The sequence below is a fragment of the Musa acuminata genome, chromosome BXJ2-3 (genome assembly GCF_036884655.1).
Source record: "Musa acuminata AAA Group cultivar baxijiao chromosome BXJ2-3, Cavendish_Baxijiao_AAA, whole genome shotgun sequence".
Lineage (NCBI taxonomy): Eukaryota > Viridiplantae > Streptophyta > Magnoliopsida > Zingiberales > Musaceae > Musa > Musa acuminata.
The window spans coordinates 13,099,972-13,237,997 of NC_088340.1; the positions used below are offsets into that span (position 1 = coordinate 13,099,972).

General features: G+C 46.4%; 14 protein-coding genes across 16 annotated transcripts in view; 11 read left to right on the top strand and 3 right to left on the bottom strand.

The window, feature by feature from the left end:
- The first annotated feature begins 2,204 nt into the window (after window positions 1-2,204).
- On the top strand, window positions 2,205-7,562 carry LOC135607436 (uncharacterized). Its single transcript, XM_065099252.1, has 5 exons — window positions 2,205-2,362; window positions 2,598-2,651; window positions 3,809-3,912; window positions 5,000-5,038; window positions 6,979-7,562. The coding sequence occupies exons 1-5, from the start codon at window positions 2,287-2,289 to the stop codon at window positions 7,114-7,116; spliced, it is 411 nt and encodes a 136-aa protein (XP_064955324.1). The 5' UTR covers window positions 2,205-2,286; the 3' UTR covers window positions 7,117-7,562.
- An 870-nt stretch (window positions 7,563-8,432) lies between these two features.
- On the top strand, window positions 8,433-10,111 carry LOC135607437 (CBS domain-containing protein CBSX5-like). Its single transcript, XM_065099253.1, has 2 exons — window positions 8,433-8,860; window positions 8,946-10,111. The coding sequence occupies exons 1-2, from the start codon at window positions 8,526-8,528 to the stop codon at window positions 9,790-9,792; spliced, it is 1,182 nt and encodes a 393-aa protein (XP_064955325.1). The 5' UTR covers window positions 8,433-8,525; the 3' UTR covers window positions 9,793-10,111.
- A 15,139-nt stretch (window positions 10,112-25,250) lies between these two features.
- LOC103978252 (stem-specific protein TSJT1) lies at window positions 25,251-26,720 on the top strand. Its single transcript, XM_009393979.3, has 4 exons — window positions 25,251-25,574; window positions 25,796-26,039; window positions 26,137-26,257; window positions 26,339-26,720. The coding sequence occupies exons 1-4, from the start codon at window positions 25,336-25,338 to the stop codon at window positions 26,530-26,532; spliced, it is 798 nt and encodes a 265-aa protein (XP_009392254.1). The 5' UTR covers window positions 25,251-25,335; the 3' UTR covers window positions 26,533-26,720.
- A 786-nt stretch (window positions 26,721-27,506) lies between these two features.
- Window positions 27,507-35,754, top strand: LOC103978251 (putative serine/threonine-protein kinase). The gene is made up of 8 exons (XM_009393977.3): window positions 27,507-27,729; window positions 29,067-29,201; window positions 31,002-31,127; window positions 32,732-32,847; window positions 33,395-33,605; window positions 33,680-33,917; window positions 34,781-34,928; window positions 35,269-35,754. Exons 3-8 carry the CDS (start codon window positions 31,055-31,057, stop codon window positions 35,617-35,619), a joined length of 1,137 nt encoding a protein of 378 aa, XP_009392252.2. The 5' UTR covers window positions 27,507-27,729; window positions 29,067-29,201; window positions 31,002-31,054; the 3' UTR covers window positions 35,620-35,754.
- Window positions 35,755-36,021: 267 nt separating this feature from the next.
- On the bottom strand, window positions 36,022-39,270 carry LOC135607438 (clathrin light chain 2-like). The gene is made up of 3 exons (XM_065099255.1): window positions 38,714-39,270; window positions 36,733-36,886; window positions 36,022-36,634 (listed from the first exon to the last, which is right to left on the bottom strand). Exons 1-3 carry the CDS (start codon window positions 39,172-39,174, stop codon window positions 36,218-36,220), a joined length of 1,032 nt encoding a protein of 343 aa, XP_064955327.1. The 5' UTR covers window positions 39,175-39,270; the 3' UTR covers window positions 36,022-36,217.
- Window positions 39,271-40,068: 798 nt separating this feature from the next.
- Window positions 40,069-41,832, bottom strand: LOC103978249 (protochlorophyllide reductase). The gene is made up of 5 exons (XM_009393975.3): window positions 41,682-41,832; window positions 41,523-41,609; window positions 40,903-41,434; window positions 40,459-40,817; window positions 40,069-40,375 (listed from the first exon to the last, which is right to left on the bottom strand). The coding sequence occupies exons 1-5, from the start codon at window positions 41,730-41,732 to the stop codon at window positions 40,220-40,222; spliced, it is 1,185 nt and encodes a 394-aa protein (XP_009392250.2). The 5' UTR covers window positions 41,733-41,832; the 3' UTR covers window positions 40,069-40,219.
- Window positions 41,833-64,507: 22,675 nt separating this feature from the next.
- Window positions 64,508-66,234, top strand: LOC103978248 (dof zinc finger protein DOF1.4). Of its 2 annotated transcripts, XM_009393974.3 has the most exons (3): window positions 64,508-64,653; window positions 64,714-65,049; window positions 65,128-66,234. In XM_009393974.3, exons 2-3 carry the CDS (start codon window positions 65,023-65,025, stop codon window positions 65,893-65,895), a joined length of 795 nt encoding a protein of 264 aa, XP_009392249.2. In that variant the 5' UTR covers window positions 64,508-64,653; window positions 64,714-65,022; the 3' UTR covers window positions 65,896-66,234. The 2 variants fall into 2 exon arrangements, with proteins under 2 accessions (XP_009392249.2, XP_009392248.2); XM_009393973.3 differs by having other exon boundaries at window positions 64,511-65,049.
- A 572-nt stretch (window positions 66,235-66,806) lies between these two features.
- On the bottom strand, window positions 66,807-69,978 carry LOC103978247 (E3 ubiquitin-protein ligase HAKAI homolog). 2 transcript variants are annotated; one of them, XM_009393970.3, is made up of 3 exons: window positions 69,619-69,978; window positions 69,350-69,408; window positions 66,807-68,242 (listed from the first exon to the last, which is right to left on the bottom strand). In XM_009393970.3, exons 1-3 carry the CDS (start codon window positions 69,880-69,882, stop codon window positions 67,051-67,053), a joined length of 1,515 nt encoding a protein of 504 aa, XP_009392245.2. In that variant the 5' UTR covers window positions 69,883-69,978; the 3' UTR covers window positions 66,807-67,050. The 2 variants fall into 2 exon arrangements, with proteins under 2 accessions (XP_009392245.2, XP_018679586.2); XM_018824041.2 differs by having other exon boundaries at window positions 66,807-68,254.
- A 43,021-nt stretch (window positions 69,979-112,999) lies between these two features.
- On the top strand, window positions 113,000-118,122 carry LOC135607440 (uncharacterized). Its single transcript, XM_065099258.1, has 6 exons — window positions 113,000-113,636; window positions 114,452-114,663; window positions 114,758-114,959; window positions 115,104-115,189; window positions 115,532-115,623; window positions 117,383-118,122. The coding sequence occupies exons 1-6, from the start codon at window positions 113,550-113,552 to the stop codon at window positions 117,634-117,636; spliced, it is 933 nt and encodes a 310-aa protein (XP_064955330.1). The 5' UTR covers window positions 113,000-113,549; the 3' UTR covers window positions 117,637-118,122.
- A 615-nt stretch (window positions 118,123-118,737) lies between these two features.
- On the top strand, window positions 118,738-122,380 carry LOC135583525 (iron-sulfur cluster assembly SufBD family protein ycf24-like). The gene is made up of 2 exons (XM_009393968.3): window positions 118,738-120,231; window positions 122,009-122,380. Exons 1-2 carry the CDS (start codon window positions 118,768-118,770, stop codon window positions 122,225-122,227), a joined length of 1,683 nt encoding a protein of 560 aa, XP_009392243.2. The 5' UTR covers window positions 118,738-118,767; the 3' UTR covers window positions 122,228-122,380.
- Window positions 122,381-122,535: 155 nt separating this feature from the next.
- Window positions 122,536-124,631, top strand: LOC135607439 (probable pectate lyase 4). The gene is made up of 3 exons (XM_065099257.1): window positions 122,536-123,445; window positions 123,514-123,869; window positions 123,961-124,631. The coding sequence occupies exons 1-3, from the start codon at window positions 122,999-123,001 to the stop codon at window positions 124,316-124,318; spliced, it is 1,161 nt and encodes a 386-aa protein (XP_064955329.1). The 5' UTR covers window positions 122,536-122,998; the 3' UTR covers window positions 124,319-124,631.
- Window positions 124,632-125,641: 1,010 nt separating this feature from the next.
- Window positions 125,642-126,795, top strand: LOC135607441 (NDR1/HIN1-like protein 6). Its single transcript, XM_065099259.1, has one exon. It carries the CDS (start codon window positions 125,878-125,880, stop codon window positions 126,598-126,600), a length of 723 nt encoding a protein of 240 aa, XP_064955331.1. The 5' UTR covers window positions 125,642-125,877; the 3' UTR covers window positions 126,601-126,795.
- Window positions 126,796-131,812: 5,017 nt separating this feature from the next.
- On the top strand, window positions 131,813-133,041 carry LOC135607445 (GEM-like protein 4). Its single transcript, XM_065099264.1, has 4 exons — window positions 131,813-132,073; window positions 132,166-132,246; window positions 132,332-132,606; window positions 132,690-133,041. The coding sequence occupies exons 1-4, from the start codon at window positions 131,953-131,955 to the stop codon at window positions 132,900-132,902; spliced, it is 690 nt and encodes a 229-aa protein (XP_064955336.1). The 5' UTR covers window positions 131,813-131,952; the 3' UTR covers window positions 132,903-133,041.
- Window positions 133,042-133,726: 685 nt separating this feature from the next.
- The window catches only part of LOC135607442 (lysine-specific demethylase JMJ26-like), a 7,170-nt gene continuing 2,870 nt past the window's right edge, over window positions 133,727-138,026 (top strand). The window contains exons 1-8 of the mRNA XM_065099260.1: window positions 133,727-134,255; window positions 134,383-134,586; window positions 134,675-134,808; window positions 135,067-135,166; window positions 135,268-135,400; window positions 135,473-135,536; window positions 135,629-136,370; window positions 137,721-138,026. The exon at window positions 137,721-138,026 is cut by the window's right edge and continues 24 nt beyond it. Coding sequence (XP_064955332.1) covers window positions 133,881-134,255; window positions 134,383-134,586; window positions 134,675-134,808; window positions 135,067-135,166; window positions 135,268-135,400; window positions 135,473-135,536; window positions 135,629-136,370; window positions 137,721-138,026 — 2,058 coding nt within the window. The 5' untranslated portion in view covers window positions 133,727-133,880. The remainder of the gene's footprint in view (window positions 134,256-134,382; window positions 134,587-134,674; window positions 134,809-135,066; window positions 135,167-135,267; window positions 135,401-135,472; window positions 135,537-135,628; window positions 136,371-137,720) is intronic.

The window sequence follows — 138,026 nt, forward strand, 5'->3', positions numbered from 1 at the left end:
CTGAAGCGCTAATCTTATCAGCCTCGAAAACCAACGACTCCCGAAAGTGACGATCCCCTGGGCTTCCCTGGGAGGGAAGTAATCTGGCCACTCGTGCCCGCACATCACTAAGCAATGGATTGCTAACCAAAACCAAGTCGCTCCTCGGCTCCATGCTGCCCGAGACCATAACCTCTGCACGGCTTGGCCGCCTAAGTCATGCTCCTCGGCTCCATGCTGCCCGAGACCACAACCTCTCCGCGGCTTGCCCGCCTGAGTCGTGCTCCTTGGCTCCATGCTGCCCGAGACCACAACCTCTGCGCGGCCTGCCCGCTTAAGTCGTGCTCCTCGGCTCCATGCTGCCAAGACCACCACCTCAGCGCAGCCTGCCCGACTGAGTCGTGCTCCTCAGCTCCATGCTGCCCGAGACCACCACCTCTGCGCGGCCTGTCTGCCTGAGTCATGCTCCTCGGCTCTATGCTACCCGAGACCACCACCTCTGCGCGGCTTGTCCGCCTGAGTCGTGCTCCTCGGCTCCATGCTGCCCAAGACCACCACCTCTGCGCGGCTTGTCCGCCTGAGTCATGCTCCTCGGCTCCATGCTGCCCGAGACCACCACCTCTGCGCGGCTTGCCCGCTTGAGTCGTGCTCCTTGGCTCCATGTTGCCTGAGACCATGACCTCTGCGTGGCTTGTCCGCTTGAGTCATGCTCCTCGGCTCCATGCTGCCCGAGACCACCACCTCTGCGCGGCTTGCCCGCCTGAGTTGTGCTCCTCGACTCCATGCTGCCCGAGACCACAACCTCTGCGCGGCTTGCTCGCTTGAGTTGTGCTCCTCGGCTCCATGTTGCCCGAGACCACAACCTCTGCGCGGCCTGCCCGCTTGAGTTGTGCTCCTCGGCTCCATGTTGCTTGAGACCACGACCTCTGCACGGCTTGTCCGCCTGAGTCATGCTCCTCGACTCCATGCTGCCCGAGACCACAACCTCTGCGCGGCCCGCTTGCCTAAGTCACGCCCCTCGGTTACGTGTTGCTCGAGACCACAACCTCTGCTCGGCTTGATCAATTGAGTTGCGCTCCTCGACTGCACACTACCCCGGGGTCACCGCTGCGCATTCAACCCTCCTTAATTACTAAACTCCACGATTCCTGGACCCCTGGTGACGGACCGGCAAACGCCCGACAGGGTCAGTTTCTCAAAGCCGAAGCCATGCATCAGACTCCCATTACAGCAACCGACGCATAGCTTCCTTCCGGGGGTGAATATGATGAGGGTAATAATTGCGATAAGACTCACGTGACATCAGCTGCACCAGATGACGCATCACGCCTCTGTTGACTTGATGAGGCACCTGGTCAACATGGACCGAAACGCCTACCAAGGCGCATTAACGCCCTGTTCAGGTTCGATCCCTCACGCCACGCCAACGACAACGTCAGACGCTACCAAAGTACGGTCCTGCTCCCTACGGGCCAGCACATCAGGTAACGGTGATTCTCACTATAAAAACCCTCGCGCTTCGAGGGGGAGGAGGAAAAACGGAGCTAAAGAAACCCCCTACGACTATCCACTGACCTTTGTGCAGGTGCGAAGGCGGAGGTCGTCCACTAAAGGCGCAGGCGGGGAGTCCTCTCCCGGTGAAAACGACAACCCCGTCCCGATCGGGACATCGCAACCGGCCACCTTAGCAGTCTTAAGGAACGCCCCATGAAAATCCCCCACCATTCAGATCTGAACCAAACCGTATCGATCCTGAGGTCACGTCTTAAAGTTATTTAAGCAATCATATTTTTGTGGCATGCCGAATCAGGGTGACGTGTCCGACCTGTATCATTCTAAACATAAGAAAGCTACGTACGATTTTGACCGCTCCACGGTATATAGCATCCGCGCATCAATCACCGAACCCGCTGCGAGGAGACCCGCCGTCTAATGTGGGACCAAAATCTTACGCCAATAGGAGATTTGTATTTCTTAGGCCCTGCCCGGATCAAAGACAGGAGAAATCGAACCTAGAGGATGTGATGCCCTGTCTTGGTCCGAACCCGATATGTGGCCTGCACCTCGAATATCTGATATCTGTCGGCTGCGTGCCCCACATGCTTTTACCAATTGGGAGTTCTTCTTTCTTAAACCCTGAATGAGGAGACACAGGGGAACCGCACGACTAGGAGGGGACGGGATATCTGGATCCGTACCCGATAAAAGGCAGCTCTTCCTCCTCTCCGAGATTATTTCTGGTTCGCTCTTCTATTCCACAGGCGGAGAGAAGAGGCCACGGTTTGCGGCCCGGCCATCGGCGGCGACATGTTCCCCAAAGAATGGGCTCCGCCCTGCGGCAGCTGCTGCACCAAGAAGTACGCCAATCTCGTCCAGATCCCATGTTCGTATCCCCCGCTCTTCTATTCATTTTTCCTTCTCTACTTGGATGATTTTCCGGTACGATGCGCCAAGAAAGGCTTGATATCCTTATAATTTATCATATTTCGAGGAGGATAAGTGTTCTTGCATTCTAATTCGTCGTTTTGATGAAAAGAGACACGATCTTGGCGTCGATGTCTTGTCTTTTTTATTTGGGAGAACGCGGTGGACATCTGAAGTATTATGACTCAATGCAGGGAGAATCTTCTGCAAGAAGGGATGCGATGCCGATGGGGAAACCTGGGAAGAATGTAAGCACGCCCATGTCCTCAGTCCTTGTTCTTAAACGTCTCAATTTTATTAATGGAATTTAGTTCCGTGTGAAATGATTTCGATCTAATTTGTCGTTCATAAGCATTCACAATATGGTCGAAGTTGAATTCCATTAAATTCATTGGACATAATCTTTTATGGAATGAGAATTCTGTATTTTTAGACAATAACCAGCTGAATCACCTGATAGGTAGGATGTTTAATGAGCAAGGCTGTTAATTAGAGTTGTAGTTCATGAAATGTTAGCTAAACGAATAGCTTCTACTTTTCTTTATCTAGTTTGCTTATGCTTTTTCTTCAAGCATAAAGTGTAGCATCGAATTTACTGTAGCTTTTAATTTCTTAGTAATTTCATACAATGATCATATTCATAGACTATGGGATTTACAGAAAACCCTTGTGAAAAGTCACAGGTACAAGGAAATATAAGTTTTGATCTCAATAGGAATCGGGCCTTTCTGTAAGTATTGCTGGGCCAATGAGTCTTTAGGTCATGAACTTTTGCCAGAGAAGTGGGCAGGTTTGTTTAGTTTTATCATGATTGATTCACTTCAACTAAGTTTATATGCAATACCAGGATATGAATCCTTGTCTCACCTGTCATTAGAAAGCGTTTTTTTCGGCATCCTAATTTGAACTGATTTCAGTCATCCATCATGACGTTCCTAGTTAGAGATCTTTGCCGTTCGACATATGGTTGTTTTTTTTCTTAAACATTGAACACCACGGAAGCTCAAGTATACCAGCTTAGAACAAATTATGGGGCATGTTGTCCTCACAAGATTTGATGTGAAAGTTTGGTTTACAGTTGTAACTTTGATAACTAATAACATCAGCTTCCTTCAACTGTTTCTATAGCTCTTCTATATTGATGTGTTACAAATTGCCATTTCTTGCTTGAAATTAATGTCTAAACAACAAGGTTTGTGCAAGCACGTATACTGCTAATTTTGGCCATGTTAAGAAAAATGAAACTGCTGTACTGTGATTTGAGTCTTTTTAGATATTCAATTTCAATAGATAAGTCACATTTATTAACTTAATGTTTGGAATTGATAATTCATTTTTATATCCAAGAGGTATTCATTCCATTTCTCTTGGCTCGTGATTAAGGCAGTTGTCTTTGGATCTTCAGGTCAGGAAGAGTGCAATGAGATATGTTTTAAGGACCCAGTTTTGAAGGATCATGAGTGGAGTTATTACATTGACAGATCTCCAGGACATGACAATTACTCTTTGGTGTGTCTTCGATCTCCAACTTCTGCAGATACGGTTGTAGTTAATTCATGATGAAACTCTCATTGTGATCATATGATTGGCTGAAAATTTTGGTAAAAACAATTTCTTTATATGCTTAATATGACCGTTGCATTTGCATAATTTATCTAATTAAATATTTGACTCTTCTTCTATAGTTTGATACATGGAGAAAACTTTGCTTCTTGTTGGACTAATCACAATTTGGCCTACATTTTGAATCATAGCAAACTGGCTAACTAATTCACATAGAAAACTACACGACAGTTCTAAAGCTTTCTGCTACAAGCATGCTATTAATGAAGAGTTCAGTTTTATCTTCATCTTTTAGCAAAAGCTCACATACCTTGCATGCCACATGGACTAATAGAACTTGCTGACATGAAGGGATAATTGTATGGTGAGTGTAGACAAGATAATATTGTATTTTGCTGCTGGTTTGTCTCTCAGAGAGGATAAACAGCAGTAGGAAAGAAACATATCAAGGTTAGAAAACTGGAGGGATATTACACATTCTTTTGCTAGCTTGTTTCTTATTCTATGAAAGCTTATTAGAAAAACGGTGAAAGAAGAGGAGTGCAAAGGACTTTGGTGATCAAGGAACTATCAATTCATGATCCAATTTTCATACAGGTTCTCCTGTGACTGGTGCTCTGTTTAAGAGTTACAATAAGACCAACTGATGACCCATTTGCCAATGTAGACTGTCTTTGTCTTCTTTAGAAAATGTTTGAAATAATTCTTGAACAGAAACAATATTAGTTAATTTTAAATAATTTAGAATGTTGTACTCATATTCGTTATTCTTTGCCTTTATGACATTGATTTGAGCTCTTGTAAAAAGAATATCCAATCTCCAATTATTGATGTGATGTGAGAATTCAGCAAAATTCAAGCTATGGAATTAATAGTTCCCTTTTTGTCTCTATGTATCATATTTGCTTTCCCTTTCTTGAAGATGAGTGTCTATAGGAGATTGTTTATGCTTTTCAAGGCGCAACATCCTGTAGCACAAATTCTTCCATATCTTATTTTGATCAAGTTCTTATAGGTTTTAAAATTGATGCAGGAATGCTTCCGTGCCTGTATTTCTGGCTGTGGTTTCAGAGTAAGAACCTGAAGAACTTATATACTCTTAATAATTTTCTGGAAAAAAATTCCTTATAATTGTCAAATGAGTTATCTCAACTAAAATAACCTATGCTTTAAGCAACAACTGAAATTGAAAATCATAGTCTGTATCCAAATAAATAATTGAAAAGGTCAAAAAAGTTTGTTCTCTGAGGTAAGGGCAAAATGATGTAAAGAACTTAAACTGAATTGATGACCAAAATATGTCTCCTTTCTTGTTGATAACAAACAATTACAAGTATGTTTAGATATTCACAGGAGATTACTACACTATGAACTATTCTGTGAGGGTTAAAAGACCAAATATAGAAGCATGACACATGATATGTTTTCATGGTCCGATGTGATCGAATGAGAGGTAAATGTTTCATCAACTAAACCCCATTTGCTTTCAATTAAATAAAGGAAAATGGGATTTCAGGAGCTCACCCCCCCAGTGAGCCTCTATGCTCTGACATTGTGGTGGGGAAGTGCATTAGTTGTTTTCAGGTAAGTTCAGTCGGATGTAGGTGGATTAGCCACTTATTAGCTTCCAATCTAGACAACTATTTTCATCCAAATCCTGCTTTAGCAGGAACCTCATGCATTGGACTCATCTGTTTCTTATTAGCCATCTCTTACCACTATCCTATGATTTCTTTTTAGCCTAATGAATTCATGGAGTAATGAAATCATCTTCTGACCATCAAAAAATGGAAAGATATTGTCATACTACAAGAAATGATTTTTGGACTATTACGATATCAATGATTTTCTTCTTTATATCTTTGATGTTCTTATTGAGACAATTGGATTCTTAAGATCTTAGCAGGTACCATTTCTTTTAGTTTTTGATATGTTTATCAAGTCATATTGGCCCGTTGGACGCCCATGAGCTAGACTCGGTAATAGAATGATTTGAGTGAGATCAGGTTCAGGCTATGGCAAGCTTATATGAGTGACGTAGACTCAACCTGACTTATAAGTAGGTTAAGAGTTCTTGACTTCGAGTTGGCACATCTAACTAATGTGTTGGATTGGAGGGTTTAGAAAACTTGTACCTTTTTTTGGAATAACATTCAGTTTAAAGTGACCAAACTTTACCACCAGAAAAAGTAGAAGCTTGAACCGGACCTGACTTGACCGACCCAAGGGATTATGAACTTAACATAAACCTTCCATTAACCCAAGGGGTGATTTTATTTGGTCTGATTTGAGTTCAGACAAGAGTTGATGGCTATATATATATATATATATATATAATACACTCAAACACGACGATGCTTTTCTTTAGAAAAACGCTGACCGATTCAAAGACGCTGATCTCAAAAATGATTTGCTGTATCATGCTCCTTACAATCATCAGGATATGACTGATAAGTAGCTTTCTTGGAAGACATTTACATGCTTGTACTGTGTTCTTAAAAAAATTTCATATATTTGAAGCTATTTTGAGATTGACCTAAAAAAACCATCTTAAAGAGAGAATATTGCTTTGAGTAACTTGTAAAACAATTTTCAACTACTCTTTACATGTGGCATCAAGGATGGGCAGGTTGGGCCTTTACGGTTCTTTTCCATCACCAAGTTTTTCCAAAACTAGCAAGCACAGTGTGAGATCAGCTAATGAACTATATGATATATCTGTAGCTTCATACATGCAGTGCTCTTGAAAAACAGTGTTTTAACAAATATATCCTGATGGCATGTGGAGAATTTTCAAGTTTAATTTTGGCTTAGCTCATAGTACCTGAAAGTGTTGTCTTGTACTTGTTAAAGGATCATGTGTTTGTCTGAAATATATGTTACAGCTGTTGAGGTGCTAAATCTGATAAGTTCATTGGAGTAATAGGGGATGATGGACATTGATTTGCTAACTTGGTCTCGCTTTCTTTTTCTTGCTTAAACTATAGCTGACTTTGTAATTGTTTGACACAGTTTGATATTCCGAAAGAGAGAGTAGAAGAAGTTCGACCAAAGAGGCCACCTAAGCCAACTGCAGTCGAACCTAAACCTGTGTTACCACATGTCGAGCCTAATGCAGCTCCTGACGATTTACCTTCCACATCAGCATAAAATTCACAGTATACAAATATCATACACCAACCAATGGAGGCTTCAAATATCGGTGCAATACAGTCTGTGACCAGTTTCTATCTTACATCCTCATAATGGATTTTTTTTCTATTTGTCACTTTCACGCTAATCAGAGCTCCTACAACATGAAAAAAGATGGATGATGGGATTCTAGACATCAGCTGACAAGGGTTGAGCTCTGTGAACTATATTATTGAGGGCATACTGGGACATTTGTTTTCTTGACTGCCTTTCAGTCTACTTGTATCATGGAGTTAAAAAGGTGGGCTTGTACGAGCTAGTTGCTAACCGAACCTGTGCATCTCTCTCTGGTTGTTCTCACCCATCATTTTGGTGTGTGGATGTTCTTAATCTTTGATACCACCGTGGGTATCTGAATGGGTTTATCATTTACGATATATCATTCATTCAACGCTTTGTCTTGACCATTAGTGTATTGCAGATCATAGATTTGATAGTTCTATCACCTTTCTCTTTTCCATGGTGATATAAGTTTTTTGCAGGTTTCATCCGAACGCAGGCCGAAAGTCCGCTGAATGAGTCCAAAGTTCCGGCAAAGGAACAGACAAAGATGATGGGAGAGGATAGAGTTTACTATCTTCTTCTTTTGCTGTTATCTGCCGAGTAAACGCCTTCAGCAGAAAGAAAGGCCACTACCGGAAGTGGGGAAGCCTCGTGCGGGAGAACCATTCGACGGCGCCAAATCCATATCCTTCGTGTTGATCCTATAACCTCACGTCCAGTTTTAGGATTAAGATAGATCCTTCTAAACCACACCTCAATACCATTGGCGCTTCTTCGCGTCCAAGACACAGAATTCTACAAGGAGTCCACGCATCCTCCCAACATCTCTTTCTTCCCACGTGTGAAAGACGGACGCACGCACGGTGAGGAAGCCTTGGGACGCAAACGTCATCCGTTCCAGAAGGAGAGGGTCGCTCCCGTCACGTGCGTCCACACGCTGAACCCCACCTTCTCATCCATCGACTCGTCGGCGCAAAACAGCGGGCTGACTCTTCTCACTGCCATGTAAATGAAACCTGTGTGCTTACCCTCGCGGTTTATTCTGCCCTTCTTTTTATGTTTGTTGTTTTCTCATCGCATGTGCTTGTTTCTACGTGAAGCCAAAATGTAGTAGAGAAATGAGAAGTAAAAAACATCCCAAATGCAGGCAAAAATGTCATGCATCATTTCATATTATATGCATCATTTCACGACGATCGTCATCTCCACTCCTTTCCAACCGGTTGTCACACCTCCTCCCTCCTCCAGGCTACTCCCGGTCGCCCCGTCTATAAAATGTACCCGACGCCGCCCGTTTCGAACACCCGTGGCTCGTGACTCTTTTCGCTTCCTTTTTTACCACCGCTTGTTCCTGCCACCGTTGCATGACAGTGAACTCCCTGCAGACCCGCGAGGTGTCGGACCTCTGCATCGGTAAGCCGGCGACCAGGCCGCTCTCGCTCTCCGCCACCGTAGGCGACGCCCTCCTCGCCCTCAGGAGCGGCGGCAGCGACGACCGCCTCGTTATCTGCACCGCCGACGGTCCCGCTCCCGAGAGGAAGGCCTGCGCCGGGAACGTGTGCTTGGTCGACGTCCTCTGCTACCTGTGCGCCGAGAAGAACCTCGACGCTCCCATGGCCGCCCTCGGCGCGCCCGCCTCCGCCCTCCTTCCTCCATTGACCGCCGCCTCCCTCGTCCGCCGCGTCGAGCCCAGCTGCAGGTACGCTTCGACCTTAATTACACCATCTCGATCATTGTGTCGTAGAGATTTCTCAGATTTTGTTGCTTCTTTTGGCGACCCGCAGCATTCTGGAAGCACTCGACGCGATTCTTGACGGGGCGCAGAGCCTGGTGGTGCCCATCCGCGCCGCCGCATCGCCGAGGAAGTTCACCTCCGGCTCCACCGCCGAATTATGCTGGCTGACGCGGGAGGATTTCGTCCGTTTCTTCCTCAACTCCATCGCTCTCTTCTCGCCGGTCCCCGCCCTCTCCGTCACCGACCTCGGCCTCGTCCGCCCCGCTGCCCTGGCCGTCCGGCCCCAGGACCCTGCACTCTCCGCCCTCCCCCTCATCCGCGCCGCCCTCGCAGAGCAGACATCCGTCGCCGTCGTCTCCGACGACGGCCGCCTCATCGGCGAAATCTCCCCCTTTACCCTGGCCCACTGCGACGAGCGCGTCGCCCCCGCCCTAGCTGCGCTCTCCGCCGGCGACCTGATGACCTTTGTAGATTGCGTCGGCGCCCCGCGGAAGTCCGCCATGAGGTCCATCAGGGCCCAACTAAGGGCGAAGGGGCTGCTGGGCATGCTCGAGCTCCTCGACGCCGACGTCTCCCCGCCATTCTCGCCGTCGACGTCCTCGTCCGAGTCCGACGATGAATCCTCGCCATCCTCCCCGCCCTTGTCGAACGGGAGGGGAAGGCCGAGGGTGACGAGGTCGGCGTGGAGGTCGGGGAGCTACTCAGCGAGGATGGGGAGGCGGTCGGAGGAGGCGATCGTGTGCCACCCTTGGAGCTCGCTGGTGGCCGTGATGATACAGGCATTGGCGCATCGAGTAAGCTACGTGTGGGTGGTCGATGCCGACGACTACTATCTCGACGGGATCGTCACGTTCTCCGACATCCTTGAGGTCTTCCGGGAACAGCTAGAGCAGTAGCAGTGGCAGGCAGGGACTTGCATTTGATGGCCAGAGAGTAATGCATCTCTTGTGGAATTAACGTATGTGAAAAAGGCTGTCCTTACCCTTTTGATCTCATCTAATGCCGCTGCGCTGTGTACTAATTAATCTTCAAAATGATGCAATGCCGGAGGAGACAGGTGAGGTATCTACGTCGTCGGCGTCGCACTACTCTATCTCGCCTGCCTCCTCCTTCTCCTCACTCATTATCATTTGATTCTTTTTTTTCTCCATCGACATTGATTGATGTAAATGTTTCATCACTATTTACTCTTTCTTTTTCTCGTTTATATTCAAATTTACATAGGCTAGATAGATAGATCACTACTACTGTTAGTGTAAACAACTTTATGCCGTGACCTCGGGGCCGACGCGACTTGGTTTGGGTCCGAATGCACGGGTATCTTGCGCGGCGTTCCTCGGGACAGCTGGGATGGCCGGTTACTATGGTCCGGGCGGGATGTTGCGTGGGGAGTAAAGCTTCACCGTGGCGTTGGGAAGATGCAACCTCGCCCCTGTCCCTGCACACAGGTCGGGTCGGAAGCTCGGCCCGACCCCTTCGACGATCAAGTTAGATGATGTGGAAGGAGTTTTTCTTAGTGAAGAAGTGTCCCCCCTTTCGTTTAGAACTCGGGGGTATTTATAGGGCAATTTAGTGTTACCTGACGTGCCTGCCTGCGGGGGACAGGATCGTACCTCTGATGGCGTTTGACATCGCTATTGACGTTGCGTGGGGAACTGAATTGCCGCAGGGTATGGGCGTGCCTCGGTGATCGTTCTCCTCTGCCTTGGTCGAGCGCGTTGGGTCAGACAACGATGAAGTCTTCGTCTGAGAGCGGGTGACGTCAGCGCCCATCGTGTCGGCATTATTGCCCTCTTCCATGCAGAGTGTCGTCTAGTCATGGCTGACGTCGTAGCGCGTCATGTCGCCATTATTACCCTTATCATATTCCCCCCCCCCCCCGGAAGAAGCTATGCGTCGGTCACTACGATAGGGGGGAGTCCGAGGCATGGCTTTGTCCTTTGGTGCCGTAGTAGTCTCAGGCGATATGAGGTCGAGCTCACCTCGGGCGGGCAGGCCGCGGCGAGGGAGGTGGTCTCGGGGAACAAGGAGCCGAGGAGCGCGACGCAGGCGGGCTGACCGCGCCGGTGCGTCTCGGGGAGCATAGAGCCGAGGAGCACGACGCAGGCGGGCTGGCCGCGCAGGTGTGTCTCAGGATCGGGAACATGGGGCCAAAGAGCACGACACAGGCGAGCTGGCCGCACAGGTGTGTCTCGGGGAGCATGGGGCCGAGGAGCACGACGCAGGCGGGCTGGCCGCACAGGTGTGTCTCAGGAACATGGAGCCAAGGAGCACGACGCAGGCGGGCTGGCTGCGCAGGTGTGTCTCGGGAACATGGGGCCAAGGAGCACGACGCAGGCGGGCATGCCGCGCAGGTGTGGTCTCGGGCATCATGCGGCCGACGATCACGACGCAGGCGGGCAGACCGCGCAGGCATGGTCGTGAGGGTCATGCGACTGAGTAGCATGACGCAGGCAGACATGCCGCGCAGGTGTGTCTCGAGAACATGGAGCCAAGGAGCACGAAGCAAGCGGGCTGGCCGCGCAGGTGTGTCTCGGGAACATGGGGCCAAGGAGCACAACGCAGGCGGGCATGCCGCGCAGGTGTGGTCTCGGGCATCATGCGGCCGAGGATCACGACGCAGGCAGGCAGACCACGCAGGCATGGTCGCGAGGGTCATGCGACTGAGTAGCACGATGCAGGCAGACATGCCGCGCAGGTGTGTCTCGGGAACATGGAGCCAAGGAGCACGACGCAGGCGGGCTGGCCGCGCAGGTGTGTCTCAGGAACATGGGGCCAAGGAGCACGACGCAGGCAGGCTAGCCGCGTAGGTGTGTCTAAGGGAGCATGGGGCCGAGGAGCATGACGCAGGCGGGCAGGCCGCGCAGGTCTGGTCTCGGGCATCATGCGGTCGAGGATCACGACGCAGGCGGGCAGACCGCGCAAGCATGGTCGCGAGGGTCATGCGGCCGAGTAGCACGACGTAGGCGGACAGGCGGCGCAGGTGTGGTCTCGGGCATCATGCGACCGAGTAGCACGACACGGTCTGGCGGCCCGAGAAGCCACTTGTGTTTCTTTCCCTCCTTGCCTACTTAGCAGTAGCGGGAGTCGAAAAGCTGCCGTATTTGATTTCCTTTCTGAGGGGACTGGTTACTTTTGCCGCACGCTTTCGGGCATTGAGATCGAGGCGTCAGGGCATTGCCACTTCGGCAGGGCTGCCACGTCAGGCTTTCATTAAGGCGGGGTGTCTTTTGGCATGTTTGACGTGACGTGATGGTCACGCACGTGCGCGGGTGGGCTGCCGCCGATTCTTGGGAGACGAAGGGGCACTGGTTCTGGCGAGATATCCCCTTTAAGTAGCGAATGCCTGGCTTCGCTTTTATCTTTCGCTGTCGAGTTCTCTTTCTTCGAATATTGTCGTCTTCCTCATCCTCCTCGCCTCCTGCGTCGCCCTTCCTTTCCCGTAGCACCCTCAGTTAAGGTCAGTGAGGATGACATCCTCTCCTTCCTCCTCTTCTACCCCTTCCCACAGAGCCAGGGAGGGACGTCCTCCTCCGTCCCCTGTTGAATCCTCTGATGGGGAAGCAGCGCGGGCCCTCGAGGCCTTGATGTGGCCGCATGACCTAGACTCTTCCGTGAGTGGGTCATCGCTGGGGGGACTCCGGGAGCGTTATGGTATCCCGGAGGACTATATCCTTAGCGCACCCGAATCGGGACAACGGGCGTATGACCCGGTCCCGAAGGGTTTTGCCTTGACTCTAGACGCCCTGGAGGCGGGTTTACATTTTCCCCTTCATCCCCTCATTGTGTCCTGCATCTCCCTCTGGCGAATTTCGCCATCCCAGGTGGCACCGAACTCCTGGCGCTACCTAGTGGTGTTCCTGGGGGAATGCCATCATGCCAACATCACCCCCACCCTCAACCTGTTCTGTTCCTGTTACCGTCTCTCCAAGGGGCCGGGGGGTTATTTTTTATCTGCCCGGGCAGGCTTCCGAGTCGGGGGAGCCCCTTCCAACAACAAAGGGTGGAAGGGGAGGTTTTTTTATATCAGCCGTGCAAGGGATTGGGGCTTCGGAGTCCGGTGGTCCGCGAGGGGGGTCGATAACACCGTCCCGAGACTGAGCGAAGCAGAGCGCCGGGATCTGGGGAGGCTTAAAGAGGTTCTCCCCAACTCCCAGGCCCTCCGAAATATGACTGAGCAATGGCTCGTCGAGGCGGGTCTCAGCCCGACACCTCCGGGTACGTTAGTAACGCTAGGTTCGGACATTGCATGGCTCAATTCTGGTACTAATGCTTTTCTTATTCCTTGCAGAAATGGTAAACCTTCGATCACTCCTAGGCGGTCAGGCGTCGCAGGCCCCCCTTCCAGCACTGCCGGCCGATTCACAGCTCGGTTCGAAGGATGCACCGCTGGAGGTCGAGGCCGAGCGTCCTCGGAAAAAGGCGAAGGCAACACCTTCAAAGGGGGCTGAAGCGGGCCCTCGTCGGGGCGAGGCCGGGCCCAATCGGCGGGGGGCCGGGAAGGGCCCGCGCCCACCCTCCGTGCGCGACCTGTGCCGGCTGCCCGCCGGGGACGAGGAGTCGTTTCTGACGTGGTTGGTGGGTGAGATCCCGACCGGGGAGGCAAGCGACCCCCTGGTCGCCCGCTGGGGAGGCCTATCCCAAGGGGACAAGGTGTGGGCCGGAGGGGACCCCTCCGCGTTGTTCCTTCGGGGTGCACTTCATCCCGACATGGCTCGAGATTTGTATACCCTGCCCTCGGAGGCTTTGCTTGGCAAGTCTGCCAAGTCCTTGACCTGGGTAAGTGCTTCTCCTTCTTCCCGTTTGGAGTTGTTTTCCCGACGCTGTTCTTCCTGACCCGTCTTTCTTCTTGTAGGTCCTTCACTACGCGACGACCCTGATGGATAGGGTGCGCGATGCTAGCCGGGTCATTGGGGGCTTCGTCAGTCGCAACACCGAGCTCCGCCGCCAGGTCGAGGAGGCCCGAGCCAGGGCCGGTCCGGAGGTAGTGGCGGCCGCCAAGAAGTGCGCGACGGACTCTAAGGCGGAGGCGGCTCGCCTTAGGTTAGAGTTTGAGGCCTCCAGGAAGCCGAATAAGGAGCTCCAGAAAACAATAAGGTTGGAGCGGACCGAGCTCCGCCTGTCAAAGACGGAGGTGAGCGCCCTCAGCAAGAAGCTAGAGGAGGCGAAGGCTGAGATGAAAGCGGCCTCGGAAGCGCTGGCGGAGGAGGTCCGTCTCCGACCCGTCAAGGATAAGGAGCTCCTCGAGGCGTATAAAAAGTCTGAGGGGTTCGAACTCAGGCTGACGCGGACGGGGCGGGTGTCCTTTGAATACGGATACCGAATTGCCACGTCCCGCTTCCGCGTTCGTCACCTCGGCCTCGAGGTGGAGGAGGATCCCTTCACTCCCCACCCCGAGGATCTGGAGGTAGACATGCCCGAGGACGTCCCCTTTGACGACCGCCTAGACGTCCCATTGTAATAAAAAAAGGTCCTGTATTTTTGTTTTTCTAAGGTGTTAGTCGATTTTGTAAGTTGGGGTCGAGTCCTATAAGGTGGGGTCAAGTCTTGTAAGTTGGTTTCCTCTTGAAATAAAAGAGAACTTTTTCTCCTCTCGTGTATTGCTCAGCTTCTTTTTTAGCCAAGCGAAAAGCTTCTTCTTCCCTTAAGAGAGAAACTTCCTCTTTCCTAGACAAAAAATTTCTTTTTCCTCAGATGAAAAACTTTTTCTTCCATTAGGCCAAAGAAAGAAACTCCTTCAAAGAAACTTCTTCTTTCTCAGACGAAGAATTTCTTGAGGTTCTGGACATTCCAGGTTCTCGGTAAAGGAGAACCGTCCATTGTCGTGAGTCGGTATGTACCCGGTCGGATTACCTCGACGACCCGATAAGGTCCCTCCCATTTGGGGGCCAGCTTCCCCCTCGCTCGGGTCGGGTCGCTGACCTCGGTCTTGCACAGGACTAGGTCGCTTAGCTTAATTGGTCGGGGTCGTACCTTCCTATTGTAGACCCTTGCGACGGCTCTTTTATAAGAGAGGGCCTTCAAGTGCGCGTCGGCGCGTCGCTCCTCAAGCACGTCGAGGCTGGCTTGAAGTCCTTCATTCGAGACTTTCTCATCATAACTTCTTGTCCGAAGGGTGGCAATGGCTACCTCGGGCGGCAGGACAGCTTCGGTTCCGAACGCGAGGCTATAAGGGGACTCTCCAATCGCGGTCTTGGGGGTGGTGCGTAGTGACCATAAGACGCTCAGGAGTTCGTTCGTCCAGACCGATCGGGCTGCGGACACTCTTCTTTTAAGCCCGTCTAGAATGGATCGATTGGTTACCTCCGCTAGCCCATTCGTTTGAGGGTAAGCCACTGAGCTGAACCTTAGCTGGATGTCGTGGCTGGCACAGAACTCCCGGAACCTTCTACCGGTGAACTGAGGCCCGTTATCTGTAATGATGGTTTTGGGCAAACCGAACCGAGTTACTAGGTTCCTCCACACGAACTTTTCAATTTGATGCTCCGTGATTGTCGCCAACGGCTCGGCCTCAACCCACTTTGTGAAATAATCCACTCCCACGATGATGTACTTCGAGGCTGGCGGGAAGGGTCCGAGCAGGTCCAAACCCCACTGCGCGAATGGCCATGCGCAATCGATGGGGGTTAGCGGGACCGCGGGCTGCCGGGGCGTGCGGGCGTGTTCTTGGCACGAACTACACCGCTGTACATAAGCCTTCGCGTCCCGGCACATGGTCGGCCAATAGTAACCTTGGCGAAGTATTTTGTGTGCTAGGGTTCGCCCGCCGATGTGTTCCCCGCAGACTCCCACGTGGACCTCGGCCAGAACCGTCTGAGCTTCGTCGGGCTCCAAACACCATAGGAGGGGGTATGTGAAAGACCGCTTATAGAGTCGTCCGCTCACCTCGGAGTACCACGCATGCGTACGACGCAAGCGCCGAGCCGCAACCTCGTCGGGAGGAAGGATCCCGTCCCGCTTAAAGTGTAGCAGCTCTTGTACCCATGTGGTCGGTGCGCTTCCCAAGGCCGCAGCTGCGATTTCGATGGCACGGGCAGGGAGCTCCTCGACCTTGGGCCGGGCTTCGGGGGCTGGCCTTGACGCCAGCTTGGCTAGCGCGCCGGCTCGCTCGTTCTCTTCCCTCGGAACATTAGATAACGTAAAATGAGGGAATTTGGTGGTCAAGTTCCTTACCTGTGCTATGCTAGGTACTTTGCCATGGTTGGGTCCTGAGCCTCATATCCGCCGTTGAGTTGCTCGGCTACCGGTTGCGAGTCGGTGAGGACGTGTATGGCAGCCACTTGCATTTCGAGGGCCAGCCTGAGTCCTGCTAGGAGCGCCTCGTATTCCGCCTTGTTATTAGTGGCTTGGAACCCGAAGCGGAGGGAACACTCGAACGAGCGTCCGTCGGGAGCTAGTAGAACTAGCCCTGCGCCAACGCCCTTTGAGTTGGCCGATCCGTCCACGTGTAGGACCCATGCTTCGAGAGGTTGCTCGAGATCCACATCCGCGATCTGGGTTAATTCTGCGATGAAGTCGGCCACGGACTGGGCTTTGATGGCGGTCCTGGGTACGTATTGTATGTCATGCTCGCCGAGCTCCACCGCCCACTTGAGAAGGCGTCCTGCAACATCAAATTTAGACAAGATCTGCCGAAGTGGTTGGTCGGTGATGACCTCCACTGGGTGAGCCTAGAAGTAAGGGCGTAGTTTTCGGGCTGACAGGACGAGCGTGAGTGCTAATTTTTCAATCGGTGGGTATCGCTCCTCGGGCCCGTTCAGGACATGGCTGACATAGTAGACCGGAAGCTGTTCGCCGGAGTTTTCTTTGACCAGAACGGAACTGACTGCGTGCTGGGAGGCAACTAGGTAGAGGCCTAGCCTCTCCCCAGGAGAGACTGAGGCAAGGCGAGGGAGGCTGGCCAAGTGTTGCTTCATTTGTTTGAAGGCCTCCTCGCATTCGGTCATCCATCGAAAATCCTTCGGGTTCTTCAGCGCCCTGAAGAAGGGGAGGCAGCGGTCACCTGATCGGGCAAGGAAACGAGACATGGCGACAAGCCTCCCATTAAGGCGTTGCAGGTCTTTGATCATCCGAGGCGATTGCATGTTGATTATTGACTGGACCTTCTCTAGGTTGGCGTCAATTCCTCTTTTATGTATGACGAACCCGAGGAACTTTCCCGAGGTGACGCCGAAAGCACACTTCACGGGGTTGAGTCGCATGCCGAACTTGTGCAGGGTGGCGAATGCCTTGGCCAGGTCGGCAAGGTGAGCTCCTGCTTCTTGGCTTTTTACAATCATGTCATCCACGTAAACTTCCATGTTCCGCCCGATCTGGTGGGCAAACATCTTGTTCACCGTTCTCTGGTATGTAGCCCCAGCGTTCTTTAATCCGAAAGGCATGACCTTATAAAAGTATACCCCTTGATCGGTGAGAAAGGCCGTATGCTCTTAGTCTTCGGGCGCCATTCTGATCTGGTTGTATCCCGAGAAGGCGTCCATAAAAGAGAGGCGGGCGTATCCGACCGTTGCGTCGACCAGCTGGTCAACCTTCGGGAGGGAGTAGCAGTCTTTTGGGCATGCATTGTTGAGACTGGTGTAATCAACGCACATCCTCCAGTTTCCATTGGGTTTTTTTACGAGGACTACATTGGATAGCTATCGCGGGTATCTGGCTTCTTCTTTGAAGCCTGCCGCTAAAAGTCGACCCACTTCTTCTCGTACGGCGAGTTACCGATCGGGGGCCTGTCGTCTAGGTTTTTGCTTTATCGGGCGAGCGTCGGGCGAAATGTTGAGGTGATGTTGTGCGACCTTCGGATCGACGCCCGTCATGTCAGATGGCGACCAGGCGAAGACATCGGCATTTTCCTGTAGGAGACCGACAAGCTGCCTTCGTTCTTGCTCGGGTAGCTCCGATCCGATCTTGACCGTCTAGTCTGGCCGACCCTCCAGCAGTGGCAAGTCGATGGTGGACCCCCTCGGCTCAGGATGGGGGGTTGGCTTCTTCGCCTCCCGGGGGTCCGCCAATGGTGGTTCGACCCTTGCTTTCTTGTGTAACAAAACGACGGTCAGGTAGCAGCGCCTGGATTCTCGGGGGCTTCCCGTGACCTCTCCGGTTCCGGCGTGGGTCGGGAACTTCACGGTTTGGTAGTAAGTTGAGACGACGGCTCTAACTTTGTTGAGGGTCGGCCGACCGAGAATGGCGTTATATGCCGCTGCGGGGAGGTCGATCACTAAGAAGGTGGTCATCACTGTCTTCGACCTCGGTGGGGCTCCTAGGGTCAAGGGCAAAGTGATTGCCCCCAGTGGTGAGATCGAATCACCAGTGAATCCGGTGAGTGCCGAGAATATCGGCTTCATGTTGTCTCCGGACAAGCCGAGCTTTTGGAAGGCGTCGAAGTATAGTATGTCGGCTGAGCTCCCGGTATCGACCATGATCCTTCTTACTTGCGCATTGGCGATCTTGGCCGATATCACGAGCGCATCGTCGTGCTCGGATTGGTCGGATGCTCCGGCCTGGAAAGTAACCTCAGGCTCGAGTCTGTGCCTGGGAGCTTCGGCCGGGGCGGCTCGAGTGTATGCCTTTCTTCTGGTCATGGAATCCCCGCCAGATGCGGGGCCGCCAGCTATCACATCGATGTGTCATTCGATGGGACCTTCCGGGCGCGGCGAAAGTTCCTTGTCCGGCTGAAGGTACTGGCCGAGATGCCCTCTACGAATGAGATCCTCGATCGGCCTTTTTAACTCCCGACACTGTTCAGTGTCATGCCCATGCTGCCGGTGGAAGCGGCAGTACTTCGATCGGTCCGCCAGCTCCCGCGGACTCCTCATCGGGTAGGGCTCTTTGAGTAGTCCCTTCTCCCTCATGTGGAGAAATATTTCTGTTCGGGACGAGTTCAAGGCGGGGAGAGGGGGCCTCGGTGCCGGCGGGTCGAATATGTCCAACCTACGCCGAGATGCGGCGGATTGCTACTGCCGGGGAGGCTCCGGCTTGACCCTCTTGTGCTCTTCGCGCCTCCCGGCTATCCATGTCTCTGCGGTGATGAACTAGCTCGCTCGCTGGAGCATCTCGGGTACCGTCGTGGGGGGTCACTCCACCAGAGACCAGAAGAACCTGGAAGGCCGCAGGCCTATCATGAATGCCTGCATCAACAGAGAGGGGTGAGCATCTGAGAGCCCTCGGATCTGCGTCGTAAAACGGTTCACAAAATGGGAGAGGGGCTCGTCCTCCCTTTGGTTGAGTCCGAGGAGCAACGCCACGGACGGCTTTGGTCGGGCGTAGGCCAGGAAGTTAAGCTCAAAGTCTCTAGCGGGCTGATCGAAGGAAGTGATGGTCCCGGTCTTCAGGCCGCTGTACCATGAGCGGGCCGGCACCCTCAAAGTCGTTGGGAACGCCCTGCACATCAAGGCGTCAGAAGTCCCATATAGCGCCATTTGGGCGTGAAATGCGGCTACGTGGTTCGCGGGGTCAGTAGCGCCGTCATAGGCGTCTAGCGAAGGGAGCTGAAAGTGTGGTGGAATCACTTGATCTTGTATTTCGGGTGTGAACGGGGACCCTTGGTGTCCGTTCGCTCCGAGCTCTCCTTTTGACCTACGAACCTCCTGCCGTACTTCGTCGAGGCATTGACTAACGAGGCGCAACTGGGCTCGCAGGGCATTCATTGAGTCCGCGGATAGCGCCTTAGGCTCTGGGCGACTCGACGTGTCTTCCGCCTCTCGGTTCCTGGGCTGGGCTGTTCGGTTTCGAGGCGAAGTAGGGAGCTCGGGAAGTGGTGCATGAGTCCGGGTAGGGGGCTCCCGCTGTTGTAGAGGCTGGGTTATATGTGGGGGCGTTGGGTGGGAGACGAGCGGGATGATAGTCTGCACCACCCCCGCCAGTGCTCAGACTTGATGAGCGAGGTTGTGGAAGGCTTCGGGCGAAACGGGCGACGGGCCAACGGGGGCGTCGGGTGGCGACAAACCCGGGTCATTGAACAGCCGCCAGTAGCGCTCCGATGTCGTGGCAGGGCGTTCGTCTCGGGGTTCATCAGGCAGGGGATGTTCTTCTGGGGTGTTGATCGGACGCAACCCCATAGCTGCGGGTTCGCCAGAGTGGATCTGCTGATCGCTCGACATTCGGGCCCCTCCTTCTAGCGCCAAAAATGTTAGTGTAAACAACTTTATGCCGTGGCCTCGGGGCCGACGCGGCTTGGTTTGGGTCCGAATGCGCGGGGATCTTGCGCGGCGTTCCTCGGGACAACTGGGGTGGCCGGTTACTATGGTCCTAGCGGGATGTTGCGTGGGGAGTAAAGCTTCACCGCGGCATTGGGAAGATGCAACCTCGCCCTTGTCCCTGCACACAGGTCGGGTCAGAAGCTCGGCCCGACCCCTCCGACGATCAAGTTAGATGATGTGGAAGGAGTTTTTCTTAGTGAAGAAGTGCCCCCCCTTTCGTTTAGAACTCGGGGGTAGGATCGTACCTCTGATGGCGTCTGACATCGCCATTGACGTTGCGTGGGGAACCGAACTACCGTAGGATATGGGCATGCCTCGATGGTCGTTCTCCTCTGCCTCGGTCGAGCGCGTTGGGTCAGACAACGATGAAGTCTTCATCTGAGAGCGGGTGACGTCAGCGCCCATCGTGTCGGCATTATTGCCCTCTTCCATGCAGAGTGTCGTCTAGTCATGGCTGACGTTATAGTGCGTCATGTCGCCATTATTACCCTTATCAACTACAACAATAATCCATGGTATCATTCTCCTCCGTCATCATTATTAAAAGTATCAATTATTTTCATACCATTTATATATTTATCTTTTTTCAAATCGATGATTAAATAATTTTGATGAGGATAGTAATTATGATAAGACTCGGTTGACGTCAGCCGACGCCTCACGCCTCGATCGGCGCGACTGTACTCGGTCAACCGAACCGGAACACCGGCCGAGGCGCATTAATGCCTACTTAGGCTTGGTTCTTTACGCCACGCCAATGCCCATGTCAGACGCTACCAGCCTGCCTCCTGCAGGCGGGCACATCAAACAACAATAAGCCTCCCTATAAATACCCTCTCGTTCATCAAAGAGAAGGGGGGAGACAAAAACACTTCTTCTCCTGAAACCCCCTCCACATCTGCTAACTTGATCGTCGGAGGGGTCGGGTCGAGCTTCCCGACCCGACCTTTGTGCAGGTGCGAAGCCGAGGGTCCCCGCCGGACGCGCGGATGAGGAGCTCATGCCCGGAGGAAACGGCGACCCCGTCCCGATCGGACCATCACACCAGACTGACCCCGCGGGCTCGAGGGACTCCCCGGAGAGATCCCCATCGTCCGGACCCGAACCGAGCCGCGTCGACCCCGAGACCACAACAGTTTGGTGCTAGAAGGAGGGCCTGGAATGTCGGGTGATTACCCGAGCGGCTCAGATGAGCCCACGACTGAGAGGTCACACCTGACCGAAGCCTCGGGGGAACATCCCCCGCACGGAGACCATCGTGACGAATGCCCCGCCACGACCTCCGATCGATACTGGCGAATATTCAACGACCCGGGCTTGTCGCCGCCCGACGGCGCCCCAGCCGACTCAACGCCCGTGTCACCCGAGGCCTTTCAGGACCTTGCACATCAAGTCCAAGCTCTGATGGAAATGGTGCAAACCATTATCCCGTTCGTTTCGCATCCGGCGCACCCGCCCGCGATCGAACCACTACGACAGCGCAAGACGCCCGTTCGAGCCCACATGACACTACCGGAGCCCCCCACTTCGCCTCGGGTCCGACCGGCCCCAATCGGGGATCCAGTGATGGCAAACCCGAGCGACCGCTCGGAACCCGAGGTACCCTCTTCGGACTCCATGCGGGCCGAGTTGCGCTTCGTCTGCCTGTGACTCGACAAGGTGCAGGAAGAGGTTCGCAGGTCCAAGGGAGAGCTCGGGGAGGACGCACACCGAGGGTCCCCCTTCTCACCCGAGATACGGGATCTGACAGTCCCCCCGGACTTCCAGCTCCCCTCTGTGGATGCTTACCATGGCTCCACCGACGCAGCGGACCGGGTAGCTGCTTTTCGCACCCAAATGGCGCTATACGGAACCTCTAATGCCCTGATGTGCAGAGCGTTTCCTACCACTCTAAGAGTGCCGGCCCATGCGTGGTATGGCGACTTGAAGACTGGAACGATCGCTTCCTTTGGCCAGCTCGCCAATGACTTCGAGCTCCACTTCGTAGCCTATGCACGGCCAAAGCCCTCCGCGGCACTGCTCCTCTGACTCAAACAAAGGGAGGATGAGCCCCTCTCACATTTTGTGGATCGCTTTGCCACGCAAATCCGGGGCTTGCTGGACACTCACCCCTCTCTGTTAGTGCAGGCATTTATGATAGGCCTGCGACCTTCCTGATTCCTCTGGTCTCTCGCGAAACGACCTCCCACTACGGTGCCAAAGATGCTCCAACGGGCTAACCGGTACATCGCAGCGGAGGCCTGGGCGGCCGTGAGGAGAAGGGACGACCTCCGACCGCGGGCTCCATGAGAGAGGCCAAGCACCCGCGGTGGCTACCCGATGTAGTCCTCATGAAAAGAAATCCAAGCCCTGCCTCAATCTCTTCTGAGCAAAGGTTCAGTATCTACCTGACCCCCTCTCGGCTCGCGGTTGGCCCCGGCTTAAACCCTTCTGAATCTACACGGCTCGGCCGTAGACTGCCCGAGTCCACCTCAGCGCGGCTTGCCCGCCTAAGTCACCACTTTCGGCCTTTGCCAGATCCCTCAGCTCTTCGGCCCCATGCTCCGTGTCTGCCCGCCTGCGTCATGCTCCTCGGCCGCATGATGCCCGAGACCACTCCTGCGCGGCCTACCCGCCTGCGTCGTGCTACTTGGCCCCATGCTCCCCGAGACACACCTGCGCGGCCAACCCGCCTGCGTCGTGCTCCTCGGCTCCATGTTCCCGAGACACACTTGTGCGGCCAGCCTGCCTACGTCGTGCTCCTCGGCTCCATGCTCCTTGGGACGCACCTGCGCGGCCAGCCCGCCTGCGTCGTGCTCCTCGACTCTTCGGCCTTATGCTCCCTGGGACACACCTACGCGGCTAGCCCGCCCGCGTCGTGCTCCTCGGCTCCTCGGCCCCTTGACTTGAGACACACCTATGCGGCCTGCCTGCCTGTGTCGTGCTCCTCGGCTCTATGCTTCCCGGGACATACCTGCGCGGCTAGCCCATCTACGTCGTGCTCCTCGACACCATGCTCCTCGAGACACACCTGCGCGGCCAGCCCGCCTGCGTCGTGCTCCTCGGCTCCTCGGTTCCATGCTCCCAGAGACCGCGCCTGCGCGGTCAGCCCGTCTGAAAGCTAAAGCCATGCCTCGGACTCCCGTTACAACGATCGACGCATAGCTTCTTTCCGGGGGAGAATATGATGAGGATAGTAATTATGATAAGACTCGACTGACGTCAGCCGATGCCTCACGCCTCGATCGGCGCGACTGCACTCAGTCAACCGAACCGGAACACCGGCCGAGGCGCATTAATGCCTACTTAGGCTCGGTTCTTTACGCCACGCCAATGCCCATGTCAGACGCTACCAGCCTGCCTCCTATAAGCGGGCACATCAAACAACAATAAGCTTCCCTATAAATACCCTCTCGTTCATCAAAGAGAAGGGGGGAGACAAAAACACTTCTTCTCCTGAAACCCCCTCCACATCTGCTGACTTAATCGTCGGAGGAGTCGGGTCGAGCTTCCCGACCCGACCTTTGTGCCCGACCCGACCTTTGTGTAGGTGCGAAGCCGAGGGTCCCCGCCGGACGCGTGGACGAGGAGCTCCTGCCCGGAGGAAACAACGACCCCGTCGTCCGGACCCGAACCGAGTCGCGTCGGCCCTGAGGCCATGGCTCCCAGGTTGTTTACCACAACAAATTTACTTTTATAATTATATGAATTTTAATATAATTTTTTAAGTTTAATGATTGAAATATCAAAGTTGATCCAACTATAACATAATTGTCCCTTTCATTTGTGAAACTCCCAACTTGTTCCCTGCACAACCCTCTGTCGTGTCCCCATTCTTTTGCTCTCATGACTGTTCGGTTAAGTCGATATTATATTATTATTATTATTATTACTTGGATTGATCGTAAAAGATAATTTATTTATATTTTGTGATCTAATATTTGATAAATACTTGTGATCATCACAGCTGATTGTGATGTTTGAAACACTCATGGATATTTCGATCGAATCAATTTAAGGCGTTTCTCAATAATGGCAAGTTGAATCATCTTATGAACTTAATCCAAATGATCAAATAGATGAATTCATCGTACAGTTCTATTTTATTCCTCAAGCTCGGTAGTCAAACAAAAAATATACCATATCTTGACTCAAGTCTGATGACACTGTGAAGACTATTGAAATTACTGTGTGATTGACATCTCATTATCATTATAATTGACACTTTACCATTCATCGTATAATCAACGTCTCTTTTGTCGCATGGGTAAGGCATCATCACCCTTAAAATAACATGGTGAATGATTCAGTCCTATAGAAATCATGATCCAAATTCTTCGTACATTTGCTCTCGCAAAAAAATTGAATGTCAAATCGAATCGTTTGAACCTAAATTCATTCAAATATCAAAAAAAAATTGCCGAATATATGTCTGGATGTGATCTTACATGTTCATCGTGGAGATCTCCACATCTCTTCTCAGGGTCGGACTTCGATTCACTGCGAAAATAACCTAGATCTGAACCGATACGTTGGTGTCATCATCGTCCCGCTCACGATTCCAACCCCTCCCTCGACCTTGCACTCGAAACCGGCGTCCATCGTTTCAGTTTGGCGACAGGTGGGTTAGATCCGCTCGGAGCGGGACGTTTGGTGGGGCGTGGGCCAAACCAGCGGAACTGCTCCGGCAGGCAACGCGGACGCCCGACGGCGGGCGCGCTCGAGCCGTCCGAGACCACGCGAAAATACTGCGTCGGCAGCGGACTGGTAACCCCTCTGGATCGGGGCAGGCGTTCGTCACCCGTGACGTGACGCCCGCTTCGTCCCGTCCCCGGATTCTGCCAACCTCACGCAGGATTCGTACACAGGTTCCTCGGATTCCCTGTGGGCGGTGACGTGGATTTCCCTCGCCGGATAAGGTCCGGTGTGGAACACCTCGCCAGACGCGATCGCCTCCGCCGCCGGTGCCATCACCACCTCCCTCCTTTTCCCATCTAGGCCCTACTTTTCGAGCTAAAACTCTCAACTCACCGGAAGGTAATTTCACCGCACAGTTGCTCGGATCGCATCGCCTTTATCGATACCGACAAGGAAAACCTTATCCGACTGACCTGACACGTGGCAATCAAAGAAAATTCACTCTCTCGTTCCCTCGTATAAATAACACATCGCCCCTCCCTTTCACACTTCATTCCGAGCCGTTCCCCTTCGTTCACTGTAGCAGAAGAGCTCTCCCTCGTCCGAACCAGAAAGAGTAACAGCGCAAAGATGTTGGGGATATTCCACAAAGCCGTGGCCCAGGCGCCGCAGGAGCTCCACAGCCCGGAGTCCGCCGCCGGCATCCCGCCTAAGTCCGGCTCTGTTCGCCGCCAGCCCAAGAACCCGGACGAGATCCTCAGGGACTTCCACGCTGCTTATTCCGGCCAGTCCTTCTCCGCCTCCTTCAGCGGCGGCGCCGCCCTCGCCTGCGTCGGCCCCCGCGCTCCCCGTCCCTCCTTCCACCAGAGGTACGGCGTCGTAGTGCTCTTGTAGCACGCAAATGTTTAAATCATGATCAAAGATCATTGTCTTTTGGCTACGGAAATTTCACGGATCCTAATATTAACCATGCTACATATCTAATTTGCGTGGTTGATTAGCCCTTCTTCCTTCAATCGAAGAGATGAAGCAGAATCTGAGATCTTTTCCCTTTTCTTTTGCGTGGTGTATCGTCTGCGTGTATTTTCAGATTGTTCTGTAGCTATGATGAGGTTTACTGCATGTTCGTGGGGAGCCTTGGCAACCTGAGCGCCCTCATCAGGCAGTACGGTCTCTGCAGCAAGTCCACCAACGAGGCGCTGCTGGTGATCGAGGCGTATCGGACGCTCCGCGACCGCGGGCCGTACCCGGCCGACCAGGTCGTGAAGGACTTCAGCGGCTCCTTCGCCTTCGTCGTCTACGACAACAAAACCAGCACCGTCTTCGCTGCGCTGGTAACATCATACACACACATATAGAACTTGCTATGTTCATCCCATCGGTTGCCTCGAGGAACGCTGTGGATCTGATATGGTGTTCGCTTTGAAACAGAGCTCCGATGGAGGAATACCTCTGTACTGGGGCGTTGCAGCGGATAGCTCGATCGTAATTTGCGATGACAGGGAAATCACAAAGGAGAGCTGCGGCAAATCCTACGCTCCGTTCCCTACTGGTAAACAGGCAAATTCTACATGCTCTTCTCCATAATCGACTTGTAAAGAGGCTTAAAAGATGCTTGTGGTGTTGGGTTCAGGATGCATGTTTCACAGCGACGGAGGGTTGAGGAGCTTCGAGCACCCGTTGAACAGGCTGAAGGCGATGCCGAGGGTAGACAGCGAGGGGGTGATGTGCGGCGCCAGCTTCAAGGTGGACACGTTCGCCAAGATCAACTCCATGCCCAGAGTCGGGAGTGCCGCCGACTGGACTTCATGGGATAACTCACACTGAACACCATCGTTGCTGATCTCTCTGTAACAGGGGAAGGAAAGAGTGGCTAGACGTTCCATGTTTCTCCGAGTGCCCCTTCCTTGTGTACTTTTGTGACTGGAGGCGTCTTCCAGTTCTTCATCAATAAAGGTGTAATAGTTAGTTGTCTATGGCAAGAAATAAAGCTAGTAGCTCAACGCCTTGGGTGATGTAGTCATGCTTAACTCCAAACTCGTGCGAGCAGTGAAGAAGCAAATAAAAGAATCGACCACGGAGCTAAGACCAGAGGAGGAAGACGACCAGGGGGTTGACCGATTCAGAAGACTCGACCAAGTCTTTTGATTACTCGACTCATCACCGAAAAACACACCCGAAGGGTGTAGAAACAATGAAGGCATCAGTATATCTGTACATGTGCACATACGGCATTATATATCTTACTAAAATTGCCGGCCTACACTTGCGAATGTCAAAGTATCAGCACGCCTGAGACGACCGGACTTTGGCGGCATATACGTATCAATAAAAAGTCTACAAACTCATCCCATCTAACGTTTTGTCTTTTATTCTTTAGCCAACAAATTAGCCAATGTAAGAAAACCTCAAATAAATAAAAATAAAGAAATTTGACGAAGTCCACATAAATAAATTGCTATTGCCAATATTTAGAACCGGAAAAGGGGATCTCAGTGATCATGCCAACGCAACGTAACGGACAGTGATCTGGCCGCGGACCCCACGATCGGACGGCTATACCCCAGTTGGTACCCTTTTCTGTTCCTTCGACCTCGTCGTGTCACCCAGCTCTCGTCTCTCGCAAGTCCTGCGATCGGAGGATATAGATGGGTGTCCATCGCACCGTTTTGGATCCCCAATTCATGATACATGCGACCGGATTTGCCTGCGACATCGATCAAGAGGCGGCTGGCGTTGGACTTGGTAGAAAACGACCACGCGACAGCGGAAGGGCTACCGTGCGAACGCCGCTCGTCTTTCTTTAAATCTGAACTAACCAACAACAATGGAGTCGAACAGATTAGAGAGAGAGAGAGAGAGAGAGAGGTCTTGGGCTCCGGAAGAATCCAGATTTTACTTTGAATCGTTCCTCTTTGACGGCTTCAGTGCGTTAGGGTTGGAAGAATTGGTGGCGCGGTAGTTTAAAGCAATCGTCGGTTGCCTGATCCTTTCTGTCATCGCAGAAGTTTCGGTCTGAGCTCTGTAAGCACTCTATTTCTTGCTTGCTTTCTCTGATTTCTGGTCTGTAAGTAGAGATTAATCATGTTGTTTTGAGTGATCTTCCAAGTTAACCCTTCAGTGGTTAGTGGTCTCATCGAAAACATCTTTTGAGTAGCTTAGATGATCTCGATCTGTGTCCAAATTTTCTGGTTTTCACTTAGATCGAACAAGTGTAGATGATTCTTCGATGATGTATACGTGTCTGAGTTGATGTAAGGGAAGCTATTTGATAGGCACGCCAGCATGTTGTATAATCCGGAGCAATAATCTTTCTTTGATTCCGCCAAGTTGCTGCTTTTAATCTGATTGGTTTAAGCATGGGGAAGTGCAATTGTGGAACCCATCTGCTATGCCTGTATCGGTCTCTTCCAGAATGTAGGCAGAGTAGTCCAACTGACATGATATATCAACAGTAAAAACAACAAAAAAAGCCATAAAGTCCCGCCAAATGACTCTGTAAATTACTGGATATGCTTTGATCGCCGTGGAGAAAGCTATGTTCTTTATTGGAATGTACTGGTTGCTTTTTATCCTTGTACAGATTGTTCTATTGTGTTGTTCATCCATCTTAACCGACTAGAATATATTCATTTCTTTAATGACCAGAACCTTTTTTATCCTTATCAAAAGAGAAGAATTTAAGTTTACTTATGTTCACAAGAATTAAATGAACCATTCTGGTACAGTTTACAGAAATTCTATCCAGTCTTAGCCTTATGTACATGGTAGCAGCAAATGTTACGTGGCTTCATGCAATATGATTGTCCTTGACATCATTAATGAGTATTACATACTTAATTCATGAGAGATTATATGACTTTAGGCTTGTGCAAAAACAAGGGATATCTCCTATTACCATGGTAACTTGAACTAATGCTTTCCTAGTCTGGTCTATTTCATGTCTAACATGTCTAAGTTGGCATATAAGGTAAACGTATCATTTTTCAATTCTATTATATATGTATATATATATATATATATATATATATATATATATATATATAGAGAGAGAGAGAGAGAGAGAGAGAGATTATATTGATATATACACTAGGGCTTTTAAAGTTGTTTAATATTGATAGTATGTATCTATATTTTCTTGTAAATTACTAATGATGTGAACGATCTCCTTGAAGTTTTTTGAAATGCCTGAAACATTTGTATGAATAGTGTCTTGCTCTACTTTTCTAAGATTTATTATGTCACCATCTATGTTATATATTTTCTATCTGTGAATCCTAGGCCCAATTTATGTATATTCATAATTTGGAAAATAAAGTATTTTTGCGGTTACAATCTTGATCATTCAATATAACTCTCAGATGACTAGTCCGATTCGCCAAGAAATTGAGGGTCAACAATCACCATACTGTTGCTGATTGAAAAGAAATCATATCCTATATTTCGCGCAGAAGGATTTATGGAGGATTAAGTGGGTCCCTCAGGCTGAAGCCAAGGTATTTCATGTGGTCTTAGGCTACACACCTTACTAATCTGTTATATTTTGCTGTGGAGTTTGCCTTTTGCATGAGTTTACATCATTATATAATCCTATAACAATTCTGGGAAGGTTAATCTTCTCCAGAGTCACTGAAAAGCATTATTAAATTTTGTCTATCACTCAATCTAACCCCATTCATACTCTGAATTTCATGTGATTTATTAAGCTGAAAATAGTTTTCAAAGTGATTTTTAGGTGTAATCTTGCTAATTAATTGCTTGTATTTTGCTTCTGTGATGAATTCAAATTTTCTTCCAACTTCTGCTTCATGCAATTTCACATGAATTTAGAGCTTCTAATGGTTCAAGTGTGCCTTGTGTATTGCTTGTTTGAGTATTTTTGTTTTTACAATTCTAGCATATAAAGTATTTGTTGCCATGTTCTTAATTCAGATTTAAGGATTTCATGGGAGTCTTGCTAGAGAATTATGTGTTTTCACGTTGTCAATAGTGACCATTGGTTGTGTTAATATGTACTGTTTGGTTCAGAGTAAGTGCATGTCCTTTGTATGGGTCAATTATAACATCTCAAACAACCTCCCTGCATGACAGGTAGAATAAAGTCATCTTTACATCTCATGGATGTCATACCTCTCTTTTCAAATGGTGTTTGTTACAGTTGTGTTTTTTTTCAAACCTTGTATAAGCTTATAAGCTTTCCCGAGACTTGAAGTTTCATTATTCTGCTTTCCCTTTGTGTTGAGGACATTTTGACAGAGTACGGAGTCCTTAGCTCTAGAAGGCTCATGATGTAGATTACATTACCAACTAATAGAAACATATATATGGTGTTAGAAATAATGCCTTCTTTTTCTAACTAATGGTATCTGTTTGAGTTTAATTTCAATAAATTTGACATGTAATATTTTAGGTAGTATAGCTTTCTGATTTGCAGGATAAAGTTCTATTCAGTATGTCACTTTACATATTATTTTCTTATTGTAGACAGTATAAATAATTTTTTGTTTTGGACCTACAGATTTTCTTGATTCATAATTTCCTCATGACCATTTCCCTGAAAGTTTAGTGCCACTTAAAGAGCCACAACATTTACTGGAGAAATGGGTGTTTACATGTAGGCTTGAGTTAGCTTGAGTTAATATGTGGAACAATTGATCAGACATTTCCAAGCCACCAGACTGTGATTTCAATTTATGCACATGAACCATGCATGCTGCATTTTGCATCTTATATGACAAATTTGTTAAGATTGTTATAGCCTCCTGAGCCAACTCTTTGCCTATTTTCATGTCTTCAATTCCGAAAATACCCATCTTAAACTAAATTCAGTGGAGAATCTTTACAATTTTAAATTATTAATTGAAGCTGACTGAGGTTACTGCAATTTGCAAAAGGGATCCACTGACTTCGAAACATTATTTGATTCTCCATAAAAATCTGGCTTTATGTCTTTGTTCTTTTTGTCTATCCTTGACTTTATTATTTAGATTTGAAAAAGGAGGACATTTTGAATAGCTTTCTAAATGAGTTTGCTGAAGACCAGATGCGAGTATTTCCATTTCTTGATACCTTATGAATGGCTCTATATCTCGAGGGTCACCTGGGTTTAACAAGGATGGCTGTGAATATGCACTAAATTTTGACAGCACTTGTTGGAATATGCTTGACTCTTTCTCTTTCTAAAGTTGATGATTTTCTTTATGCATAACTTGTCTTCAACCAAAGTTTTAATATGATTTGATGAAAAAGAAATTAATAATCCATATTATTCACTGATTGCTCATTTTTTGTTTCAGGTTGGGCAGCATATGCAGTTTTTCGACAGTTGTGGTTCATAAAATAGGTGAAAATGAACTGCTCCTGTTTTGGTGCTATATTCTCTTGGAAAAAACAACTTACCTATTCTGAACAGAATCTAGAGGGTAAGAAATTTTGACAAGCACAAAATACTAGCTTTCTAGAAGGCTCATAATGTAGATTACATTACCTACTAATAAAAGCATATGCTGTCAGAAAGAATGTCTTTCTTGTAAATAATGGTATCTGTTTGACTTTAATTTCAATTAATTAGACGTGATGTTTTCGGTAGCATAGATTCTGATTTGCAAGATAAAGTTATATTCGGTATATCACTTCACATATTCTTTTCTTATCATAGACAGTATAAATATATTTTTTGTTTTGAAGCCTACATATTTTCTTGATGCATAATTTCCTCATGACCATTTCCTGGAAAACAGTGCCATTTGAAGAGCCAGGACATTTACTGGAGAAATGGGTGCTTAAATGTAGTAGGTTTGAGTTAATATGTGGAACGATTGATCAGATAATTCCAAGCCACCAAACTGTGGTATCAATTTATGCACATGAGCCACACACTTCATTTTGCATCTTATATGACAAATTTGTCAAGATTAGCCTCCTGAGAAAACTCTTTGCCTATTTTCATGTCTTTGATTCTGAAAATACCCACCTTAAACTAAATTCAGTGGAGAATCTTTACAATTCTAAATTATTAATTGAAGCTGACTGATATTACTGCAATTTGCAAAAGGGAACCACTGGCTTCCAAACATCATATGATTCTACATAAAAATCTGACTTCTATGTCTTTATTCTTTTTGTCTATCCTTATCTTTATTATTTAGATTTGAAAAAGGAGTACAATTTGAATATCCTTCTAAATGAGTTTGCCTGAAGACCAGATGTGAGTATTTCCATTTCTTGATACCTTATCAACAGTCTGGAACATGGTCCCAACTATGACTGCATATTGGGGATCCTTGGCTACTTTTATGACAATTGCAGCAGAAAAATCACCTTCACACGATAAAAATGAAAGCATTGACATTGGGCAAAATATCAAGTGATATCTTAAGGTCCCTCTTGGTTCAGAGACAATGAAATTTCTACACAAGTTTCAATTGAGGTTCCAAGTTCCAATGAGCATTTTCTCTAAATTCCAACAATATCTGATCAAGGGATTTTATGAATGGGATATATGTGAGCATTTTGATGTTTGAAGGCTGTAAATCTTGGAATTTAATTTTCATAGGTGTCCTTGGAACTGAAGTTCTAGGATTTTGACGTGGGATTTAGATGGTGGGACTTTGAGGATGTTTGCTTAAATCACCATTGAATAGCAGTAGTATCAAACAGGGCTTTGGGACTTGAATCCTGAGATTTTGAGGGTGGAATTTCTTGGATGTGATTTGGGATGTTTGGCTAAAATCCTAGGATTTCATGGGAAATCCCTAATAATCTAGTATCAAACAAAGCCTCATAGTGGAGCGAAATAAATCAATTAAGTTACCACTATTATTAGATAATTATGCAGGCATATTGTGATGTGAAAAAGCAAACCACAGTTGTATTATCATGTACTTGGTACTGCTTAGTTGTTTTGTTTCTGTAATTTGCAGGTATTGTTTTACTGCATGTTTTACCAGTAGGATCATTTTTGTTGTGGGTCAGGATAGATAATGTGTATTGAGAGTCTTACATTGCATACCTTTTCTCTATCCAGGGTTTTCATCGGAAAAGAATATAAAGCTTTTTTCTTACATCGAGCTTAAGTCAGCAACAGACAATTTTCATCCAAGCAACAAGATAGGTCGGGGTGGTTTTGGAACAGTATACAAGGTAGGCACAAGAATTTTGTTGATCTAGCTTATGATATATGTTACTAGAGAAATCTGCAGTTGCTAATCCAGAATTTTGCATTTATGGTTTTGTATGATAAATTGGTTGTCCCTAAGTTGTTGACAGCACCCTCCCCCTTGATTGTTGACAGCTCTCAATGGGGGGACTGTTTGCTTGTATTCACAGTGTGAGTTTGTTTATGGTACTGAAGTTTGTAGTTTGTACAAATGTATTTTGTTGTAAATGCAAAATTTATGTAGCTCTATGAGGTCATAAACATGATTGCTACTGATAAAAACATTTTAAGTAGACTCAAACAAGACTTATAACTGTACGTCGACTCCTTTGATACAGTAAAAGCAGGTAATTTTCAGCGAGTTATATAAGGTTCCTTCACGAACTATCTATGATGAAAGCTTATGGACTTCATGAATAGAAAATTTCTTACCTTGATGAACGTTTAGAATTTATGTTCAAGAATTAAAACATTTCTCATATTTGCAAAACTTATTGTTTCTTGAATCCTGATGGTTGTCATGTGTATCAGGGAACTCTTAGGAATGGAGCACTTGTTGCAATAAAGGTACTTTCTGCAGAATCACGACAAGGAATTAAGGAATTTTTGACTGAGATTGATGTCATAACAAATGTTAAGCATCCCAACCTTGTTGAGCTAATTGGTAGCTGTGTTGAAGGCGGCAATCGCATTTTGGTTTATGAATACTTGGAAAACAGTAGTATTGATCGTGCATTACTAGGTAACTATCATATCTTTGCAAGATTGATGATAAAATCTGTGTAACTTCTATTGATAATTTCTTTCACCTTCTAGGTAGGAACAGCGATGCAACTAAGCTAAATTGGTACATCAGATCTTCAATTTGCCTGGGCATCGCCAGGGGTCTCAAATATCTACATGAGGAGCTTGAACCACCAATTGTACACAGAGACATCAAAACTAGCAATATTCTCCTTGACAGGAATTTTGTCCCTAAAATTGGAGATTTTGGTGTGGCTAAGCTTTTTCCTGACAACATTACTCATATCAGCACACGCGTAGCCGGAACAACGTATGGTGTTGGTGATCTTGTTTAACTTACCCAGAATATTACGTATTTGAGTACATATGGACACACAAATTCCTTTGCAAGAAAAGGACATACAATTTGATTACTTGTTTAGTAAGGTAGGCTGATCAAATATGAAGACAGAATTAAAGTGAAAAAGACAGCAAACTTTTTTAGTCTCCTGACACTGGCAGGATATTACCAAGGTAATGTTTGGTAACATTAATCTATAGTGAATTAGATGAGCAGGTACAAAAAGTTGGAATAAACTAGCATCAGATGTGTGCAACTGCATGGTATATAGATTGGCACAGTGCAACTAAATTATTTTGTTCTTGGTAGAGTTTACAGGGAAAAATTGTAAGGTGTGAATATTATTAGGAGAGTATCTTGTAAGTAGAAATTTGCCATAGAATGTTCTCTGCATCCACAAACGGCTAAGTCCAAAACACACAAGAAAGAAAATATAATTGTTTAAGTCTTGTTCTCAAACTAGGAATCTGTTTCTCTTTTGTTTTTCATTAATAAATTAGGGATTATGGAAGGAATTCTAAAGTTAAAACCAAAGTAGGAAAGTATAAGCATGTGAGACAAACAATTATCTTATTGCAGCACATTGTAGCAACATTTTTCAGCAATCTTTTACAGATTGAATTAGTAAACATCAGGCAAGAAATGAATGTGAGCCTGAACTTGAAACAACTTTGTTTATTGAAACACCACTTGTGAATGTATAAACTAATCAGCCTTGTTATTTTCTTGACATGTGGAAGTCTGTATGTGCATATGTAAAATCTGTATACATGCTTTTCAGAAGGAACTTGAAACTTTCTTCTGGTACTTACCGATGGCAATATTTGATGCAGTGGTTATTTGGCTCCTGAGTATGCTATGAAAGGCAAGTTAACTAAGAAGGCTGACATATATAGCTTTGGGATCCTCGTTCTTGAAATAATTAGTGGCAGAAGTAATTCGAAGTCATGGTCAGAAATTGGAAAACCTCTCTCGGAATGGGTAAGGATTCGTTTCTACTGGCTACATATCTCATTATGATTATATTGTTAATTGACATTTCCAATTCTTGCGCTGCAACTATGTCTTTTTTTTTTTCTTTTTGCAAGAAAAATAACTATTTAGTATAGTTATCCCACCTTTGCTGCAAGAAAATATTTTCATTTTCAATACAATTTTCCAGCTCCATGGTGATGTGAGTACACAGATTGAATTGCCACATCATTGTTAGTACCTACGTAAATAGACAGTAACTTCATGCATTCGGCAGTTGTTTTGCATGTTTATTCTTAACAACTATGATGATTTTAGATTTAAAAAAAAAATACATATGGACATGCAGACATGGAACCTTTTCGAGGAAGGGAGACTTGCCGAGGTTGTAGATCCAGCTCTGAAGGAGTATCCGCAAGATCAGGTGATACGGTACATCAAAGTAGCCCTCTTCTGCACACAAGCTGTGGCCGGACGGAGGCCGTCCATGCTCCAAGTTGTAGACATGTTATCGAAGCCTGTACAACTCAACGATGAGGAAATTAGTTCGCCTGGTTACATGGAAGACCGTGGAAAAATTAGCAGGGGTCTGAGAGTAACAAACACCACGTACCCTCGGTCGAAGGATTCAACAAGCAGTGATACGACCACCCCATTCACCTCCGGCCATGTCACATTCACCGAAATGCACCCAAGGTGAGCTTTGCTGAAGCAATGAGTGAGCCAGATTCTTTTTGCACATACCAATAGGTTGAGTCCCTGAATGTGATTCTTCTAATGGACTTTGCGCCCCCTTATATTCACATGCATATATATATATATAGTTGAGTTTGCATGGGTGTGAGATGTGTACGTAAAATCTTTAATGTATTATTCACACAGCAAAAGCCCACCGCCCCTTCAAAAGGCATTTCTGCAGAGCGCCATAGTGAAAACACATCTGTTGGCACAACTTTTGCAGCTAGAAACAGTTTCTCGGCACATGCATGCAAGTGCTTGAACCTGCCAAGTAAAAAATAGATCGCATGTCAACACTGAATCCCACCCACCCCCAAAAGGGTGTGTGTAAATGGCAACACAAACAGACCACCGTCGCCGCATGGAAATAAAAACTGAGATGGGCTTTGTCATGGTTGCGATAGATAGTATTGTGGATGACTTCCCCCACATGTTTATTCAGAATAAGTCAATTGTCTATCTACCAACCTACTAACACACATCACATCACGCATTCATATTCCCTAATTCCCTCTTTGCCTGCCTGGCCATTTGTTTAGATGCAGCACTGTCTCTGTTTCTTAAGTTGAAGAGGTGCTGCTGTTAGCGCTGGTTTCCTGTTTGGCTCCATCAGCAGCAACAGCTCCATCTTTAGCCGGGGCATAAGTTGAAGAGGTGCTGTTGGTGCTGGTTTCCGGTTTGGCTCCACCACCACCACCACCAGCTCCATCTTTAGCTGGGGCAGGAGGAGGGAGGGGTTTCAGATGCGGTGGCGTGTTATGCTTAAGCTTTACCAACATCTGCCGCATTCTTGAAAGGTCGGTGGGTTTGCCGGGCTTTGGTCCCTGAATGACCACAATCGATGGCTTCCTCTCCTGTTCTTTCTTTCCCCTCCTCTTCTCAATGCTTGGTATCTCACGAGGTATCAGCTCCGCGATTGCTTTCCAATAGTCCTTGTATGCGTTGGCATGGAAATTGTCCTGGTTGGCCAGGAATAGCTGGGTGACAAACAAGAAACAAGTTGTTGTTGGTCCCCGTAGAACTGCTATTTGGTGTTACTAACAAAATTACATACTGAAACAACAGTCAACATTACCTTCTCCCTTTCTCTAATTTGGATCTTGTTCATCTCACAATTCAATTTCCTTTTCTCATAGAAGGCTATCTTGTATTCCTCAGCTTCAGCGAGGATTTGGTTCCGCACCTCCTTCTCCTTCCTTTCTTTCTCCTCAAGAAGAATGGCATTTTGGCTACATTCATTGTTACGTCAAAACCAGTAATTTTCTTCAAACAAACCACAAAAGATTACAGAATTATAAAGATCCCAAATTCACACCACTGACTTGTTCATATATTTGCTCCAACATTAAAATTACACAGGTCATACTTCAAACCTAGACCAAATCACAGATGCAGCAGCATACATATTGGATGCAATCTCTTCTAACCCTTTTTAGCTGTGGTCTTAAAAGGCACAGCACCAAGCTAGCTCAAGTTTCTGTGATGAAATAGAGCATCCACCTATGGTAGGCAGCGGAGTTGCAATAAAAGGCTGGAAGAAGAGGTAGCCAGGTTTGCGTGACAAATAGGATATATAACAACGCTTAAATTAAAAGATCAGCAAGGTTGTGACAGGGAGAAGCGAAAATTTGTCTTCTTTGCTCCTTTGTGTTAGTTACTTCTACTCGTTAAGTTAAAATAGGGAATCAAAGAAGAGATACTACATACAGTAAAACATGTGCCAATAGTCCAACGAATTTGCTACAATTTTCTTGTGCCATGTCCTACACCATGCTATGGCACGATGGTGTGAAATTGACCATCCTGATGAGACAAGAAACAATTGTATTCCTGTATCCAGATATGAACACTAGGATCCTCTACTCATCAAATTTTCGACAATACAGAGGCTGCAAAATTTGGGGTCCAGTTGTTCATTAAAAAAAAAAAAAAGAAGAGAAAATTTTGGCAAACAAAACTTGGATACATCTTCAAAAGTAAAGCCAGCAACTTAAATAGATAGAGATACTCACTGGGCTTTCCTTTAATACTTCCTTCTACTTAGAAGGATTAAAACTTAGCCAGGAGAGTTAGAATAGGAAAATAACTTTTTTGGAACTGTTGGACTGTCATTGTAGATGAATAGGTTCACAAAACAGCATCATCGACAGTACATCCTAAAGCAACAATAAATTCCAACCAATTGACTCTTCAAATGGATTCAAAGCATCACAATTAAAGGCTCACGAAAGTTGAAACTAGACCTAACCCAAAGTTTATAATTTGGACTCCACCGAAGGACGGTCGATCCTGCTATGGTTCATGTCTTACCACTGATCCGATGGTTCCTTAGGTTTGATCTATAAGATCTAGAAGTTCGATCTTGCTTGTCTTCAGCATCCTTGGATCACCACATCAAACCCATAAGCCCAAGTCACCATGACATCCACAATCGCAACCACCATGATTTCTTTTTTATGTAAAGGTCAAAAACCAAATGACTGCGTCAATAAAGAATTATATGCCTCGATTGAGATCAAAAAAAAAAAAAACCGGGGTTATGTGGGGTTCCGATGTAAATTAGACCTCCCTATCACAGTTCAAGCTGGTTTTGAATCAGATTACAGCTGCAGCACTATTTACACTGCGAGCTCCAAGAACCTGAACCTGTTTCACTAAACACTACAATCCACACGGCGGCACAAACAGATCCATGTAAACCTCTACGATCTATTTGAGTATTGCTAATTTCAACTTGCACAAGTTACCACCTTGCAACACTGCACGAGTACCGTGGTGATCAACCTTCGATTCAGTCAAAACCCTAATCTGTGACATGCAAAAAAAATAGAAGCAAAATAGACACTAAATAAAAAGCTCCGAGTTCCCTGAACAGACCGATCATAAACATCAGGGTGATGAACATCTAGATGCTAACTAACCTAAGGCCAGATTACCGAGATCATCAACATAAGCATCACGAAAGGCACGAGCTTTATAATACGAGAAACAAACCAATAAAAGATGCACAAGAAATAAAAGCATCGAGCAAGAAGATCAAGCGAAGGAGAACTCACCGGCGCCACTCCCGCAGGACAAACCCTTCCTCCGGCTGCATCTCGCCCGGCGACTGTAGGATCGGCCCATCCGAACCGAAAATCCCCTCATCACCCGACTCTCCGTAGGTCTTCCCGTTGGATTCCGGCACGGAGAACGGCGACGGTGCCGACGAGAAGACGGAAGGGTGCGGGCCCGCTCTGATCCCGTAGCCCTCGGGCGACGGAGGGAAGCTGCCGTCATCGCCGGAGACGTGGCGGACGGGCACGTGGTGGAATCCTCCAACGCCACCAGAGGGATCATCGGCGTCGGGGTCCTGCGAGTCGACGTCGTCGACCAAGGAGGAGAAGGCGTCGAAGCGCTGGGAGGGTAGCCGGGGGTCGTAACCGATGTAGCCGTCGTCGTCGAACGGCCGGACGGAGGCCCCCACCGCCACCTCGTCGTCGTCCACGTCGAAGGCACCGTCGAATGAGGACGACATCGCTTCTCTCTCTGTCTCACTCGGAAGCCTCGCCTCTTTCGCAAGCGGAGAAGGCAATAAAGCGAAGCGATCAAAAGCAGCACCGAAGCGATGATAAAAAGGCGGTTTGAATCTGCCTATTTATTTATTTATTTATTTATAATGTTTTGACATTTCTACCCTCGCGCGGTTTCCAAACGTGTTTGCCCCCTCTAAATATTAAACCCCTCAGCACATTTCTTCTAATAATATTCATTAAAGACATTAGATTATCCGATTTTAAATATGATTAATATTAGCTGGTTTAAGAGTATACATATCTATGGTTAGTATCTTTCATTTATTTATTTATTTTATTTTTTAATAGCATAATGTTAATTATACTGTCAATCAATAATTAATTTGTTACTTAATATTAAATCTTTTGAGTGATAGCATATAAGATTTTTTCAATTATACGAGGAAATCTTTTTATTTGTTAAGGAAAATTCTCTATTTTGTTGAAGAAAATCCTTTATTCGGTTGAGAAAATCCTCCCTCCTAATTTGTATAAATAGGAGAAGGACATATTAATATATTCAAATTAAAGTTACTTGTTTTCTCCTCTCTACTAGGAAAGAAAGACATGTTAATGTATTCAAACTAAAGTTACTTTAATAAAACTTCTTCAATAATTATTCTTATTAGTTAATTATTTTACGTCACTGTAAAACTAGTAATCATAAAGTAACAAATTCTTGTGGATCTACAATTTTTGGAAAGTATTGATGAATATCTTTGGTTTACTGTCTATTAGGGAAAGAATATATATATATATATATACAAAGATATTATAATATTTTATTTTTATTTGATGTGTTCATAATATTTTTATAATTTGAAAAAAAAGCAATTCCTCCAAAGCATCAATTCGAATTTCTCACCCAAGGGATGCTTGCTGTTTTATTTGACTGAAACAAAATTGTAGAATGGCATGCATGCAGCTAACAGACACGCTAACGAGGAGATGAGATGCCATATCCTCTGATACAGGCAAGCCATGGCACCTCCCAATACCAGAATCACATTAAGCCAAGCCCACCAGCTTCTCACTGACCTCCCAAAGCTTCCGGGCTTTCGCGGTATCACTGGCTTCCTGAGATAGCTGGTTCTCGAAGCTGGCTGAATCCTTGTTCCAGCTCCAGTAGACACCAGACTTTACCAAGCTTGGATCGCTCACGACCTGCAGAATTCCCACACCAATGCTATGAGCTTGTTGTTTCACCGACCGCTACTTGAAGAAGAGGTGATCTTTGCAGAGCATACCTGTGCAAGCCTTCTGCCTGATTCCTCCTCGGAGACGAAGCCCTTGGTGATGAACCTCTGGAAGGGAGGGAAGAGAAGCCTGAAGAGGGGAATGTGCTCTCTGAAGAGGCCAGTGGTGGCAATGCAGCCCGGGTAGAGTGACGCGAATGTGATGCCGGTCTCCTCGTGGAATCTTCTGTGGAATTCTTGCATCGTGAGCATGTTGCAGATCTTGCTGTCCTTGTACGCCTTGGCCCCGTCGAAGTCACCTCCGTCGATCATGGCCGAGCTGTTCCTGCCATTGAGTCCGCCGGCGAGGCCCCGCAGGTCTCCCAGTCCCGCCTTCGGTGGCACATTCCCTGCCAATGTGTTGGTGTTCCCTGCACGAGTGTCACGGTTGTCATCATCACCTTCTCCAAATTGCAGCTGCTGGTCGAGCATGGCGACGCAGAGCCATCCAAGTACCTGTTATGGAGCCGAGGATGATGAGGCGCCGAGAAGGGTAATCGGACTTCTTCAAGTCCTCGAGGAGCAAGTTGGCGAGCAGGAAATGGCCCAGGTGGTTGACTCCGACGCTCATCTCGTACCCATCGGCCGTGTACGTCGGGGTGCGTGCGGTCGGCCGGTAGATCGCCGCGTTGCACACGAGCACGTCGAGAGGCCGCTCAGACTGGCGGAAGTTGTGGACGAACTGCCGCACGCTGTCGAGCGACGCGAGGTCCAAGTGCATGACGGTGTAGCTCTCCTTGGCCATGCCGGCGGACTGTGCCGCTTTCTCGGCCTTGAGGAAGTCCCTGCAGGCCATGATGACGTGCCACTTGCCAGTCTCAGCCAGAGCTTTGGCAGTAGCGAGGCCGAGGCCGGAGGAGGCCCCGGTGACCACCACGACTCCCTTTCGCAGCACCTTCTTCCCTTGCAGGGAAGCTTGGTTGAGTCCTGGAGCTGCAACAGCCGTTGTTTGGGCCTTCACCACTCCCACCGAAGCATTCACCCCCCGCTGCAAAGTTCAAGCTGATCGATGAATCATAATTGCGATGCGTAGGCAGTGCTACCACTTATAACAGAGTAGAAATCGAAGTAATTGCCTTGCTCCTAAGAAGTGGAACGTGAAGCCCGGACTTGTGATGCTCGAAAACCGAAGCCCCGAGGAATGCCGTTTCCTTGACCTTTCCCTGCACCAAACTCACTGAGCTGAGCATACAACGAAAAAGGCAGAAAACGAACATGAATCATAGGATATCGACCTCTTTGCGAGCAAGCAGAGGAGATGGAAGGTAGCAAGCCTGAAGAGCCATTCCAGCTTATGAGTCCGGTATATGGTAGATCCTCTGTTTTGGCGGTGGAGGAGGAGAGGAGCGGTGGGATTTATACGACGCTTTAGGCGAACGGAATGGAGCACTGTGAAGATAAGGCGAGAGACAGGACGGGCCCACATGATCCGGCGTCACAACCGACCCTCCAATGAGATGGCGAGTATTGGATTTCTCTCAGTGGATGTTTTCGTTCTCGTCCTACGGCGGATTCGTCCAGCGTCCGGCAGGTCGACTAACTAAATCATGGAGCGCGGCGGTTCAGCTGTTGGGGCTCGGACAACATTAGCGGCAGCGTCAAGCGTTTATTGGAAAGAATCACCGAGTCCCGATGCTTCTCTGACTGGGAATACCGAGCAGTTGATGCGGGAGCTGTTCGGGAGTCGCAGCTGATGAGGCGCTTACGAGTGACGGAGTCTGGGCGTGGGCGCGGGATTTGGCGGTGGGCCCCAACCTAGCGCTCGTACTCGTTTCATTGCGACTCGTGACGGCCAACTCATCACCGAGCTGCCCACGTGAAGACACGTGACGGGAGCGCCAAGTAAGAAGCGACGTGGCATTTAAGGGTATTTGGTGACATTTGCGTCCAATTGTGATGGGCTGGCTAACGGAGGCCCAAACAGTGACTGAGTCACCCTTGACAAATTCCAAGGGCGGTGGGACTCCGATAAGACCCTTGACAAATTTTATGTAATTATTTTTATTATGTTATTCTATTTTATTTATCTGAAAAAAATAGAGAATAATTATAGGATGAGATAGTTACACATAATCATCGTCTATCATTCGATGTGAATGAGATGATAGAGTGTTGGTTGATGTGTCGAGATGATTGATCATGTGAATGATGTGGTAGCACGGGATCAACGTCGGTTTGAATGTAGTGTTCAGTCGACGTGTCAAGTCGACATGGAAGATAATATTTGACGGAAATGACACGGCATCAAACCGTCCACCACCTTATCAGAAAACCAAATAAAACGCAATGGTCTTCCCATCAAGTCAACATATTAATTAACAACCCACAGAAACGAGCTTACTGATGATTCCAAGTATCAATCACCTATGGGGCCCACATGCCAGCTTAACATCCCCTCGAGTGGGTGGGTTAATAATGAATTTTTATTATTTGCATTCGATGCTATATTTTGAAAGGATAAATGATAAAAATAAAAAAAACTTACTTAATTTCAAGATTTTGCCACTCGTATCAGTAATTTGAGCGGGCATCAGTATTTAATAATTTAAATAAAAATTATATATTTTTTTAATATATTAATATTTTGACTATTTTCCAAAAATATCCTTTCTTTATTTTTCTCAAACAAAAACCTCTAGTTTTAAAAATATCTATAGTATCTGTCAAAAAAATTTATTCATCAAATTTGTTTGCGCTTTTTTCAAAATCGATTTTCAGCTGTTATAATGTTTGTTCATAATATTTCATTACTATATTATAAATATTATTGAAATATATTATAAATAACATCACATCGTGTTGCTTTGATTGTCATTATTGAAATACATTATTATTTTATTACTATATTTGTTCACGGTGAATAGATGCACCGTGGCTGATGAGTTAGTATGGCTTGGTTCACGAGTCGACGTCGGGAGTCTTCGGTGGTCTGAGCTGGTTGCCGAAGTCAGGAAGCTGGTTGCCAAGGTCAGGAAGCTGGTTGGTGGCTCTTATTCGAGATGTTGGTTGATGGCTCTCCGTCGGGATGCTGGTCTGTACGTCGGGTGGAGGCGATATCTCTTGATCGAGATGATCTTGCTTCGGGGATGACTGTTCTCCTGCACAAAAGGCCCTGTCGGGTGGTTACCGACTGTGGCCCCTCGACGAGTAAGTCAGTGTGGGGTTCTATTTTCTGCTTTTCTTTTTCTCCCCCTGGGCCGGATGCCAGCCATGGGCTTTTATATTACTGTACGAGAGTCGGTCGTACGCGGATTTGGCGTGGCGGCTGATCCTTGAGGGGTGAGATGGTATCTTTGTGCGGCCGTGCGGAACGATGCCATGCGGCGTCATCCCGGGCTTATCGGGACGGGACATACCGAGCGATGTCTTGGTATGGTTGCTGGCTCAACGCATGGGAGTGCTTCTCTTGTTAACTTGGCTGTAGCGTGGCGTGGCATCGATTGTGACGTGGCCTAGGCCCGAAATATACCTTATCACTTCTCTCAAACCCCAACCCCCACTCCCACACCCCACCCCCCCCCCCCTCCGAGGCGTGCCATGGGGTCCTTGAGGGGGCGAGAGGCGCGCTTGGGTTGGAATGCCACGGTTGCGTTGATTGCTCACGGGGGGAAGCTGGATTGGCTTATCGTGAGGCAGTTTGAGGGCGACGCCCTATGCTTTGGGAATGATTTTGCGTTGTTGGTCGGGTGGTTGGGCCCATGCAGGATGATGTTGGTGAGTCACTAGACATGAGACCGAGCTGTGCGAGCTAGGAGGAGATGGCCTATTGGCCGAATAACTGATCTCCGATTTAGGATTATGGCTGGCGAGTTGCAAGTCGGGAACTGATTTGGAGCGACTCGGGCAAGGATTGGACCTGTGGGCCGAGTGATTGATCTCGGATTTAGGATTGTGGCGGGTGAGTTGCAAGTCGGGAATCGATCTGGAGTGACTCGAGCAAGGATTGGACCTGTGGGCCGAGTGACTGATCTCGGATTTAGGATTGTGGCGGGCGAGTCGCAAGTCGAGAATCGATCTGGAGCGACTTGGGCAAGTATTGGACTTGTGGGCCAAGTGACTGATCTCGGATTTAGGATTGTGGCAGGCGAGTCGCAAGTCGGGAATTGATCTGGAGCGACTCAGGCAAGGATTGGACCTGTGTGTCACGAACGGTCATCGTGCACCCACAACAACTCCGTTCAACGAACCATTCGTCGCTCTTATCTATATGTACAGCAACTTGGCAGCATGTTTTGCCTTGGTTTTGAGTCATTTTGCTTGTAAAAATATAAGTTCGAACAAGTTGCAGCGGTACAAAGCGATCGCTCACCGAATCGAGCAAAACAGCCCCAAAACAGCTCCGTTTTCGTGTGCCACAAGCTGTTTTCTACAGTTTGCTTCTGTCACCAAAACGTCAGCCATCTCAGCCCCTTGGAACCCCCCGGGTGGCACAAGGTTGGATGAGGCTTCGGTATAGTGTCGGGTATTAGAACAACCTTTCGCAAGTTCACACGTTACCTTGACGGGAACTTGTTTATGGACTTGCACCTGTTCGTTCAACCCTCTAAAGTCCTTGTTTTCACCCTCTCCCTCTTTTCTCTTGTGCACGCAAGGTGCTCATTGAATTGTTTGTAAAACTTTCCCCTTTCGTGAGACATCGGGACTTGTCCGTCGCTCATTCTTTCGAACTAATCAACTTTCTCTTTTACAGGTCCTTCGGGACCTGTGAGAGGTTGCAAGTGGGCTGATCTTTGCGGAGCAATATTGTAAGAGTGAAGCGCGACTTAGGCTAGGCAAGCTAAGTTCACGTCTTTGCCGCAAGGGTGCCTCGCGACTTAGGCAACGCAAGCTAAGTTCACGTCTTGGCCGCAAGGGTGCCTCACGCCTTGGGCAATTCCAGCTAAGGCCGTGACATTGTGGTATCAGAGCGGGCAAGCACTTCGAGCGAGCAATGAAGGAACTTCGCAATGGCAAAGCATCGTGGCGAATCAAGCAAGACGGGGCAAGTCGGACCCTTGCCCTAAGTAGCCGCATGTGGGTTGCACGTGCACACTCGCTCTTATGCTATTGGAGCTGCTCAAGAGGAGCGCGACAACGAACATGATGAGCGAGAAGTTGGCTACTCTCCGCGAGCGGAGGAGGCACAATCTGGAGCGTCAACCGGGAAAAAGAGTCACAAGGAGAGACTCACAACGGTGGAAACCCACTTGGATGTTCTTGAAACGAACGTGGAGGAACTCTACCATGGCCAACAAAGGCTTGTTGGGGTAGAGAGCTCGCAAGAGGAAGTGGAGTCCAAGATTGACAAGGTCGAGGCCCTAGTCGATCGATTGTCAGATGACACCAAAGACTCCGTGCAACACTTGCAGGAAGTTATGGCGGAACTCACTTCAAGGGTGGCCATGCTCACAAGAGCACTAAATGCGGGAGGAAGCAACACCCGCGTTGCACCACCACAAAACTTAAGGGCACCCGAGCCTCATGGTTATGGAGGGGCCAGAGATGCCAAAGAGCTTGAGAATTTTCTGTTCGACATGGAACAATACTTTCGAGCTACGAGGCCCGATTCTGAAGATACCAAAGTTTCTCTAGCAACAATGTATCTGAATAGAGATGCAAAACTTTGGTGACGAACTCGTTGGGAGGAGATCCAACAAGGTCGGTGTCAGGTTGACACATGGGAGGACTTGAAGTGGGAGTTGAGAACTCAGTTCCTACCAGAGAACACCGAGTTCGTCGCAAGAAGGAAGTTGAGACAACTCCACCAAAATACTTCCATCCGAGACTACCTAAAGTAATTTTCTGTGCTAATGCTGGACATGAGTTGATCTTGGAGAAGAGCCCAAGTCGAATGAAGGCGGTGAACTCAGAGGCCAGGCGAATCTCCGGGTTGGCGAAGGGAGTTCCCATCAAGATCGGAACATAGAACGGGAACACCAACATGATGGTAGTGCCACTGGACGACTTCCAAGTGATTCTTGGAATGGAGTTCATGCACGCGGCGAAGTTGGTGCCCATACCATTTCTAAACTCCTTGTGTATGATGGGAGGCGACGACCCCTGCATGGTTCCCGTCTCTCGGAGAGGAACTAAGGAACCCCAACATATATCGGCATTGCAACTGAAGAAAGGGGTGCGAAAAGGTGAATTAACATTTGTGGTTGCTATAAAGCTAGAGCCACTCGATGAGAAGGCCATTCACGAACCTGCTGTGGTGGTGAATGTCCTAAAAGAGTTCAATGACGTTATGCCACCCGAGTTGCCGAAGACTCTTCCACCACGCAGAGGTGTGGATCACAACATCGAGCTAGAGCCAAGAGTGAAGCCTCCACCGAGACCACCCTACCGCATGCCCCCACTAGAGTTGACAGAACTCAGAAAGCAATTAGGTGAACTGCTAAGCGGTGGTCTCATTCGCAGCTCTAAAGCACCATTCAGAGCTCCAGTTCTCTTTCAGAAGAAACAAGATGGAAGCCTCTGACCATGCGTCGATTACTGAGCCCTCAACAAAGTTATGGTGAAGAACAAGTATCCCATCCCGCTCATCACAGACTTGTTCGACCAGTTGGGCAAAGCCAAGTATTTCTCAAAACTTGACCTTCGGTCAGGGTATTGGCAGGTGCACATTGCTGAAGGCAACGAAGCAAAGACTACTTGTGTGATCAGGTATGGAGTGTTTGAGTTCTTGGTGATGCCTTTCGATTTAACCAATGCTCCAGCCACGTTCTGCACTCTCATGAACCAGCTATTCAAGGAGTATTTGGATAAGTTCGTAGTCGTCTACTTAGACGATATCATCGTCTACAATCAAACCCTCGAGGAGCATGTCCAGCACCATCGGACAATTTTCAAGGTTCTCAGGGAGAACACTTTGTTTATAAAAAGGGAGAAATGCTACTTTTCCCAAACGGAGATCTTATTCTTGGGGCATCGAATCGGTGATGGCTTCATTCGGATGAACAAATCAAAAGTGTAAGCGGTTACAGAATGGCGAACTCTAAAGAAGGTGCCAGAGTTGAGATCCTTCCTTGGTTTTGTCAACTACTATCGATGCTTCATAGTGGGGTACTTGAAGCGTGCAACTCCACTGACAGAGTTGTTGAAGAAGGAGCAGCCTTGGAAGTGGTCTAACAAATATAAAATAGTATTCAAAGATCTGAAGGTTGCTGTTCTAGAAGAACCGGTGCTCAAATTGTCGGACTATGGAGAGCTTTTTGAAGTCTATATAGATGCTTTAAACTTCGCTATTGAGGGAGTACTCATGCAGGAGGGTCATCCGGTAGCCTACGAGAGCTGCAAGCTCAACGAGACCGAGCGGCGGTATCCAGTGCACGAGAAGGAGATGACGGCGGTGATCCACTATCTATGAGTTTGGTGACACTACCTTCTCGGATCGCGATTTGTGATGAGGACAAACAACATCACTCTGAGCTATTTTCAAACACAGAAGAAACTTTCCCCAAAGCAAGCACGATGGCAGTACTTCTTGGTTGAATTTGATATGGCAATAGAGTACAAGCCTGGAAAGGCAAATGTCATGGTCGATGCATTGAGTCAGAACGTGGAGCACGTGAATGCCGTACAATTGGAGGGCGGAGGCCAAGCAAGTTAGTTGCACTCCAACTTCCTCTCCAAGATTAGGGATGGACTGTATAGTGACCCCCACGCAGTTATCCTGATGCAGCTCATCAAAAAGGCAAGACACGATGATTTTAGGTCCAGGAGGGACTCGTGTACACAAAAGAGAATAGGGTTTATGTCCCTCGAGTGGACAATTTGAGGCATGAACTCTTAAGAGAGTGTCATAATTCCCTTTGGGCTGGACACCCAAGCATTCACCGAATGTTGGCTCTCGTGGAGAGGGCCTTCTACTGGCCGAAGATGGGGACTGATGTGGAGAAATATGTTCAAATGTGTCTCACTTGCCAACAAGACAAGATGGAGCAGCGGAAGCCGGTGGGACTTTTGGAGCCGTTGCGCGTACCAAAAAGGCCGTGGGAGAGCATTTTCTTAGACTTCATATCAAGCTTGCCACTAGTAGGGAGACTCGGATCGATACTTGTGGTAGTCGATCGATTTTCAAAGTATGCAACTTTCATTGCTGCTCTCCTACACTGTTCAGTAGAGGAGGCAACCAAGCTGATGATGAAGGATATGGTGAAGTATTGGGGAGTCCCGCACAATATCATCAGTGATCGAGATGCTTGGTTCCTGGGATGATTCTGGACCGAGCTATTCAAACTGTTGGGATCCAAGTTATACTTATCCACGAGTCTCCACCCCTAGACGGATGGCCAAACCGAAAGGATAAACTCGCTCTTGGAGCAATATCTTCGGCACTACGTGAGTGCCAACCAACGAGATTGGGTGAAGCTGTTAAACATTACCCAAGTCTTCTACAACTTGCAGTGGAGCTCTACATCCAACAAGAGCCCCTTCGAGATCATTACAAGACAACAATCGTTAACTCCTCACACCATGGCAATTGGGTATACTAGGAGTAGTCCGTCAGCCTACCACTTCACAAAGGAGTGGCACCGAAATATAGATATTATGCAGACTTACTTGGAGAAGGTGGCAAAAAGGATGAAGAAGTGGGCAGACTTAGGAAGGCGACCGCAAGAGTTCAAGGTTGGTGATTTAGTGTTGATAAAGCTCCAACCAGCATCACTCCAATTCCTTAGGAACAAAGTCCACAAAGGATTAGTGTGCAAGTATGAAGGGCCCTTCCCAATTATCAGCAGGGTAGGCAACGTCTCCTACAAGTTGCAACTGTCGGCGTGGTTCAAAATTCACAACGTTCTTCACGCCAGCAACCTAAAAGCCTACCACTCGGATCTGCAAGATGCTTCCCGAAGTGTTCCAACTCGGCTACCCCCCATCACAGCCTCCTACGAGAAGCGAGTTGAAACCATTTTGGTGGACCGCAAGATAAAGCTACCCAATGGAGCTGAGCAGACAGAGTACTTAGTGAAGTGGCGAAAGCTTCCCCGAACTGAAGCCAGTTAGGAGCCTGAAGATGCCCTACGACATGAAGAAGCAATCATCAACAACTACCAACAAGCGTCGACGAGGGTATCGACAGTTTAAGTAAGGGAGAATGTCACAAATGGTCGTCGTGCACTCGCAACAACTTCGTTCAATGAATCGTTCGTCGCTCTCATCTATATGTACAGTAGCTTGGTAGCATGTTTTGCCTTGGTTTTGAGTCATTTTGCCTATAAAAATGTAAGTTCAAATAAGTTATAGTGCTACAAAGCGGTCGCTCACCGAACCGAGCAAAACAGCCCCAAAATAGCTCCGTTTTCGTGTGCTATGAGCTATTTTCTGCAGTCTGCTTTTGCTCACCAAAACATCAGCCATCTCAGCCCCTTGGAACCTCTTAGGTGGCACAAGGCTGGATGGGCCTTCGGTAGAGTGTCGGGCATTGAACAACCTTTCATAAGTTCGCACGTTACCTTGACAGGAACTTGTTGTCATGCCCGGCACCCGGTGAGCAGATGTTTGTGGACTTGCAGCTGTTCGTTCATCCCTCCAAAGTCCTTGTTTTCCCCCTCTCCCTCTTTTCTCTTGTGCATGCAAGGTGCTCGTTGAATTGCTTGTAAAGCTTTCCCCTTTCGCGAGACGTCGGGACTTGTCAGTCGCTCGTTCTTTCGAACTAATCAACTTTCTCTTTTACGGGTCATTCGGGACCTACGAGAGGTTGTAAGTGGGCTGATCTTTGCAGAGCAATATCGCAAGGGCAAAGTGTGACTTAGACAAGGCAAGCTAAGTTCGCGTCTTTGCCGCAAGGGTGCCTTGCAACTTAGGCAACGTAAGCTAAGTTCGCGTCTTGGCCGCAAGGGTGCCTCACGCCTTAGGCAATTCCAGCTAAGGCCGTGACATGTGGGCCGAGTGACTGATCTTGGGCTCAGGTTTTGTGCCGATGAGTCGCAAGTCGGGAATCGATCTAGAGCGACTCGGGCAAGGACTGGACCTGTGGGCCGAGTGACTGATCTTGGGCTCCGGTTTGGTGCCAGCGAGTCGCAAGTCAGGAACCGATCTAGAGTGACCCGGGCAAGGACTGGACCTGTGGGCCGAGTGATTGATCTCGAGCTCAGGTTTAGTGCTGGCGAGTCGCAAGTCGGGAATCGATCTGGAGCGACCCGGGCAAGGACTAGACCTGTGGACTGAGTGACTAATCTTAGGCTCAGGTTTGGTGCCGGTGAGTCATAAGTCGGGAACCGATTTGGAGTGACCTGGGCAAGGGCTGGATCTGTGAGCCAAGTGACTGATCTCGGGCTCAGGTTTGGTGCCGACGAGTCGCAAGTCGGGAACTGATCTAGAGCGACCCGGGTAAGGACTGGGCCTATGGGCCGAGTGACTGATCTTGGGCTTAGGTTTGGTGCTGGTGAGTCACAAGTCAGGAACCGATCTGGAGCGACCCAAGCAAGAACTGGACCTGTGGGTCGAGTGACTGATCTCGGGCTCAGGTTTGGTGTCGGCGAGTCGTAAGTCGGGAACCGATCTGGAGTGACCAAGGCAAGGGCTGGATCCGTGGGCCGAGTGACTAATCTCGGGCTCAAGTTTGTGGTGGGCGAGTCATAAGTCAAGAACCGATCTGGAGCGACTCGGGCAAGGATTGGACCTGTGGGCCGAGTGACTGATCTCAGGCTTAGGTTTGGTGCCAATGAGTCGCAAGTCGGGAACCGATCTAGTGCGACTAGGATGAAGGCTGGGGGGCGTCGTTGGGCGATGCATCAGATTTTGCCCGGGTGCCATCGTGCCACATGGCGGGCCGGGTGGAGCGGCGCGGGGCCTGGAAGGAAACTTCTTGTTTTGAATGGCTTCTGGTGGGAGATTTCGAGTGACGAGGTGCCTCTGGCAGGAGCTCCGAGACCGACGAATCTGGCAAATCTGAGGAGTTATGATGGGTTTTAAATGCTGCAACCATCTCTCTCCTTGGGAAGCCCAATCGTCGTCTCGCGACGGATCAGCCTGCCCTTTATAAGCTTCCTTTAGAGCAATTGCCCTTTACTTTGCTCATCTACCATTACCTTGCCCGGCTGCCATTGTCCTACTTGGTCCTTCGTCCTATGACCCGACTTCTTCCTCCCAACTTCGAGGTCGGGATGTCTCCACCTTCTTCTTCGTCTTCTTCTTCCTTATCTTCTTCTTCTTCGACTTCTTCTTTCTCGTCTTCTTCTTCCTTTTCTTCTTCTTCTGGGGGTCCAGGGGCTGAGGTTGTCAATTTGTCTTCAGGAGGCATGCCTTTAGAGGCCATTGGGAGTTCTGCCATGCTTGCAAATCTCAAGTTGTGGCACGATGTAGACTCGGTGGTGACCGAGGAACTTTTTGGGGAGCTTTGGGATCGCTATTGTATCCCGGAGTGCTATGGCATTTTCACCCCTTAGCCTGGTTAGCGATCGTACGATTAGTTTCCCGATGGATTCAGGCTGACCGTGCATGCCCTTGAGGCGGGACTACGATTCTCGCTGCATCCTATCATCGAGGCATGCGTCCGCAAGTGGGGGATATCGCCGTCCCAGATGGCGTCTAACTCTTGGTGCTATCTGATGGCTTTCCTCGGGGAGTGTCAGGGGATAGGGATATAGCCGTCCAAGACCCTTTTCCTGGCCTGCTTCCATTTGTGTAGGGGGCGAGGTAGCGGTTTTAAGATTAGCGACGCTCCTTCCAACAATAAAGGTTGGAAGTGATAGAAATGAAATAGAAAGAAGAAGATTGTGTTTGAAATAGTACACAATATTCCATATTTATACATGTTTGGATGGGAGAATTTTCCTCAACAAAAGAGGATTTTCCTTAAGATATCTTATCATGTAGTTGGGGAGATCTTGGTTGTTGTTGAGGTTGTTATCACGGGAGATCTTGGCTGCTATGCCAAGTTCCTTGAGGAGATTCATGACCCAATTGAGTTCTGCAGCAGCGGTGACAATGGCATGGTATTCAGCTTCAGTTGTAGAACGTGCAACTGTCTTTTGCTTCTTGGAACTCCAACTGATTGGATTAGGTCCAAGGAAAAGAATATACCCCGATGTGGATGTTCTATCATTAAAATTCCCCGTCCAATTAGCATCAGCAAAAGCATGGAGATAAAGGGGGGAGTGTTTGCGAAAAAAGAGACCATGATTGATAGTCCCGTGAAGATATCGCAATATTCGTTTGACTGCAGACCAATGCATAGTAGATGGTCGATGCATGAATTGGGATAATTTATTGACCGCAAAAGAGATATCTGGACGGGTGAGAGATAAATACTATAAAGAGCCAAGGACTTGACGGTATTGAGTTGGGTCCATAGCAGGGCTTCCATCACATAGTTTGAGCAACTCGCCAGTAGACAGAGGTGTTGTAACTGCCTTTGCATCTTGCATGTTCGTTTTAGATAATAGATCTTGAATTTACTTTCGTTGTGATAGAAAGAGCCCGGAAGATGCGTATATTGCTTCCACTCCCAAAAAATAGCTCAAGGTTCCTAGATCTTTAAGGAAGAATCGATCTACTAAATGCTTAAGGAATGCCTTGATTTCTGTAGGATTGTTGCTTGTGACAATAATATCATCCACATATACTAGAAGATATAATATATTACTACTTTGGTGACAAAGAAATAAGGAGGTATCAGACTTAGAGTTGATGAAGCCAAGTGATACAAAAAACGAACCAAGTTCAGTGTACCAAACTCTTGGAGCCTGACGAAGTCCATAAATAGCTTTTTGTAGTTTACAAACATACTTTGGATATTGAGGGTGGATGAAGTCAGGGTCCCCTGTAGAAAGGCATTGTTAACGTCGAGTTGACGTAAATGCCAACCTTTTGAGATGGCCAAACTCAGAATAAGTCGAATTGTTGTGGGTTTAACAACGAGGTTGAATATCTCTGTAAAAAGTCAACACCAGGTCGTTGATGAAATCCTTTGGCCACTAGATGCGCTTTATATTTGGCTACGGATCCATTTGGGTTCCGCTTAATTCGAAAGACCCACTTACACCCGATGATGTTTTGTGTGGGATGAGAGGGTACAAGGGTCCATATAGAATTATGGAGGAGTGCATCATATTCTTCACACATGGCTTTACGCTAGTATGGAGATTTTTGGGCTTGAGTAATTGTGGTAGGTTCAGTGGTCTCTGTTGAGGATGTTGTGATAGTATGTAGGTCAAGGATTTAACGTGGTTTAAAGACACCACTTTTGGAGCGTGTTGTCATTGGATGTCTAGGGGCTATAGTGGGTGTTGTAGGTATGGGTTGTGGAGGGGCACAAATTAGGGTAGGCTGAGAGACTTCAGTGTCATTGGTCCAAAAGGAGGATAAAGGTAGTAAATGTAATTCCGAGGGAATACCTTCAGTCGTAGGGGAACCTTGTGAAGAAGGGAGAGGCATAATGGAGGGGGTGAGGACCTGTTGCACTGGGAGAAGGAGAGAGTGTGGATCTTGAGGAGAAGGACTGGATGATATTATGGGAGACTCAGTTGATGGGATTGATGGCGTACTCCAGTGATGTATATGTGATGGAGTAGGTCGCACAGCAGGAGACTTAGGGTTATGAAACGGAAAGGTAGTCTCTATAAAAATAACATGATGAGACATAAAGATTTTTCGAGATTGAGGTTCATAACATCGAAAAGCATTATGGTCAAGGGAGTATCCAATGAAAACACAAGGTTTAGATTTTGATATTAACTTATGTGAGGCATAGGGACGGAGCCATGGATAACATAAACATCCAAACACTTTGAGTTTTTGAAGGTTTGGGGATTTATGAAATAATTTTTCAAATAGTGACTCGTACTAAAGGATAGGAGTAAGCATACGATTAATGAGGTAGACGGCAGCTTGAAATGTCGTAGTCCAAAAAGTTGGTGGCATAGAGGTTTGGTGTAGAAGTGTGAGACCAGTTTCAACTATATGTCGATGTTTGCATTCAGCAGAACCGACGAGTTAAGGAGTGTGTGGAGGCAACTTGAGGTGTTGTATACCACAAGCAGATAGGCAGGATGTGAGGGTTTGATATTCACCATCACCATCGGAGTAAACAGTTTTAATTTTAGACTAAAAGAAGTTCTCGACCAATCTTCGAAAGTTGGTAAAGACTATGGAAACTTCAGATTTATGGTGAAGAGGGTATAACCATGTGTATTTGGTAAAGTAGTCTACAAAAATAACATAAAATCTGAATTTATCAAAGGAAGTGATTGGAGCGGGGCCCCAAACATCAGTATAAATAACCTTAAGGAGTTTAGAGCAAGATATAGAGGATTTTCCAAAGGGAAGTCTATGACTTTTATTACTTAAACAAGCATCACAATGAGTTATGATGTTATTGGTTGTAAGCGTAGGAAGAGAATAACGAGAAAGTAATTTTTGTTGAATAAAAGTTGAGGGATGACCAAGACGACAATGCCACACATCAGTTGGAGCTGCGATCGAAGAGTAGGTAGTGGGTTGGGTGATTTGTGGAATTGACGGTCACTCGTAAATGTTGTCTTTACTCTGGCCTCGGACCAAGGGTGCCCCCGTGCTCAAATCCTTGACAAGAAAGGAGTTAGGAAAGAATTCAATTGAGGTATGATTCTATTTGCAGAATTGAGAAATAGAAATAAGGTTTCGTTTGATGTGGGGGCACACAAAACATCATCTAACGTAAACGAAGTACTATGTGAATTAAGCATTGTAGAACCAGTATGAGTAATGGGGAGTCCGTTACCGTCACCGATGATGATGTCTTCGTTTCCGCCATAGTCGTTGTGGATGGACAAGTTTTGTAAATTAGAGGTGATGTGATGAGATGCGCCAGAATCCACAATCCAATTTTGATGACTAGTAGTCGAAGTAGCTGTAAGATTTGCACGAGGCTAATGCGACGGAGGAGGAAGTCTGGGTCGAGTTATACAGACTTTTGTAGAGTGGCCAACTTTGTCACATAGTTGGCAGACAACTCTTTGTTGATTTATGTGATCAAGATGCCAGGGTTGAGGATAATTGAAGTAGCTGCCTTGATGGTTGTAATTGAAATGTTGAGGAGGGGAGGTTTGTTTGGAGGCCACAAGTGTAGGCATGCTAGCCAAACCTTTGTTGATAGATTTGTTGTACTGGGTGCTCTTCTTCTTAGATTTCTGACTAACTTGAGCCATGATGGATAGTCCTGGCAACTTGTCCTCATGCTTGAGATATATCTCATAGTCAGTCAACTTGTCATAGAGTTCTTCAAATGATACTGACGAATCACGTGCGCGTATTACTGCTGCCAATTCCTTGTATTCGTCTCCTAGGCCATTGAGAATATGAACAGTAACTTCTTCATCACTGAGGGAATAACCTATCAAGGCCAAGTTATCAATGATAATCCTTATGTTATGTAAATAATCAGCAACAGTACTTCCCTCTTGTTTTATCGTTATGAGACCGAACATGAGACTAAGAATGTGAGTGCGGGAACGATTGGCTAGGGTGGTTTACAACTTGTACTAAGCTTCGGTAGCAATGTCATAAGAAAAAATGAGTGGGGCGAGGGATCCAGCGATCGAGGCTTGAATAGCTTGAAGGATGAGACGATCCTGGCGTAACCATAATTTGTGGTCCGGATTTGGTACTGGACTGGGTGCACTTGAGATGTTGAGCATTGCCGGTGGACAATGAAGGGAGCCGACATAGCCTAGAAGATCATAGCCAAATAGTAGATTAGAGAATTGAGCACGTCAGGATGCGTAGTTGCCACCTTTGGATAATTTGAAGGGAATGAGGGTTACTACATTTATGGAGATAAGGCTTGTATGTGGGAAAATACTGTGGTTCCCTATAGGAATAGTAATGGGAGCATCAGAGATAGATGATGAGGACATATGGAGGATATATACTAATATGTGGGAGCAACTAGAAGTCTGCAGTGAGACAATGATCAGGGAGGAAGAGGTGTTGGTGGCAAATGATGGCAAATGGGTTATGGGTTGTTGATCAATATTGATAATGATCAATATTGTGTAAAGCTGCAGATCTCTATGCAGTAGTGCTGCAGTCTCAGTGTAGCAGTTCTACAGTTGCAAGGTTGCGTCGGCTATGCTTCTGCAGGAAGAGGCAGAGGAAGGGCTATAGTAAAGAATATCACTGGCGCAGGGAGGAGAAGAGGGCGTGGCTTTGAGATGGAGTTGCGGTCCACGAGACAGTAGGAGAAGGAGCCGAGATTCGATGGAGTCTGGCGGGGAGATGGGTCTACTTGGCGACAACTCTGATACCTTGATAGAAATGAAATAGAAAGAAGAAGATTATATTGATTGATTGTATTTGAAATAGTACATAATATTCCATATTTATACATGTTTCGAGGGGAGAATTTTCCTCGATGAGGATTTTCCTTAACAGCTTTCTGATATGTTATCATGTAGTTGGGGAGATCTTGGTTGGGAAGATCTTGACTGTTATCAGGAAGAGCTACTTCTTCTTCGTCAATTGTACTCGGGGGTAGGGTTTTACTATTGGATGGACTTCCCAAACCATCGACAACGTCCCCCCATTGCTTTCTATCGGAGAGATAGCAAACATGAACCGGCTAAGGGGCATCTTGTCCTCTTCTCGAGCAATCAGGGAGATGACCGAGGAGTGGCTGGTCGAAGTGGGACTGAGCCCAGCCACTAGGGGTATGGTTATTCGAATATTATGGATCGTCCGCTTGCCCCGAGCTATCTGATCGATCGGACTTTTCCATGCAGAGATGGTGGATCTTCAGTCCGTGAAGAGGACGCCTCACGCCAAGGTGATCGCGCCACCATCTTGGGGTTCTCCGAAGGGCACCCCGAGGAGGGCGCCGGGGTCCTCGGAGGTGAGTTGCCCTCAGAAGAAGGCGAAGACTGTGGTTCGAAAGATGTCCGCAAGCTCGGTTGCTCGCGAGAGTGCTATCCTGTGGTCATCCGGGGCTGCTCCCTAAGGCGAAGGCTCGGGGATCGCGAAAGGAAAGGGGGTGGCCGGATCGTCCGACGATAACCCCTCAAAGAGGGCATCGGTGCACCCAAAGTCAAAGGCAAGCAGTACCAGGCCCTGAGCATGGCCGACCTTCCTTTTGGGGAGCCGAGAACCCCCTACATCCCTCGGTGGGCGAGCCTCAAGGCTGACAGTTGTATCTGGGCTGATGGGCCGACTGCCAAGGAGTTCATCCGGGGGGTGCTTCACCTAGCCATGGCCAGGGAGCTTTACTGCTCCTCCTTGGAGGTACTAGCGGATCGGGCGACCAAGTCATTGGTCTGGGTAAGTGGTGGCACTCCTTCTCTCTTTGATTCTTCCTTCTTTGCATGGGTCTTGACGTCAATTTTGGTGCAAGGCCAACACTGCACCATGGCGCTGATCGACCAGGTCCTCAACGTCAGGCAGGTGATGGAGCGCTAGTCGGATGTCTATGCTGCTCCTCACCTGAAGAACCTAGAGCTGAGGAGTGGATTTGGCCCGGAGGCCATGGTTGTAGCTGAGCAGCGCGCCTCGGCTTTAGACGAGGAGGTGAACCGTCTGAAGGCCGAGCTAGAGGAAAGTCGGTCCCGCATCCGGATGCTGGATGACGAGTTGCTGACCCTCTCCCACGACGTCGAGTCTGCCAGGTCTTCGACTTGGGCCGCCGAAGAGGTCCTGAAGGAGGAGCGGCTGGTGCTGCCCAAGAAGATCAAGGGGGCGATCGCTGAGTACAAGGTGTCCGCCGGGTTCGAGCGCAGCTTGGTGAGGTCGGGGCGGGTGGCATACGAGTTTGAGTATCAGGTGGCCTATGCTTGTTTTCGAGCGAGGTACCGGGACCTGGAATTGGAGTCGGACCCGTTTGTCGACCAATCGGAGGCTTAGAACGTTGACATGCCAGCAAGTGTCCCCTTTGATGACGGGCCCAAGACTCCTCCTCCAAACTAAGGACTTGTATTTGTCTTTTCTTTTGCTTTGGTCGGGTCAAATTTTGAAACTGTATTTCCCGATCACAACGTGTATTTCTTTTTCATCAATAAAGAAACTCTTGTTTTGGAACTCTGACTTGTCTTTTCTGGTTGTGGATGTGCATGCTCCTTAATAACATGTCTTTTCAGCACCTCGACTTACATCCTTTACGGGTAGAACTTCTTTAAATTCGTCACGTTTCACGTCCTTGGCAGAGGGTTTCCTTCCATAGTCTCGAATCGGTAGGTCCCTTCTCGGACCATGTCATAGACCCGATAGAGGCCTTCCTAGTTGGGCACGAGTTTTTCTCTCGCTCGGGTTGGGTCGCTCACCCCCACCTTTCGAAGGATGAGGTCCCTAACCTTGATCAGTCGTGGACGAACCTTGCGATTGTACATCTGAGCCGTAGCCTTTTTGTATGCTAAGGTACGTAGGTGTGCCTTGGCTCTTCTTTCTTCGAGGAGATCTAGGTTTGCTCGTAGGCCCTTCTCGGAGTCTTCTTGTTTGTAGTTGGAGGTGCGCAGGGTCGGGAACACCATCTCAGGTGGGAGGACCGCTTCGGTCCGGAACGCCAGGCTAAACGGAGACTCTCCCGAGGCGGTTTTGGGAGTAGTTCGCATCACTCATAGGACACTAGGGAGTTCATCCACCCAGGCTCCATGCATGCCCGAGACCCTCTTCTTGAGGCCCTCCAGAATCGCCCGATTCATTACTTCGGTCTGGCCATTAGTTTGGGGGTGTGCAACCAAGCTGAACTTCAATTGTATCCCATATGACTGGCAATAGGCCTTGAACTTAGCGTTGTTGAATTGAGCTCATTTATCGGTGATGATAGCCCTCGGGATCCCGAACCGGGTGATAATATTCTTCCATGTGAAGCTTTGAACTTGTTTCTCGGTGATGCAGGCTAAGGGTTTGGCTTCAACCCACTTTGTGAAGTAGTCGACCCCAACTATAAGGAAGCACCGTTATCCCAAAGCTGGAGGAAAAGGTCCGAGGAGATAAGTCCCCATTGGGCGAAGGGCCAGGCCACCTCCATCGGGGTAAGGGGGACTGCTAGCTGGTGTCGTAGTCGGGCATGCCTTTGACACTATTGGCACCGCTGCACGTATGAAATGGCATCTTGGCGCATGGTCGGCCAGTAGTACCCCTGCCTGAGAGTCTTGAAGGCCAAGGTTTGTCCCTCGATGTGCTCCCCACAAATCCCCTCGTGGAGTTCGGTGAGGACTATTTCAGTTTCTGGTGGCGCGAGGAAGCTCAAGAGAGGTTGAGAGAAAGCCCTGCGGTACAGCTTTCCACCGACCACGCAGTACCAAGCTTGGGTTTGCCTCAATCGTCTTGTGACCATCGGGTCGTTGGGCTTCGTCCCGTCCTTCTTGAAGCGAAGGATCTCTTCCATCCAGTTTGGTGAGACCTCTATTTCGGTGACCTCATGAGTTGGTATTGTTAGTACCATTACAGATTCAGTTGCTGGGATCGTTGCTAGGCTACGAGTGGAGGTCGATTTGGCCAACGCATCAGCCCATGTGTTCTGTGCTCGAGGTACTCTAGTGACAGAGAGGCGTTTGAAGCGATGGGTGAGCTACTTCTCTTTTGTCAGGTTGAAGTAGCACCTCGTACTTGGCCTCATTGTTGGTGGCTCGGAATTGTAATCGAAGCGATCTCTCATAGGTTTCTTCGGATAGGCCTTTGAGGATAAGTCTGACCCTGGCTACTTTGGTAGTGGACGAGCCATCCACATACAGGGTCCATGTGCTCTCATTGTTCTCCTGTCCAATAGCATGGTCTTCAGGAGTTAGCTCAGAGATGAAGTCAGCCAGTACTTGAGCTTTGATGGCGGTTCTAGGGGGGTACTGAATGTCGAATTCACCGAGCTCGACCGATCACCACATCATTCAACCCGATGCGTCGAATTTGGAAAGGATTTGCCGCAACGGTTGGTCAGTAATCACTTTGATTGTGTGAGCTTGGAAATATGGTCGTAGCTTTCGAGCTATCTTTATCAGTGCGAGGGTCAGCTTCTCAATTAGGGAATACCGTACCTCGGGCCCGACGAGGACGTAGCTGACATAATAGACAGGTTGTTATGTTGGTGGCTTTTCTCGAACTAATACCGAGCTGATCACCTGCGCCGAGACCACCAGGTAGAGACCGAGAGTTTCGCCCGGCTCGGGCGAGGCGAGTCAGGGCAAGCGAGCGAGGCATGCCTTTAACTTTTCGAAAGCTTCCTTGAATTCTAGGGTCCATGTGAAGTTGTTAGTCTATTGTAGAGCCCCGAAGAAGGGGAGGCACTTGTCGCCTGATCGTGACACGAACCTGCTGAGTGCCGCCAACTTCCCGCTAAGGCGCTACACCTCTTTAATCGAGCGGGGGGGATGCATCTTGGTTATGGCCCGAACCTTTTCCAGGTTGGCATCTATCCCTCTATAGTGGATGACGAAACTGAGGAATTTCCTCGAGCTAACCCTAAAGACGCACTTCATAGGATTCAGGCGCATGTTGAACCGTCTGAGCATTTGGAATGTCGCCGTCAGGTCGGCCAGGTGTGTGCTTGCAGTCTTGCTCTTCACGATCATGTCGTCCACATATACTTTCATGTTCCTCCCGAGCTGGTGCTTGAACAGCTTGTCGACCATTCTTTGGTAAGTCACCCCAGCGTTTTTTAGGCTGAAAGGCATTACTTTGTAGCAATGCACTCCTCTGCTAGTGATGAAGGTAGTGTTCTCTTGGTCTTGAGGTGCCATCCAGATTTGGTTGTAGCCTGAGAATGCATCCATAAACATAAAGAGTTCATAGCCTGTGGTGGCGTTGACTAGTTGATCTATCCTGGGAAGTGGATAGCAGTCTTTGGGGCATGCTTGGTTGAGATTGGTGTAGTCAACGCATATCCTCTAGCTTCTATTGGGTTTTTTAACGAGGACTACATTCGACAACCACCGAGAGTATTTCACCTCAGCAATAAATCCTGCCCCTTTAAGGCGGTCAACCTCATCGTCGATCGCCTTTTGTCGGTCGGGATCGAACTTCCTTGGCATTTGCTTCATCGGCCTAGCCTCGAGGTTGATGTTGAGTTGGTGATGGGTTACCCCTACGTCGATTCCGGGCATCTCCTTGGGGAACCATGCAAACACATTGGCATTTTCCCTCAGGAAATCCATGAGCTGGAGCTGATTTGCTTCAGGGAGTGTCATCCCGATTTTCACGATCAAATCGGGCCGATTCCTTTTCTGGGGTACATCGGTGAGTTGCTCGGGGGGCTCCAGCTGCATCGGTGTCACGGGTCCTTCGCAGGGATCCGGGACTTGACGGGGGCGTGACTTCTCTAGGAGAGTAACCGTTGTAAGATAGCATCGCCTTGACTCTCCCAGATTGCTTCGGGATTCCTCGATCCTTATTGAAGTTGGAAACTTGATGGCCCAGTGGTAGGTGGACACCACCGCTTTCAACTTATTGAGCGTTGGTCAACCAAGGATGATGTTGTAGGCCGAGGGTAGATCGACTACCATGAAGGTAGTCATTATCGTCTTTGCTCTCGGCTCTTCCTCGATGGTGACAGGGAGGATGGTGGTCACGAGCGGAGGGATAGAATCCCCCGTGAACCCAATGAGTGCTGACGCCATGGGGGTGAGGTCCTCTTTGGTCAAACCGAGCTTCTTAAAGGCATCGAGGTACAGCACATCGGTAGAGCTCATAGTGTCAACCATTACTCTTTTGACCAGAGCGTTGGCGATATGAATGGAGATCTCCAAAGTATTATCGTGATGGGAGCGCTCGACCTCTTCGGCTCCGAAAGTGATTTCAGGCTCGAGCTGGGATCAGGGACGTTTCTCGACCGGGCTCCGGGCGTAGGCTTTCCTCATCGTTGAGCTGTTGCCGACCGCTACCGGTCCTCTAGAGATGATGTCGATCTGTCTTTCAACGGGTCTCCTAGGGCGTAGAGTTGCTTCCTGGGGTTCCTTGAGATAGCGCCCGAGGTGACCTCTTTGGATCAGGTCCTCGATTTGATTCTGGAGGTCATGGTAGTCTTTCGTGTTATGGCCATAGTCTCGGTGGAACCTGCAATATTTGGACCGGTCTTTGTGAGTAGCTTTCATGGGGTTGGGCTATCGCAAGAGGCCCTTCTCCCTGATTTGGAGGAAGATCTCAGTACTAGATGGGTTCAGAGGGAGAGGCAGGGGCCTCAGGAGCAGTAGCTCTTGTCGGTCGGGCCTCCGGCGGGGTTGCACCGGGGCTACTAAGGTCGTTCCTCGGGATTGTTCTGCCCTTGGCCTCTTTCCGTCCATGCGCTTTCCCACCACCAAAGCTTCGGTGGCAATGTACTGGTTGGTGCGCTGGAGCATCTCGGGGATGGTTGATGATGACTTCTTGATCAATGACTAGAAGAACATTGAAGGCTTCAAACCCATCAGAAATGCCTGCATGATTAAAGAGGTATGAGCGTTCGGGAATCCCTGGATTTTGGTAGCGAAACGTGCCACAAATTAAGAGAGTGACTCATCTTTGCATTGGGACAACGTGAGCAAGGTGGCCATGGAAGGCATGGGTCGCACGCTGGTGAGGAAATTTTGCTCAAACTCCCTTGCGAGCTGGTCGAAACATAAGACCGAGGACGAGCGCAACCGGTTGAACCATGCTCGTGTCGGTCCCTTGAAGGTGGTCGGGAATGCCCGACACATCAGGGCATCGGAGGTGCCATAGAGGGCCATCTAAGCCTGAAACGCGACGAAGTGCTCTGCGGGATCGGAGCCGCCATCGTACGTCTCCAATGTCAGTAGCCTGAAGTTGAGGGGTACACGCTTGTCCTGTATTTCTTGAGTAAAAGGGGATCCGCCCTAGCTGCCTTCGCCCGACTCCCCCCACAACTTTTGGAACTAGCGCTAGAACTCATCCAGACATTGGTTGACCCGGGACAACTGGATCCTGAATGAGTCATCTGCCGAGTCGGACAATATGGTGTCAGGCTCGGAGTGGGGTGGAGTGATTCGGCAGGGTGCAGTTATGCTCGGCTCGAGCAGACCTCTCGGGTCCATCATCTACTCTTGAGCTTCTCCCGTCCTGACTTGCTCCCTGCTCGGCCTTTGCCATGTCAAGTCGGTCAGGGGAGCCGCTAGCCACACGATCTAGGGAATGAGTGGGATCCGTGGTAAGTCCGGGGGGCGATAGCCCTGGGTCATTGAATAGGCGCCAGTAGCGATCTGGCGTCGAGGCCGGGATCGCCCCGTTAGAGGGGTGACCGACCGGTGGTTCTCTTTCGAGGAGAGCTCCTGCGGGATGCTCCTACGACATGGTCCTCCTTCTAGCGCCAAAAATGAGCAAGCAACAGCTTGGGTATATTTCAGATTAGGATACTGTTTAAAGAAAATAAAATAAGATGTATCGATTAAAAATTACCTAAAATATGAATATTTTCTAGAAAAATCGCTCATCAAAAGTGCTTTTAATTTAAAAAAATCTAAAATAACCCTCAAAAGTTTTCCCATCAAAATTTTTCGCTCATTCTTTTATCAATTTTCAATTATTACAATGTTTTCACTTAGCTTGTTTACAATATTTTTCAATAATATTTATAATATTTTATTAATATACTAAAAATACTATAATTTGACATCATATGCTTCTTTGATTGTCGTCACTGGTAGACAATATATTGTGATACTATATTTATATTCTTGCGGTTAATTTGATTAAGATTGAGAGTCTATTTAGATATATAAATTTTTTAATTATGACGATCAAAACATGGATGAAAATTTATAAGAATATCTTGGATTTTTTTTTATTTAGGAATACTATTTGAAAAAATAAAATAAAAATATTGATTAAAAACCCAAAATATAAATATTTTTTAAAGAAATCACTCGTGTCTATATATATATATATATCATCTCATCGTGTGATAGTAGTGCAGAGGAAGATTAGGTGTAGCGTCGCGACACGTAGTTCTGGTGGCGACAGTGACGGGCGCAGACCAGCTCGGTCCATCCTCGTCATCGTCGTCTTCTTTCCTTCTCCAATACTAGACAGCGCCCACCGTCCCACTCACCTCCCTCCACCGACCAAACTTTGGTCTCTGTCTTATCTGTCGCCCACTCGCCCCCGTTGGCAACCCCTGCACCTCGATCGACCGTCCGTCGTACTACCCACTTGGGATTCTCCCCGTCCTTATCACCCCAACCCCCCATCCCTCGTCCTCCTCCGTCTTCCACCCCCTCCCTCTCTCTCTCTCTCTCTAATGCCCGGGAGTCCGGCAGTCTCTCAGGAATCTTAGTCATTGCTGTGACACCAAATACGTGTTGCTTCTTCATAAAGAATTGGTTTGCTTTAGAAGTAAGCTACCACTCTCTCTTTCTTCTTTATCTCGCCTCCCATTTATACAACTTGCCGCAGGCATTAAAAAGGTTCGTAGCTTCCAACGCTGGAGAAGACGCACAGCTCTTTGATCTCTCTACGCCACCAAACAATCCCACATTTAAAGCACACGAATTAACGTCAGCTGCAGCTGCAGGAAAGGACAGGGATCAGCGGCGATTCCACGCTCTGTAGGCCAATTTATTATCTCATCCCAAATCCGACATGCCCTCAGCTTCTGTTCGCTCTCCCAACCCTGGTTCTGTGCTCTGCCAATCCCTGCTGCCCATTCTTCCTCTTTCCACTCTCCCCCTCTTTCCATATCGGTAGTTCTTGCAATCAAGTAGCATGGGAGAGCGCTTGAACTGCGCACAGGTGTGATTCTGCTTTCGTGTTGATTGGTCATGGTCTGTTGTACTTGCGATCTCAATCTGAGTTTTATTCGTCTTCAAGGGAGTGAATATGGTTAACGGGAGAAACCAGCAGCAGGAGAAACCGACGCATGAGGCGACGGCCGCAGCGGCGCTTAGATGCCCGCGCTGCGACTCCGCCAACACCAAGTTCTGCTACTACAATAACTACAGCAAGCTGCAGCCGCGGCACTACTGCCGGGCTTGTCGCAGGCATTGGACCGAAGGCGGCACGCTCCGCAACGTGCCCGTCGGCGGCAGCCGCAAGAAGAAGCGCCCCCGGACCGCTCGAACCGCAGCCGATGGTACAGCAGACGATCACGGAAACGGAAGCGCCATCAGCAGCAACTACAAGATACCAGAGTCGGAGGACAGCCATAGCAGCAGCGGTTTCACCGACACATCCGACCAGGTGATCCTCCCTCGGCCAACACCGTCGTTGCCAACATCACAGCACGAGGACAGTCATGGCACTGGCGAAATAAGCATGGTGGAGTCATGGGCGATGTCCGATCCTCCAGTCCCGACGGAGTATCATGGCGCTGCTCCTGAAGAGCCGGACATCTTGGGCTCTTATCACGAGACCGGCCACCTCTTCTCTTCATTCTCTTCGCCATCCTGTTCATCTTCCTTGTACGATTACGCAGGGCAGTACTCCTTTCCTGCTGATGAAGGCCTCTTTGCAATGGAGATCTCGACAACGAACCCACCGGCGAGCAACCTGAGCCACTGGGACGACATCATCGACCTCGTCAACCTCGAACTCAAGCCGCCAGCATCCGACCGCGTCGATCACACTTTGAGTTACTGAGGTATTTGCGGCATTCCTGCTCCTTGTTAGTGGATGTTGTTCCCTGGAGGTGGACGGACAATGAGGAGGACACCAATGGATCATTTGGCTGCAATGATCGCTGAGTTGATCATTATGAGCTTCTCCATCTTTGGCTCACAATTCCATTGCTTGGTGGTTGCAGTAGAGACTACCAAGATGCCATCTATGCAGCTGCAGTAAGAAGACAAAACCATTCCAAAGATATGTGTTTTGAGTTCTCGCCCACTTCTTATAAATCATCCGAATATTTTCAGTGAGATTTCTGAGATTTATTGGAACATTTCAAAGCCAAAAGAGTAGGAATCATGACGTTGCATATATTTAATTTACAGATGTGTGGTTTTTGGCTTAATCCAGCTCGTATGGCTCTATCTATGCACATGACTCACATCGTATAGCTCTATCTATGCACATGACTCACATCGAAAAATCAAAGGAGCTTGCTTATGAACCGAGCTGCGGAGAGTAAATCTCACATCGTATAGCTCTATCTATGCACACAACAACTGCAGTTTTGGAGATGAACCCTTCCAGTGTGATTAATTGGATGCACTGATGAACTATGTCATCTACAGGAACGAATTAGATACAGGTCACCGAATCAAATGTAGATACCAAATTGTCATTAGCTAACCATGCATCACAACTAGAAGATAAAAGGATCACTAAAGCAACACAGGCAAACGAGAAGAGCATGATCATGCAAACCAAATCAAAGTTGTTCTGTCATTCAATAGAAGTGAGCCGCAATTCAAAGGTGTGCAATGGTAGGTTGTTGCGGTTGACATGAATCATCGTGATACCTCCGGGAACATAATCCACAAAGTTGAACAACAACAGAAAGAGCACACAGCTTTAAGCATTTTGAGCATCCCACGAGGGGCAGAGAATTGAACCATAAACTTAGGCATTTGAACAAAGCACTGAATAAAGCATTCCTTTTTAACATCACAAGCATTATGCAGGAAAAAGACATTCAACTGCACAAAACACTAATTAAGGACCGGGGATGGCGTCACAATGATACAAAGCACATATAACAAAAGCAAAGACCATGTGTTAAAGAAACACAACAACATGGTTTTAAGCCAAGTACTATTACGGACAATTGGCAAAACCATGACCATAATCCTACTAACCATAGCGCTGGCCCTCTTGGTTTGCAGTGCAGAAACTGGAGAAATTTCCTGCATTAAGCTGCTGAGACATGGGCAGAGGCAGTGGAGGTGGAGGTGGCGGTGGAAGTGACGCTTGCAATGCTCCTGGCTGTGGCAGCTGAGCCAAAACACCCTTGTTATCACTATTAACAGCTGAAACACCCTGGAGCTGTGATTCCTGACCAATTTGAGAATGATTCAGCAGCCATCCTCCAGCAAGCTGACTGCCATCACCTTGCAAGGACTGAATTCTTCCCTGAGAATCAGTCAGATTCATGTATGCTTCTGGAAGCCCTTGAGTTAACATGAAGGGTCGGTCCAAGGGTACAACCATCTGGCCAGCGCCCCATGGGCGTGGAACACTGCCTGCAAAACTTGCTATCCCTGCTGGAGCAGGAGAATATCCCAATACTGACCCCTGTGCTGGCCCACCTGCTGGCATCAGTTCTGGGCGTGGAATTTCATAGGGAGCACTGTAATATTGCTGAGAGCCTTCTGCAGAAAGAGGATAGCTAAATGTTGCAGGGGGAACTACGGCCTGGTTGGCATTCAGAGGTAATTGATAGTTCGGTGGCAAAGGTGGTTGCAGTGGTGGGTAATCTGAGAATGAAGATTGTGAAGGATTCCCTGCGTGTTTCTCAGAGAGCAACTGGTCAGAGACTTGCTGATTCGGATGACCAGACTGGCTCATAAAGCTTTGGGGTTGATTGATCCAGCTGTTGGGATTGTCAAAGCCTTGAGGTGGGTTATTGTCTGCCTGCACATCACCTGGCTGGCGCTGGTGGGGGCTCTGAAATGGCACTGGCTTCAAATTCGGTGGCACCATGGAGGGTGGATGATCACTAGACTGATGACGATAAGCCCTTTCATCACGATCCTGTTGCTGGGAATTTGTACCGGGCGAGAAGCCTGACTTTGGAGGAGCACGTGCAGTGGATATCTCTTGCAGAAATGATTGCTTATGAGTGTCTGTAGATGAGGCTCTAGCCTCCTCCTCAGTGCTACCTTCCTTCTTGGTATTGGATTGAAGAAGATTGGGATGAGTTTCATGGATATGAGATTCGAACTCTGATTTTTTAAGAAACGACTTAAGACAATGGGGAGCTGCACATATAAAAATGCCCTCCATCATTTTAATAGATTGGATCTTCTGGATACGTTCATCGCAGCTGCAAAAGACACTGAATATCAAGAATTTACAACAAATTGAATTATACTAAATTCCAAGAATGCTCTTGATATAACTAGAAAACTGCATTAAATAGAGCTTAATGACCAGAAAAAAAATCCATGTAGTCAACCCATATGGTTAAGATATTACATCTTTTTCTTATTGTTGTTGATGAGGGTAACAATTGCGATAAGACTCGCGTGACATCAGCCACACCAGGTGACGCATCATGCCTCTGTTGACCTGATGAGGCACCCGGTCAAAGCGGACCGGAACACCTACCAAGGCACATTAACACACTACTCAGGCTCGGTCCCTCACGCCACGCCAACGGCAATGTCAGACGCTACCAGAAGTACGATCCTGCTCCCTGCGGGCAGACACATCATGCAACGATAATTCTTACTATAAAAACCCTCACGCTCTGAGGAAAAAAAGAGGGACAACTTAGCAAAAGAAACCCCCTTCACCATCCGCTAACTTGATCGTCGGAGGGGTCGGGCCGAGCACCCCGACCCGACCTTTGTGCAGGTGCGAAGGCAAAGGTCTCCCACTAAACGCCCAGGCGAGGAGTCCCTTCCCGGAGGAAACGGCGACCCCGTCCCAATCGGACCACCGTAATCGGCCACCTCATCAGTCTCGAGGAACGTCCCAGGGAGATCCCCCATCATCCGGACCCGAACCAAGCCGCGTCGGCCCCGAGGCCATGGCTTAAAGTTGTTTACACTAACGGCTGTTGCTGTATTTTTATCGATGAAGTCAATATAGACTGGACATTAGTTTAGTATATATGTTTTCAGTCAGCAGGTAATGATGCCAACAACCAGGAAAAATCCGTGCACAAAAAGGCATTGTAGCCATACTTCTTATGGCGGATTGTTAGCTCTGATCATGCAAACAATAAACAGAGATAATTATATGCATAGAAAGTTCAGTATCGAGCGACAAAATGGATTGGGAACAAAAGAAAGCCTCTCCAACCATAATGCCTCTATGAAAGAGTCGAATTTCTAAGTTCTGATAAATAGATTGAGCATATCTCCGGGTTAATCGGTGAACTGCAATAATGAGATTCTTAAATGAAATAAAGTTGAAGAGATCTTACAGGTAGCAGCTAGCATCACTTCTTGCACATGTCAAACAGAAAGCATGTTCACAGGGCACCTGCAAACATGTCAGAAGGGTTACAACATGGCATGAAACCAAATGGCAAATCAAGTGCCAATGCGATTAACTAGCAATTTGCAATGTACTACATCTATTCCTCCCTTATCAGGATACAGACTCCCCCATAGCTAAACACTGCTCTTTCCTCGACCAAAAGAGAAAAAAAAAGGAAGAAACACAAGGGAAGGGGGATAAGGGGATTCGTACCAGGCGGCCGTACAGAGCGATCGGGAAGTCACAACGAACGCAGAAGTGGACCCGCTCGCCGAGGTTGCGCCGGGAGCGGCGGCCGACGGTCCGGACAGCGGCGGCGGAGGAGGTGACCGCGCCGAGGCTCTTGGCCACGGGGAGGTCGGCGATGACGAGGTGGTCGGGGCAAGCGACCGTCACCGTCTCCGCCGGCGGGGGAGGCTTCGCCGCCGCTCCGCCTCCGTCCCCCGCCGATCCCTTGCTCAGTCGGATCTGCAGCATCGCCCTCTGTCCGCCTCGCTCTCCTCCTCCCTCGCGATTTCGGCCCTTCGGATTTGGGGCTTATGCGGCCCCCGTCTAGGTCTCTCCGTGAACCTTTGCACGTGAAGGACACGCGTGATAGAGCGTTGCAATGGACAAGCTACGCCTGTACAGAATCGTATTCCGTTTCGTAACAACGGCTCGTACTGCGTATGCTCCCGTACAGAAGATCTAACGGTCGAGATTTGATTCGATGCGGTGCGTCCCACGAAGAAATTAGCCGAACAATGTTACTACTAAATCGTCATATTGATGTGGCTTTCGTGATTCGCGTTAATTATCATGATTGCAGTACAAAATCATGTAGATATATTTCGTTGGACTTGTCATACCGACAGACAAACAATTCTGAACCATAATATCTGCTTTATTTCTCAGGAAGCTTCGTCCAACACTAAGAAACTGGGAAAGGCACAACGCAGTGGGAGATTTTGAAGGAACTACTCTTAACCCTGACTTCGAAGCAGTCGATTCGGATCCCTAGCAGGTAGGGATGCACTTGACGCACTTGAAAGGGCAATTCTGGGGCTCTTTCTCCGTTGAGTTGGTGCACACCTTGAAGCATATCACCTTCTTCTTCATGCAAAACTCTGCGGAGATGCAACCGGGGTTGAACATTTTGTCCTCGTCATTGGCTCCTTGGACTGTCTTCCCGGTGCTCCTCCCATGGCCATGGGAAAGCTTCTCACCTCCCGTCACCTTCCTGCTCTTGGAAGTCCATGACCCGCCCCTCCTTGCGAGCTGCCCATGCATCCCCCTCCCCGTGTCGGTTGGACCACCGTTCACCTCCGCATCCATCGGCGAGGAGGAGGCATCGACGGCAGCGACAGCGAAAAGAAGAACTACGGCAATGAAGCAAGAGACCTTCATGGCTGATCCTTTGCTTCTGTGTGTGCATGGAGAACATGCTCGGTTTTATAATATGGCGAAACTGAAAGCTGGAGTTGTCAACATGGCGTGGGCCAACAGATCCGAGGAAACGAACGAGGCGTGCTCTTCATGCGCATGGAGTTCGTGAACCATGGAAGAACAAGTTCGAATGCATGATTTGGTAACTTAGTGGATTACCATCTTCCATGGTGTGTTAACCTTCATAAAGTTCGAATGCCATGGGTTCTTCAAGGATTGTGACAGAAGTTGGTAACAAGCAGCTTTTGTTGGGTTCTTTAAGATCAAATAATTATTTCATAAAATTAAAACCGAATTTTGGTTCAAAACAAACTTAATAGATCCAAAACAATGGATTAAGAATATTTTCATAAAACTTATTAAATCCATTATAATATGCATAAAATCCTACAACAATTAAGAAACATATGAACACGGAAGCGTACCGGATGAATCCAATAGAGTATTTTCTAAATTAATTGGTGATTTGGTCTTCCAATTACAAGTATCCTTAAGAACTTTAGATTTCTCGTTGATGGGTGAAGAGAAGCTTCATTCGATACTGCAACCGGGGACCATAACATTATTTATAGTCATCACTGATGAATATACAATTATGATTATATTCATAATTGATGATTTTACAATTATGCCTCAAGAGTTTCATATTCCTAACTTATCTCGTCAAGTTAGAAATATGACTAATGGTATCCATACAATTAATTTTTATATTAATAATTATGTCCCTTAGTTAAATAACTTTACTTTAATTAGATCACTTTAATTTTGGCTAATAAAAAATAATGGCTTAACATATTTAATTATACATGTGTGACCCTTAAAATTCTAACAATCTCTCACTGAGTCACATATGTATTCTTATAAATATGCTATACTTTATGGACTCAAAACTGTTGCCATTATTAAACAGGACATACAAAACAATATCGTCCATTGGCCATATTAATATATGACCAAAGCAGTCTTTGCTATATCAATCATAGCTAAACCCATCAATGATCACTAATATTAACATAACCAAATGACATAGATCAATTATTAAATGTATAGCATGAAAATTATATGAATGTGATATGTACATGTCAATTTTCAACTGGTCCAACTTTATCTTTATGAGATCATTAATAACTTTAATAGCCATAATGTACAAAGTATAATAAACTAAAGCTTTATTTCTGATCAGAAAATATCTATACAAATACAGAATCTAGCATAGAATATATAACAAACATATGACATACTCTCACTAAACTAAAGTTTCCTTAAATTCTGATATACCCATATGAGTAGTATGCTCATGAAAGACCTTGAGCGGTACACCTTTTGTGAGAGGATCTGCCAACATAAAGTTTATTCCTAAGTGTTCTATAGAAATTTATTTACTTTGTACTCTTTCTTTTACAACTAGGAACTTGATGTCAATATACTTTGACTTAGTCAAGCTTTTATTGTTATTGAAGTATAAAACAGCTGATTTATTATCATAGTATATCTTTAGTGGTCTTTCAATCCCTTGTACTATTTGCAGCCCTGTGATAAAATTCCTTAGCCAAATTTCATGATTGGACGCCTCAAAACATGCTACAAATTTCATTGCCATAGTGGAAGAAGCAATAAGAGATTGCTTGGCACTATGCCAAGAAATCGTCCCACCAGCGAATATATAAATATAGCCCGAAGTGGATTTCCTACTGTCTTAGCATCCAACAAAATCGGAGTCAGAATACCCAATGATCTCCAAATGGTCTGATCTCTTATATGTGAGCATATGATCTTTTGTCCTCTTTAAATATCTCATGACTCTTTTAGCTGCCTTCCAGTGATCCATTCCAGGATTGCTTAAGTATCTGCCTAACACTCTAACAATGTACGATATATCCGGACGCGTACAAACCTGTGCATACATTAGACTCCCTACAGTTGATGCATAGGGAATCTTCTGCATTTCTTGATTTTTCAAATTTTCTTTAGGGCACTGATTGAGACTAAACTTGTCCCCCTTTGCGACAGGGGTGTCTCCTGATTTGTAATCCTACATACCAAACCTTTTGAGTACTTTATTGATATAGCTCCTTTGTGATAATCTTAGAATGCCCCGAGATCTATCTCGGTGTATCTGGATTCCTAATACAAAAGAGACGTCACCAAGATCTTTTATCTCAAAATTTCTAGATAAAAATATCTTGGCTTCGTACAATAAGCCTATATCATTTGTGGCAAGCAGAATATCATCCACATATAACATTAGGAAAATGAATTTGCTCCCACTGAATTTGCGATACATGCAATCATCAACAGCGTTCATCTCAAAACCAAATGAGATAATTACTTGATGAAATTTGTGATACCACCGATGGGATGCCTATTTTAGTCCATAGATGGATTTTATCAATTTATAAATCATTTTCTTTGGGTCTCCTGACACAAAGTTTTCTGGTTATACCATATAAATTATTTCATCAATGTTTCCATTGAGAAATGCTGTTTTAACATCCATCTGATGAAGCTCTAAATTAAAATGTACGGCTAGAGCCATAATTGCCCTAAAAGAGTCCTTCGTTGAAACCGGAAAGAAGGTTTCTTTAAAGTCAATCCCTTCCTTTTGAGTATAACCTTTTGCCACAAGACGTGCTTTATACCTCTCCACATTACCTTTAGAATCCCTTTTGATTTTAAAAATTCATTTACAACCAATGGGTTTCACACCATCTGGTAATGGGACAAGTTCCCAAACTTTATTATCTTGCATGGACTTATACTCTTGATTTATTGCTTCAGTCCACTTATCCGAATTAGAATCCTCCATGGCTTGACGGAAGTTGATTGGATTATCTTCTATTATACCACTACTTTCTTCATATTCCTGGAGAAATACCGTATAATCATCCGAAATGACACTTCTCTTTTCCCTAGTGGATCGTCGCAAAGGTGCTGGCTCTTGCAGCATAGATTCTTGAGGATGTTGAGTTTGTTCATCATGAACAATTTCCTCGTACTGTATGTGAGTTGAAATAACTATATCCTTTTGAGGTATAGATTTTGCCACATTAGTGGCAATTGTATGAATCAGATCAGACTGAACCAATTCTTCCTCAAAGGTAAAGTCTTTAACCTTATTTCTCTCCCCAAACTCAATATCCTCAAAGAATCTTGCAATACCTATCTCAAAAATAATTCTTAATTTAGGATCATAAAATTTGTACCCCTTAGATCGCTCAGAATAACCAATAAAGTAACTACTCACTGTTTGGGGTTCCAATTTATTTTCATTAGGCCTGTAAGGCCTTGCTTTCTCCCAGTCCAAAGCTCATAAGGTGTTTTTGCAGTTGCTTTAGTTGGTATTCTATTAAGAATGTAGGCTGCAGTTTTTATTGCTTCTCCCCAGAGTGACTTTGGCAAAGTAGATTGAGGAATCATACTTCTTACCATGTCCTTAAGTGTGCGGTTTTATCTTTCAGCTACACTATTCATGCTAGGTAACCCAGGCATTGTATACTGAGGGACAATTCCACACTCCTCTAAGTATAAAGCAAATGGTCCTGGATGTTGTTCACCGAACCGTCATTTCTACCATAATATTCCCCACCATGGTAAGATCTGACGCTTTTTATCCTTTTGCTGAGTTGATTTTCAACTTCAGCTTTAAATGCTTTGAACACATCCAAAGACTGAGATTTTTCATGTATTAGATACAGGTATTCATTTCTAGAGTAATCATCTATGAATGATATGAAGTATTATTGACCATTCCATGAAGGTATAGGAAATGGCCCACAAATATCTGTATATATCAATTCTAAGATGTCCGTAGCTCTATATGCACCTGATCTCTTAGGTTTGGTTTGTTTACTTTTAATGTATTCAACACAAACATCTAAACCTGATAAGTCAATGGGATCAAGAATCCCTTCTGACATAAGTCTTTCAACTCTATTTCTAGAGATGTGACCCAAACGTTTATGCCATAATACACCAGAATTTTTAATTTTATGTTTAGTACCTCACAATTCCGTATTCAAGGATTCATGATAGGATGCTATAGTATAAGTAAATATAGATTGTCATAAGCCATAAGTGAACCAGTTCCAATTATATTTGAATTTAAAGACAAAGTAAACTAATTGTTTCCAAATGAACAAGAATAACCATATTTGTCCAAATAAGAAATAGAAATTAAGTTATATCTAAATGACGGTACAACAAAAGTATCTTTCAAATCCAAATAATATCCAGTACATAATAACAATCTAAATGTGCCTATAGCTTCCACATCTACCGATTTTTCGTCCCCCACATAAATGCTTCTCTCAGCATTATCGGGCCTTCGGTAGCTCAGGCAACCCTGCTTTAAAACACTGATATTAGTAGTTTCACTGGAGTCTAACCACCAAGTGTTTCTAGGTACTGAAGTTAAATTGACTTCAGAACAAACCAAAGTAAGGAACGTCCCTTTTTTAGCACGCCAAGCATGATATTTGGCAAAGTCCTTCTTCAAATGCCTAGATTTTTTTTTTTTGCAGAAGAAACAAGTATTATCCTTATTTTGTTTCTTCTGTAATGGATCCTTATCAGCCTCATTCTTTCCAGATTTATATTTTCTTTTCTTGCCCTTGTCCTTAGAGGTGTTGGCCAAGTTGGCACTTTCAATCTTTTCTTGCTTTAACCTTTCTTCTTCTTGCACACAATATGAAATAATCTCATTAAGAGTCCATTTGTTCCTTGGCAGTTATAACTGACCTTAAACTGATTGAATTATGCAGGGAGAGATATCAGAACCAAATGGACAAGTAAGTCCTCTGATAGGCTAAGCTTTAGTGCTTTAAGCTTAGAAGCAAGATTAGACATTTCCATGATATATTCCCTTATATTTCCTTTGCCGTTGTATCTCATGGTAAACAAGCTTTGAAATAGAGTGCTTGTTTCCGCCTTATCGTTTTTAAGAAAATGTTTTTCTATTTCGATAAGAAAATCTTTGGCCTTGGTAATCCCTTCAGATATTTCACCCCTAAAGGCTTCTGGAATGCCATGCTTAATGATCATAAGACTTATGCGATTAGACCTGTCCCACTTCTCATATAGTCTCATATCATCATGAGTACTATTTTCTGTAAGAGAAGCGGGTTGGTCTTCTCTTAATCTAAGGTCCAGATCCATACAGCCCAAAACGATCAGAATATTTTCTTTCCAATCCTTAAAGTTGATTTCGTTTAGAACTAGTACAGAACTGAGGTTAACAGATATTGTTGCAAGAGAACCTAAATAAGAGAACAATAGACAATCATAAATTATGCTCATATTTATTACCATAAACTTAAGTAAATTTAAATAATGATATAACCCATCTTAAGATACCAAGTGCAACATTAATATCTTGTCTTTGGATTTCAATATTAATTGCTAATGGTAGTCTTGTTATAATGATCAAACACTGATAATAAAGCATGTCAAATGAAAAACCCATCTTTGGATTGATTTATCATTTATATGTATAACTTTATAATTGTTACGTATTTACCATTATAAGTATGTATAAAATCCTGCTAGTGATTAACCTTCTTTTGGGTCAGATAATTACCGCATTGATGTAAATACATAATACATTTAATATTTTCATGAGAAATATTATATATGAGAGGTCACTTTGGCGACTTCATATATTAGATTACTCAATCTAATATTAAACAATCACTAATTAAATTTGAATCATATTAGTCAAATTAGCTTGACCTTAATTTGTTGACTTAAAATATTTAAAGCAATATAAATCATTCAATTTATGTCAACAAACAACTTTATAGAACCAATATTATGTTTAAACCAACATAATATTACAACAATATTATTAAACCAACATAATATTGTAACAATATAATTAAACCAACATAATATTTCAATAATATCTAATTAATTAAATTCATATTAATTAGATAAAATCTAAAAAAAATTAAAAAATTTATGCCTTGTAGTACAAAAAATGAATTTGCATACTTTGAAAAGGAACATGAAGAGGAAAAGACATTTCAAAATTGAAGTGAAATAACATCAGAAAAAAAAAAAGCACTGAACTACATATGAAGCTTGCTATAGCATAATTACATAAAACCATCATTTTTTCCAATGATGATAGAACCAAATCACTTCAAAATAGCATGATTACATAAAACCATCATCTTTCCATGATAGAACCAAATCACTTTAAAATACTGATGAAAACATCATTAAAATACATGAAAAAATAAGCCTATATGTTCATCAATTATAGGATGGCTCTGATACCAATATTGGGTTCTTTAACATATCAAATATGAATCAAACAATTATTTTATAGAATTAAAATTGAATTTTGGTCCAAAACAAACTTAATAGATCCAAAACAATGGATTAAGAATGTTTCCATAAAACTTATTAAATCCATTATAATATGCATAAAATCCTACAATAATTAAGAAACATATTAACACAGAAGCGTACCTGATAAATCCATTAGAGTATTTTCTGAATTAATTAGTGATTTGGTCTTCCAATTGCAAGTATCCTTAAGAACCTTAGATTTCTCCTTACGGGTGAAGAGAAACTTCATTCGATATTTCAACCGGGGACCATAACCTTATTTATAGTTATAACTAATTAATCTATAATTATGATTATATTCATAATTGATGAATCTATAATTATGCCTCAAGAGTTTCATATTCCTAACTTATCTCATTATTAAGTTAGAAATATGACTGATTATATCCACACAATTAATTTTTATAATAATAATTATGTTTCTTAGCTAAATAATTTTATTTTAATTGGATCATTTTAATTTTGACTAATAAAAAATAATGACTTAACATATTTAATTATACATGTGTGATCCTTAAAATTCTAACAGCTTTATCATTAAAATCTTGGGGATCTAACACAGGCAAGTGACATCAAAATAAACGAAAGAAAAGAAATATCATTTACGATCCACCTAGCTACACACTACCTAGCTATGGATCACAGGCGAGCAGTCCGAGAGGCAAAGTAGAAGCCAAGAGCAGTTCAAAGTTGGATTGCAGGGAGATCGCATGGGCAGTCATGCACTATTGCGTGGAAAAAACTTTTTGTTGCAGATCATGTTTGCTAAAGAATGCAACTCGATTGATTACGCTGATGTCTCCAAACGTGAATCATTCATTATCTGTAATCCTCTTTAAACAGTTTGGGAGTCTCAGCCATGACCATGTGCAGCAGCATGACAGGTTACCGGTGAGGGGAACACTTCATCAATCTACCTCACAACAGCCCTCTTTCATGTGATGATGGGATCAACGCACCAGTTTCTCATCTTCCACTACAAATGCCGGAAGTCTGAAATGACAGTCTCCTCCTACTACGTTGGTGGATGGCGACCCAGTTGTGCTGCCTGCTCGCACTATTGGGCTGTCATTTGGTTCTTTCTTCAGCAGTCATGCCAAGACGAAAGAAGACTAAGAACTGCTCTGCAACTTTGCTCTCCTTCCGATCTTGGCAATTCAATGCTCAGAAAGCTGTCATAGTAAGTAGGGACAGTGGGTTCATTGTGTAAAAGTGGATGCACCTTTATTTCTCTGGCTGGGACAACTGTTCACAGTCTTTAGCAACTGGGAGAATTGCTAATCAACTTGCGTGAGAAAGTGACAAGTGCTATCTGATATCTGATTCTAGCTGATCCCAATGAGGAGTATCTCTTATCCAAACAAATCAAAGATCCACAGAGCAATATTGTAGCATGATTTGGATTAACTAGATGTGTGCAGTAGATTTCAAGCATTTCGATGCATTATAACATGACCTCTAGCATCATTTTATCATGCAGTTTGACACAAAAATACCACCTAAAAAGCTTCTATTGCCTTCATAGAATGATTCTTGCAAGACCATACTGACCTGAGTACTATATATATATATATATATATATATATATACATGTATATATATATATATATACATGTATATATATATATATATACATGTATATATATATATATACATGTATATATTTATATATACATGTATATATATATGTATGTATACATATATACATATATGTATGTATACATGTATACATACATATATACATGTATACATACATATATACATGTATATATACATATATATGTTAGCTGCTGGTGGAGCTTTCATGGCCATCTCTAGTTGAAGCAAATCATCTTCAAGTTTAAAGCACAAATTCATGGATGTTGGCAATGACATCAACCGTACGCATCCTCTTGCAACTTGGAAGCAGTTGGCTACTTTCCATTACTTCTGATCTCCAGATGTAGTGTACTGATTCCAGCATCTCACTGCAGACCATGAGCGTCGAATCCAACGCCTTTTGACTGAATGTGAAATATATTCACAGCAATCTTGATGGTGCTACACATGAACTGAACTCCTCCTTGCACCGCTCTTTTCCTCCCTGTGAATCAGCATCCTCAGCAGTAATTGGATTCCACGAAACAATGGACTGACCGCAGATGTCTTAGGTGGGTTCCATGAGGAATAATTACTCGAGTGTATTCCGAAATCTACCCTTCTTTGTTTCCTTCTCTAGTCGAGACCGTGGACACTGTAGGAGTGGGATGTGGGATCTTCTTATCCCCGTAAGAGAGTCTCAGCGAGACTCGATGTAGCTGAAGATTTACTCTGTGAGGTTGCCAAGATATTAAAGTGTGAAGGCTTCATCTCAACTACATACATGCATTAGCTTATTTGTATTAACTCAAGAAAGCTGCTTCCTAACTCCAAGTCTGACGGTGGAAGAAATTGTGATAGAGCATAATTTGGTAATATGCCCTCTAACAATTGCTCACAGCCACCAATCAGGAGCATCAAAGTAACATGACGGATCACATCGGCACCATGCCCCTCGAGTACGACGCCACCCTCGCAAAGATCGGAACTACGTCGATTGAGTACACCTCCCCGCAAAGGTCGGGATGCACCAACCGAGTACGACGCCGCCTCGCAAAGATTGGGACGGCACCGACCAAGTACAACACCGTCCCACAAAGATTGGGATGGCACCGATCGAGTACAACACTACCCTGCCAGATCGAAACGGCGCCGATCGAGTGCGACACTATTGTTCGGCGCCGAGGCACAAAGGACACCTGATGTCCGCTCGAGAAGTGAGTTCACCGCTTAAAAGGGTCAACAACCATAAATGTGTCAGGTACAGTTGGTCCCCATGTGTAGGGTATAAAAACCCATCGTCAGACTAGCACTAAAGGGAGATTTTCTCATTTTCACTCAGTTCTAACTAAATCTTCGGAAGAGTCGAGTCGGAAAATCCCCCTACCGACCCCGACCTGTATGCAGGAGCCAGGCGATAAGGAAGGAGGCGACCAATCAAAGAGGAACCTCTGCATCCCGGAAGCGAGGTTCGAGCTCGACCCAACCGGACGTCGACTTCCGCTGCCCGATTATCCACACGGGCGATATTGTGCATCTGAGATAGGACCAAACCGTGTTGACTCCTCAGCCATGGTGTAAAGGTTCATTAATATTTTAGTGCTAGAAGGAGGGTCCGATGTCGCAAAGTCAACCCCAGCCAGGCGATTTGGGCGAACGCCCGAGCAACGAACACCTCTTGATTCACCCAGCTCCCGAGTTCGGGGGACAACTCCCCCCTCTCTCGAGGCAAGAGGTGAACGGCTCCACATCGACCCCAACCCATTACTAGCGGTTGTTCACCAACCCTGGGTTATCACTTCCCGGGATCACAACCACCCAACCTCCTATCTCAATAGAGGCATTTCTTAACCTGGCGCACCAAGTCCAAGCTTTGTCAGGGATGATGCAAACCATCGTTCCCCTTGTTCCTCATCTCGCCCAACTCCCGACGCTCTCACAAGTACCGCAATAGGGGGCGCTGCCACTTGCTCCTACACAACCTCCACCTGTTCTTATGCTGCCCCCGGCCCCTCAACAGCCCTCGACGACCGACGTCATCCTGTCGCCTGAAGAACAATCGAAAAGTTAGAGGTTGACCCCTGCACATGGCACACCTAGCCTCTGGCGCCCCTATGACAATAGCCTCAAGCCCGATATGCTATCGTCTAGCTCAAAGGATTCTCTTTGAGCTTAGTTACACTCCGTCAATCGTCGCCTAGATGAGGTTCAACAAGAATTTCATAAGTCCAAGGAGGAATTTGGTGGGGCCCCTCCGGGAGGGTCGCCCTTCACACTAGAGATTCAGGACAAACCCGTCCCACCAAGCTTTCGCCTTCCCATGCTCGAGACCTATGTTGGAGCCTCTAACTCGACAGAGCATGTGGCCACTTTCCGGGCCCAGATGGCCCTGTACGGCACCTCGGACGCCCTTATGTGTAAGGCATTCCCCGCCACACTCCGAGGCCCAGCCCAGGTGTGGTATAGCCGGCTCCAACCAGCCTCCATCGCATCCTTTGACTAGCTAGCCAAGGAGCTTGAGCTCAACTTTCTAGCCAGTGTGTGACCAAAGCCGTCAACGACCTTGCTCCTTAGTCTCAGCTAGAAGGATGACGAACCACTCTCTCATTTTGTGACTTGTTTTGCCGCTGAGGTCCGAGGACTACCCGACGCTAACCCTTCTTTGATAATGCATGTGTTCTTGATGGGATTTCGGCCATCTAGGTTCTTCTGGTCGTTGGTCGAGCGGCCACCAACAATTATTCTTGAGATGCTCTAGTGTGAGAACCAATACATAGCCACTGAAGCACTGATGGCAAGAAAGCGCAAGAAACATCGAAGACCCTGGGCAAAACCATCTCGAGGGCAAGCTTCAGCTCCACTGAGGAGAAGAATCGATCAACCCGAAGCGTCGCTCCCAAAGCCCTCGCTACCACATCTAAACTCCTCCAAGATAGAGATATTTCTCCAAATCAATGAGAAATGGCTTTTGAAGGCACCCAACCCGATCAAGACCCTGCGCGAGCTTAGAAGTCACTCTAAATATAATCGATTTCACTACGACTATGGGCATGACACCGAGGAATGTCGCGACTTGAAGAATTAGATCAAGGAGCTCATCTATTGGGGTCACTTGGGTCACTATTTTAGAGAGCCACGGGAATCGTCCCCACGCCCATTGGGCCCGATCGAAAGACAAATCGATGTGATCAGCAGCGGCCCAACATCGGGAGGGCAAAGCATGGTAGGAAGGAAGGCCTACGCTAGAGCTGTTGTAGAAAAGCGTGCAAGGCAACCGCAAGTGTCGAAAATCGCTTTCCCGATGAGGGAAACTGAGTACTCCGAGCATGATGACACGTTTGGTAATTTTCGCCAAAATTGCCAATGCTTGGGTTAAAAGGATTATGGTAGATACCGGGAGCTCCGTCGACATCCTATACTTCTCTGCCTTTTGGAAGCTTGGTATCGTTGAGGAGAACCTCACTCCAATGTTGTCGGTGCTTACTAGATTTACAAGTGACTCCATTTCACCTCGTGGAACCACCATCTTACTAGTTACCTTAGGAGAAGAGTCGAGGTCCAAGACGGTCCTGGTAACCTTTATGGTGGTGGAGCTCCCCTTGGCTTACAACGCCATCCTGGGACGTCCGATTCTCAATAAGCTCAGAGCTGTCATCGCCATGTACCATCGAGTGATAAAGTTCCCAACCTGAGCTGGGATCGGCGAAGCCAGGAGTGACCCTCGGGAATCCAGACAATGCTACCTGGCGACCGTCACACTGCCTAAGAGGCCAAAGCACAAACAAGCTATCATCGACCCCCAAGACGTCACTAAGCCATCATTGCGCCCCAAGCCAACCGAACACACTCAAGACATCCCGATACACAGCCGCCGGCCAGATCGAGTCATCAAGGTCGGGTTGAGGCCCCCGAAGAAGGAGCAAGAGCAGCTCATCAACCTACTAACTAAAAATGTCGACATCTTCTCCTGGTTCCCGTCAGACATGCCCGGAATTGATCAAAGGGTCATGAGCATCAGTCCCTAGGCACGACCAGTAAAGCAGTGGTTGCGAAAGTTAGCACCCGATTGGTAGAAGGTGGTGGATGATGAGGTGGAATGACTCCTGGTGGCAGGTTTCATTGCTGAAGCAAGATACCTCCAATGGCTATCCAATGTAGTTCTCGTTAAGAAGTCTAATGGTAGCTAGAGAATATGAGTTGACTACACCGATCTTAATCGAGCATGCCCAAAGGACTGTTACATGCTCTCGCGAATCAACCAGATGATCGACGCTACTTCGGGGCACGAACTCCTCTCATTCCTAGATGCATTCTCAGGATATAACCAAATCAAGATGGCACCAGAAGACCATGAACATATGACTTTCATCACGAACCAAGGAGTTTACTTCTACACAGTCATGCCGTTCGAGTTAAAGAATGCCGGGGCAACCTACCAAAGAATGATGAACAAAATGCTCGCTCACCGGATCGGGAGAAACATGGAGGTGTATGTTGATGACATGATCGTAAAGAGCAAGTCTACCCAAACTCACCTGGCGGACCTCATCGAGACATTCAAAACATTGCAGGAGTGTGGCACACGCCTCAACTCACCAAGTGTGCCTTCGGAGTCAGCTCAGGAAAATTCCTCGATTGCATCATCCACAGGAAGGGAATAAATGCAAACTCAGAGAAAGTTTAAGCTATCATCAACATGTAGCCTCCTCGTTTGGTGAAAGAGACATAGCGCTTGACCGGGACGCTTGCCGCCCTGGCTTGGTTCCTATCCCGATCGTGGGACAAGTGCCTCCATTTTTTCTGGATCCTGAAGAACCCGAAGAACTTTAAGTGGACTTTAGAATATTAAGAAGCCTTTGAGCAACTAAAGGAGCACCTGGCCCAGCTACCCCAACTCGCTACGGTCTCCTCGGGAGAGCCACTCATTCTCCACCTCGCGACTTCTAAGCATGTTGTCAGTTCTGTCTTAACTCTAGAAGATTCTAGAGTGCAACAACCTATCTACTACTTGAGCCACGTCCTTAATGGACCCGAGACGCGATATCAACTGTTGGAGAGGTTGGCTTTGACACTTGTTCAAACGGCCAAGAAGCTACAACCTTACTTCCAAGCCCACCCGATCAAAGTAGTGACCGACCAGCCACTACGACAAATCTTATCCAAATTCGATATGCCCGGATGAATGCTCAAGTGCTCAGTCGAGCTGGAAGAATTTGACATATAGTATGTCTCGAGGACTATCATCAAGGCTCAGGCGGTCACCAACTTCATCTCAGAATTGACTCCCCTCAGAAGCAGTAATAGTGAGCGTACCGAGCAACGGTGGAGTTTGCACATTGACGACTCGACAAATGCAAAAATGGGTAGGGCCGACCTTGTCCTAAAAGGCCCCGATTGATAGTTGTTCAGACACACGCTTCGCTTTGGGTTCAAGGCCACCAACAATGAAGTTAAATACGAAGCACTCCTATTCATGCTTAGACTAGCCCTCGAGCTCCAAGTCAAAGGCATTGAGGTTTTCACCGACTTCTAGATGATAGTCGGTCATGTCAATGGAGACTTTGAGGCTCGGGATGCTACCATATCAAAATACTTGTCCGAGGCAAAAAAACTCGCTAGCTACTTCCAACACTTCACCATATCAACTGTTGGAGAGGTTGGCTTTGACACTTGTTCAAACGGCCAAGAAGCTACAACCTTACTTCCAAGCCCACCCGATCAAAGTAGTGACCGACCAGCCACTACGACAAATCTTATCCAAATTCGATATGCCCGGATGAATGCTCAAGTGCTCAGTCGAGCTGGAAGAATTTGACATATAGTATGTCTCGAGGACTATCATCAAGGCTCAGGCGGTCACCAACTTCATCTCAGAATTGACTCCCCTCAGAAGCAGTAATAGTGAGCGTACCGAGCAACGGTGGAGTTTGCACATTGACGACTCGACAAATGCAAAAATGGGTAGGGCCGACCTTGTCCTAAAAGGCCCCGATTGATAGTTGTTCAGACACACGCTTCGCTTTGGGTTCAAGGCCACCAACAATGAAGTTAAATACGAAGCACTCCTATTCATGCTTAGACTAGCCCTCGAGCTCCAAGTCAAAGGCATTGAGGTTTTCACCGACTTCTAAATGATAGTCGGTCATGTCAATGGAGACTTTGAGGCTCGGGATGCTACCATATCAAAATACTTGTCCGAGGCAAAAAAACTCGCTAGCTACTTCCAACATTTCACCATAACAAGGGTGCCACGAGCGCAGACGCCCAAGCAAATGCCTTGGCAAAACTTGCCTTGGGTGCAAGCATCGAACTGCCCTTGGAAGTCAAGCAATTTCCTTGCTGGACCATCGCGACCGGAGAGGTGGCCGCGGCCGGTACAACCCTGACTTGGGTGGAAGAGATCCTCCACTACAAAAGAGATAGGATGCTGCCAGCCAACAAAGCGGCCTCCCTATGGCTCCGATGCAAACAGGCGTGGTATTGCAAGATGAACGGACGACTCTATCAAAGTTCGTTCACCCAACCGCTCCTGTGCTACCTGGATCCCATGGAGGCCCAGACAGTTTTAGCCGAGGTCCACGAAGGGATCTGTAGGCAGCACATTGGCGGTCGAAAGCTTTCAAAGTCCTCCGACAAGGGTATTACTGGTCGACCATGCATTGAGATGCCATGACATACGTACAACGATGCCAACAATGTCAGAAGCATTCCCAAGCACATCGTCAACTCGCAATTCTGCTAACCCCCCTGGATAGTGAATGGCCCTTCGCACAATGGGGGATGGACCTCCTTGGCCCATTCCCACCGGCCTCGGGACAATGAAGATTCCTCATCATTGGAGTGGATTACTTCACCAAATTGTTGGAGGTCGAGCTGCTGGCGTCCATCACCGAGAAGCAAGTAGAAGGATTTGTATGGAAGAACATCGTCACCCATTTCGGCATCCCAAAAGCCATCATCACCAACAATAGCACACAGTTTAACAATGAGAAGTTCAAAAGATTTTGCTTGGGCTATGGGATACAATTGAGGTTTAGCTCAGTGGCCCATCCCCAAACTAATGGCCTGGCCGAGGTAACCAACCGGGCGATATTGGAAGGCTTGAAGAGGAGAGTCACGAGAGCTCACGACACTTGGGTTGATGAACTCCCGAGCATACTGTGGGCCTCTTGAACAACATCAAAAACCGCCATGGGGAATCACCTTTTAGCTTGGCGTTCGGTACCGAGGAGGTGCTTCCACCCGAGGTAATCTTTTCGACACCCCGGGTTGAAAACTTCGACGATGTTGCATCGAAAAATGGACTCTAAGCTGGCTTAGATCTCATCGAAGAACAAAGAGTCGATGCGCACCTTCGAGCCCTCTCTTATAGAAGAGCCGTTGCAAGACTCTACAACCGAAGAGTGCGCCCGCTACCAATCAAGTTAGGCGACTTGGTCCTACGAAAAGTCGTGGTCAGCGACCCAACCTACTCTCGGGGCCCGAGCTAGGAAGGCCCCTACCGGGTAATTGTGGTGGTTCGAGACGATACTTACCACCTTACAATGCAAGAAGGATAGCAACAGCCAAGGACAAGGCATATATCGAATTTAAAGAAATTTTATGTCTAAAGAGAAGTCTGTCGGGTCGGATCGCAACCTTTGACATCAAAAGGTTTCATCTCGGGGATAAGAGTAATTTCCATTGATAAAGAAAGGTTACACTATCCAACCAATCGCGGTGTACAAAACAAGACGGTGACCTACTAGAAGCAAAAAAAAAAAAAAAAACTAAGCTTCGGGGAGGTCCATGCTATCGTCAAAAGGGACCTCGTTGGGCATCTCCACGCTATCGTCCTCAGGAAGGCAAGCAAAGGGGTCCTCCTCAAGCTGAAGGTCGAGATATCAAGCTTGGAATTGGGCCACAGCAACCCGGTATCCATATTCGTAGGTGACTTGCCCCGACCTCTGTAGCCCGAGCTGAAACCCGCGTAACTCCTTGTATTCTTCTATGAGTTTCTTGTTTATTTTAGGAGTCATTCAACTCTCCTCAGCAAGGGCCTCCTCGGCTTTCCTCATTGACGCATGAGCCGCCTCCAGGTTTCGGGACAGGTCCAGAAGCTCGCCCTCCATCGAGCAAACCCAATTGTGAAGCTCCTTCAGTTGCTCCCGGAGTTCAGCCTACTGTCGCCCCGCATTCTCAAGCTCCAACTTCAGCCATGAGACCTCTCCCTCGAGGTCAGTAGCTCACTGCTCGGCAGCCATGATAGCCTTCGGCGTCGCCCCTGCCTTTAGTTCTTCAATTTGACCACAAAGCTCGACAATTTTATCACCCAGGCTGCTGATTATCTAACCAACATCCTGCACTCAATCTACGAGTGCCATGCAATAGTGCTGGTTCGTGTTAGTGTAAACAACTTTATGTCGTGGCCTCGGGGCTGACACGGCTTGTTTCGGGTCCGAATGGCGAGGATCTTACTCAAGGTCTCTCGGGGTTGCTGATGTGGGCAGCCGTGCAGATCGGATCACGTCAGGGCTCATCGGGACGTCCCATATGGAAGGGACCCTCTCCTCGGCGTTGGTGGAGAAGTAGCTCTGTCTTCGTACCTGCACATAGGTCGGGTCGACGATCCAATCAGATGAAGTGAAGAGGTCTTTTGTGTGTGTGTTTCCCCTGCCCCGCCCCGCACCCCCCCCCCCCCCATTTGCTCCTCTCGGGAGTGGGGTTTTTATAGGGTAACTTGCTATGTCTGTTGTGCCTATTTTGCAGGGAGCAGGATCGTACTCCCGACCACGTCTGACAACGGTGTTGGCGTGGCGTGAAGGATTGGGCCTGAGCAGGGCATTAATGCGCCTCGGCCGGCGTTCCGGTCCATTTGACCAGGTGCTATCGGGTCGATCGAGGTGTGAGGCGAAATCTGGGGCAGCTGACGTCAGCCTGAGTCTTGTCGCCATTATTATCCTCATCATATTCCCCCCCGGAAAGAAGCTATGTGTTGGTCATTATAACGGGAGTCCGAGGCATGGCTTCAGCTTTCAGTATTTGTTCTTGTCGGGCGGCTGCTGGTCCGTTACCAGGGGCACGATCCGGATTTAGCAAATAAGGGAGGCTGGGCGTGCGGCGGTGGTCTCGGATAGCATGCAGCTTGAGGAGAACGTCTTAGGCGGGCAGGCCGCGCAGAGAAAGTGGTCTCGGGCGACATGCAGCCGAGGAGCACGACTCAGGCGGGCTGGCCGCGCAGAGGTTGTGGTTTCGGGCGACATGCAGCCAAGGAGCTCGGCGCAGGCGGGCAGGCCGCACAGGCGTGGTCTTGGGCAACATGCAACCGAGGAGCATGGCATAGGTGGGCAGGCCGCGCAGGCGTAGTCTCGGGCAACATGCAGCCGAGGAGCACGGCGCAGGCAAGCTGGCCGCGCAGGCATGGTCTCGGGCAACATGCAGCCGAGGAGCATGACTCAGGCGGGCTGGCCGCGCAGAGGTTGTGGTCTCGAGCAACATGCAGCCGAGGAGCACGGCATAGCCGGGCAGGCCGCGCAGGCGTGGTCTCGGACAACATGCAGCCGAGGAGCACGGTGTAAGCGGGCAGGCCGCGTAGGCGTGGTCTCGGGCAACATGCAGCTAAGGAGCACGGCGTAGGCGGGCAGGCCACGCAGGCGTGGTCTCGGGCAACATGCAACCGAGGAGCACGGCGCAGGCGGGCAAGCCGCGCAGGCGTGGTCTCGGGCAACACGCAGCCGAGGAGCACGACTCAGGCGGGCTGGCCACATAGAGGTTGTGGTCTCGGGCAACACGTAGCCGAGGAGCACGACTCAGGCGGGCTGGCCGCACAGAGGCTGTGGTCTCGGGCAATATGCAGCCGACGAGCACGATGCAGGCGGGCAGGCCGTGCAGGCGTGGTCTCAGGCAACATGCAGCCGAGGAGCTACTTGCGTTGTTGTCCCTTCGTGCCAACTTAACCGTGGTGGGGGGCTGAGAACTTCTTTGCCTTGTGAGTCCTTGAGGGCGAGCTCTTTGCGTCAGCAGCACGCTTTTAGGCATCAAGATCGAGGCGCAAGGGCTCTACCGTTTGCTTAGCTTGCCGCTGAGTTCTAACTCTTGTCCGATTTCTTACAGAAATCGTGAACCTCCGATCCCTTGAAGGTGGTCAGGCATTGTTAGCTTCCTCTCCACGCTTGTCGGTCGACCCAAAGCCCCACTCGAAGGATACTCCGCTGGAGGTTGAGGTCGGGCGTCCTTTGAAGAAGGCAAAGATCATCGCCTCCAAGGGAGCTGAGGCAGCCCCGGTCGGGTCGAGAGTTGATGCTGCGGAACGGGTGGACCGAGCAAAGGCAGGCCCTCTCCGAGGTGCGGCGGGGCCCAGTTGGGAGGCAACAGGGAAGGATCCGCGTCCTCCCTCCGTGCGCGACCTGTGCCGACTACTTGTGGGTGTCGACGAACCCTTTCCGTCGCAGGTGGTGGGTGAACTCCCGACGGGGGAGGCAAGCGACACCCTGGTCGCCCGCTAGGGAGGCCTGTCCCGGGGGGATAGGGTGTGGGCCGGAGGAGATTCCCCCGCCACATTCCTCCGAGGTGCGCTCCATCCTGACATGGCTCGGGATATGTACACCTTACCCTCGGAGGCTCTGCTTGGCAAGTCAACCAAGTCCTTGACGTTGGTAAATATCGCGCCTGCTACTTCTAGTTACTCATTCGACAGTGTCCCTCCTGACCTCTCCTCTTTATTATAGGGCCTACACTATGCGACGGCCCTGATGGATCAGGTGCGTGACGCCGGCCGAATCATCGGGGGCCTCAGTGAGCGCAACACCGAGCTGCACTGCCAAGTAGAGGAGATCCGGGCCGGGGCCGGCCCGGAAGCCGTGGCGGCCGTTGAGAAACGCCCAGTGGATCTGGAGGCGGAGGTGGCGTGCCTCAAATCAGAGCTCCAGACATCAGAAGGTTCGAATAAGGAGCTCCAGAAGACTTTGCGGGTGGAGCGGACCGAGCTTCGTTTGCTGAAGACGGAGGCGTGCACCCTCAGCAAAAAGCTGGAGGAGGTGAAGGCCGAGGCAAGAGCAGCTTCTGAGGCACTTGCCGAGGAGACCCGCCTCCGACCAGAGAAGGACAAGGAGTTGATTGAGACTTACAAGAAGTCCGAGGGGTTCGAACATGGGCTGACGCAGACGGGGCAGGTTTCCTACAAATATGGATACCGGATCGCCCTGGCCTGCTTCTATGCGTGCCACCCTGGCTTCGAGGTAGAGGAGGATCCTTTTACCTCCTATCCCGAGGATCTAGAGGTGGATATGCCCGAGGACGTTCCTTTCGACGACCGCTTGGAGGTCCTGAAGGAATAAAAGGGCCCTGTAACTTTTTGTAGTTTTTTCTAAGGGGTCGGTCGGTCTGTAAGTCAGGGTCGAGTCTTGTAATCCCAGTTTTTCTTTAATGAAAGAAATTTTTCTTCAGACTCTTGCACATTGCCAACTTTTATCTTCTCATACGAAAAACTTCTTAAGGTTTTGGACGTTCCATGTCCTTGGCAAAGAACAGCCAGCCATCGTCGCGAGCCGGTACGTGCCCGGTCGGACAATCTTAACGACCCGATAAGGTCCTTCCCATTTGGGAGTAAGTTTACCATGTGCTCGGGTCGGGTTACTTACCTCGGCCTTGCGCAGCACTAGATCACTCAGCTTGATAGGTCGGGGGCGCACCCTTCTGTTGTAAATCCTAGCGATGGCTCTTTTGTAGGAGAGGGCCTTTAGGTCCACGTCGGCTCGCCTTTCCTCGAGCAAGTCCAATCCGGCTCGGAGTCCGTCGGCCGATGTCCCTTCATCATAAGATTCCGTTCGTGGGGTGGTAATCTCCACCTCAGCGGGTAGGACGACCTCGGCACCGAACGCTAGGCTGTAAGGGGATTCCCCTGTTGCGGTTTTAGGCGTGGTCCGCAAGGACCATAAGAAGCTCAGGAGTTCGTCAACCCAAGTAGATTGGGCCGCGAGCATCCTTCTCCTAAGTCCGCCCTGGATGGCTCGGTTGGTCACCTCGGCCAGCCCGTTCGTTTGGGGATGTGCAACCGAGCTGAACCTCAGTTGTATCCCGTAGGTCGCGCAAAACTCTTTGAACTGAGCACTGGTGAACTGCATCTCATTGTCAGTGATGATGATTCTGGGCAGATCAAACCGGGTAACAATGTTCCTCCAAACGAATCTCTCCACTTGACGCTCCGTGATCGCTGCCAGCGGTTCGGCCTCGACCCATTTGGTGAAGTAGTCTATCCCAACAATAATATATCTTTGTTGCCCCGAAGCTAGGGGAAAGGGCCGAGAAGGTCCATCCCCCACTGTGCGAAAGGTCATGCGTAGTCTACGGGCGTCAGCGGTACCACCGGCTGCCAGGGCGTTGGTGCATGCCTCTGGAATGCATCGCACTTTTGCACATACGATCTTGCGTCTCGGCACATAGTGGGCCAGTAGTACCCTTGACGGAGCGCCTTGAACGCCAGGGTGCGCCCACCTATGTGCTCACTGCAAATCTCGTCGTGGACCTCGGAAAGAACTGACTGAGCCTCTTCGGGCCCCAGGCAACGTAGGAGGGGGCATGAATACGACCTCTAGTATAACCATCCGTCGATTTCACAGTACCAAGCTTAGGTCCGGCGCAGGCGTCGAGCTGCAGCTTCGTCCTCAGGAAGTGTCCCGTGACGTTTGAATTGTAACATCTCCTGCACCCATGTTGTTAATGGGCCAACGGTGGCAACCGCTGCGACCGCGATGGCGCGGGTGGGGAGTTCCTCTACATCGGGCTCGCCCTCGGGACCCGATCTCGAGGCCAGTTTTGCCAGCGTGTCCGCCCGCTCATTCTGGCGTCTCGGCACCCTGGATAATGTGAAGCGGGAAAAGTGGGCTGCAAGAGATCTTACCTCTGCCAGATACTTCGACATGGTTGGGTCTCGAGCCTCATACCCACTGGTGAGCTGCTCGGCTACCAGCTGCGAGTCGGTGAGGACGTGTATGTCGCCCACTTGCATTTCGACGGCTAGTCTGAGCCCCGCCAGCATCGCTTCGTACACCGCCTCGTTGTTGGTGGCCTTGAATCCGAAGCGAAGGGAGCGCTTGACCGAGCGCCCATCGGGGGCTTCTAGCACCAGCCCGGCCCCCGCGCCCTTTCGGCCGGATGATCTGTCCATGCGGAGGAGCCATTCCGCCTTCACGCGTTCCGGATCCTTGCCCTCGGGCTGAGTCAGTTCTGAGATGAAGTCGGCCACCGCCTGTGCTTTGATGGCGGTCCTCGGGACGTACTGAATATTGAACTCACCGAGCTCTACTGACCACTTGAGGAGGTGACCTGCAAGGTCAAATTTAGACAAAATCTGCCGGAGCGGCTGGTCAGTGATTACCTCGATCGGATGAGCTTGGAAGTAGGGGCGCAGCTTCCGGGTGGTCAATACGAGCGCCAGCGCCAGTTTCTCGATCGAAGGGTATCGCTCCTCATGTCCTTTAAGGACATGGCTAGTGTAGTAAACCGGTAGCTGCTCTCCTGAAGCCTCCTTGATCAGGACAGAACTTACTGCATGCCGAGAGGCGGCCAGGTAGACACCCAGCTTTTCCCGAGAGAACACCGAAGCGAGGCGAGGGAGTGACGCCAGATGCTCCTTCACGTGGGCGAAAGCCTACTCGCATTCCGCTGTCCATGCGAAGTCCTCGGGGTCCTTCAGAGCCCAGAAGAAGGGGAGGCACCGGTCGCCCGATCGGGATAGGAACCTTGACATGGCGGCGAGTCTTCCGTTCAGGTGCTGCAACTCCTTAATTGTCCGAGGGGCCTGCATGTCGATGATTGCCCGTACCTTTTCAGGGTTCACATCGATTCCCCTTTCATGTATGATAAACCTGAGGAATTTGCCCGAGTTGACACCGAAGGTGCACTTGGCGGGGTTGAGTTGCATGTTGTACCTTCGTAGTGTGTCGAAGGTCTCGGCCAAGTCGAACAAGTGAGTTGTAGTCGTACGACTTTTCACAATCATATCGTCGACGTAGACTTCCATGTTTCTCCCTATCTGGTGAGCAAACATTTTGTTCACGGTCCTTTGATACGTAGCCCCGGCGTTCTTCAGCCCGAATGACATAACCTTGTAGAAGTATACCCCTTGGTCGGTGAGGAATGCGGTGTGCTGCTGGTCCTTGGTTGCCATCCTGATCTAGTTGTAAACGGAGAAGGCGTCCATGAACGAAAGGTGGGCGTGATCGGCCGTTGCATCGACCAACTGGTCGATCCGTGGGAGGGGGTAGCAATCCTTCGGACAAGCACGATTAAGATCGGTGTAGTCAACGCACATCCTCCATCTTCCATTAGGTTTCTTCACGAGGACTACATTGGATAACCAGCATGGGTACTTGGCCTCTTCAATGAAGCCTGCCGCCAGAAGTTGCTCTACCTCTCCTCAGACGACCTACTAGCGTTCGGGAGTGAGACATCGGGGCTTCTGCTTCACTAGCCGCACGTCGGGGGAGATGCACAGGTGGTGCTGAGATACCTCAGGGTCGACGCCTGCCATGTCAGCGGGTGACCAAGCGAAGGCATCGACATTCTCTTGGAGAAGATTGATGAGCTGAGCTCGCTCCCACTCAGGAAGCTCTGACCCGAGCTTGACCATTCGATCTGGGCGTCCCTCCTGTAGTGGCACATCCACCGTAGGCTCCGTTGGCTCGGGGTGCTAGGACGGCCTTTTTGCTTCTCGGGGGTCTTCGAGGGGCAGTTCAGCCCTCCTCCTCTTGTGCAGGGAGACCGCGGTCAAGTAACACTGCCTTGACTCGCGGGGGCTCCCCCTGGCTTCTTTGACCCCCGCACGGGTCGGGAACTTCACGGTTCGGTGGTAGGTGGAGATAACCGCTTTGAACTTATTAAGGGTGGGGCGCCCCAGAATCGCGTTGTAAGCGGTAGGAAGGTCGACTACCAAGAAGGTTGCCATTATCGTCTTCGTCCTCGGTGCTTCCCTAAGGGTTAAGGGCAAGGTGATCGCGCCCAACGGTGAAATTGATTTGCTGGCGAACCCGGTGAGCGTTGAGCTCATAGGCTCCAGGGCGTCGCGGAAGAGCCCGAGCTTTTGGAAAGCGTCCAGATAAAGGATGTCGGCTGAGCTTCCAGTGTCGACCATGATCCTTTTCACTTGGGCGTTGGCAATCCTGGCGGCCACTACCAACGCGTCATCGTGTTCGGGCTGCTCGGCTCTCTCAGCGGGAAACGTGACCTCGGGCCCAGGCCCGCGCCCAGGGTCGTCGGATGCGGCAGCGCAGGCGTATGCTTTCCTCCCAGACATAGTGTTTCCCCCAAACGCCAGGCCGCCCGTGATCACATCGATCTACCTTTCGATGGGGCCCTCGGGCCGTGGGGAAATCTCTTTATCCTGCCATAGATAGCGCCCGAGGTGCCCTCTTCGAATCAGCTCCTCGATCTGTCGCTTCAACTCGCGGCACTCCTCCGTGAAATGCTCGTTTTGGCGATGGAAACGGCAATATCGTGTCTGGTACGCGAGCTCCCGCGGGCTCCTCATTGGGTTGGGGGTTCGGAGCAGCCCCTTCTCCTTTATCTGGAGAAATATCTGTGTTCGGGATGTTCCCATGGCGGGGAGCGGCGACCTCGGTGCGGACGGGTCAGACCGGTCCAACCTGCGCCTAGGCGGGCTGGGTAGCAGCCCTCATGGTGGCTCCGTCCAGGGCCTTTTATGCTCCTCTCGCCTCCCCGCCATCCAGGCTTCCGCCGCAATATATTGGTTGGCTCATTGAAGTATTTCCGAAACTGCGGTGGGGGGCCATTCCACAAGGGACCAGAAGAACCTAGAGGGACGGAGACCCGCCATGAATGCCTGCATCAACAAAGAGGGGTGAGCATCTGACAAACTGTTATAACCCTTGTAGATTCTAAACTTGGGGTTGATCTCTTTAGGGGATCGGCCTCCTTGGAACTCTATAAGGGTTCCTCCCTCCAAGTTGCTACTCAAAGGCTGCAGAAAATATTCATCTATTGCTTATGAAAAGAGGAGGAATACATGACTATTTATAGGGCTTCTAAACCCTAACACCTAATAGGACTCCTACTCAAGACTCCTACTTCTAACCAACTCCTAATAGGACTCCTACTTAAGACTCCTATTCCTTTACAACTCCTAATTCTTCTCTAAGAAACAACCTCCTAACCCTAGCTGGCCTCTTTACCTCTTTAATAGGGGTCGGCTTAGGTAGGTTTTACATGAATGTCCCTCTCAATTAGGACTCTCCTAGCTAGAGTCCTAACAGACCCGCCCTCTTCAAATCAGCCTTGTCCTCGAGGTTGACGATTCATGAATTCTGGGAATTTGATCTTCAAGTCGTCATAGTTCTCCCAAGTGGCATCTTCTGTTAATAGGTTCGCCCATTGTATTAGCACTTCAGTAGTGGGTCGTCGTCATCGAGTCACAATCCGTCGATCAATAATGGCACTTGGTTGGGTCTAGAGTTCTCCTTGCGTAGTCATATTTGGTAGGTGGCTTTGGGCTATCTCCAAGCACTTATTTACAACTTTCGTCTGGCCATCGGTTTGTGGGTGATATGTCATACTCCTTTTCAATTTAATACCCTGCATATGGAATAACTTTGTCCAAAATATGCTTGTGAAGATGCAAGTAGAATTTGTCAAAAGCATAATGCATCCCTTATAGTGTAATTCTTTTGAGTCTCAATTGTAATGGGCCACAGAGCTTGGTGCTTCCTCCAATTTTTTTATAATCTTACTAGTCTTTTAATCTTCCTACCATTCCATCTTAATATCCTTAAGGAAGTCGCTGGTCGGAAGTGAAATGGCCGAAACTTCAACTTGCTCGGGTAGCTGCGAAAGCGCATCTACAAGAACATTCTCTTTCCCCTTTTTGTAAGTTATTTCATAATCAAATCTAAGAAGTTTTGTTACCCAATTTTGCTGCTCAAGGGATGATATCTTTCACTCCAAAAAGTATTTGAGGCTTTAATGGTCGGTTTTAATTTGAAATCGTCGACCAATCAAGTAGGGTCTCCACCTTGTTGCTGTGCGCACAATGGCGAGCATCTCCTTATCATTTGTTGACTTATTTTGATGGGAGGGAGATAATGCCTTGCTAGTGTATGCGAGTGGTCGACCATCTTGCATGAGAATGGCTCCAATTCTGACTCCAGATGCGTCGGCCTCAATAATGAAGGGTCGGTTGAAATCTGGTAGTGTTAGCACCAGCGTCGTCGTCATGGCTAACTTAAGTTTGTCGAAGGCAGCGGAGGCTCTGTCCAACCATTGGAAGACATCTTTTTCCAGTAAGGACGTGAGTGGTGTACTAATCTTTCCATAGTTTTTCACGAACTTGCGGTAGTAGCCTATTAAACCCAGAAAGCCATGTAGTAATTTTATGTTTCTCGGGGTTGGCCAGTTTTGCATTGCTCCAATTTTGAAGGGGTCTACTGCCACACCTTCCTCTGATATGATATGCCCAAGATATTCCACCTTTTATTGAAGAAAGCAAAAATTTGTAGTGGTTGTTGTGTGTTCAAAAGGTGGTTTTCGGTATGTCTTCTTCGCACACTCGTATTTGATGATACCCGGATCAAAGGTCCAGCTTTGTGAAGATTTATGCTCCCTTTCATCTAGCAATTCATCTGCTATTGGAATAAGGTATTTGTCCTTGATGGTTATGCCATTGAGAGCTCGGTAATCAACGCATATTCGCCATGTTCCGTCCTTGCGTACAAGTAGCACCGATGAAGAGTAGAGGTTGCAACTTGGCCGAATAACTCCTGTTTCGAGCATCTCTTTTACAATCCTTTCTATTTCATCCTTCTGGAGATGTAGATACTAATATGGCTGAGTATTTGCTGGAGGTTTGCCTGAAAGAATCGTTATATAATGATCATGCCGACGGGTGAGAGATAGGATGTGCGGTTCGTCAAATATATCTAAAAATTCAGCAAGCAAAGGAAGTAGGTTTGGATCTTCAAATTCTATTGGCTCTCCCTTAGTTTGCTGCTCAAGTTGTACCAAAAAGTCGATGCATACTTTATGCAAAACCTTCTTCATTTGTTGTGTGCAAATCGTCGTTACGTCGCCCCCACGTTTCCCATTCAGTATCACCTGTTTCTCCTTACTGTAAAATTTCATAATTAGTTGCATAAAATTCCAAGAAATATCACCTAATGTCATCAACCATTTAATTTTGAGCATAGCCTCATGATCATCAAGAGGGAGAAGGAAGAAATATGTAATTATCTCTTGGTAAGGCCTCATGATCAGCAATAGTTTCACTTACGGGCGCCTACGATCATACTTCAAAATCCATCCATCGACGACCTTAACGTCAAACTTGCTGCAATTCTCGATAGGTAAAGCCATTTGGACAGCAACCTTACTGTTTAGAAAGTTATTAGCACTACCCATGTTGATGAGAACAGTGATTGGTTGTTGTTTGAGAAGGCCTCCAACTTTTATCGTTTGCGGGTTTGAGTAGCCGGCTAGTGCATGTACCGTAACTTCGGTCGATTGTGGCTCTTCTTCTGTATCTTTTTTTTCATATTCAAGGCTCTCTTCTGGATGTTCAATGACCTCTTCTTCTACTGGTTTAATCATAAGAAGGCTCCCTTTACTACAACGATGCTCACGGCTCTATGGCTCGTCGCAATGCCAACATAACCCCTTCGCATATCGTTCCCGAAGCTCTTCTCTTGTTAACCTCTTTCATGTAGGGACTCGGTCGATAGTAGGGGGTGCTGAGGGCTTCAATATTGCTGGTTGAGGAGTGACCCTAGTCCTCCAAGCTTCATGGTTCAATTGCTCCTCTTGATGTCGTGCGAAAGAGATGGCTGTCATAAGCGTGTACGGTTGTCGTGCTTTAACTTCTCCTTGGATCTCCGGCTTCAAGCCCTCAATAAAGGTCCTCAATAACTATTTTTTAGACCAATCATGAGTTTGATTAGATAACCTTTCAAACCTGGTTTGGTACTCCTGAATGGTAGAGGTTTGTCGGATCTTTGCTAGTTGTCCGTCAATATTCTCGTAATCGGTTGGTCTGAAACGTATCAGCAGTCCTTCTTTGAATTGTTACCATAAAAGAACTCCATAAGTATGTTTAAACCAGTTAAACCACTGTATACCATCCCCTTCAAGATGTATAGCTGCAATTTTCATCACAGATGCATCTGCGGTTTTGTGGTAACGAAAATATCGCTCCGCGCGTGAGATCCAACCAATCGGGTCTCCTTCTTCCCATCTAGGGAAGTCCACTCTCATGCATGGATAGTTGAGGTCGGTCATAGAGCTTCCCCTCTGTTGGAAGTCATATCTTTGGGCTTGGTGCGATTGGGCAAAGCTCTCTCCTTGATGTGATTTCTTCGGGCTTAGTGGTTGGCCCAATCTGAGTTCGGTAAAGAGCGTCAGAATCTTATCCTTCATTCACGCCTCGAAGGTTTCAAATTTAGCATTGATTACCTCCTCAGATGCCATAGTATATGCCACCAAATCTGTGATGTTAAGATCTCTCTTTTGTTGTCGGGTTAAAAGCATGTATTGGTTGAGAGAGGTGATGGTCGAAAGGGTTGGTGGATTGGTGGATGTAGGCTACGATTTAGGCTTATTTTGTGGCTATTTTGGGTACAGTTTGGGGGTGTGATTTGGTGGAGTTTTAGGGCTATGGATGAAAGTTTTGGATCTGTGGTAGATGGCAGCAAAGGTTTGATAGAAATCAGTGGAAGTTGCAGCAAGTATGTGCTGTCTTGTAAGAGCAGAATTATCGTCGAAGAAACAACGGTTTCTCGACATAATTTCCACCAAAAACTTGAGAGAATTGAGGAGGGAATTGATATCAAAATCACAGTTTATATGACAGCAAGGATGACTAATTTAATCAAAAAAATTTTGGCAGTATAACAGCAAGGAAATTGGTGAAAGTTGCGATAGCAGAATTCTCGTCGAAAAATTTCAGCGGTTTACGATGAAAATTTACAGCAACACAAAATCATTTTTAGAGATGAATTCCTCAATAGATTAATCTTAGATGGAAGCCAAGATAATCTATGAAGTGTATAAGAAATTTCATTTAAAAAATATTGCAAATAGATGGGTTAAGGCAACAATATGCAGCTGAAATTTTCTGCAGTATAGATTTTTAAGTATAGCAAATTGGACATAAAAGATCAGTGGTTTATATTGAGAATTTTTTGATGAAACCAAAGAGAAATCTACTGTTAGGAAGTGTCAAAGCTATCATAAAAATTTCATAGAGATATGGATAGAAACAACGTAGTATCAAGATCAAACAAACAATGCTATGCGGTTGAAATTTTACAGTGCAGATTTTCAAGTATAGCAGATTAGACATAAAATATCAATGGTTTATATTGAGAATTTTTTTGACAAAACTAAAGAAAATTTGCTATTAGGAAATGTCAAAGATGTCATAAAAATTTCATAGAGATTTGGATAGAAAAAACATAGTAGAAAGATCAAACATACGGTGCTATACGGTTGGAATTCTACAATGTATCTTTCGTCGTAGAGATGAAAACTTTATGACGAAAAGTTTATGCAGCAATATAGGAATAATTTTTTTGGGATTTTCAAATAAGGATAACTAAATTGTAGTAGCATTAAGGTAGAAAATCAGAACCTGTTACAATTCACGGGGAGATCAAAGGATGATCCGTGGTGGTGGAGATGACGGCGAAATTTGGCGACGATCTTTTAAGCAATTGTGGGAATTGCTTTGGGTTGTTGTGGAGGGTTGATGGATGGCTGTGGAATGGCAGCAAGATGCCAAGAACGCTGCTCTGATACCAGGTGTTAGAACCCTTACAGATTCTAAACTTGGGGTTGATCTCTTTAAGGAACCGGCCTCCTTGGAACTCTATAGGGGTTCCTCCCTCCAAGTTGCTGCTCAAAGGCTGCAGAAAAGATTCATCTATTGCTTATGAAAAGAGGAGAAATACATGACTATTTATAGGGCTTCTAAACCCTAACACCTAATAGGACTCCTACTCAAGACTCTTACTTCTAACCAACTCCTAATATGACTCCTACTTAAGACTCATATTCCTTTACAACTCCTAATTCTTCTCTAAGAAACAACCTCCTAACCCTAGCTGGCCTCTTTATCTCTTTAATAGGGGTCGGCTTAGGTAGGTTTTACATGAATGTCCCTCTCAATTAGGACTCTCCTAGCTAGAGTCCTAACACAAACCCCGGATTTCCATGGCAAATCGATTTACAAAATAGGAGAGGGGTTCGTCCTCTTTTTGGTTTAGTCCAAGGAGCAGGGTGACGGATGGCTTTGGTCGGGCCAAAGCTAGGAAGTTGAGCTCGAACTCCCTGGCGAGCTGATCGAAGGAGGCGATTCCCCCGGTCTTCAGGCCGCTGTACCACGTGCAAGCTGGCCCCCTCAGGGTCGTAGGAAACGCCCTGCATATCAGAGCGTCTGAAGTTCCGTATAGCGCCATCTGAGCCCGAAAGGTGGACACATGGTCCGTCGGGTCCGTGGCGCCGTCGTAAGCGTCCAGGGAGGGAAGTCGAAAGTTTGCGGGCACCGGCTTGTCCCGTATTTCAGCCGCGAACGGTGACCCCCAGTGTGCATCATCCCCTAGCTCTCCCTTTGAGGTACGGACCTCCTTCTGTACTTCTTCAAGTCGTTAACTAAAAAGGCGCAGTTGGGCCTGGAAGGAGTTCGTTGAGCCCAAGGATATCGTCTCCTGCTCGGGTCGGCCGACAGGGTTTCCCACTGTTTGATCTCCAAGGGGAAACGCCCGGGTCCGGGGTGAGCCAGGGAGCACCGGGGTGGTTACATGAGCAGGCGCAGATGGCTCCAGTTGACGCGTAGGCTGGGCCACCGACGGGTTTGTTGATTGGGAAATGAGTGGGATGATGGTCTGCTCCTCTCGGGAGTGGGATTTTTATAGGGTGACTTGCTGTGTCTGTTGTGCCTATTTTGCAGGAAGCAGGATCATACTCCCGGCCACGTCTGACAGCGGTGTTGGCGTGGCGTGAAGGATTGGGCCTGAGCAGGGCGTTAATGCGCTTCGGTCGGTGTTCCGATCCGTTTGACCAGGTACTGTCGGGTCGATCGAGGCGTGAGGCGTCATCTGGGGCAGCTAACGTCGGCCCAAGTCTTGTCGCCATTATTATCCTCATCATACAAAAAAAAAAAAATTAGGAATAGGAGAAGAAGGCCGAACGTGAACCAAGAGGAAGGAAGCCATCCTTACCCAAACCACAGACTTAACATCTTTTTCGATTAACACCTCGAACGACGAACTATACAACTATCTGGCTATGTCTGGGATGAGTGCACCCCGAACGTAAGTCGCAGAGGCCGCATTATCCATCCAAACTCGGCTCCCGAGGGTCAGCCCTGACCAATGCATCTCGAGAGAATTAGTCACCTCTCCATCGGGTAGTTCTCCCGTAAAAAGAGCCTGGAAGGGCTTGTCCTTGGTGCAGGCTCGGGTGCGGCAGAGATCACGCATCGAGGTAGGCTTGGCTGCTTTGGCCGACCCCGCCTTCCCAACATGCTCCTTATTGCGCCCGCTCCCAACGACCTCCTCATTGGGGGCAGATCTGTGAGACTGCTCCCCTGGGATACCGCCTGCTTTAGTGGCAGACACCCGAGCCACGATAGACTCGGACATTTTGGATGTCCCGGTCTTCAATTTCTTACACGAGCGATAAGGCTCAGAATTTCCCACCCGGTCCAAGTCCCCCATGGATGGTGCTGTGGGTTGACAAGGCCAAGGAGCCGAAGAGGCATGGGGCATCCCCCTCATTCGCTTGAGGTTTACCATATCTGCTCAAGAAATCAAAGAGTTGTCAATAATGCAAAATAATGACGAAGCGGCTAGTGAAAAGGGGATTGGCCCGAGCCGTACCTCAAGGAGCCGGACTAAGACCTGTCTCGATCAACCATTCCTCGGTCATGTCCTTAACAGCCCGAGAAGTAGAAAGAATCTCCTTTAAGCACCGGAGATGCTCGTACTTGTCATTAGACAACCCAGGGCAGTTATTGTTGATCACCCGAGTCGACTATCGGAGGCTAAACCCCCACTCCCGACTACAGCTAACAAAAAAGTAGTGACTTTTTCACCCTTTGTTATTGGAAGGCAACCCGCCCTAAAACCACCATGAGATGATAAAAAATAGTCACCCGACCCCTTGGAAAGATCGAAGCATGACAAAAAAAGGGATTGGGTTGGAGTGATGCCTGCTCCTTGACATTCTCCAAAGAAGGCCACCATATATCTCCATGAGTTCGGGGCCATCTGAGATGGCGAGATCCACCACTAGGAGAGACAAGCCTCGATCACCAAGTGTAAAGGAAACTTGAGCCCAGCCTCAAGGGCATCAAGAGTTAGTCCAAACCCATCCAGGAATAGGTCATGGGGTCGTTGTCTAGATCAAGGGGTGTATAGCTTATATTTGGTCAAGATACTGTGATGATCCCTGACGCGGTCAAGCATCACCGCAGTTACAATGGAGTCAAAGTTGTGCAGGGATTTCATGACTTCGAGGGCCCAAGTTGTCATGGACTTAGCTGGAATTACCTAAGTCGTGAGGTACCCTTACGGTAAAGACACGAACTTAGCTTGCGTTGCCTAAGTCATGCTTTGCCCTTACAATTTGCGTCCGTAAAGTTCTACCCTCTTGCAACCTCTCGCAGTTCCCGAAGGACCTGTAAAAGAGAAAGTTGATTAGTTCGAAGAACGAGCGACGAACAAGTCCTGACGTCTCGCGAAAAGGGGAAGCTTTACAAGCAATTCAGCAAGCACCTTGCGTGCACAAGAGAAAAGAGGGAGAGGAGGAAAACAATGAATTTAGAGGGTTGAATGAACAAATGCAAATCCATAAACAGCTGCTCACTGGGTGCCGGGCGTGACAACAAGTTCCCATCAAGGTAACTTGCAAACTTACGAAAGATTGTTCAATGCCCGACACTATACCGAAGTCCCATCCCCCATGGTGCCACCTGGGTGGTTCCAGAGTACTGAGATGACTGATGTTTCACGTGCGACAGCGGGGTGCAGAAAATAGCCCGTGGCACACGAAAACGGAGTTGTTTTGGGCTGTTTTGCTCGGTTCAGTGAGCGGTTGCATTGTAGCACTGCAACTTATTCGAACTTACATTTTTATAAGCAAAAGAGCTTAAAACCAAGCCAAAATATGCTGCCAAGTAGCTGTACATGTAGACGAGAGCGACGAATGGTTCGTAGAACGGAGTTATTACGGGTGCGCGATGACAGTTCGTGACATTATCCCCCACTCAAACTGTTGACGCCCTCATCGACGCTTATTAATAGTTGTTAATAATTGCTTCTTTATGTCATAGGCTATCTTCAGGTGTTGAATCTCGGATTTTGATGATAAAATCAATTGATGGGTTATTTGATCTAATCCATATTATTGAGTTAAGTGTGCAGGATTAACTACGATAACCAGAAAACACAAAGCGAGAATACCGGAGTCAAGTTCGATGGATGTTTAAGAGTCCGAAGAATCGTCGGAGATGCTGCCAGAACCAACCGAGAAGAAATCAGGAACTTGTCGGAATTTTCGGAAGTTCGCCGAAGAGATCGTCGGAGGTTCACGGAGATCACCGAGAAGGCTCAGCTACTCATTAAAGTCATCACAAGTTCGGGAGCTTGCTAGAAGCCCGTCGGCAGAAAGTTCGTTGGAAAGCTCGCCAGAACAAGACTCGACGTTCGCGGTTGAAAATTTGCTTAGGATGTGTTTTGGTTATGTAGTCCACTTGTAATTAGGATTAGGATTAAGAGATAATCCTATATCCTGGTTAGGGGCCAACTGGGCCCAAAGTCAGAGTTGGTTTAGGCTAAAAATTAAGCTAAACCAGCGAACTAGAGAGCCAAGATTGAAGCCCAACTAGTGGCTGAAAACACTGTAGTCGGGCTGAAAACACTGTAGGCGGTGGCACCGCCTAGCTGGGCGATGACACCTCCTTGGCTGGGCGGTGGCACCGCCTGGCTGGGCGGTGGAACCGCCAGCACCGGGAACCCTAAGAGAATTCAAATTTTGGAGCCCAAAATTTGAATCCTCTTGAGGCCTATAAATACCCCTCAAATCTCAGCTGAGGTTACAACTTTTGAGAAGCATTTTGATTGAGAGAAAAGTCTTAGAAAGTCTTAGCAAGTCTTGTTTTCAATTTGCTAGAGTTCTCCTCCTTCTTTCTTATTGAAAATTTGTAAGAGGTTGAGCTGCTTGTAAAAGGTTGTAAGAGGGGTGTTTACCCTTCCATTTCAAGAGACTTGCTAGTGGAAGGTGGGAGCCTCATCGAAGAGGGGCCTCGCAAGTGGAGTAGGTCATTTGACCGAACCACTCTAAAAATCGGCGTAATCTCTGGTTTGCTTTTTATTATTGTCATTTACATTACTGTAAATCTTCTTACTGCTTTAGTTCCTTATTACTCTTGCTGCGCAACTTTAAGAACACGCCTTCAAGTTAAATTTCTCAAGTTTCGTTCTTAACGTACGAAAGATTTTGTTAAAATCGAAGTTTTAATCCGCTGCACTAATTCACCCCCCCCCTTCTTAGTGCCGCTCCGATCCTAACATCAGGCTCCCAACTGGCTTCAGTTCGGGGAAGCTTTCGCCACTTCACCAAGTACTCGGTCTGCTTAGCTCCAGTGGGTAGCTTTATCTTACAGTCCGCTAAAATGGTTTCAACTTGCTTCTCATAGGAGGTTGTGGTGGGGGGTAGCTATGTGGTAGGCTTTCAAGTTGCTAGCGTGAAGAACATTGAAAATTTTGAACCACGTCGGCAGTTGTAATTTGTAGGAGACGTTGTCCACCCTGTTGATAATTAGGAAGGGCCCTTCATACTTGTGCACCAATCCTTTATATACTTTATTCCTAAAGAATTGGAGTGATACTGGTTGAAGCTTAACCAACACCAAATCGTCGATCTTAAACTCTTACGGTCGCCTTCCCAAGTCTGTCCACTTCTTGATTCTTTTGCCGCCTTCTCCACGTACACCCGCGCAATATCTGCATTTTGATGCCACTCCCTTGTAAAGTGGTAGGTTGACGAAGTACTCCTAGTATACCCAATTACCATGGTGTGAGGAGTTGATGGTTATTGCCCTATAATGATCTCGAAGGGGCTCTTGTTGGACGCAGAGCTCCGCTACAAATTGTAGGAGAATTGGGCAATGTCCAACAACTTCACCCAATCTCGTTGGTTAGCACGCACATAGTGCCGAAGATATTGCTCTAGGAGCGAGTTTATCCTTTCAGTTTGGCCATCCGTCCGGGGATAGAGGCTTATGGAGAAGTATAACTTCGACCCCAACAATTTGAATAACTTGGTCCAGAATCGTCCTAGGAACCGAGCATCTCGATCACTGATGATATTGTGTGGAACTCCCCAATAGTTCATCACATCCTTCATTATCAGCTTGGTCGCCTCCTCTGCTGAACAGTGTAGGGGAGTAGTAATGAAAGTTGCATACTTCGATAATCGATTGACCACCACGAGTATCGATTCGAGTCTCCCTACTGCAGGCAAGCTTGATATGAAGTCCAAGAAAATACTCTCCCACGACCTTTCAGGTATGGGCAATGGCTCCAAAAGTCCCACCGGCTTTCGTTGCTCCACCTTATCTTATTTGCAAGTGAGGCATGTTCGAACATATTCCTCCACATCAATCCCCATCTTCGGCCAATAGAAGGCCCTCTCCACGAGAGCCAAGGTTCTATGAATACTTGGGTGTCCAATCCAAAGGGAATTATGATACTCTCTTAAGAGTTCATGTCTCAGATTCTCCACTCGAGGAACATATACTCTATTCCCTTTGGTGTAAACGAGTCCCTCCTGGACCCAAAATCATCATATCTTGCCTTCTTTAATGAGCTATACCAGGGCTTCTGCTTGGGGATCACTGTACAATCCATCCCTGATCCTAAAAAGGAAGTTGGAGTGCAACTGACTTGCTTGGCTTTTGCCCTCCAATTGTACGACATTCACACGCTCCACTTTCTGACTTAATGCATCGGCCATGACATTCGCCTTTCCGGGCTTATACTCCATTGCTATATCAAACTTAGCCAGGAAGTCCTGCTATCATGCCTTCTTTGGGGAGAGTTTCTTCTGAGTTTGGAAATAGCTCAAAACGATGTTCTCCGTCCTTAGTACAAATCGCGATCCAAGAAGATAGTGTCACCAAACTCGTAGACAGTGGATCACCGCTGTCATCTCCTTCTTGTGCACCAGATACCATCGCTTGGTCTCATTGAGTTTACAGCTCTCGTAGGCCACTGGATGACCCTCCTGCATGAGTACTCCCTCAATAATGAAGTCTAAAGCATCTGTATGGACTTTGAAGGGCTCCCTATTGTCTGGCAATTTGAGCACTGGTCCTTTCAACACAGCAACCTTCAGATCTTGGAATGTAATTTCATAACCAGACCACCTCCAAGGCTACTCCTTCAGCAACTCCGTCAGTGGAATTACACGCTTCAAATACCCTGCTATGAAGCATCGATAGTAGTTGATGAAACCAAGGAAGGATCTCAACTCTGGCACTTTCTTTGGAGTTCATCATTCCGCAACCACTTGTACCTTCATTTTATCCATCTGAATGAAGCCATCACCGATTCGATGCCCCAAGAATAAGATCTCCGTTTGAGCAAAGTAGCATTTCTCTCTTTTCACGAACAAAGTGTTCTCCTTGAGAACCTTGAAGATTGTCCGAAGGTGCTTGACATGCTTCTCGAGCGTTTGACTGTAGATGACGATATCGTCTAAGCAGACGACCATGAACTTATCCAAATACTCCTTGAATAGCTGGTTCATGAGAGTGCATAATGTGGCCGAAGTGTTGATTAAGCCGAAAGGCATCACCAAAGACTCAAACGCTTCATACCTGGTTACGTAGGTAGTCTTCGCTTCGTCGCCTTCAACAATGCGCACTTGCCAATATCTCGACCGAAGGTCGAGTTTTAAGAAATACTTGGCTTTACCCATCTGGTCGAACAAGTCCGCGATGAGCGAGATGAGATACTTGTTCTTTACCGTCACTTTGTTAAGGGCTCGGTAATCGACACATAGTCGGAGGCTCCCATCTTGTTTCTTTTGGAAGAGAACTGGAGCTCCGAATGGTGCTTTAGAACTACAGATGAGACCACCGCTTAGCAATTCATCTAACTGCTTTCTGAGTTCTGCCAACTCTAGCGGGGGCATGCGATAGGGTGGTCTTGCTGGAGGCTTCACTCCCAGCTCTAGCTCGATGTTGTGATCCACGCCTCTGCGTGGCGGAAGAGTCTTCGGCAACTCAGGGGGCATAACCTCAATGAATTCTTTCAGGACGTTTATCACCATAGTAGGTTCATGAATGGCCTTCTCGTCGAGTGGCTCTAGCTTCATAGCAGCCACGAATATTAATTCACCTTTTCGCACCCCTTTCTTTAGTTGTAATGCCGATATATGTTGGGGTTCCCTGGTTCCTCTCCGAGAGATGGGAACCACATTGGGGTCGTCACCTCCCATTACATATAGGGAGTTAAGGAACGACCTCGGCACCAACTTTGCCGCGTGCATAAATTCTATTCTAAGAATCACTTGGAAGTCATCCAATGGCAACGCCATCATGTTTGTGCTCCCACTCAATGTTTTGATCTTGATAGGAACTCCCTTTGCCAACCCGAAGATTTGCTTGGCCTCCGAGTTCACCGCCTTCATTCGACTTGAACTCTTCTCCAAGATCAGCCCAAGTCGCTTTGCTTCTCGATCGACGAAAAAGTTGTGGGTAGCACCCGTGTCCACCATTACATCGGTTGTTTGGCCATTGAGCTTGATGTCTATGTACATCAGCTCACAACTTCTTGCTTTTTATAGCATTGTCTTCGTGTTCTCCCCCACTTGACCCCGCATGGCGTTTAACAAATGCATTGCTCCCATTCAAGGTCCTTGCGACTCCTCATCATCACTGCTGGATTCAGAACTACTCGAACTAAGAGCGATAGCCTTGCCCTTGTCCGATTTGGGGGGGTAGATAAAAACTGTTAAAGCATTGAGTGCCTGTTTTTGTGGGCTCTCCCTTACCATGTGCGACCCTCCGCACAAGAAGCATCCGCCGGGTTTTGGGGCCTTACCTTTCGGGCTTAGCCCTTTGTGGGAACTCTTCTTCCTTTGTTTGCCCCCGAGCTCCTTCCCTCAAGAATATTTTGAAGGGCGATTGCCTAAAGATTGTTTCCTTTTTCCCAAGTCTTCAGAGGAAACAAAGTCGGTGAACCTTTCTGCGGTAGCAATTGCCCAGATCACATTGGCGACATTCCTTCAATGTAGTTCTTATTGAGCCCATGGCTTCAAACCATTAAGGAAGCTGAACAGCTTATCCTTCTCGGACATATCCTGTATGTCCAGCATTAGCGCAGAAAATTATTTCACGTAATCTCGAATGAAAGTACTCTGGCAGAGTTGTCTCAACTTCCTTCTTGTAATGAACTCTATGTTCTCCGGTAGGAATTGAGTTCTCAACTCCCGCTTCAAGTCCTCTCATATGTCAACTTGACACCGACCCTATTGGATCTCCTCCCAATGGGTTCACCACCAAAGTTTTGCATCTCCATTCAAATACATTATTGCTATAGAAACTTTGGTTTCTTCAGAATCAGGCCTCATAGCTCGAAAGTATTGTTCCATGTCGAACAAGAAATTCTTGAGCTCTTTGGCATCTCTAGCCCCTCCATAACCATGAGGCTCGGGTGCCCTCAAGTTTTGTGGTGGCCCAACGCGGGTGTTGCTTCCTCTTGCATTTAGTGCTCTTGTGAGCATGGTCACCCTTGAAGTGAGTTCCGCTATAACTTCCTGTAGGTGTTGCACGGAGTCTTTGATGTCATCTAACAATCGGTCAACTAGGGCCTCAACCTTGTCGATCCTGGACTCTGCTTCTTCTTGTGAGCTTTCTACCCCAACAAGCCTTCGTTGGCTATGGTAAAGTTCCTCCAAGCTCGCTTTAAGAATATCCAAACGGGTTTCTACCGTTGTGAGTCTCTCATTATGACTCTTTTTCCCGGTTGATGCTCTAGATTGCGCCTACTCCACTTGCGAAGAACAATCAACTTCTCACTCATCATGTTTGCTGCCCCGCTCCTCCTGAGCGGCTCCAACAACATGAGAGTGAGTGTGCACTTACAGCCCACCTGCGACTGCTTGGGGCAAGGGTCCGGCTTACCCCATCTTGCTTGATTTGCCACGATGCTTTACCATGACAAAGTTGCAAAGTTCCTCTGCTGCTCACTCAAAGTCCTTGCCCGCTTTGATACCACAATGTCACGGACTTAGCTGGAATTGCCTAAGTCGTGAGGCACCCTTGCGGTAAAGACTCGAACTTAGCTTGCGTTGCCTAAGTCGCGAGGCACCCTTGCGGTAAAGACTCAAACTTAGCTTGCGTTGCCTAAGTCGCGAGGCACCCTTGCGGCAAAGACGCGAACTTAGCTTGCATTGCCTAAGTCACGCTTCGCCCTTGCAATTTGCGTCTGCAAAGATCAGCCCACTTGCTGCAACCTCTCGCAGGTCCCAAAGGACTTGTAAAAGAGAAAGTTGATTAGTTCGAAGAACGAGTGATGGACAAGTCCCAACGTCTCGTGAAAAGGGAAAGCTTTACAAGCAATTCAACGAGCACCTTGCGTGCACAAGAGAAAAGAGGGAGAGGAGAAAAACAAGGACTTTAGAGGGTTGAACGAACAGCTACAAGTCCACAAACAGCTACTCATCAGGTGCTGGGTGTGACAACAAGTTCCCGTCAAGGTAACGTGCAAACTTACGAAATATTATTCAACGCCCAACACTATATCGAAGCCTCATCCCCCATGGTGCCACCCAGGTGGTTCCAAGGTGCTGAGATGGATGACGTTTCGCGTGCAGTAGCGGGCTACAGAAAACAGCCCATGGCATGTGAAAACGGAGCTGTTTTAGACTGTTTTGAGGCTGTTTAGCTCGGTTCGATGAGCAATCACACTATAGCGCTGCAACTTATTCGAACTTATATTTTTACAAGCAAAATGGCTTAAAACCAAGCCAAAACATGCTACTAAGCAGCTGTACATGTAGATGAGAGTGACGAATGGTTCGTAGAACGGAGTTGTTGCGGGTGCACGATGACCGTTCGTGACAAAGCGACCTTCTCGTTCATAGGAGACACCCCACCTGACGATGGATCACTACTCGAGGTCGGCACTACAACCTTAGATCCTGACCTACCAAATGATGAAGAAGAGGAAGAGCCTACCAAATGATGAAGAAGAGGAAGAGAAGGAAGAAGAGAAAGAAGAGGAGGAAGGAGACATCTTGACCGACCTGAGATGTTTACCGACCAAGGAGGACAGTGGGAAAGGGAAGCCGGAGCGCAGGGATAGACTTAGCAAGGACCAGTAGGCAAATGGGGAGAAGGGGAAAGGAGCTTTTATAAGGCAAGATTCTGCCAACAAAGGTGAGCTTTCACCTCCCCCAAAATGCAAGCGACCGCTCACCTTGCCATAATGTCTCGTAAAGGAGCACAAGTTCCAAGGCAAGGCATTCCCACCAAGGTAGAAGCCTCTCGCCGGGGCACAAATTTCCCGTCGAAACTGCAAGGCGGGAAGGCTCCCTGCTTGGTTAATTTTGGCCATGGGTGAAGCAAAGTTATCCAGTCATGTCAGTACTTTAGTACCCGAGTCATGAAGTTCGGCTGAATCAGTGTTTCAGTGCCCGAGGCATGGTGCTCGATCACATCAGTCCTTCAGTGTCCGAGTCATTGTGCTCAGCCACATCAGTCCTTCAGTGCTCGAGCCATGGTGCTCGGTCACATCAATCTTCAGTGCCCGAGCCATGTTGCTCGGTCACATCAGTCCTTCACTGCACAAGCCATGGTGCTCGGCCACATCCATCTTCGGTCCTTAGGCCATGGCGCTCGACCGCATCAGTCCTTCAGTGCCCGAGTCATGGTGCTCGGTCACATCAGTCCTTCATTGCCTGAGCCATGGTGCTCGGTCACATCAGTCTTTAGTACCCAAGCCATGGTGCTCGGCCACATCAATCCTTCAGTGTCCAAGTTATGGTGCTCGGTACCACCAACCCTCAACATCCAAACTGCTACGCTCAGAAGCAAGCAACTCCAACATTTGTTCCCAACAAACCCTATCTGTGACCGATGCTCATTCCCATACATCCTTGGCCAACCACCGGTCATACCACCAATCACTATGCAATGATCGACTCGACTTGTAAGACGCACCGCACCATGCACTAGGCCCCTCGGAGAGCGATCCGATGCATGCCACTTTCTGGAGGGTGGGGAGAGAATAATAGAGTACAATTCGGTAACATGCCTTCTAACAACTGCTCACAGCCACATTAGTGTCAACCAAGAGCATCAAAGTCAACATGACGGACCACATCGGCACCATGTCCCTCAAGTATGACGTCGCCCCCGCAAAGATCAAAACAATGTTAATCGAGTACATCGCCCTACAAAGGTCAGGATGATGCTGACCGAGTACGACACCGCCCCACAAAGGTCAGGACGCTGCCGACTGAGTACGACGTCGCCCTGCATAGATCGGGATAACGCCGACCGAGTACAATACTGCCCTGCAAAGATCAGGATGGCACCGACCGAGTACAATGTCGTCCCACAAAGATCGAGACGATGCCGATCGAGTATAGCACCGCCCCGCCAGATCGGGACGGTGCCGATCGAGTGCGACACCGTTGTTCGGCGCCGAGGCATAAAGGATGCCCAATGTCCACTCGAGAAGTGAGTTCACAGCTTAAAGAGTCGGCGACCATAAATGTGTCAGGTACAATTGGTCCCTATGCACAAGGTATAAAAATCCATCATCGGGCAACACTAAAGGGAGATTTTCTCGTTTTCACTCAGTTTTAACTAAATCTTCGGAGGGATCGAGTCAGGAAATCCTCCTCCCGACCCCAACCTGTGTGTAGGAGCCAGGCAATAAGGAAGGAGGCAACCAATCAAAGGGGAACCTTCGCATCCCGAAAGCGAGATTTGAGCTCAACCCAACCGGACTATGACTTCCACTGCCCGAGTATCTTTGCGCATCCGGGATATGACTGAACCGTACTGACTCCTCAACCACTATGTAAAGGTTCACTGACAAGAGAGTCTCAGCGAGACTCGAAGTAGCTGAAGATTTACTTTGTGAGGTTGCCAAGATATTAAAGTGTGAAGGCTTCATCTCAACTACATACATGCAGTAGCTTATTTGTATTAACTCAAGAAAGCTGCTTCCTAACTCCCAGTTTGACGGTGGAAGAATGACATGGCCGGCATATCAATGATCGATATCTCATATATTTCAATGTTGTATGATTGACAACTAATGTTATATGATAAGCATCTCAATCTCATATGTTCAATATCTTTGTGCTATCGATATCTCAATAATATATGATTGACATTTCGATACAATATGATCACTATCTTAAAGCTTTGTGCTTGATATTTGAACTATGTGTGACTGACATGATGTCATTCCCTCATACGTTACTGGCTACATCACTGTTAACACATAACGCATGATCCCTGGTTTGAACGTAACATGATTCTCCTATGGTCGGGAGATGTGCATAATCATCTCCGATGTCAATGCTCATCTATAAACCTTCATCGAGTTACACTATGGAAAGCTTACATTTGTTAGTACACAAAAAATCATAAGCTCTTTATATATTTGACTATGAACGTCTCAACATTCATTCAACACTTTTAAACTCCCTAAACCGACTTAAGTCTCAAAAGTATTTTGTTGGGTATATATCCTCAACGTTGTTTTATAAGCTTTAATACTTTAATAATTTGATTTTTTTTTATTATCTAATCCGAGAATCAGATTTTGACATAACTTCAGAAAAAGAAAAAATGAAGTAAAAAATTAATTATCATCGGACACGTTTGTAAAAATATTGGACGCCATGACGAAACATTAGCGCCACAAATTCCAGAGGACCGCAAGCCACATGAAGGGGTTCCGAATGGGGTCGACGTGGGCCCCGCCTGATGGAAGACTAGGGAGCACACACAGGTGACTCGGAGATAAAGAATCACCTACTACCGATTTCTACGCGCGAGCCTTACTCGCCGAGGTGGTCCTTCCCGGGTCGTCGGATGTGGAGCCCGCGAGAGACGTGCGCCAACCGGTGGGCCAGTAGTCCGCGTGGGAGTGGCGCTGCCCCGAGGACGAAAAGGCCGAGTACAGTTACTACGAACCACGCGGCGGCCCTCCTTTTCACCTCTCGCCTTGTCCCCTCGTCGCACTCTTCTCCCATCGGTCAAAACAGAGGGACGGAATACGCACCGCCAATTCTTCGGTTCGCGAAAGGAAAGTGGGAAACCGGATCCCTGCTTCTCCTCCTGCTCCTGAGCGTTCCCTTGCTCTCTCCCTCTCCATCTCTCTCTCGTGCATCTGTTCTTCTGCATCATCTTCTTTGCTCTGTCTGAATTTGTCGCAGTGCTGCTGTGCTTTCCTGACCCGATTTGGATCGAATTTAGTTTCTTTTATGTTGTTGCTGTTGGTCGGAGCGCATTGATGGAAAAGATGATGAGCTTTCTACTCTTTTGTTTCGATCCCTTCGAGGGATAAACAGTGAAGGAGAGGATGATTGGGTCGTGAAACCTGCCCCGAACTCCGTTCTTGATTATTCTGAGGGAAAAAGAGCTCTTTCTCCTTTTCCCTTCTTGTCTGTGCTTCTTTTACTTCTGTTCTTGTCTTGTTTTCCTCTTCTGGTCCTGTTGATCTGTGATTTCGTAGTTTTGATCTGTTGAGTTAAATAAATAGTGTTGTATCAAGAAAGAAATGGCGGTTAACTGGAAAAAGCGCTCCAATCTGCAGTCTTTCCTCACTCACACAACGCCGATGGTTCCCGCTTACCCTCTTCCAAAGGTGACTTCTTTGCCTTTTTTCTGGCATAACCACAATCCAGACATCTTGTACTGATTTATTTGCCCTTTGGTTTATTCTGTTCTTTTATAATTTAAAGTTTTGAGAATCTTTGATGTGCTCTTTTTCCATTTTTTCTGTTGAAGATCTTGATCTTTGTTTCCTTGAACGGACAACCAACGCCTTTTCTTTTGTTAGTTTGTTTCGAATGGTGTGCTAATGGATGTGTCGTAGATATCTTAAAGAGATCTTTGTCAATGGAATGTGGGAAATGAGTACTTATGGAGTGAACTATAGATCTCGGTCTTTTGCTCGCTTGGTAATGTTTTAACAATTTAGAGATGTGGACAGTGATGATTTCTTTTTTTTTTTCTTCTTCTGGTTAACTGCCTTAATCTAGCATTGTATCATGGCATGAGAGCCTTCCTAATACCTTTGCAGCACAGCATATTTCATGCTATGGCAGTTGACACACTCCTGTGCTGGCAAAAATTGGCCTAGCCATATGTTACCGCCTCAGTACAAGTTGGTAATACGTTTTGATTCATCCAATTGGGATAATGACACTTGATCTTAAACTAGGCGTAGAAATAGTGTTTTTCTCTTGTTTTTGAACTAAGACATCTTTATATACTCTTCCCAGTCTCACTTTTTCAACATTCATTCCAATACATATAGTCCAGTCAACTTTTGATATCTTTCTTGTATTGCTTATTTCCTCTTTGTTTCTTTGGTTTGTTAATTTATGTTTACAATCATTCAGTGATATGTTCTGATTAAGTTCTCAGATTTCTAATGTTAAGTTCTAACAATTGCAGACATGTCTGCGAGATTTAAACTGGCAACTGATCTTACGGGGCAAGATGGAGTATTTCAGTCTTGGAGACCTTTGGGATCAATATAGAGAGTGGAGTGTCTATGGGGTTGGAGTTCCAATTATTCTTGACAACTGTCAAAGGGTAGTGCAATACTACGTGCCGTACCTCTCTGCCATCCAAATTTACACTAACAAATCTCTTGCTCCGCATAGGTGCTTGTACCTGACATACTTTTGTCGTAATTGTCTTAATAATGTTGGGTGTAAGAAACAGGAAGCTAAGCTGAAATTTTCCCTATTTATGTAGGATATTTCTGGAAGAGAGTGAAAGGGAATCCTCCAGTGATGATAGTGAGAGTGAAAAGTTGTCCAGGTCATCGGATGCTGTGTCAGAAGACTCTATCCTTGACCAGGATAGTTCATGGTCAACAAGAGAAATCCTGGGGCAATTATACTTGCAGTATATAGAGTATGGTTCTCCTTATGGAAGGATACCACTCATGGACAAGGTACAAATACTCTTTTGCTAAAAGATCATGTCTAATTCATTTTCATGACTTTTTCCACTTTGTCAAAAGCATAAAATAAATTAGGTTTTAAGATTCACATCTTCTACTTTGTTGTTCATAATGTCCTTATATTCTGTTTAATAGGTAAATGAACTAGCACAGAATTATCCTGGTTTGACATCATTCAAGAGTGTGGACATCTCACCAGCTAGCTGGATGTCGGTTGCCTGGTATGGCTACATATCTATTCCATCCCGTTATTGTTTAGGTATCTAGAGCCATTGAGTGGTTTCTAGTGAACCTTGGGCTATTGAAACAATTTGGAAATCCATGAGCGAGGTAGGAATGCCATCTTTTCCTTTTTCCAAATAAAAAGAAGTCAGCAAAGCATGCAAGTAAATCTGCTTAAATTTAGTTTGATATCAACTAGTTGTTAAGAACACATGGCTATATAAAGTTTCAATGGGGTTGAAATGCTTACAAGTCAGTGTTTTATGGTTATTGTTGCTTCTGCTTATAAATAGCTGATTCTTTTGATTTATATGTTTCTGAAAATTTTGTTTCCGTATCAGGTACCCTATTTACCAGATTCCAAATTGTAGACATGTAAAGGATTTGTCTGCATGCTTTCTGACTTATCATACCATCTCTGCATCATTCCAAGGTATGCCCCTTGCATGGTTGTCGAGAGAACAATTATTTTGGTCTTGCTTTTTATTCCATTAATTGTTTTTATAACACTGTTGTTGCACAAGAATACTCTTTTTTGTTGGTTAGTGTTTAAAGTTATTTGGAGGACAGTCCCTTGTGTATAACATAAAAACTCATGGGTTCAGATAGTCTAATTTGAAAATCAGTAATGTTTGTCAATTCTCAGCCTACTGTTTTCATGGTTCAACTTAAAACATCATATATCACAAAAACTCACATTTAGTCTTTGAAAGGAATAACAGCATGAATTATCCACATGCCTATAATCAGTCTTATTAGAATATTTCTTCTTCTGGTTTATGAAATCTTGTCATGGTTTCAGTAGTTAGTTTGTTGCTACTGGAGCTGTTAATAAGCACAGACAATCTCTTCTAGGACTTTGTGTGGTTTTTGAGAATTTGCAATGACCTCCATCTGTAATTTTTTCCCCAACTCACCACATGCTACATGTTTTATAGGTTTTTTGTCCAATTCTGTGACTAGAATTGTGTGACAAACACTCAAGCATATAGTTTGATGATCAGTATTTGTGAAATACAGTTCTGAAATTACTAATATGAAATTGATTGAACCTATAAAAATGTTAGCAATCCTATAAATAGATAAAAGGGTAGCCCGATGCACAAGGCGCCCACCAATGCAAGTTTAGGAGCACAGCCAACAAGAATTTTAGTTACCCTGATCGCAAAAGAGCAACATTACCCTAATATCAAGACTTACTAATTTATGTAATTAGATACCATATTAAATATACTGGTGATGGAATCATTGCTTTATCTAAATGAAATTCTTCGGAAAAACATTAAACCTGAAATTTCAAAGTAACTTAATGTGTTAACTGATACTCTACATGTCCTTAATGTCTCAGAGAAAGTTTTTCTCAAACTACAGTTTTGACTTATTCCTACTTTTGTTCTTGAAATGGATTGGAGCCCATCTCTGTGTCTAGACCATCTTGCCATGGAGTGAACAATGACTTCAAATTTATCTAAACAGACATAGAAGATCTTTAATATACTTGGTTAGACGTAGATGAAAATCTTCACCATGTCTTGTGACTTCAATACTGAGGTGAAAAAAGGATATATTGCAAGAACTTTAGTTTTGCAGGAAACTCGTTTGTCCTGACCAACAGAAGTGAGAAGACTGTCAGTCATCTGTTATAAGGATGATGCCATTATAGTTGTTCCTTCAAAAGATGGTGGTGGTCTTCCACATAAAGAGGGTAGTATCCAGTGTAGAAGTTGGGTGAACAAAGGTTAAATATAATATAGTATACTTGTGAAACCAAGTTGAGAAGCTTGCTGTAAACATATCTCTGCTACTTATGGATACTGAAGAGTTATAAAGCCAACATACATAGCTTTCACTGTGATTATTGACTTACGAAAATAACTCGTTACATCAAGTTGTGGTAGACACAAACCACATACATTTATGCAATGTTGCAGCACTTATCCAAATTTTGTCATATTCATGTCCCACCTCACCCTTTTCGTTTGTCCAAATTTTGGTTTCTGTATTCGCAGAATTGTTTTATCTGCATAAAGCATGCTGCGGCATAGGTATAGTTTTCTCAAGAGTTGATAGCCAATCTTGTCATGTTTAATTAATTATCATTTGATATGAAAACAAATTGTTTAATTTGCTTTTATATTTCCAATGATGAAATTCATCTCTCAATAGCTTTCCTTTGATGTGGAACTCTGCAGACAATAATGTACCTGAGGACATGATGGACTCATTTCATATAACTGAGAGCAATGCACGGAAGCAAAAGAGATGGGGCAACTGTATTTCTCTTTTTCCCTTTGGACTAGCCACATACAAGTTACAGGGGGACCTCTGGAGAAACCCTGAAACTTCAGATGATGAAATGATCAACTCCCTTTATAGTGCAGCATACTCTTGGCTGAAGCAGCTTGGAGTTGACCATCATGACTTTGACTTCTTCACCACTCACTAAACGTAAACGATCTCCTCTTTCTTTGGTAGTTCCCCATGCCACCATACACCTTTTGAAGAGAACTCTTTTGACTGACATTGGTGATAGATAGGTCGAAGGATTACAAATTTCTTTTCTTTGATACAAAAAGCCGATGGTGATCAAACAGTCTTTCGATCAACTTGTTCTCACTCCAAGTAAGGCTTCTAAGGTCCTAGCATAATACTTTTGATTATGAGCCTAAATCACAGATTATGTTGGGTTCAACTAATAGTTTTGTGTTGGAAAGTCACTTGTGGTGGTGGCATGAGCTTTTGGCATTTCTAACTGCAGTCTCTTGTGACGTTTTGCTTCTCCTTACACCGATGTTTCATGCTTTTTTGAGACATTGGAGGATTCTTTACCATGTCTTTTCATTGTATACTTGATAATGATGAATTCCTAGAATACTTTGTACTAAGACTGATTTCTATAGTACAATGTCAGTGCCATTTTATTCTTCTTCCAGCTCCATGAAACAGTGTAGCTACTTAATTTAGAAGCTTTTGTTAATTTGCATCTTGTCATTCTGGACATACTTCATGTTTATAGTATGATCATTAACTTCTCATGTCAGTTCTTAATTTCTTTTATATGATAAGATATTTGTATGGTGTCATGGAAAGATTATTCTTTTGTACTTTGGATTATTACAGAGATAAGACTGTGTAATGACTTTAGATATTTTTTTCTTTTTTGAACTGATGATCTTTTATAATCATTGATCGCAAATAAAATCTAAATTCTACTCGAGAGTTTAAATATACAAAGTCTACTACAGGCCATAATTCATCTTAATAATGAGATATGTCTGCTCATTTGTATCTTGACGCTATCATTGATCTTACCGATACACGTGTATGAATCCGACTCGCCAGGCTTGTGTTCATCTCGATCAACACCCTAATCGCATTCGGATTTAGATGAATCCGCTACCATTTCTGCCCGCCTGAGTGGATAGTGGTCAGGCCGATCCAATCTACGGATCCATCCACGTGGCTTCCTTTTAGCGACTTCGGTGGGGTCATCCGCTGCCACACGGCCTATTCCTAAGTCTTTCCCCCCGCCCCTCTTATTCTCGACACTACCTCTTCCATATCTCCTCCCACTTCCATGGCTTCCTCCGCCTCCTCCTCCCTCTTCTCGCCTCTCTCTCCTCTCCAAACTCCATCTCGATCCGAGCGTGGCATTCTCTCGGATCTTCGCTTAGGGTTTCGTCGCACCCGCTTTTTCCGCAATTCGAGAACCCTAATCCCGACACCGTCACCCCAAAGGAATTCCCGCCCCGATTCGATCCGCGCCGTTCAAACCGACCGCACGCCCAGCCGTCCCTCCAACGAAGGCGGCGGAAAGGAGGACGCCGATCCCATTGAGCGATTCCTGAAGCGGGACTACTCGCAGTGGGGCTTCGTCTCCGACATCGAGTCCGTCTCCATCCCCAAGGGCCTCAACGACGGCACCATTCGCCTCATCTCCGCCAAGAAGGGCGAGCCCGAATGGATGCTTCAGTTCCGCCTCCGCGCCTTCCGCCGTTTTCAGTTCATGCGCGAGCCGCACTGGTCCGACAATTGCTACCCGCCCATCGACCTCCAGTCCATCTGCTACTACTCTGAGCCCAAGCGGAAGCCCAAGCTCGGCAGCCTCGATGAGGTCGATCCCAAGCTCCTCGAGACGTTTGATCGCCTAGGCATCCCTCTCAACGAGCAGAAGCGCCTCGCCAACGTTGCCGTCGATGCCGTCATCGATTCCACATCTATCGCCACCACGCACCGTGCCGCCCTCGCTGAGAAAGGTGTCATCTTTTGTTCCATCTCCGAAGCCATCAGGGAGTACCCGGAGCTTATCCGCCGGTACCTGGGGGAGGTCGTCCCTCCCGGGGATAACTACTACGCGGCCCTCAACTCTGCCGTCTTCAGCGATGGGTCCTTCTGCTACATCCCCAAGGACACTGTGTGCCCCATGGAGATCTCCACGTACTTCAGGATTAACGATCGGGAGACGGGACAATTCGAGAGGACGTTGATTATCGCTGATGAACGGAGCTACGTCAGCTATCTGGAAGGCTGCACAGCACCGTCATATGATAAGAACCAGCTACATGCCGCGGTGGTGGAGCTGTACTGTCATGAGGGAGCTGAGATCAAGTACTCCACGGTGCAGAACTGGTACGCTGGTGATGAGGAAGGCAACGGTGGGATCTACAATTTCGTCACAAAGAGGGGGCTTTGTCAAGGTAAAGGGTCGAAAATTTCATGGACACAGGTAGAAACTGGCTCCGCAATCACATGGAAGTACCCCAGTGTAATTTTGAGGGGGGATGACTCGATGGGTGAGTTTTACTCGGTGGCACTGACTAAAGATTTCCAGCAAGCAGACACCGGAACAAAGATGATCCATCAGGGGAAGAATACAAGGAGTCGGATTGTCTCCAAGGGCATCTCTGCTGGGAAGTCTACGAATTGTTACCGAGGGCTTGTTAAAGTCCAGCCTGATGCAGAAAATTCTCGGAACTTCTCACAATGTGATTCTATGCTGATCGGTGACACAGCGGGTGCAAACACATATCCCTACATAGAGGTAAGCTGCTTATCTATGGCTAACAATGATAGATCATTCTAGCTGATATCATAAAAGAGACCTGTCATTTTACTTCTCCCATAAAAGAGATGCTTAATTAAGTTTCTATTTGTTATGCAAACCAAACATTTTAGGTCATTTAGAAACATCAAATTTGTTAGTTTTCTTGAAACTTATATGTGATGATAGTAGAGTACACTGCACTAGGGCTGATATGTGCTTTGTATTCATAGACATCAGATAGTAATTTAATTTGTATCCTAACAAGTCCATACCCATGAAATGTTTAAATCGGGAATTGACCATGTCAGCCAACCTGTAACTTCTCCTCCTTCACTTTTATTCAAATTCCTGTTGTTGGCAGTACTTAATAATCTTGCCTTTTTTTGTGAATTCACTCTGATTTCGTGACCATCATTAAAGTTAGTTGTGTCCTGTTATTTATTTTTGCTCTCTCTCTCTCTCTCTCTCTCTCTCTCTCTCTCTCTCTCTCTTCCTCTCTTTCTCTCTCACTCGCACACATTCTCTGTACCCCCCTTTTTTTTTTCTATTTTCTCTTTTAAAAACACTGTCCAACCAGAACATTCAATTTTTTGGCTAGAAGAGTAAAAAACCAATTAAGATTCTCAAAATGTCATTTCGATATCTAGCCTGCAGAAGTTTGAGGAATACAGAAGATGAAATTGTCTTTATCTGCTTGCTAAGGGACTTGTTTCAATAGCATAACTTATCAACATACTGTAACAGTTGAACAGGTCATTCTTGTATCTCAATCTATCCTTGATTGTTCTTGATTTTTCCTACCATGCACTTGATCAGATGCACACAAAAAAAAAATCATATCAGAGGGATGACGGTAACATGGTCCCGGAGGATCATTTTCTTCTTCCTGGAGGTTTATGACTATACACATAGACTAGATACTTATTCTGACTATCTTGATGAAATTGCCAGATAAGTGGATGGTCATGTTGTTTAAAATTGAAAAACCATGTTTGAATATTCAAGGGGACATTTGGTTTGGGTGGTCGGAAACCTGGCATTTGTAATACAAGTGGTAACTTTCAGCTTGGTGGTTGTTTTGTTATTACTTATAGTGTAGTGATTTTCAGCAATATACTTGGCAAGGCTTGTTGAGCACTTAGTGAGCCAAAGTTATTCAACTTTGTATATAATGTGCCATGACTCATCTTGAGGGTAATTAACTTGCTTTCTATTTTCTCACTCTCAACTATTGCCAAAACAAACTTGCTCTATTAGATATTGAATATTCTAGGATTGTTGTTGTGTTTTTTCTTTTTTCTGACCTGTGCGATCAACATACTGTTGTTGACACAGCATGGGATCTTAGCACATTCTATGCTATATTTTGACTCTGGCTGGCTGCCTTGGTGATACTAGTATTTCCAAGCCAATTGACCTGTTTTAGAAAGCACACGTCATCACCTCCAAAAAATAAATTCTGTATTTCCATAGGCGCTTATGCATGTATCTTTGACATTCTTGGCAATGAAATATATTGGGTAGATAATTATGAATTACACGATCCATAAGGAAATGGAACATCTAGTCAGCAGTCTGCTAGTATCGATTGAATTGGCATCAGTATGGTGCTATGGTCTTTTTTAACTGTACGTTCAGTGTTGATGCTTCTTCTGTGTAGTACATACTGATGCTAGATTATTATATGCACCAATAAATCAATTAATCTTTTATGTCTGTAATTTAAATCAATTGCTTATTCTTTAATATTGATGTTCGGCTTTTCATCAACCAGGTAAAGAACCCTACAGCTCGTGTGGAGCATGAAGCAAGCACTTCTAAGATAGGTGAAGATCAACTCTTCTATTTTCAGCAGAGGGGGATCGATCATGAAAAGGCTGTAGCTGCAATGATTGGTGGATTCTGCAGGGATGTTTTCAACAAGCTCCCACTGGAGTTTGCCTCCGAAGTGAATGCACTCATGAACTTGAAACTGGAGGGGTCTGTCGGGTAATATTCCTCTTTCTCTCATCGCTTACTGATGCTGTGACTTGTTTGTAATCCCTTGTATAGCTTTGTAAGAACTAATCGACTTCCAGTAGACACACAAAAGCGCACTTGAGATGGTTGCTTATTTGTCAAATCCAAGCATACCTTTTTATTTTTATTTTTTTTGTTTCTGTAGATGAGAGTGATTCTTAGATTGATTGACCTGTATTTACAAATGACAGATGATGTTGATCAATCATGCACAGAATCCTCAAGCAAGGCAGCCCTTTTTTCTTTTCTCCATTTCGTTTGTACCAAATTGAGTTCAATGGACCTCTACAACATGAATGTTCCCTTAATGATTCTGATATCTATATGGATCTTTTGTCTTTGTCGCATTAGATTTAGTCCCTGTGCGAGCTTAAACCCACAGCAATAATTGTACCCTTTGCATGTTGAGCTAATGCGCTTCTGCCTTCTTCTCGTTTTATGCAATTCTGTGCTCGCACATTACCTTAGTGATGAATACGATTGCAAGGTTTAACTTTAGTCTGATGACATCCAATTGCAAGCGCTGCTCATCATAACTTGGCCACCCCACCTTAAATTGGCCGATGGCTTCCCCCACCTTTGATTGGTACCAACTGCTCTACCTAACTCTTTCTAATTAAACACGGCCTCACTACAGCCTCCCTAACAGTCCATCCAACGAACACTTGGTCGGCCCCCTTATATATCCACCAAAACCCTCTCCCACTTCTCCATCGGATCCCATTCCCTCGCCTCGCCTCTAACGATGGTTTCGACTCACCTCCCCACCAGCCTGTGCAAGTACCTCGCCCTGTTCCTCTTCCTCCTCCTCCTCTTCCCCTTCCTTGTCGATGCCCGCGCCCCAGGACGCATGAATGCAATCGACCAGTGCTGGCGCCGCGACCCGAAGTGGGCGGCGAACCGGCAGCGACTCGCCGTTTGTTCCGTGGGATTCTCCGGCAAGATGAACCAGAACAGGGGCCGCGACTTGACGACTTACCTCGTCATCGATCCCAGCGATGATCCGGTGAACCCTCGGCCTGGGACATTGCGGTACGGCGCTACGCTGCTCCCGGGGAAGGTGTGGATCACGTTCAGCAGGGACATGCAGATCAAGCTCGTCCGACCTCTCGTCGTGAAGAGCTTCACCACTATTGACGGCCGCGGCGCCGACGTCCACATCGCCTACGGCGCCGGCTTCTTGCTTTACGAGGTATGAGTCCCTGGATCCGATGAGATTGTGCCCGCCGCATCCTGAGCTGGACTGTTGACGATGGGCAGGTTGACAGTGTGATCATCCACGGGCTGCAGTTCCACCACATCCGCTCCAAACCCCCGGGACCGGTCATGGAACCGGAGGGAGAGCTCACGCACATGGCAGGCGTGGACGGCGACGCCATCAGACTCGTCGCCACCTCGAAGGTCTGGATCGATCACAACACACTGTATGCATGCGAGGACGGGCTCCTAGACGTGACCCGCGGTTCCACGGGGATCACCGTCTCCAACAACTGGTTCAGGGACCATGACAAGGTGATGCTCCTGGGACACGACGACGACTACCTCGAGGACAGGCGGATGAGCGTGACCGTCGCGTTCAACCGCTTCGGTCCCAACTGCCAACAGCGCATGCCGAGGTCAGCCACCGATCTCCGCTCAGTTCCCTCGCGTCGCAGCATGATGCAGCCAGCACTCCGTGATCATGAAACTGACGTCCAACTATTGCAGGATAAGGCACGGGTATGCACACCTGGCGAACAATCTGTACGACGGGTGGGGGGAGTACGCCATCGGCGGCACCATGAATCCTAGCGTTAGGAGCGAAGGGAACCTGTTCATAGCATCAGGCTCAAGCAATAAGAAGGTCACGCTGCGAATGGTCGGGGAAGGCGGAGGCACTTCCTGGAATTGGCAATCGGTGAATGATGCCTTCCTCAATGGAGCATTCTTCCGGCAGGCAGGATCACCTGTGGCCGCTCCGAGGTACAATAGGCGCCAGGTGTTCCCTGTAGCGAGGCCCGCCGACGTGAGGTCATTGACGAGCAATGCCGGTGCTCTCCGCTGCCGCACCGGACGCAGATGCTAACTGAAGCCCTCGGAATGCATCAGGATACGAGCTGCTTCTAAGAGGAAGAGCATCGATAGAGGATCATCGAGTGACTCGATGTATATATCATGTGCAACCTCCAAATGCTCGAAGCATGAAATCTAGAGGCTATTCGAGTACCTTCTTAATTTTCAATGGAAATTAAGCCTTTATTGAGAATCAAATCCTATGCTTAGAAAGTACTCTGAAATATAAATCAATACTATCCGGCGATAAAAAAATATTTAAATTAAAATTAATTATAATGTACTCATCATATTTTTATAAGTTAATTTTAATCTTATTTATTTTTTATGTAAAAATAATTAAGTGTTACGGTGGACATTAGTGATGTCTAGATTAGTTCGATTCGATTCAGGATTATGTTCGCCAAGGAACGTTTGTTTAGTGACTAATTTGAATAAAGGTATTCTAATTAATTTTGAGATAAAAGATAAAAATTTTAAATAAATAATAATTAATTTTGATTATAGTAACAGAAGAATATTTTATAATATTAATGATATTTTTTTTATGATTTTATATTAAACTAATTGTTCAAATATTTGAATGGTTTGTGTTAGCTGACTATGTAGTCACATGTGGATGGATGGGATGAACACATTAAGATAAAAACTATATATTATTATTATTATTATTCACTACGTGAACACGTTTGCCAATGTGAAAAGAAAGGGCAAAGTCGTATAGCCGACAACTCGGCCAAGGAAGCTACTAGACGGCGTTACCGAGAACATGTTTGTTTGATCAACGAAGGAGTTGTCAACGTTGACCGTGAACTTCACATAGAACATCGAAGCGGGCGACCTTTCTAAAAATGCTTCGCATGGAGTGACGTCACACCAAGGCGGCAGGCTTCTGTGCTTTGACGACGGCCCCAACAGTTTGTTGATTTGACCATATTTTGTTTTTAATTTTATAGCATTATAATTACCCATAACATCACAGTGTGTGATGCCTACACGCGTGTATCAAATTCATTATATATCTAATTGGCATGTCCACATGACATATGTATACCAACATGGGAGGAAATGACGCATTAATTTGCGTGTGTACAGGGAAATTGAATGTTCGTAGAGGGATCTAAAAATTCTTTAAGTAAGACCGAGTGTTGTGTGCTAAAAAAGATTAGATCGCCAAGTCAAAGTTTGTAAGGTAATCGATCCATAAATGTCTTCTGGATGCTAACACCTGTCGATCCATCCTCCTTTGAATGGAGAAGTTGAGGAGGAGATGAAGCTTCCATGGAAATATAAATTGCTCGATCACCCTCGGAAGCGAGCGTCTGTATCTCCTCCATCTCTTCACACCACATGTTGTAAAGGTTCGAATAGCTTTGCAACACATGGAGGAGCGCAAGGAAGAAGTCAAGGTCCAAGACTCACACGGGGTTTGAAGCCGCCGAACACCTTCGAAGAACCCATCCATTCGTCCGGTCTTATATATCGCCTCAATCTATCTTACACGCCAAGGACTTCATTCATCCGATCGACCTTCCACCTTCGATCGCGAGCGTACTTTGAGGCCCATCGGACATGGCTGAGCGCCACCGAATCCACCCGGCGGTGGACGTCGAAGCTCTGTTGCCCTCTTCGTCGCACGCTCCCAGTAAACCTCTGCAGACCCAGGCGGCCGAGAAGGCCGACCATCCGCCACCGCCGCCGCCGAAGAAGCGGAGGAGCTGCTGCTGCCGGTGCCTGTGCTGGACCGTCCTCACCGTCGTCATCCTCGTCGTCATCATCGGCGCCATCGTCGGCATTCTGTACCTGGCCTTCGACCCGAAGCTCCCCAAGTACTCCGTCGACCGCCTCGCCATCTCCAACTTCACCGTCGACGACAACATGACCGTGAGCGCCACGTTCAACTTGACGGTCACCACCACGAACCCCAACAAGAAGATCGGCATCTACTACCGAGGCGGGAGCCACCTGAGCGCCTGGTACACCAACACCAGCCTTTGCTCCGGCACCTTCCCGGTGTTCTACCAGGGCCACAAAAACACCACGGTGCTCAACCTGCTGCTCAGCGGCGAGACGCAGCTGGGGAGCGGGCTGCTGCAGGAACTGCAGCAGCAGCAGCAGACGGGGACGATACCGCTGGTGTTTCGGGGGAATGTGCCGGTGAAGGTGAAGCTGGGGAGCTTGAAGCTGCCCAAGGTGACGTTCAAGGTCAAGTGCGACATCATCGTGAACAGTCTGAGCAGCAGCAACACCATCAGCCTGAAATCGAGCAGATGCAAGTTTAGGTTGAAGCTTTGATTCCTCTCAGTTGGAATCATCATCTCTTTCTTTCCATAGGCACTGTTGATGTAGAGTCACCCAATGTTGTTTCGTTATGCATAAAGATTGTAGTCTTTTTGGTTTACGATATACATTTAATTGTCGTCAAATTCCATCGATTGTGTAAATACAAATCTTACCGATATTGATCTTTGGTTACTTATCTAAAAAATATATCACTTCTTTGCTAACAGCTTTAGTTTATAGGATCATTATTCATTTAATTCAAAATATTTATAGTAGTTTGTGAGTTCCAATCTTAACTATTATTTGTGCAATATCCTTCATTCTATCACAATTATATCATGCACTAATCAGTGGGAATGATATTGCATAAATAATAATTAAACGTCAAGTAAAATAAAAAGGGGGAAATATATGATTCCAACTCATAATCTCTGATGAATAAATATGTATATATATATATATATAATAATAATAATGTTTGGATGGTTGTATATATATATATATATATATATATATATATATATATATATATATATATATATATATATATATATATATATATATATTCCAAGTAATGAAGGTGGTGGTGGCCAACTCAAACACTCATATCCCCTACAAGTATTCAATATATTGGTTTCTAAGGCTAAAGATTTAGTTGTAATCCTAAATTTGAACATAACTAAAGAATATTAGTTATGATTCTAATTTTAAAGTATCTTGAGATGATAAAACTAAAGAATCTTCTTGATATATGTAATTTGAATATTATCTTAAATAACAATGAAATATTAACATATTAATCTAAGTTCGAAACTATATTTGTCATAAAATTCAATTAAATCTTTGATATTCAGAGTAAATATTGTTCAATAAGTTTTTTTTTTTTTAGATTCATAAAACGATAAATTAAGGCTTTCAATTTTTTTTTATAATAATAAATATCTTATATTTTTAATTTTTGGTCGGAAAAGAATATTTTGTTTTATAGAAAGAGAGTTTTTTTAGGATTTTCTTAAACGAAGATGAAAGAAAAATATCAATTGTTTTAAGTGAGAGTGTACAGAGCGAATTAATAGTAAGAACTTATTATGATTTTTTTCCTGAATTATTGAATCATGTTAATTGCCCAATCCTGAAACCCTAATTGCAATCCAATTGTTTGTGTCCTCAGGTGTTGGATCTTCTTGGTAATTTCGGATGCCCTTGTGCTTGTCGAGTGGTGATTCTTCTGTGTGCGCCCGTCTGCAATGCTTGAAATGCTTGCATACAGCTTTTTTGGGCGTGATTTCTGTATCTCAATCCTGATGCCATTCGACTTGTGGTGTTCAAGATTTAGCATCCGACAGCTACATTGAGGGATTCAGCGAATTTAGAATAATTAGGTTCCTCCTGTCTTGCATTTGCAAGGTTTTCTTGTGTGATTCTGGGAATCCTCTTGCAAGCGTATGATCTGTTTGCTAAATTGCCGAGGTGGCGATGGAGGAAGCAAGATGCAATTCGTCGTGGACTAGGGTGCAGGAAAAGGCATCTGAGAGTGTTCTAGCAGCTTACCCTGAGGATTGCAGCACACGGTGGGAGAAAATCGCTCTTGCTTCTTGTAGAGGATGTCAATGGCATCGAGTCTGAACGAGTCCCTTTGCCATGCCCACTCATCTTCCTCGGAAGGTGGTGACCCTGCCAACGAAGATGGCATTGTATAGACGGGAGGGCACTCTCATGATGATGATTCTGGCCGTTGGTGGGAAAGCATCAACGTCTGCTCAAGAATGCAGGAAAGGAATAACATGGACTAAAGATGAGCACAGGTAAAATCATACGATCTTTTTCTTGATGACATGAACATAGTAGCCAAGATTAAATGCTTGTATATGACATGGTTGTCTCTTTTCTCCACAAATGTTCCGTTTTTTCTTTCTATTTTTTCCTTTTTAAGAAAATTCTCTATGCATGTTCTGGGCTTGGACTCTAGATGTTTTGCATCATTAATTTCTGACGGTAAATAACAGTCTTTGGTAGACATATTAGTTTGTGGTTTCATGGCATTGGCTTCCCATATATGCTGCAAGTTACCTTAACACTCGTTCAATGCTAATGATTTTCTTCACTTTGAATCAATCAAGTTCACTGTTTTATTTTTTGGCATCCTTCTTGTAGCAGCGAGAGCCAGACAGTATATATGGTTGTCTTACCATAGTTTTTTGTTTCTTCAAACATTAAGCTTTTTATTGAATTTTTTTAGTTCTTTATCCTTGGTATAATTTTGTAGATTCTATTCAGAAATGTTTCTTGAACTTTTAATTTTTGTCAGAGTGGAAACTCGAACAAGTAGTTGTACAGTAATAACCAGTATGTAAAGTAAGCAATGGGTTTTTGGATGCTTCCCCAGTCATCTTGGCCTTTTGTGTTTCTTCAAGTTCTTTGGGTCATCATTCTCTATCTTGATTGTATGATGTTGTCTAATTGAAATGAGTAATAGATGATGAATAAAAGAATAAATATAGATGACAGTTAAATTTTAAGTCGCTGTTCCAACAGAAAGCAGATGTTCAGCAATACAATCTTTCAGTCAATTTTACTCTACCTGATATAGTGTATAACTGTATATACAAAGGCCATCAGCCTCTGGTTTTCAGTGTCATCTTCTTTTTTCCTCAAAGGCTTAATGTTGACAGCAAAAATGTAAATGAACAGTGTGATCCTTTAACAGTTTTATGATTGAATTTTCTTTTAAAGAAATTAAAATTTGGAAAAATCAATCTTCCTTTCTTCTTATATAGAGATATTAATGTGGATGTAATCTGGTTTATATGGTGAGGTAGCTTATATTTGAATAAGGTTGATCTGTATAGAAATTGTTAGTATTGTTAACTAAACATGATGTCCAGAAAACTGTCATTTATAGTTTAACATTCAGTAAATTATGTATGGTTCCGTTACATACAATCTGGATTACCATTTGACACATTTGACGTGACTTCTAGACTGATATAACCTTACTCCTAAATTTGATCTCACAATTATTTTATTATTTAATTCCCTGAGAAGTGGTTCTCACATTTTTTTCCCACGAAAATCTTATAGCAATGTCACAAAATATTTTGATCCAGCTTCTTTGTTGCATCTCTATTCGCTTCCAGCATTGCCTATTAAGGAATAAATATTTTTGTAAAAGTTCAGGCAAAGTTTTTCTTATCATCTAGGTTATAACTGCAACTACTTATATAAACTAACAATCTTGCCTTATTTTCAACATATGATTTCTTCTTGGACTTGAAAAGTATGGAAAAGGTGATCAGAGGAGCATTTCCCGGAACTTTGTTATCTCAAGAACACCTACAGAAGTTGCAAGCCATGCACATAAATGTTTTATTCGATTAAACTCAATTAATAAAGACAGGAGACGAACAAGAATCCATGATATCACCACTGTGATGAATGGAGATACATCACCAGTCAAATTGATGCCTCTCTGGAAGCTGCAGGGTAGTCTGCAAAAATTCTTTTCAATCATCTGCCGCCCTCTTATTCCTGCAGTACGCACACCAGTAAATCTTCCTGTTCCTGCTGCATCCCCTATGGTCTATCCATTCCAAACCCCATTTTCTGGTGCCGTAGTTTCTGCGCCCCTGTGAGCATCCCCCCGGCTACCTATCAAATGCCTCCCTGATCATCTATTAGCTAAGTACATAAAACCTCAATGTAGAAAAGAATGGCACATCTGCTACTTGCATCTACTTCTTAACACTGTCAAATAAGCTTAGACCTTCAAGCACAAATTTCCGTAATCGTGTTTGGTAGTTGTACAATTGCTTGTTTACTTACTGAATCATGTCAAAAAAAGCTATAATAGAGGAAACTATTGATACAGGAATACAATATGCAGTAGTTATGGCAGTCAAAATAGAAAAGAGCAGCTTTTTCTGTGTTCCTTATTCAGTCAAATTCGATGGTCTCATTCAACCTGTTCGAGCAGTTCATGCTGACATATTATTGAATCTGCAGATCTTTTGTGTCTAGATTAGGTTGCTTTTTGTAGTTTGTGTCTAATTCATATTCCCATGTGCTTAATGTCTTGAATACCATATAAAGTTACTTTGTGCATTTTTTTCTTTTTGACTGAAATAGTTATGTGTATATTCAGCTTTGATTTATTTAAAGGATAGGCATGAGTGATGTCAGATCATTGTCTTTTAGAATTGAACACTACTTACTCTCTTGGCAAGTTATCTGAAGTAAATTGGTGACATCCTAATAAATCATTTTACCACCTTTAGTATTGGTGCATGATTTTCTTTTAACTGCATGAGCTGATTTACATTGAATGTGTTTTTAAAATTGGATTGATTCTATCTGATCCAATTGCATCTCTGAAAGACAACTTTTCTTCTCTTTTTTCTTTTCTGAACTTTGGAAACCGATTACATTAGCATTCTAAATCAGAATAATGGAAATGTGACAAAAATTTGTTTTACATGTAAGATCCTATTATGATAGAGTCCTAAGAAACTTTTGATAGATCTTATAGTGCATCTAACTTTCACTAAGTGATGCAAGTATTAGTGGAAGAAAATGGAAGCACTTTCCTTCCATGGGAAGGCTGACTGATCATTCTCTGATCTCATTCAGTATATTCACTTTCCAGATAGACAAAGAAAGTTAATATTGTCCCCTCTAGCTGAAAGATTCAACAAAGCCACCACCAAAAAGACAGCAGAACAAGCTGCTGACTCAATGATGTGTCAGGCACGATGGGCAACCTTAATATGATAGTTTAAGTGATAACAATAAAAAAGAAACTGGTGGTATTCTGTTCAATCTAAGCACATGGAATGTCCTTGAATGATAAATGTGATTAGCTCACAATCCAGAGTTCTTTTCCTTTTACTGTTGCAAGCAGTTTTCTCTGGTTCATGTCACAAGAAGAAAAATCCAGTATAGCTAATTTCCTAGGTTGCTGTAAATTACTTGGTGCTTCTCAATAGTTGGAAATTCCTGCAATCCATAAACATTTTTTTAGAATTTGATTGGTTCAATAATACCACGAGTAGTGGAGATGCCAGTACCTGGAAATAGTGGAAACCCACCGCAAAGATAAGTTCAGAAGAACTTTTGGTTCTTATCCTTTTTACTAGGATCATGACTATGCTTTTGTGCTAAATGAGGTGATGAGGACTCTCCTCTTTTTCTCTTCTTGCTTTATTAGTATGCCTTTATAACCGATGACATTAGGATGACTGTGCATCACAACTCAAGATGATCAATACAAAGTCACATTGTCACCTTATAAAAGCAGACTTGCTAGTCTGATAGAAGCCAAGCATCTCAGATAGCAGTGTCGGTAAAAAACGTGAGCTTTATTTCAACATGAAGATCCCAAACAGCAATCAAGTGGCAGGAATTCCATTCAAGTCCCTTCAAACTGTTTCTGAATCCAGAAGATTATGTCTTCATTCTACCTCCTCTAGGTGCTCCCGGTACAAACAAAGTATGTATTATCTCTCTTACACTCGGGCACTGGTCTTTTTGGTTTCATCTTTGTTGATATCTTACAACTAAAAGAATCATTTTTGTTTGCAGAAAAACTGGATTTGGTGATTGATTGGATGAGCAAGTTCAGCAAAAAAGCAGACGGCTACGCAAAAAGCATTCGGGATCATGGTAATTTTCCATCTCACCTCATTCCAATGCCATTTATATATGTAAGACCAGTGATTGATAATCTTTGTTTCACTGCAAATGACAGTGAGCTTAGGCACAAACTTCTCGGAAACTTTGAAGGGAAAGTTCAGCTTAGGCGCGAAGATTCTTAAAGCCGGAGGTGTTGAGTGTGTCTTCAGGAAAAAATTCTGTGTCGAAAAAGGAGAGAAGCTGCTGAAGGTTTTCCAGTGCTATTTGTCAACCACAGCTGGTCCCATTGCGGGGCTGCTCTTTGTTTCCAATAAAAAGCTTGCATTCCACAGTGACAGATCTCTCAGACTCATCTCTCCAAAAGGAAACGTAACCAGAGTCCCTTACAAGGTAGATAGAATCTCTCTTTTTCTTGTTGAGTAGATCAAGATGGAAAATAGCATCACTTAATAGTTTGTGTATAAATTCTGCAGGTTTTGATCCCAGTAAATAGGGTTAAAAGTGTCAGTCCAAGTGAGAGCTATGACAAGCCTAACCAAAAATTCATTCAGATTGTTACAGTGGATGGATTTGAGTTTTGGTTTATGGGCTTCCTCAGTTACCAGAGATGTTTCAAGTGTTTAAGACGAGCCATGTCAGAATCCCAAGTTGGAGTTTTGCAATTGACTCATTCGATCGAAGTCTGAAGCCGTCTTTGCATGTATTCCACACACGAATTCAGTATAATGTAATTATGAAGACTGAATTCCTTTGTTTATTTATTGTCTTTGAAAAAGAAGAAAATTATATTAAATATAATTGAAAGAGATAGATCTGTGGTGATACCAAAAAAAAGAAGTGATTCTTCACAGTTTTCGTAAGTTTTTGAATTTTTGCAGATGGTGTCTTTTTTTTTTTTGTTTGTTCTTTCTGATACACTAAATAGTTTTCGTCGTCTTTATCCCACCCATATAAGGCATTACATTTTTTTTTTCTTTTTTCTCCTCTTCATATTTCGATTTTTTCTTTTTAATCTTTTTTTCTTGGGAAGACGAAAACGATAGATCCCACAGAGGGGACCGAGGGCCTCCCGCGATAATAGCGATCGAGGTGATTATTGACGTGTATATTATATATTTTTTGAAAAATAAAAAAAGGAGAAAATTTCTCTCTACAATCATCGTGTGTTACTGTCTTAATTTAACGCCGGGGCCGCGAGGTGGGGGGAAGATGTTTCAGCGAGCAAATCTGAGAAGGAATAGAAACCCATCAAGATAACTACGTAAGGATTCATCCAACTTTGGTTAGACTTGCAACTTATAGTGCAATTGAGGGACTCGGCCACTTCGAAGTCTTTGTTACGTCACCCGAGGCTTTCCCGTGTCCCGGGGGGGGTTTGGACTCGTCGCGTTTCCCTTGTAAACCGCGTTTCTTCCCCTGCAAATCGCGTTCACCGTATCGCGATTCCGTACGAGCAAGAGTTGGGGGCCCCACTAAGCTGAATCGGACGCCTCTCTCTCTCTCTCTCTCTCTCTTCGCCTCGTCTACTAATTTCCGTCGCCTCGAATTCGTCTTCCACCGCCACCGGCGCCCTGAATGCTTCCTCGCCCCCACTTCCTCCTATTCTCCTCCTTTGGGGGGACAGCTGCGGCTTTCGGGGAACCCTTTCCCCACCGTCTCCCGCTATGAGTGGGGAGGAGCCGCCCGACGACCGGCGGTGCTTGTGGCGGTGCAAGAACTTGCGGATGGAGGGCGCTGAATTCTGCTCCGATCACCGCGGCCTGCAGAGCGCCGAGAAGGGCAGGTGGGGCTCCTCGTCCTCCCGGTCCAGGAAGACTAGGGTTAGGGCTCGGCCGGAGGAGGGGCCGCCTGGGGAAGAGGAAGAGGCGGAGAGGGAAAAACTCAGAAAGAAGAACGAAAGCCGGGCCTTTAGGCCAGCGGGGTCGGCCGCTAGGGCTACGGAGCGGGATGGCCCGAAGAGTATCCCGGTGAGGGAGCGGAGACGTCTGATAGTGGTAGACGAGTCGGACAGCGATGAGGAGGAGGATGCATTGGTGAAGGTGAGGCAAATGTGTTCTTCTCATATAATCGATCTTCTCTCTCGCATTGTTTCTGGTTCTTCGTTTCTTCCTCTGGTGTTGGTTAAAATTTTGTTCGTTTTGCTCGATGTTCGGACCTGGGTTGCAGGAGGATGACGACGATTGGAAACAAGAGAACGTGAAGGCTGGAAACAAACGGAAAAGAATGCACTTGGATATGCAAAAACGAAAGAACAGAAAAACTGAGAAAGAGGCTTCAATCACGGATAAAGATGGTCAAGGAGCTGGCTCTTCTGCCGCTAGCGAAAAGTCCAGCTCTGAGAAGACTGCACAGAATGAGAATTATCCAGAGGTTTTCCCGTTGCCTTTTCCCTTCCTCTATTGATCTATCTTTCCTGTTGGCTGGTGATTCCTTAATCTGTTTGTATCTCATTTTTCAGGTACCTAAGAAGAAGAAATTAACGGGTGATGATGCTCTTATGTGTCATCAGTGCCAGAGGAATGACAAGGGAAGAGTTGTATGCTGCACGTCATGCAAAAAGAAACGATTTTGTATACCATGCATAACTCGCTGGTGCGCTTATTTTCTCTGTTTTCTTTATTAATCAGCTATATTCATGAACTTGCAGACAGTACTGTAATGATCGAACTATCGCGATGGTCACTTGTCTGTTGCATTCATATTCTGACATTTCCTTATCCTCTTTTAAGTTTGTGAATTTTTAATTCATGGTACTGAATTGGCATCCTTCATGTGATTAATAGGGTGAGAACAAGCTTCCAGTTGTGACTCTGCTCAATATGTTTGTGCATCTTGGTTGCTGGTGTGTAGGTATCCTCATTTGTCAGAAGCTGATTTTGCAGCAAGGTGTCCATTCTGTCGCAATAATTGCAATTGCAAAGCATGCTTGCGAATGCTAGGTCTTGCTAAGGTTTGCTTCTGGCTATCATTATTCTACTCTCGATGTTTCATCATGTAATTTGGTTTAATATTTGGATCTTATCTAAAGTCTTCTGTTATAAAAAACTGCAGCCTCCAGGAAAACTGATCGAGAAGACTGACAAAATTAAGTTTTGTTGTTATACTCTACGTTTATTGCTTCCTTGGTTGAAAGAGTTAATCCAAGAACGAAATGCTGAGAAAGGAATCGAAGCTAAGATTCAAGGTAAAATTGACATAATGGATTCTAGTTACTTCTCTGATAATTCTTTTCCTAATGATTCTAGATTCTGAATAGGTGCTGCATCAAGTAAAATAAAGATACAAAGAGCGACATGTGAAAAAGATGAACGCATATTCTGGTAAAAACATTCGCCTTAGTTAATATCATGCTTCCTTTATTTGTCAAACTAGGCCATTGGAAGGTGTAACCATCTTAACTGGTTTCAAGCAGCAATGTTTGCAGAACATCCATTGTTGATTTTCACAGAAGCTGTCCAAGCTGTTTATATGACTTATGCCTTGGCTGTTGTCGGGAACTTCGTGAAGGTTGCATTCCTGGTGGCCTTGGGAAAATAATTTTGCCCTATCAGGATAGAGGTAATGATTACATTCATGGGGGCAACCAACATCGTCAAAGTAATGTATCCGAGGGTTCTTCAACCAGGCAAGCTAGCTCTCATGTGACTCAGCTGAATGAATGGAGGGCTAATGAGGATGGCAGCATTCCTTGCCCACCTAAAGAGATCGGCGGCTGTGGTTCTTCCCTTTTGGAGTTGAGATGCATGTTTAAAGAGAGTTTTCTTTCTGCTCTGGAAGAGAAAGCTGAGGCAATTGTCAAAGAGAGTCAATTTTTAGAATGCATTGGTAATTCTGATCGATGTCCCTGTTTCAGCGCAACTGGTCAGACTGATAATAGCAGTAGGATGTTGCGAAAAGCAGCATGTCGTGATAACTCAGATGATAACTGCTTGTATTGTCCGACCGCTAATGACATTCAACAGGGTGAACTGGATCACTTCCAGAAGCATTGGCTAAAGGGTGAGCCAGTGATTGTTCGGGATGTTCTTGAGCTCACATCTGGGCTGAGTTGGGAGCCCATGGTTATGTGGCGGGCATTGCGAGAGAAGAAATTGGCTGAGAAGGCTTCCGAGAGGCTTACAGTGAAGGCAATCGACTGCTTGGATTGGTGTGAGGTTAGTTTTGAGTCCCATGCCTGTTGTTATGGTTATGGCATATCTCTATCCGTCCTGTGGAATTCACTGTATCATAATGAAATTAAATATCTTGGCAATTGTTTACTCTCTTTTACTGGTGTTATGTAACAAACCCTTTCATGCAAGTAAAGGGCATGCTTGTTTCGCAGCAATTTGAGTCTTAGAAGTGTGAGTTCAGTTTTTGATGCAACCTTCATTTTTGGGCTATTTGGATGTGGTTGAGCTTGTGCTGATGGTATTATTCCAATCAACTTAGTTTTATTTTGGCAGTTCATGGCCCAACTTTATCGTGTAACATTAGATCTAAGCTAATCTACATCTATGTCTGAGTCAAATCTAAATGCAACTTAGTGCATGTAACTCATGCATTGCAATTAGAGAGACTGTTTCCAGTGACTGAGGAAAACCTGATAAAATTAAATTTAAGCCAAAATGGTTGATCTTGACCTAAGTGGAACATCCTGATGTGACTTTCACGTCTCATATATGGCATACAGTGTCTGCCATACCGAATCGTACCGCCCAGTATGGGCGGTACGTACCGGTCCGACAGGCCAACGGTACGTGGACCGCCCGGTACTGGGTTGCACTGTAGCAGTGCTACAGTGCTCGGTACACCGTACCGTACCGGTACCGAGCCCAGGTCGAAATACCGGTACGGTATGGTATTGCGAACCTTGTGGCATAGTACACAAACTTGCTGCATTTCAATGTTGTTGACTTGACAAAAGCACTTGCATTCTGGTACATGAGTTTTGAGAACATAAATCTCCTGGTTGACTTTAACTTCAGTAACATGAATAGCTTATTGAAATTTTAGTAGCCAATTTGATTCATAGTTCTACTACCTTAATACATGAACTTCCAGCTGTTGAGATAACAAGTTTGAAAAAGTATATTCACATGTGATAGTCCAATTAGTCCTACATCAGAAATAGGAGAGAGTTATGGTGGTTTAAGGGTTCAATGTCTAAATTGGGCTTGAGCATTTTGGGCCTTGTGTTGTTGGGCTCATTAAGGTCTTGGGTCAGTTTTTCCATGACGCCAGGTTGTGACATATGCATGTTGCAGTCTGTGCTGTGAAGAACTTTCCTTTGGGTTTACAGTTATGATCTATGAAGGATCCATATTAGTAACTGTTTATACATTTGCTGTTGTATTCTCAGGATTTGGCTTATTCTGTCATTATATTATAGTGTAAATTGTCTTCACTATTTTTTCATGTGATTAATCTCTGAAGCTGTTAAGATGCATACTGCCGAATTGGCTGTTTGAGTCTTGTACACAAACCAAGTGGACACTTTGTGATAACCATTGTATACTTTGCAGGTGGAGATAAACATTCACCAGTTCTTCACAGGATATACTGAAGGAAGGAAACACAATAATGGATGGCCTGAGATGCTCAAGCTTAAGGATTGGCCTCCAGCCAATTCCTTTGAGGAACGCTTACCACGTCATGGTGCTGAATTCATCACTGCTTTGCCATTTCCTGAATACACAGATCCTAGGTATGGTCCTCTTAATCTTGTTGTGAAGCTGCCAAAGGATGTGCTCAAGCCAGATCTGGGGCCAAAAACTTATATTGCTTATGGACTTGCTGAAGAGTTGGGCAGAGGGGATTCCATAACTAAG

What these genes read in the sequence shown, in the direction of transcription:
- LOC103978252 (XM_009393979.3), top strand. Translation starts at nt 25,336, where the DNA reads ATGTTGGGGATATTCCACAAAGCCGTGGCCCAGGCGCCGCAGGAGCTC. An exon ending in CGTCCCTCCTTCCACCAGAG is followed by an intron (nt 25,575 to 25,795) that starts GTACGGCGTCGT and finishes GTGTATTTTCAG; the next exon opens with ATTGTTCTGTAGCTATGATG. An exon ending in CTACGCTCCGTTCCCTACTG is followed by an intron (nt 26,258 to 26,338) that starts GTAAACAGGCAA and finishes TGTTGGGTTCAG; the next exon opens with GATGCATGTTTCACAGCGAC.
- LOC135607437 (XM_065099253.1), top strand. Translation starts at nt 8,526, where the DNA reads ATGACAGTGAACTCCCTGCAGACCCGCGAGGTGTCGGACCTCTGCATC. An exon ending in CGCGTCGAGCCCAGCTGCAG is followed by an intron (nt 8,861 to 8,945) that starts GTACGCTTCGAC and finishes GGCGACCCGCAG; the next exon opens with CATTCTGGAAGCACTCGACG.
- LOC135607438 (XM_065099255.1), bottom strand. Translation starts at nt 39,174, where the DNA reads ATGTCGTCCTCATTCGACGGTGCCTTCGACGTGGACGACGACGAGGTG. An exon ending in GTCCTGCGGGAGTGGCGCCG is followed by an intron (nt 36,887 to 38,713) that starts GTGAGTTCTCCT and finishes CAATGAATGTAG; the next exon opens with CCAAAATGCCATTCTTCTTG. An exon ending in AAATTAGAGAAAGGGAGAAG is followed by an intron (nt 36,635 to 36,732) that starts GTAATGTTGACT and finishes TTTGTCACCCAG; the next exon opens with CTATTCCTGGCCAACCAGGA.
- LOC135583525 (XM_009393968.3), top strand. Translation starts at nt 118,768, where the DNA reads ATGGCTTCCTCCGCCTCCTCCTCCCTCTTCTCGCCTCTCTCTCCTCTC. An exon ending in ACACATATCCCTACATAGAG is followed by an intron (nt 120,232 to 122,008) that starts GTAAGCTGCTTA and finishes TTCATCAACCAG; the next exon opens with GTAAAGAACCCTACAGCTCG.
- LOC103978247 (XM_018824041.2), bottom strand. Translation starts at nt 69,882, where the DNA reads ATGCTGCAGATCCGACTGAGCAAGGGATCGGCGGGGGACGGAGGCGGA. An exon ending in TCGCTCTGTACGGCCGCCTG is followed by an intron (nt 69,409 to 69,618) that starts GTACGAATCCCC and finishes ACATGTTTGCAG; the next exon opens with GTGCCCTGTGAACATGCTTT. An exon ending in AGTGATGCTAGCTGCTACCT is followed by an intron (nt 68,255 to 69,349) that starts GTAAGATCTCTT and finishes CTTGATATTCAG; the next exon opens with TGTCTTTTGCAGCTGCGATG.
- LOC103978251 (XM_009393977.3), top strand. Translation starts at nt 31,055, where the DNA reads ATGAACTGCTCCTGTTTTGGTGCTATATTCTCTTGGAAAAAACAACTT. An exon ending in TATTGATCGTGCATTACTAG is followed by an intron (nt 33,606 to 33,679) that starts GTAACTATCATA and finishes TTCACCTTCTAG; the next exon opens with GTAGGAACAGCGATGCAACT. An exon ending in ACACGCGTAGCCGGAACAAC is followed by an intron (nt 33,918 to 34,780) that starts GTATGGTGTTGG and finishes TATTTGATGCAG; the next exon opens with TGGTTATTTGGCTCCTGAGT.
- LOC103978249 (XM_009393975.3), bottom strand. Translation starts at nt 41,732, where the DNA reads ATGGCTCTTCAGGCTTGCTACCTTCCATCTCCTCTGCTTGCTCGCAAA. An exon ending in CTCTGCTTGCTCGCAAAGAG is followed by an intron (nt 41,610 to 41,681) that starts GTCGATATCCTA and finishes AGTTTGGTGCAG; the next exon opens with GGAAAGGTCAAGGAAACGGC. An exon ending in TTCCACTTCTTAGGAGCAAG is followed by an intron (nt 41,435 to 41,522) that starts GCAATTACTTCG and finishes TGAACTTTGCAG; the next exon opens with CGGGGGGTGAATGCTTCGGT.
- LOC135607436 (XM_065099252.1), top strand. Translation starts at nt 2,287, where the DNA reads ATGTTCCCCAAAGAATGGGCTCCGCCCTGCGGCAGCTGCTGCACCAAG. An exon ending in CAATCTCGTCCAGATCCCAT is followed by an intron (nt 2,363 to 2,597) that starts GTTCGTATCCCC and finishes GACTCAATGCAG; the next exon opens with GGAGAATCTTCTGCAAGAAG. An exon ending in TGGGGAAACCTGGGAAGAAT is followed by an intron (nt 2,652 to 3,808) that starts GTAAGCACGCCC and finishes TTGGATCTTCAG; the next exon opens with GTCAGGAAGAGTGCAATGAG.
- LOC103978248 (XM_009393974.3), top strand. Translation starts at nt 65,023, where the DNA reads ATGGGAGAGCGCTTGAACTGCGCACAG. An exon ending in AGCGCTTGAACTGCGCACAG is followed by an intron (nt 65,050 to 65,127) that starts GTGTGATTCTGC and finishes TTCGTCTTCAAG; the next exon opens with GGAGTGAATATGGTTAACGG.
- LOC135607445 (XM_065099264.1), top strand. Translation starts at nt 131,953, where the DNA reads ATGAAGATCCCAAACAGCAATCAAGTGGCAGGAATTCCATTCAAGTCC. An exon ending in AAAAAGCATTCGGGATCATG is followed by an intron (nt 132,247 to 132,331) that starts GTAATTTTCCAT and finishes TGCAAATGACAG; the next exon opens with TGAGCTTAGGCACAAACTTC. An exon ending in TAACCAGAGTCCCTTACAAG is followed by an intron (nt 132,607 to 132,689) that starts GTAGATAGAATC and finishes TAAATTCTGCAG; the next exon opens with GTTTTGATCCCAGTAAATAG.
- LOC135607441 (XM_065099259.1), top strand. Translation starts at nt 125,878, where the DNA reads ATGGCTGAGCGCCACCGAATCCACCCGGCGGTGGACGTCGAAGCTCTG.
- LOC135607440 (XM_065099258.1), top strand. Translation starts at nt 113,550, where the DNA reads ATGGCGGTTAACTGGAAAAAGCGCTCCAATCTGCAGTCTTTCCTCACT. An exon ending in CCGCTTACCCTCTTCCAAAG is followed by an intron (nt 113,637 to 114,451) that starts GTGACTTCTTTG and finishes TAACAATTGCAG; the next exon opens with ACATGTCTGCGAGATTTAAA. An exon ending in AAATCTCTTGCTCCGCATAG is followed by an intron (nt 114,664 to 114,757) that starts GTGCTTGTACCT and finishes CTATTTATGTAG; the next exon opens with GATATTTCTGGAAGAGAGTG.
- LOC135607439 (XM_065099257.1), top strand. Translation starts at nt 122,999, where the DNA reads ATGGTTTCGACTCACCTCCCCACCAGCCTGTGCAAGTACCTCGCCCTG. An exon ending in CCGGCTTCTTGCTTTACGAG is followed by an intron (nt 123,446 to 123,513) that starts GTATGAGTCCCT and finishes GACGATGGGCAG; the next exon opens with GTTGACAGTGTGATCATCCA. An exon ending in TGCCAACAGCGCATGCCGAG is followed by an intron (nt 123,870 to 123,960) that starts GTCAGCCACCGA and finishes CAACTATTGCAG; the next exon opens with GATAAGGCACGGGTATGCAC.